We start from the raw sequence: 118,365 nt of genomic DNA, 5'->3' as shown, positions 1-118,365 counted from the left end.
GTGAATGTCCCTTATTCATAACAGAAGCCCACGTCTAGAAAACTCAGGCTTTCCTTCCTTCAACTATTATCCTCCCAAGTTGCAACTCTGAATGCAGACAGCTGCTTCCAGCAGGGTCCTGCCTTCTACACAGGAAGTTGCTCTCTTGGCCTAAGCTCAACCCCTTTTCCTCATGTTCAGGGACACAAAGGCAGGCTTCTGGTCTACCTCCCAACTGTAGGGCCCTGGGCCCTGGGCCCCCTTCTTGAGGCTATCAGTGAATGAGAATGAGGGAGCATAAAACAAGAGGGAAATCTTGAGTCATTTGGAAGATAACTTTCCCATCTCAAGGGAAGAGCACCGTGATCCCCACTGTTTTCCATCTTTTCAAAGAGTTGGAACTGAGTATCCTAAATTTTCTCTTCTCAGAGTCTCAAACCTACATTATTTTCTACAAACAATATACAGAAGAGTGTTGAGCTAGATTTTTTAGCAGATTTAGGGTTATTTGGAGTGACACACAAGACTGAGATGATAGTTTGGGGATTCTTAGTGTGGTCTTCATGACTGTACCCTAGCTCTGCCTTTAGGGGAAAAAGAAAATCATGCATTAAGCTCAGACATGGTCCTTCTTTGTAAAAAAAAAAAAAAAAGTTTCAGCAAATGTCCTGAGGTCAATGAAGACTCAGTGTCTCTTCATTTTCTGGAAAAAAAAAATAGAATTAAAAAGAAATTTTTTTTTTTTTTAAAATCTGGGACCCGCTGTGGTCCTCAACCTTCCTTCTGTTCCATGATCCCTTTTGCTGCTGCTAAGTCACTTCAGTCATGTCCGACTCTGTGCAACCCCATAGACGGCAGCCCACCAGGCTCCCCCGTCTCTGGGATTCTCCAGGCAAGAACACTGGAGTGGGTTGCCATTTCTTTCTCCAGTGCATGAAAGTGAAAAGTGAAAGTGAATTCGCTCAGTCGTGTCCGACTCTTAGCGACCCCATGGACTGCAGCCTACCAGGCTCCTCTGTCCATGGGATATTCCAGGCAAGAGTACTGGAGTAGGGTGCCATTGCCTTCTTCAAAAAAAAAAATTTTTTTTTTAAATAATCCACACACCATAAAATTCTCTTCTTTAAAGGTTTAGTGGTTTTTAGTACATTCAGAGTTGTGCAACCATCACCACAATCTGATTCCAGAAGATTTTCATCAGCTCAAAAAGAAACCCAGAATCTCTGACAACCACTAATTTATTTTCTATCTCTATGGATTTGCCTATTCTGAATATTTTGTATTTGTAGAAATAGATATTTTCTTTTATAGATACATCCCAGATAAAAAGAACTGATGTTTAAAATCACTGGGACTTCCCTGGTGGTCCAGTGATTAAGTCTCCACACTTCCGATGCAGGGGACGGGTTCGATTCCTAGCCCATAAACCAAGATCTCACATGCCGATGGGCATAGCAAAAAAAAAATTACCTTTGGGGGAAAAGAGTGTAATCATTGCCCACCTTCCCACACACACCCACAGGAGAGTCTGTAAGATATTTTCTCTTTTTTTAAACATTTATTTATTTATCTGGCTGCTTTGTTGGTCTTAGTTGTGGCGTGCAGGCTCAGTTACTCTGCAGCATGTGGGATCTTGGCTCCCCAGTCAGGGATTGAACCCGCATACCCTGAATTGCAAGTCAGATTCGTACCCCTGGACTACCAGGGAAGTCCCATGTAAGATCTTCATTATCATCAGATACAGATTCAGTCATTTTAGCCTATTGGGGGAAAAAAAAAAAAGAGGGGATTGAATTTCTAGGTTAATAATGGATAACCAGAACACTTAACTAATTTGAAGAACTTTTCCCCACACAGGTGTAGCTGATGAAGGTCTAGGTATCTAGACCACATGCTAAGTTATAGTGTGGCCTGGATCCAGGCAACTGAGTCTGTCTGCAAACATTCTGTTCTCTGCACTGTGCGGTTCCATGCCTGATATGGCGCACATTGTGTTCTGTGTAAGCGATGCTCCCTGAAGTTGTGTATTGTGTGGACTTTAAGGTAATACACAGCAGCCCTGACCTCAGAAGGTGGAAGAATTGATGCTTTTGAACAGTGGTGCTGGTGAAGACTGTCCCTTGGACAGCAAAGAGATCCAACCAGTCAATTCTAAAGGAAATCAATGCTGAATATTCATTGGAAGGACTGATGGTGAAGCTGAAGATCCAATACTTTGGCTACCTGATGCAAAGAGCCGACTCATTGGAAAAGACACTGATGCTGGGGAAGATTGAAGGCAGGAGGAGAAGGGGACAACAGAGGATGAGATGGTTGGATGGCATCACTGACTTGTTGGACATGAGTTTGAGTAAGCTCTGGGAGATAGTGAAGGACAAGAAAGCCTGGCATGCTACAGTCCATGGGGTGGCAAAGAGTTGGACACAACTGAGCAACTGAACAATAACAAATAAAAAGCATGTCGAAAATGTCTGCCCTGTAAAAAAAAATTTTCTTTTCTTTTTAATAAGTGGTGGCTGATGAGTCTCAGAGGCAATGAGGTTGAGGTTAAGAGGAACCTCCTTAATGAACTTCCCTAGTCAGGTTGGTTTTCCTGTTGGTGTGTCTTTCACAGGGTCTGTTGCCAGGCACTTTGTGGCATCAATGTACGCTTTATCTCTCTAGGCCACAGAGCACCCTGGGCTGCCTTTTTGGGTTGCTCCCAGACCCCACTCACCTCCAGCCTTGTCCATGTAAGAGAAGCAATCTTACGACAAACGGATCTTGTGAGTGGTAATCTGCTCCATTCAGTCCTTCCAGAAACAAGAGCAACAATGGCCAGGACTGAAAGCATCCAGGCACTAAAGGGTGCAATGCTCTGTGGGGCATTATTCCATTTATACCAACAAAAGTGACCAGGGTTACACGTCAGCTGAGTAGCCACAATCAGGTGGAGAGAGGGACAATGATTGGACGGGAACTACAGGGGCCTCCAGAAATGCTGGCTATGTTCTGCTTCTTGATCTGAATGGGTGTTTACTTTGTGATAATGCATTAAGTTGACCGAATATGTTTTACACATTTTCCATTAGTCAGGAATACTTCATTAAGAAGAATAACAGGGTTGGTGGCATGACAGGGCAGGAGATCCAGCTCTCTGTAGTGCTTCCCAGTCTCTCCGGGTGACCATGTCTTTTCTTAGGTGTCCTGTGGCCCATGGGAAATGCTCTCAGCTAATTGCATCTTGACCATCCAGAGCAGCAGGTCAGCCAACCGTGGCCCCCAGGTCAAAGCCAGCCTGCTTCTTGCTTTTGTATGGTCTCGGGCACTGCTCCAACAGACAAAGAGCAGCCAAGGAGACTATGCATTGGTGGCCCCATCCACCCAGGTCAGGGCCAGATCACCCATTAGTCTCAGTACACACAGGGCCGAGGGTCCACAGTACATTTAGGAGCCCACGAAAATATTTTATTTTGAAAATAGAAGGAAAGCATATAGTTCAGACTGAATTTCATTTGTCTTTATAAGACCACAGGTCCAAAATGTAATCTTTAATATGTGTATCTGATACAGGGGCCCGTGTGGTGGAAAGTCATACATGGCCCAGACCACAGTTACAAAATGTAATCTTTAATATGTGTATCTGATACAGGAGTCCATGTGGTGGAAAGTCATACATGGCCCTGTCCCTGTTCCCCACTCCACTCCCAGCACCAACTTCTCTGGCTGGATGTTGGGGTCTTTTAATGGACCGGAACCTTGTGGTGTGGAGTTGACGATAAGAAAGTGAAAGAGAGAAAGAGAGAGAGAGAAAGAGAGAGAGAGAGAGACAAAAAAGACTGGGGGACCTAAGCTCTGATGGAGCAAAGGTGTTTTAATGATTTTTTTATGAGTATATATAGGCTGCAGTACAAGAAACTTTTTTTGGGAATGATAGAGATCAGAAAACTAAATGTACAGCAACTGTTACCACAAGGTCAGGAGACAATCTATATTTCAAGAAAGGGGAAGGAGATTAAGCTGTTTTGTCTTAAGGAGAATGTTTACTAAAGGAGACTCATGCTTGCCTTACATAATGACCTCAGTCTCTGGGAGCAGCGTGCTGTTTTGCTTGAAGAGGGACAAAGGACTCATGAGAGACAGCATGTAGGAATCTTCCCGTCAAACATTTTCTGACAATTTTCTCTTATTTATTTATAATATTTGTAAGAAGAGTTTTGACCATCAGAGTTTATTTAGTTTTGACAATCTTTGCATGAAGGCAATGGTAGACAACAAATATAATTGTTAAGACAATCACCAAAATTATGGTTTTAGATTTAATGTTATGAGTAAGACTTTGAAACCATTTATGTGGGTCTAGCCCAGATAATTGATCAGCCAATTGTTTAGCTAAAGTTTTTATATCAATGGAAGAGGGCAGATTATTAGAAAAGCTTTTAAAATTTTTTTTTTGTAATAATTGTACATTTAGAGAGGCGTTATCATGTATGTTTTGTAAATGAAACTTGATTGGTTTTTAGTTGTAGGCACTATTATTAAAATGAACAGGAGTAACACAAAATTGAGTAGAATGCCAGTCACATTTTAGCATCGCCTGTTTTTGTACATCTGTTAATTGATCTCTAACCCATTTGATGGCTGTTTTTAGTTTTTGTATTTTTTTTGAATATCTTTATCTATTTGAGACTGAGTGGCCCACATAGTATGAGCATTTTTAGTCTAATTTTGGATAAAATTATGTGTTTGAATTGAGGTTTGTAAAGTAACGCTGGTGATGACAGCAATGGTGCAAATAGTTATTAATCTTATAATGCCAAAAATCAGCCATCTAATGAATTGTTTACATCGCTAGAGCAATTTAGTAAGCAACCGGGAAGCAAGTCCAGCCATGGGACCTTTTTTTCAGGGCCGTTGGAGATTTATTGGTAACCATAGACTACGTCGAGATCGAAGAATTAAAAGAGAATCATATCTTAAGGAAATAGAGGAGTTAAGACAAGTATATAACCTGCAATTTATGCAAGTTACAAAACGTGTAGTCTTATTGAATTGTAAGTTTTTTATAGCTATAACAAAAGGAAATGGAACATAGGCTTGTATAAAATATGATCGATTATAGCGAAAGAAATAATTGTTATAGCTATGATTGGTCTCTGTGGAATGTCTGGTCTAAGTTTCAAGTTTTTTGGTGTTTGTAGCAAGTTTTTAGATGTCTAATTGTTTAGGCCCAATCTGTTTATCAAAGATGATTTGAGGACGAGGTGGGGGCCATTTTATTATCAAGCTAGCCAAGAAGTCTTTTGTCATGGTAATGTTTTATTGTAGTATTAGTAACCTTTTATGTTACTTGAGTAATAGAATCATACATAGTATTGTTAATATCATCTGAGCAGTTTAATAACCACATATTATGGGTTTTTTAATTGACAATTGTATGATTAGCTATAAACATTAATTTTTTTGATTTGGCCTGACATTTGTCCCAATGATCAGGAATATATTTAAAGTTTTTATTAGTAAACCCTTGGCATGTTGTTTTTTGTTTTTTTCTTAATTTTTTTTCTAAAGTTTTAGTAGTATAAACATGGTTTACTGACAAAGAAAGGGCAGTAAATAATCTAAGTAGTGTCTGAAAATCTTTTTTTGGAGTCAGGACGAAAGCCCAAGTTTGTCGACTAACGTTTATACATAATTTTGCTGGGCCCATATATAAAGGAAGGACTTTATAACTTAGAACGATATTAATTAGTTTTGTTTTTTTTTTAGGATGAGAGGGCCCCTCCAGTTTTAAGGAGGGGGCATATGTGTTGACTCATTAGTGGATGTGATTGGTTTTATATCTGTTTATTTTACAACCTATAATAAAAAAGGGGGGTTAGGTATATAAGCCCAGTAAGTGTGATCAATTAGGTCAGCCTGAGCGGGGGAAGCAAAAGCAAGCAAAGCAAGCATAGCGAAGAAAAATATTTTTAGGATTTTGAGGCATTTTTTGTTGAGAAATCAGGTTTTTAGTTTAGTTAGTAAGGGTTTTTATCTGTTTTCAAGTAGGGAGATCATAAGGTTGATGACGTCGAGTGCGGCGTTATTTTGGAAATTTTTAATGTCGCCATGGCTTATATTGGAATTTTTTTTTTTTTTTGGGTTTTTTTGCTGTTTTATCTCTAGTCTGAATGCTGGGGGCCCCCTTAGGTTGAATTTTTTGAAGAGGAAGTCATGTGAGTTTGTTGGATCTATTTGGAGAAATAGAAGCATATCTTTTTTCTGTAAGATTAGTTTTTTAAATTTTTATTGATTAGTTAACCCGTCTTGATATCAAATGGGCAAAGGAAAGGAAGTGTCTTATAATGTTTTAAAACTTTTTTTTTTGTTTGTTTGTTTTTTGTTTTTGTTAAAACATTTTTTTGTGGTAAGTTTAAAAACTATAAAACAAATAAGGCTATATTAACAATAGTTATAAAAAGAGAGGAAAGCGATAATGATGAAAACATTTTTAGGAAATATTTCAGTCTAAAAGAAAAAAAAATCATTTAGAAATCTGTTTGGGACTGGTATTTGGCTGTGGTTTGTGTTATTTGGGGCAAAGGATTAGGAGTAACCATTTAAATATTTTTTTTAAGTGAAATTATTGAAAATGTGGTGCAGAACAACTTGACAAATGAAATGTTGTTCACATCTAAATATATTTGACCTTGTCTTTGAAAAAGAAATGTAGCTTAGCAACTGTTGAGTCTCACTGTTCAGTGTGTTAAAGAGGATGACTATACTTTTAAGACAGACTTGAAAAGAAGGCAAACATTTTACATTTTTGATATTTTTAGGAACAAATAATCCATTTGGGAAATGGTGTCTTTTTTTTTTTTTTTTTAATGCCATTTTTGCCCTGCTTTAAGAATCTTACACATTGGGAACAGAAATAGTCATACCAACAATAGTTATAGGCTTAAAGACTGTATTACACCAGAATCTAGCAAAGTTTGTTCTGGACAAGGAAGACAAAAGTGTTTTTGTGTATTTTTTTTAATTTAATTTTTTATTTGTAGCTACAGTGTGTAATGTGTTTGTCTAATCATGTTTTGTGTTTGTGGACTATGAGGAATGTCTGCAATCTGTTTAATAGAGAATGAATGTAAAAATTGTTTGAACTGCTTAGAAATATAGGCAGAGTCATTGTTTGTTTTTATAGAATTAGGTGTTTTTATTATTGTGAAGTAAATTGATAGGTGGGTTATAACATGTTGTGTAGTCTTACCTTAGAGAGGTGTTGCCCCTAGAAAAGAAGAATTTGTATTGATCGAGACATGTAAGAAGGAAGAGGAAGAAAGTTTAGGACAATGAGTTACATCAATTTGCCATAAAATTTTTTTTTATTTGTCATAAGCCTTTTTAAAATTTTAGCACTAAATATCTTTAAAAGTTAAAAGGCCAAAACAAAGTATGATAGCATAATAAACAAATCTAATGTTTATTTTAAATAAACATACCATACTTTGTGGTTTTTATTGTGATCTACCCAAGCATGTCAACTGCATTTTTTAATATAGTTGCAGTCTGAATGTATTTGCTGACCAAAGTTAATTTTGTTAAATATTGTTTTTTTAGAATTTTTTTTTTGTTTTTAATTTGGTTTAATTTGGAGAAAGAACATTTGTTGTAGCTAGAACGACAATGAAAAACTAGTCTAGTAAAGTTTATGTAAATATCACTTTATTTTATAATAAATGTTTTAACAATTAAAAAAATATTTTTGTATTTATCATTTTATTTGCCATTTTTTATATCTTTTTATTAAAAGCATATATTTTATTTTTTTATAGCAACCATGAAATGTCTTGTATGTTAGCATTTTATAGACCGTTGAACATATTTTTCAAATCATATTTTATTATATATATATCTATTTATATATAAATATATATTTATATTTATTAACAGCTCAAAATCTCTTTTGCTCTTTTGTAAGAAAAATCCCTTTTAAGAGTAAGCCAATGTTTAGCAATTAACGCTTTAAAATCTTACTTTATTTGGAAATGACCCAGCCATTTAACAAACTTTTACTACTTAGTTTAGCACAACTCTAGAAACCTAAGTCACTCCAATCTCAAGAGACGGCTCTAGATTATAGATAATAGATCATTTTATCAAAAATACAATTATTTTTAAGAGCTTATTTAAAAGTTTTTATTTTATTTATATATTTGTGTGTGTATATATATATATATATATATATATATATATATATATATATATATATATATAAAGAGTTACCTTTTTGTTGACAAACTTAGTTTACCTTAAACCAAGGCATAATAAAAGTATTATATAATGTTGATGACTTAAGACATGTCCCAACTAGATTAACAAATAATTATATTTAAATCACATTTACATTTAAATAAACATTATACCCAACATTGAACACCCTTTAGTTTATGTAAAGCTGAATCTAAATAGAGCTCATTAATTTTACATTATCTAAAAACAAAGACATACATTGAGACATAGATAATTTTAGATACATAGGCATAGTTTTTTGTTTGAAATTTAAAATATTTTTTTGTTTTATTTATCTTGAGCTCTACCAATTTGTTAATGGCTGGAGTCTTAGATAGAGTGGGCTGTGTATCTCAAGGACATGATAAGAGTTAACTTAAGGGTTTTTTTTAGGCCTATTTTTGTTTTTTAGGCAGAACTTTAGCTCAAAAAAAAAAAAATATTTTAACAAGTTAACCTTTTTTTAACTGCACATGCAAGAAGAACCGGTTTTGTAATTTTAAAAAATATTTTATTTTTATCAGTTTTTTCTGGAGTCTAAAGAATATCATAGCCATTCAGTGTCAAAAATATCATTTTTTTTTGTAGCTATAGTATATTATTAATGATATATGCATGAGGGAATTGTTGTCACATAGGAAGTAAAGCCTTGGCTATAAAATTTTGACAAATACTAGGACTGTTATGGAGACGGCAATGGCATCCTATTTTAGTACTCTTGTCTGGAGAATCCTAGGGACGGGGGAGCCTGGCGGGCTGACATCCATGGGGTTGCATGGAGTAGGATACGACCGAAGTGACTTAGCAGCAGCAGTAGCAGGACTTTTAAGCATACCTTGAGGTAACATAGTCTATTGAAATCTTTTATGAGGCCCAATATGATTAGGATAAGGGAGAGAGAAAGTGAATCTCTGCCGGTCTAAAGGGTGTAAAGGTACATTTAAAAAGCAATCTTGTGAATCAGTAATAATAATGTGCCAATTTTGAGGAACAGTAATAGGTGATGGGATCTCTGGTTGCAAAAAAGAGCAAGATTCTTCAATATGTTTTAATTTTAATTGTGTGTTTATAAGTTTTTTAGTAGCTTGTAATTTTTTTTTTATAAGGGACCATTGCTTTGTCTAAATAGGCTCATAATTTTTTTTAGTTATATTAATAATTGTTTTATTTGTTAAATGAGCAGTGGCCCCTAGGAAAAATGTGGAATGCATATCTGAGTTTGCCATTGTATAAGTAAGTCTCTTCTTATTAGATTAAAGGATACATTTATCACATAAGGTTTTAATGTTGCAGGTTGGCCTTTTGGTCTCTCACATGAGTATATTTGAACAATTTGATAAACTTTTTGTACTTTAGTTTGAGAAATTTTTGCAATTTGGCGAGAGACCTTTTGTACAGGCCAGGATTTGGGCCATAAATGTTTGGAAATAATAGTAATATCAGATCCAGTGTCGAGGAGACCAGAAAATCTTTTACCATTAATTTTGATATTTATATTTGGTCGGGCATACTCAGATACTAATGATGTCTACAAAGATTGTTTTTGATCTGTACTTTTAAACCCATCTGTTTATACATTATTAGAGGAATTAATAGAAATGTAAGGTAAAAGAAGTAATTGAGCAATTTTGTCCCCCTTTTTGAATTGCCATAGAATCTGAGATGACATCAGAATTTGAATCTCTCTTTTATAATCTGAATCAATTATTTTAGGGTGAACAGTAATTTTTTTAGAAGTCAGACTAGATCGGCCAAGCAAAAGACCAAAAGTTTGTGGGGGCAGGGGTCCAAAAAGTCTGGTAGGCACTCTAGTAGGGACTGTTTGAGGGTAAGGAAAAAATTATTTAGGGCTGGTATGTCGACGGCAGCACTGCTGGATGTTGAGGGTTTTAGGGAAAAGATAGAACTTGCCCCTTTTTAAATGATTTTTATCTCTACAGTTAAAGCATCTTTTATTTTTTTTTTTAAAGGTAGTAGCCATTGCCTCAATCAGCATTTGTATCTTTTGAGTTTTTGATCTTAGATTGCAATAAGCTTTTAAATAATTAATAATAATCTTAGTCTCACAAATTGCAGCTATAGCTCTTTGACATTTTTGATTTGCATTTTTATAAGCAAGTAATTTTTCTAGCTGTTTTTTGGTTTTTTTTTTGATTACGGTACGGGAAATAGCAGCTTTTAATCTAGTTTAAAAATTAGCATAACTTTTTATTAGGTTTTAACAAATGAGAGACTTTTGGAGTTGTGACTGTTGGCAGAGGAGAAGCATTTGGAGCAGCCGGGGCAGGGCTAGTAAGAAAATTTTGAGATATTTTGTATTGTTTTAATTGGGCCTTTTGTAAAGTTTAATCATTTAATTTATATTTATGTAATAAGTGTTTTGTCTGTTGTTAAATATTGGAAGGGCTAGAATGTACTTTGAAATGGCAAAATTATAGCTTTAATAAGAGCCCATAGGGGCTAGAGATCAATTGGAATATTTTTTCTTTGTTTGGCTGCTCATTTAACATTTTTTTTTGACCTGGAGCCAAATTTTTATATCAAAACTGCATTTATCAGGAAACTAAGGATTATGTTTAACTACTGTTTAAAGGCAAGCTTTTATTTATTGCTGTGAAGCCAGAAGTCTCTGAAATTTAAACAAATGGTGAAGTAAAGTGGAAAAATAATGGGGCTGGCCAGCCGTTTAACCCATGCCTTAGTACTTACCGACCTCAATAGGTCCCTGAGTCAGTCCGCCCGATATGCCACGTACACCAGTGTCCCTGTTCGGGCGCCATTTGTTGGGGTCCTTTAATGGACCGGAACCTTGTGGTGCGGAGTCGACGATAAGAAAGTGAAAGAGAGAGAGAGAAAGAGAGAGAGAGAGAGACAAAAAAGACCCGGGGACCTAAGCTCTGATGGAGCAAAGGTGCTTTAATGATTTTTCTATGAGTATATATAGGCTGCAGTACAAGAAACTTCTTTCGGGAATGATAGAGATCAGAAAACCAAATGTACAGCAACTGTTACCACAAGGTCAGGAGACAATCCATATCTCAAGAAAGGGGAAGGAGATTAAGCTGTTTTGTCCTAAGGAGAATGTTTACTAAAGGAGACTCATGCTTGCCTCACATAATGACCTCAGTCCCTGGGAGCAGCGTGCTGTTCCACTTGAAGAGGGACAAAGGACTCATGAGAGACAGCATGTAGGAATCCTCCCGTCAAACATTCCCTGACAGCTGGAGGCTACATCTTATCCCTGCCCAGGGCCTACACTGTCACCACCTGCATGTTGGGAACTTTGCTGTTGGCAAATGCTGGGGATCAGGGAGTAGAAGCCCAGTCCACGTGTTGACAACTTGGCAAATGTGGCCAGCGGCCCAAGTTGAGATGACTGGACTTATGCTCCAGGCTCTAGGTGACACTGGCAGCCAACCCTCCACCTACTGTCTATCAATCCCCTCCCCAGACAGGCCAGTGGCTGTGTGTCCTGAAAATATCTCCAAGCTGATGGCACCTGGGCATCAAGATGTCCACTCCTGGGAATGGCAAATGCCAGGCAAAGTGGGGGTAGGATGGGGCAGGAATTTTCTCTTCTGTTATATTAATAGAAGAACCTACATGATATCCTCAATTTGGCCTTGTCCCAGAAAATCTAGATAACGTACCAGCTGGGCCTTTATGGAAAAAGGTTGCCAACCCCTGCTGTAAAGAAAACATGTCTCAAAAAAAAAAAAAAAAGAAAACATGTCTCATCTCTCCTGATCCATTTGCCACTGGTATGGTTTGCTGGAAACTGGAAAGCCAAGTAAACTAGGCTGTGGTGTTCAGCCCATGAAAGATAGCACAGCCATCCCAACCCTAGGACAATGGCCTGAGGTTTGTGGGTTGACTGGCTAGCAGTTTATCAGTGGCAAGGGAAACTAAGGCACATACCTCAGGGAGACTCTGAGGTGGCCCCCAGAGATCCTGGCCTGCGAGTATTCATTCCCTCGTGGAGAAGGGAGTTACAACACCAAGTAGACCTCACCTGTGTAAGAGTCTTTGAACTGGAAGCTGGCCTCCAGCCACAGATGCTACTTACCAGAAAAATCTATGCTTTTACTTCATTTTAAATCCTCAGACACTCCAGAGAGAGAAGTAAAGCCACATTCATGAGAATAAATGAGGCAAAGTAGAAAGTCCTACACTGTGGTTCTCATTAGAATCACCTGAACATAAAAATGCTTAAGCCCCACCGTAGAGAGTCTGATTCAATGGGTCTAGGTTTGGACCTGAATAACTTACATTTTTTAAGTCCCAGGTGAGCCAAGGATGTGAGCCAAGGATGAGAATTGCTGTGCTAGTGATTTGTTGTTGCTTAGTTGCTAAGTCGTGGCCAACTCTTTTGCAACACCATGGACTGTAGTCGGCCAGGCTCCTCTGCCCATGGGATTTCCCCGGCAAGAATTCTGAAGTGGGTTGCCATTTTCTTCTTCAGGGGATCTTCCCGCAAACCCGAGTCTCCTGCATTGGCAGAGGGATTCTTTACTGCTGAGCCCCCAGGGAAGCACAGCGATTTGTAAGAAATATATATCTGGTCATTCAGGTGGCCACAATATACTTCTCATACACAGTTGGTCTTCATCCACAGTTCCTAGCCCACAGCTCCCTATGTGCTTGGAATTCCCTGAGTGCTAGGAATAGCAGCAGCATCTTTGGTCATAATATTTGGTTTCTTGTGGTCAGTTCTTGAAATTGCTTCAGAGCCATAAAGGTGAAGTGAGTGTCCTATTGTTCCTAAGCAATCCCTTTCCACTGCAACTTGGTTTATGTTAATGAGGTGACTTTTGAAGGCACTTAAGGATGGGAGCTGGTGTCCAGTGGAACTGACCACATGATTAGAAGTTGGCACTTTCAGTCCTACCCTCTGACTTGGGGTAAGGCAGAGGAGCTGGAGGTTGAATGGATCACCAGTGGCCAATGATTTAAACAACCATGCCTATGTAATTAAGCCTCTTTGAATACCAAAAGGACACGGTTCAGAGAGCTTCTGGGTTGGGAAGCACATGGAGGTTTCCGGAAAGAAGGGCACACTCCAAGCACAAAGCTCCTTGCCCCTTCTTACAGTATCTTGCCCTATGCATCTCTTGTATCTGGCTGTTCTTGAATTATATCCTGTTATAATAAACCTGTAATCTAGTAAATATTTTCTGTGAGCCTTAGCAAATTAATCAAAACCAAGGAGGGGAAAATGGGAGCCCCTGATTTATAGCCCATCAGTCAGAAGCACACGTGATAACCTGGACTTGTGATTGGCATCTGAAGTGGGGGCAGTCTTGTGGGACCGAGGTCTTAACCTGCAGAATCTGATGTTCCCTCCTGGGGAACACTGTCCAAATTGAGTTGAATTTTAGGACACCCAGAGGGTGTTGAGGAACTGATTAGCGGTGTGAGAAAACCAACTCGTCCCACCCACACATTGGGATCTGGTGTTAGTCGGAGCTAGCCACATTTCTTTCTTAGCCCAGGTGCCTTCTCTCAGTGTCTAGTCAGTGCTATTGACATGAAACATCTCTAGGCAGCTTTCAGTCCCTATATTCAATTTTCCTGCTGTGTGTCTTTATGTACAATAAAAGTATATTACAAAAAAAAAAAGTATATTACATTTAGCATTGTTCTATGCAAAGCTGATTAATGCCATTCATATGAGGAATTACACTATTATAGAATAGGGTTAGCATAGATATTTCCTAACAATACCCATTAGCAAGTAGATGGAGCATTAACACCCTCAGCTGAGAGCTCTCGTGGCATCTGTAAGCCCTGATCATGAGCACTTGTGTTTTGTTTTCTCATTCTGAGTCATGAAAGTCAATGCATTCACTTCTCCGAGGTGTTTATGTTCTCATGGTAAAAGCTGTCCAAAAAACATCCAAGTGATAGCGCTGGAGGTGCCACAAAAGTGCTGAGGAAGAGTATCAGCTGGCTTTCAAAATGAACTCCTTCAAGAAACTAGATGAGGAAACAGGGCAGAAGAGGCAGTCCGATAGGGAGTGCTAGAGCACCCTCTGACTGATAAGCATCAGAGCACGTGGGGGGAAGGGATCAAAACTGAGAACAGTAACTAGAAGAAAGGGTAGCAGCAGATTCATCACAACTTCAGGGGGTTTAGAGAATGCTGTGACAACACACCGCCTTGAGCCCAGTCTTAATAATAGCTTTGATTAGAGTAACCTACTGGTAAGAGTTCCAAGTTACACACAACAGAATCCATTCTAGATATGAAAAGCATTGATTACAGAGTATTAGGAAGAAGTAGCACTTTTGAGAACGATAAGGGAAACAGATTGCTAAAAGCCAGTAGGCAGGAGCAATGCGGCTGAGAGTTCCGAGTTCTACAAGAACTTGTTCTAACAGAGGTTCTATTGCTGGCACTGCCCACCACCCCACACCTGGGACACAAGGAACCAGACAGCAGAACCCTGTCACCAGCTACTGCATCTGACCTCCCAGCACAGCTCTACCCTGTATTCCTCACTTGCACCTTCCCAGGCACAGAGCTTGGAAGAAGTCTGGAAAAGTGGTTTCTGGTTTTTCAGGCTTTACACCTGACAGCGTTAGAATGAGCTTCAAGGAGCCAATGGGCAGGCTTCGCAACAGCTCCCATTTACGGGACACATCCCCCTACTCCAGACAAGGCCTGGATTCCCCTAAACGCCTGCATTATGATACATGCAGATTTTTGCAAATGAACAAATACTTCAAGCCGTCTTGCAGTTCTGTTCCCTACTGGCCGGTGGATCTGTTTCTGTCACCATCTCTGTTCAGCAATACCTGTTTTACGTCTATTCGAAACTGTACTTCCCCTTGCTCTTTTTTTTCTCTCAAAGGAGTACAAAATATAGGCATGAGACTTATTTGTGATAAGAGACACAATTGATAAATTTAATAAAAATGAAACAAAGGCTAACAACTACTAGCAGTCCCTAAAAAGGTCAGCCTGTAGCCTCACTGAGACCCTTACTGGGACAAAAGATCAACTGCCTAATCGCACATAGAGAACTTATTTAAATCGCTGAAACTATACCACTGAAGACTAAGTCTGATGAACAAAGAGCCCTTGGCAATTTTACCGTCTTGTTTACCTTCCTGGGAATGAAAACCACCTTGTCATGCGGAAGACTGTTTTTAACTTTTGCACATTATCACTTGGCTGCATTTTACAGACCCCATGAATGTATGAAATGTATGTATATCTCAGTCTGCAGAGAGAAAGAAGCAAGTGAACAGGTGTGCAGGGGAGAAGAGGGAGGAGCCACTCGCGGAGCTGCGCACGCGGCCCCGCCCAGCACAGTCCACACTTTGGCCCATCCGCGGCCAGCTCAGCCGCTGCGGAGGCATCCACGCCTCCCCCGGGAGACGGTGAGCTCCGGTTCTCAAGCCTCAGTCCTTTTTCTCCGACTCTTGCTAGTCCTGGGCCCTTGGCTGGCCTGGAGTGAGGTGAAGACGCCATGGAAGATCAGGCAGCCGCTGAAGGGAAGGCTCTGTCCGCAGCACAGTGAGGATGGGGTTGGGGAGTGAGATGCGCTGTGCGAGGCTGGCCGGCCTGTGTGGTTTCTGCTGAGTCCGGGGCGCCGTGGGCTACGCAGAGCTCCAAGTCTGTGCTCTCTGTGCTCCCTTCCTTGTTGGCTACGACGAAATCTCCTTTCCTTTTCTGATAGCGAGTCTTCTCACACTTACACACCTACTTCCCCGTATCATTTCCATGTGAAGGACAGTAGTGATTTCTAGCAGCATAGAATCTCACATTGTTAAGGAAACCGCCGGCGTGTCCCATGAGACAGCCTTTTGTGAACAGCAAGCTACTCGTCCTATTGCTGGATTCACTTTTTAAAAAAAGAAATAGTTGGGAACTTCTCCAAAAAGCAAAAGCTATTTTAAATGGGGGCCAGTGGAGTCCCTGGAGAAGGAAATGGCAACCCACTCCAGTACTCTTGCCTGGAAAATCCCATGGACAGAGGAGCCTGGTAGGCTACAGTCCATGGGGTCGCAGAGTCGGACACGACTGAGCGACTTTACTTTAATGGAGTCATGACTGGAACTAGGGGGCCACCGTGTGGTTAAGTGTCAAAAAGTGAGGTCCAGAGTTTTTTCCCCCCTGTCACATGTTTCTGCAATTAATCTTTTCATACAAAAAACAGACAGGAACACCAGAACAAAATTTGCCAAAATTCTGCTCAGAATGTTCAGTTGGCCTTCCACGGTGGAACATTTAAGCCAAAGTATATGCCTGAACCACTATCATCAACATCACCTGAGAATGTATTAAAAATGTAGGTTTTTAGACCCAGCCTAGATCTACCGATTCTGGAACTCTAAGGGTGGGGACAACCATCTGAGTTTTAACAAACTCCCTAGATGATTCTGTTACCAGGTAATGTCTGAGATCCACCAGTTTAGACCAGGTAGGTAGAAGAACATCTCCTTGGGCTGGGCTAGCGGCACAGCTAATTGTTTTACTGATTGCAATTATTGTAGAATTCACTAATTCAATCATTCAGCAACTGTTGTATTTCATTCATTTAATACAGATTTACTGCATATTTAAAGAGCAGCAAGAAAGTTCATGTGATTGAAGCAGAGCAACCAAGGGGAAGAATGAAAGGAATGAGCTAGGAAGAGGCAGGCAGAGGCTGGCTGTGTAAACAGTAGACCATGAAGAGATGCAGCGTGTCATAGGAGCCACTGGAGAGTACAGAGCTGGGAAGAGATATAAGATTGTCTTCTTATCAACAGAAACTCCAGCTACAGATAAAGAACTGACAGTGGTGGAAGGAGGAGACAGAGAAGGATCTAAAACAAAGCTCAGGAAAGGGAGAGTGGTGACTTGGACTGGGGTGTGGCGGTGGAGATGTTGGCTCTGGATGGATTTTAAAGGTAGTGTCAACAGGATTTACAGATGGATTGGATATGAGATGAGACAAAGGAACATCTAGGATTACCCCAAGGTTTTGTGCCTGAACAAAACTATATTTAGTGAGAAATAATTAAGTGCCTACTAAAGATGTACTTTGTCTCACAGTTAAAAAGATTGAATGTTTTAGTAGAAAAGACCAATTAAATGAAGATTATGGGTTGTTTCTCCTTGCAAACAATTTACCTCATTCTTTGTTTGAGTCAAAATATTTCATCATCTTTTATAAAAATGTGTTTTAATTTCAGCAAATAGCCTGGAATTTCAGATAATACTTTTGTACACTGGTGTTTACAATGAAAGTAGGGATTGTACTTGGGTAATCAAGAGCTATTCTTCATATTAGTAGTAGAAATAGAACTCCTTTATCAATTTGCTACTTTTGTTCTTCCTGCGGTACAAATTAGCAATAATTACGTGTGCCAGCAAACATACATTTTGATATATAATAGAGTCATACTCCCCATTTAATTCAGCAGCCAGACTCCTGGCAACCTCAACCATTTGGAACTCAGGTATGAATTCCCAAACTGCACTCAGCAGCTTAAGTGATGTGTCTAAAATTAAAGTTAATGATTTAATAAGCTTAATTATTTGATTCCTTCTGGCAACCTTCCATTTGTCCCAGGTTTAATCCAATTCAGTAAATGGTTATTGGGTGCTTACTGTGAACAGGGCACTCTGTTAGGCTGTGATGAGGAGTACAAAAGGGATAGACAACAGACTACAATTACAAGGTTGGGGCATGAGGAGCAGACATGCTGACTGCAGCAAGAAAGAGGAGATGGGAAGATTAACATCTAGAAGGGAATCAGAATCTCAGGGCTTTTGAATTAGCACTAATAACAGCAGGTAATTAAATGGCCCCCTAGGCTAGATTACAGCCAGCTCAATGTCTGAGGTTTCCTAATAAATTTTTTTTTTAAGTTGTTAGTAAATAATTTCCTAAGACAGGGAGTGACATAGAGCATTTGAGAAAAAATTTAATCAAAATGATTAGCATTTAACATAAAAGGGTCATTTTTTAGTTGCCTGAATGACTAATTCAATCTATCTCATTTTCATAAGAATTAATAGAATGTTTTTACAAATGTGCCTGGGAAGTTCTATTAAGGAACAATTTGAAAACTGAAATCTTGACTGGCCAAATACATGGCTAGTCTTTGGATCTTCTAACATGGATGGGCTACAGGCTAGCCAGAGGTATAGATCAGGAAATAGAGAGGGTAATTGCTAACTTTTGGTTGCTGTAGTCACCTTGCATTCTTTCCTTTAAAACGTTTTCATTATGGGAAATTTTAAATACACACAAAAGTAACAGAATAGCATAAAGAACCTTTATGTACGCATCACCCACTGACATCCCATTTCATCTAGATTCACCCATATCCCCCCTCCTGCATTGTGTGAGCATGCTGTTGCTTCAGTCATGTCCAACTCTGCGCAACCCCATGGACTGTAGCCCGCCAGGCTCCTCTGTCCATGGGATTTTCCAGGCAAGAAGTTGCCATGCGCTCCTCCAGGGGATCTTCCTGACCCAGGGATAGAACCCGCATTGGGAGGGTTGCATTGCCAGGCGAGTTCCTTACCATGAGCACCACCTGGGAAACCCCACTCCTGCATTATTTTGAAGGAAATCCCAGACATCACATCATATCAGTTCAGTTCAGTTGCTCAGTTGTGTCTGACTCTTTGCGACCCCACGGACTGCAGCACGCCAGGCTTCCCTGTCCATCACCAACTCCTGGAGCTTACTCAAACTCATGTCCATTGAGTCGGTGATGCCATCCAACCACTGCATCCTCTGTTTTCCCTTCTCCTCCCGCCCTCAATCTTTCCCAGCATCAGGGTCTTTTCAGATAAGTCAGTTCTTCACATCAGGTGGCCAAAGTATTGGAGTTTCAGCTTCAGCATCAGTCCTTCCAATGAATATTCAGGACTGATTTCCTTTAGGATGGACTAGTTGGATCTCCTTGCAGTCCAAGGGACTCTCAAGAGTCTTCTCCAATACCACAGTTCAAAAGCATCAATTCTCGGTGCTGAGCTTTCTTTATAGTCCAACTCTCACATCCATACATGACTACTGGAAAAACCATAGCTTTGACTAGACGGACCTTTGTTGGCAGAGTAATGTCTCTGCTTTTTAATATGCTCTCTAGGTTGGTTATGGGCTTCCCTGGTGGCTCAGAGGGTAAAGCATCTGCCTGTGATGCAGGAGACCCAGGTTCAATCCCTGGGTCGGTAAGATCCCCTGGAGAAGGAAATGGCAAACCACTCCAGTATTCTTGCTTGGAGAATCCCATGGACAGAGGAGCCTGGTGGGCTACAGTCCACAGGGTCGCAAAGAGTCAGACACGACTGAGCGACTACACACTAGGTTGGTCATAACTTTTCTTCCAAGGGGCAAGCATATTTTAATTTTATGGCTGCAGTCACCATCTGCAGTGATTTCAGAGCCCAAAAACAGTCTGTCACTGTTTCCATTGTTTCCCCGTCTATTTGCCATGAAGTGATGGGACTGGATGCCATGATCTTCGTTTTCAAAATGTTGAGTTTTAAGCCAGCTTTTTCACTCTTCTCTTTCACTTTCATCAAGAGGCTCTTTAGTTCTTCTTCTCTTTCTGCCATAAGGGTGGTGTCATATGCGTATCTAAGGTGACTGATATTTCTCCTGGCAATCTTGATTCCAGTTTGTGCTTCATCCAGTCCAGCGTTTCTCATGATGTAATCTGCATATAAGTTAAATAAGCAGGGTGACAATATACAGCTTTGACATACTCCTTACCCTATTTGGAACCAGTCTGTTGTTCCTTGTCCAGTTCTGACTGTTGCTTCTTGACCTGCATACAGATTTCTCATGAGGCAGGTCAGGTGGTCTGGTATTCCCATCTCTTTAAGAATTTTCCACAGTTTATTGCGATCCACACAGTCAAAGGCTTTGACATGGTCAATAAAGCAGAAGTAGAGGTTTTTCTGCAACTCTCTTGCTTTTTCGATGATCCAGCGGATGTTGGCAATTTGATCTCTGGTTCCTCTGCCTTTGCTAAATCCAGCTTGAACATCTGAAAGTTCACAGTTCACAGACTGTTGAAGCCTGGCTTCGAGAACTTTGAGCATTACTTTGCTAGCATATGAGATGAGTGCAATTGTGCGGTAGTTTGAGCATTCTTTGGCACTGCCTTTCTTTGGGATTGGAATGAAAACTGACCTTTTCCAGTCCTATGGCCCCTGCTGAGTTTTCCATATTTGCTGGCATGTTGAGTACAGCACTTTCACAGCATCATCTTTTAAGATTTGAAATAGCTCAACTGGAATTCCATCATCTCCACTAGCTTTGTTCATAGTGGTGCTTCCTAAGGTCCACTTGACTTCACATTCCAGGATGTCTGGTTCTAGGTGAGTGATCACACCATCGTGGTTATCTGGGTCATGAAGATCTTTTTTGCATAGTTCTTCTGTGTATTCTTGCCACCTCTTCTTAACATTTTCTGCTTCTATTCGGTCCATACCATTTTCTGTCCTTTATCATGCCCATCTTTGCATGAAATGTTCCCTTGGTATCTTTAATTTTCTTGAAGGGATCTCTAGTCTTTCCCATTCTATTGTTTTCCTCTATTTCTTTGCATTGATCATTGAGGAAGGCTTTCTTATCTCTCCTTGGTATTCTTTGGATCTCTGCATTCAAATGGGTATATCTTTCCTTTTCCCCTTTGCCTTTCACTTCTCTTCTTTTCATAGCTATCTGTAAGGCCTCCTCAGACAACCATTTTGCATTTCTTTTGTCTTGGGGATGGTCTTGATCACTGCCCCCTGTACAATGTCACAAACCTCTGTCCATGATTCTTCAGACACTCTATCAGATCTAATCCCTTGAATCTGTTTGTCACTTCCACTCTATAATCTTAAGGGGTTTGATTTAGGTCATACCTGAATGGTCTTGTGGTTTTCCCTACTTTCTTCAATTTAAGTCTGAATTTGACAATAAGGAGTTGATGATCTGAGCCACATCTAGCTCCCAGTCTTGTTTTTGCTGACTGTATAGAGCTTCTCCATCTTTGGCTGCAAAGAATATAATCAATCTGATTTCTCTATGGACCATCTGGTGATGTCCATGTGTAGAGTCTTAACTCTTGTGTTGTTGGAAGAGGGTGTTAGCTATGACCAGTGTGTTCTCTTGGCAAAACTCTATTAGCCTTTGCCCTGCTTCATTCTGTACTCCAGGGCCAAATTTGCCTGTTATTCCAGGTATTTCTTGACTCCCTACTTTTGCATTCCAGTCCCCTATAATGAAAAGGACATCTTTTTTGGATGTTAGTTCTAGAAGGTCTTGTAGGTCTTCATAGAACCATTCAACTTCAGTTACTTTAGCATTACTGGTCAGGGCCTAGAGTTGGATTACTGCGATATTGAATGGTTTGCCTTGGAAACAAACAGAGATTGTTCTCTAGTTTTTGAGGTTGCATCCAAGTACTGCGTTTCAGACTCTTTTGTTGACTATGTTGGCTACTCCATTTCTTCTAAGGGTTTCTTGCCCACAGTAGTAGATATAAGGTCATCTGAGTTAAATTCACCCATTCCAGTCCATTTTTGTTCACTGATTCCAAAATGTCAGTGTTCACTCTTACCATCTCCTGTTTGACCACTTCCAATTTGCCTTGATTCATGTACCTAACATTCCAGGTTCCTATGCAATATTGCTCTTTACAGCATTGGACTTCACTTCCATCACCAGTCACATCCACAACTGGGTGTTGTTTCTGCTCTGGCTCTGTCTCTTCATTCTTTCTGGAGTTATTTCTCCACTGATCTCCAGTAGCATATGGGGCACCTACCAACTTGGGGAGTTCATCTTTCAGTGTCCTAGCTTTTTACCTTTTCATTCTGTTCATGGGATTCTCAAGGCAAGAATACTGAAGTGGTTTGCCATTCCCTTCTCCAGTGGACTGCATTTTGTCAGAAGTCTCCACCATGACCCATCCATCTTGGGTGGCCCTACAGGGCATGGCTCATAATTTCACTGAGTTAGACAAAGCTATGGTCCATGTGATCAGATTGGTTAGTTTTCTGTGATTGTGGTTTTTCAGTCTGTCTTCCCTCTGGTGGAGAAAACTAAGAGGCTTATGGAACCTTCCTGATGGGATAGACTGACTGAGGGGGATACTGAGTCTTGTTCTGATGGGCGGGGCCATGCTCAGTAAATCTTTAATCCAATTTTCTGTTGATGGGCAGGGCTATGTTCCCTCCCCGTTATTTACCTGAGGCCAAACTATTGTGGCTCAGCTGGTAAAGAATCCGCCTGCAATGCAGGAGACCTGGGTTCGATCCCTGGATTGGGAAGATCCCCTGGAGAAGGGAAAGGCTACCCAGTCCAGTATTCTGGCCTGGAGAATTCCATGGACTATACAGTCCATGGGGTTGCAGAGAGTCGGACACGACTGAGCGACTTTCATTTCAAACTCTGGTGGAGGTAATGAAGATAATGGTGACCTCCTTCACAAGGCCCCACGCAGGCACTGCTGCATTCAGCGCCCCCAGCCCCGCAGCGGGCCATCACCAACCCATGCCTCCACCAGAGACTCCTGGGCACTCACAGGCAAGTCTGGGTCAGTCTCTTGTGGGGTCACTGCTCCTTTCTCCTGGGTCCTGGTGCATACAAGGTTCTGTCTGTGCCCCCCCAAGAGTTGATTTCCCAGTCCTGTGTAAGTTCTGGTGGCTCTATGGTGGGGTTAATGGCAACCTTCTCCAAGAGGGCTTATGCCACACCCAGGTCTACTGTACCCGGAGCCCCTGCCCCTGCAGCAGTCCACTGCTGACCCGTACCTCCGCAGGAGACACTCAAATACAGTTCTGTCCCAGAGCCAAGGTTTGAGAGACAAGTAATACCTTCCCCCTTTTCTTTCTTCACCATCTCCAAAAACCAAAACTCTTCCCCAGGTAGTGGCTTGGGGGTTCCTGCAGACCCGTTTCCCAGTTACTTCCCAGTGAAGACAAAGGCTGAACTGAAGACTAGGAGCTCTGGAAGTGGACAGAACGGCCAAAGCCCAGCTTTACCTCACTGCTGTTGACTCTGAGCAGGGTTACTATCTCACCCAGGAGAGCAGCATTTCCAAATGGCAGGCCGCCAGCAGGTCCAGATCCTCACGGCTCACAGTGTTCATCCTCGGACGGACACATTCCCTGCCATAAATGTTTCAGTATCTATTTCTAACAGGTAAGGACTCTTTAAAAAATCCCCCCATTTCCATTATTATATCTTAAAAAAAAACAATAATTTTTAAATATTTCTCTGACTTCTAATCAGAGTTTAAATCTCCAGTCACTTCATAAAATTATAACTTTTATTTATTTATTTGGCCAGTTGGCATGCAGGATCTTTGTTCCCCATCACGGCATCAAACCTGTGCCCCCTACAGTAGAAGCACAGAGTGAATCTTAACAACTGAGCCACCAGGGAATTCCCAAATTACAATGTTTAAAGGTTTATTTGATTGAGGATCTATCTCAGGCCCACACAGATACTGATTGATCTGTCCATAAATGCCCCGTCCCCCTCACCTCTGCCCCATATAATACTTTTTCACTGAAATAAATTTGTTGAATACAATAGGGATTTTGGCCTGGAGAGTTTCCCACAGTGTGGATTTTGCCGTTTACAACTCTATGGTGGCATCATATATTGTATTTCTCTTGCCTCACCTTTGAATTTCTTATAAATTGTTGGAACTATAGGCCTATTCAGATTCAGGTTCAATGTTTTTGCAAGGTAACTTCCTAAGTACTGTAGTAGCAGGAGGCTCTTCGTGTCTGGCAGGGTCTTTTTGTTATGACAAGGGGTGTTGACACTCAATGCCTAGATCCTTTAACGTATAAAGGTTTATCAAATGGTGATAGTCTAATTCCCCTGTTCCTTATACAGCACTGAAACACCTTTCATTTACTATCTGGTTACCTAGCGGTACATTTCAGAAAAATGGGATAAATACTTGATTCCTTCTCTTTATTTACTGGTTTTCAAAACACAAAGTTGACTTTCCAGCATCCTCTAATCAGGAACAATAAACTTCTTTTTAGTAACATTGTTAACCTGTCACTAAATATAACATATTTTAATAAATTGCAGTTTTTATCTTTATTGATGCTGAAATCATCCCATCTTTTGCCAGAGGGAGGCTTCTCAAGTTGGCTCTTGGATCCTTTGGGGATGACCCAAGTCATCCTTGAAAAACCTCCTTACTCCCTGGAGAATTCCATGGACAGAGGAGCCTGGTGGGCTATAGTCCATGGGGTCGCAAAGAGTCGGACATGACTAAGCAGCTAACACTTTCACTTTATTCTCTGGTATGATAAGACCTTCCAGGCTCATCTTATATTTCCCAGAGCCAACAATTTCTCCCAGGACTACTGGTTCCTTTTAGTAGGAAATGGTATTTTGAGATGTATTCATCATGCTTGAGTTTTATGATATTTCGACATCTTGGGGAGCCTTGGTGACTGGGAGAAGACTGCCTCTCCAAAAAATTCCCAAAATAACAGACACCTCCCCTGCAAATGTACCTTTTGCATGCAAACCAAGCAACCCTAAGTCCATAGCCCCAACCACCTTCTTTATCTAACTGTCACACACCAGGCCAGTATTTCCCCTGCCCAGAGTCAACCCAGGGCCAGAACCAGACAACTAGAGACCATCTTAGAACCCAGAGACCACCAACATTGTTCAGACTATTCAATCCTAAACTGTTTATCCTTCTCTGCCTTGCCTTTCCCACAGAAAACACCACAAAGGCTCTGAACCACGCTCTCCCTCACTCCTCATGCCTTCTGACGAAACCTGGTGTTTCCCCACGTGGCCCAGCATGGTGTGGCATGCCCTGCTCTTGGAAACTGTGAGTAATAAATTCTTTTAATGGCATGACCTCCCTGTGTCATCACTCAGTCACCTCCATAAATTAATATCCTATGGGTGTGTTTTAACACAAGGCCACAATCTGGAGGCTAGGAATCCTCGTTACTGGTACAGGGTTGGTCATTATTTCTAGGTCTTTTCCATGGACAGAGCTAAGAAACACATTCTGAATTCATCCCAATAGTTCCTGTTCAAAATCAGGACCTTAGGGATTTTACTTGACCCTTTCTGTCTTATACCCATACCCTCTTTCTCCCACACTGAGAAATCTGTCTCCCATTTACACTGGGAGTGACAGAAATCCAATTTCACATATTGTATTGGTTTATTATACTGCAACAAATATATAGCAATCTCAGAATAGCACTTCTGCTAGCAAAAATATGATTATACGGCTTAATATTTATTTATTTATTTTTGGCTACACTACGTCTTTGTTGTTGCATGCAGGCTTTCTCTAGTTGTGGCAAGTGGGGGCTACTCTCTAGTTGTAATTGTGGTTCACGGGTTCAGCTGCTCCATGGCATGTGAACTCTTCCCAGACCAGAGATCAAATCCATGTCCCCTGCATTGGCAGGTGAATTCTCAACCACTGGTCTACCAGGAAAGTCCACACAGCTTAATACTTTTATTTTGGCTATTCTTTTTTGTCCTCAGAGTATATCCAATCAGGAATGTACCCTTAGATTACTGTTTTTCAGTCATTTAGAAGAGTTCCTCCTCTGGGGAGTTATCCCCAAAACTGATTTGTTTTACTGCATTTTTTAATTTTATGGTTGACTTTAAAATTTTGGATTCTTTGGGGTTGCAAAGAATCGGACACAACTGAGCCACTGAAACACACACACACACTTCATAATTATGCATATTATTCACATAGCTCCAAAGTCAGATCTACATATGAAGTCATGTTCAGAGAAGTCCGACTTCTCTCCCTGTCTTCCTCCTCCCACAGGACCCTATCCCTCTGTCCCATAGGTGTGTGCATGCTCAGTCACTCACTCATGTCTGACTCTTTGAGACCCCATGGACTGTAGCTCACCAGGCTCCTTTGTCCATGGGATTTTCCAGGCAAGAATACTGGACTGGGTTGCATGCCCTCCTCCATGGAATCTTCCCGAACCAGGGATCGAACCTGTATACCTCCTGCATCAGCCTACAGATTCTCTACTGCTAAGCCACTGGGAAGCCCCATCCCCATAGCTAACCATTTTTAAATTTTAGTGGTTATTTTTCCATCACTTGGCTTTTAAATATAAGTGTGTGTGTATGTAATCTATACATTTATGTATTTAATATTTTATACATTTTTTATGGTTGTACACCTTTCTCTACCTTGCTTTTTTCTCACTTCACCATACATGCTGGAGACCACACCATGGTAGCATTTAGACATATTCTTTCTTTCTTTCAGGTGGATAGCTGCCAACTGTAATTGAGTATTTGGTTTACCATGTGCCAGGCACTGTGCTGAGTGGCTTACACAGATTATCCCATTTAATCCTCAGAACAACCCAGTGAGGTTGGCACTATTACAATTGCCATTTTACAAATGAGAAATTAAAGGTTAAGAGATTGGTAACCCAGCTGAAAAGCAGTGAATAATTTTTTAGGATAGAAACCAGAAATGGGTAAACTTTAGGCCAACATTACCCATATATTTCTTTCTCTCTTGTGCTTAGTCGTTCAGTCGTGTCTGACTCTTTGCGACCCCATGGACTGAGGCCCGCCAGGCTCCTCTGTCCATGGGGATTCTCCAGGCAAGAATACTAGAGTGGATTGCCATACTCTCCTCCAGGGGATCTTTCCAATCCAGGGACTGAACCCAGGTCTCCCGCATTGCAGGCAGATTCTTTACTGTCTGAGCCACCAGGAAAGCCCATCTTTCTCTCTAGTTAGACATAAAGATAGAGAACTTAGACATAAAGATAGACCATTTATACAGTGAATTTGCAGACATCAGTGCCCCAAAATACTCAGAGGGCACTCTGAGTGACTTGTAAACAAGGATTCATGGAGAAGTTTCCATGGATTCAGAGGGCCTATCAGGCACAAAATTTAGATAGACATAGATCCATAAAGTAACTTGAAAACCATTTTTAAATCTTTTCTGGCATGTGAAAAAAAGTGACCAATCTATTGTGTAGATTAATTATATATATAAATGAGGTAACTTGGAATCAATGAGAAATCAAAGTGGACAAAAGTCATTGTGGAATTGTCAGATCTTCAGACACAAAATTCGAGGTGTGTCTATGGACACACTCCACCTTGCTCCTCCACTGAATTGTTGTTGTTCTTTGTTTTCTCATAGGATAGTCTCTTTCTGCCGTCAGCTGTAGCTAGCCCCCAACCCAGGGCAGGGGGGCCAACTGCAGAGAAAGGGTGCAGTGAATCGCTGGCGGGGCTGAGAAGATACCCCCAAATGGTATATGTCCCAGGCCTTATAATGCTTTGTCTCCTAGTTATTTGTATGGTTATTCCCACCTTCTTAAAAGATTGTTGGGAAATTTAGGCAGGCCCTCACACAGTCACTTCTGTATACCTTCCCCCATCTCAGCATAGCCAGTGGATCAGAGTGGGCACTTGACCCAAAGGAAGCCAATTACTCTTGTTGGAATTTGTGGTTAGGACCTGAGATGTGTTGAGGCTTCTGCTGGATACTCCAGATTCCCACCTCCATCAGCACGACTCTGTTCAGACCAGCTGCTGAAGAGTTCCTCTGCTTTCTTCTTTTACCTCCTACCCACCCATTAGTAAGTCACTCCTGCTGATTTTACCTCTAAACTAGATCTCAGATTCACTTGGTTCCTCCACCCCACTGTTGGCACCTATCTATCTGCCATCTCTCACCTGGACAGTTGCAGCAGGTTCCAGATTCGTGTCCCCCTTTTTCTCGTGTGATCTTCCGATGTGAATTGGAGTAAGGCTCACTTCTGCTTAGAGTCCTTCAGTGGCTCCTCTCTGCACCCAGAACAGAATCCACACCCTTATCCAGGAAGCCCCACCACCTCTCCTGCCTCATTCCTGCAGCTGTGCCCCTTGCCCACCTCACTCCAGCCACAGGCCTCGTATAGGTTCCCCATGCACCTGGTGCTTACCCACTCACAAGCCTGTGCCCATCTGGATGCCTGGAGCTCATGTTCTCCCTGACCTTGTTGGTGCCTCATCTCTCTATCCTCACCTAATGTCACCTCCTCCGAGGAGCTTTCCCTGACCACACAATCTGAAGTAGGCCATCAGCAGTTTTCTTCTCTCAACACCTCATTTGTCTCTTTTCTGGCACTTAGGACAGTGTTTAATTATTTTTTATTTGTGTATTTAATTGTCTCCCTGGCTCAGTGGTAAAGAATCTGCCTGCTGATGCAGGAGACTTGGGTTTGATCCCTGGGTCAGGAAGATCCCCTGGAAAAGAAAGTGTTAACCCACTCCACTGTTCTTGCCTGGGAAATCTCATGGACCAGGGAGCCAGGCGGGCTACAGTCCACAGGGTCTCAAAAAGTCAGACAACAGCCACTTTTGAAACGGATAATGGGATTTAAAACTAAAGTTGCTGTTTGGATTATAACTCATAAATCCATCTTTTTTCAACTTACAGTTATATTAATAATGCTGATAACAGTTTACTTCCTATTAATAAGGCATTTTCTTTTCTCCAGATAATAGAGGTCTACTGTCCATCAACACTTTACAGGAAAGATCTGTGCCTTCAGTCAGATTTGTCCTTTTCAAATGGGTCAGTGTTCTCATTTTTTTGGTTTTGTTTTGTTTATTTTGTTTTAAAGAAATGAAGGGTAGGGAAGAGCTTTGGTAGAAAGCTCCAGGAAATCGCTTGAGTTCTGTTAAATGTTCTCTAAGTGCATTTTCAGAAACAAAAATTACTTCAAGCCCTTAGGGAACTGAGTTTTGCAGCTGACTCTGCACCTGGTCAGATATATCAATCACCATCCTGGAGGGAAAACTTCCCTTGATTAGGTCAAGGCCTAAACCCCTACAGTGGTACTCCTGTACCCTCCCACCAAGTGGAATCCCCCACTATACAAGTCAGGATGCTTCTAAAAGGCAGAGTCCAGTACAGGGAAGATGCTCCATAGATGTTTGGCAGATCAGTACTATACTCCCACCCCATTAGCATGGGCTTCCCTGGTGGCTCAGTGGTAAAGAATCCACCTTTAATGCAGGAGATGTGAGTTCAAGCCCTGGGTTGGGAAGAACCCCTGGAGAAGGAAATGGCAACCCAGGCCAGTATTCTTGCCTGGAAAACCCCATGGATGGAGGAGCCTGGCGAGCTACCGTCCGTGGGGTTGCCAAAAGAATCCCACATAAGGAAGCTTTTTGCACTGAGCAGACTCCACCTTGTGGCCATATTTGAGAACTGCGCTACTGCCCAAGGGCAGCAGAATCATCACCCCTTCTTTTGCAGTTCTCATACCTCTTGATGTTGTTTAGTCACTGAATCCTGTCTGACTCTTTTGTGACCCCATGGACTGCAGCTGTGAAGCTTCTCTGTCCATGGGATTTCCCAGGCAAGAAAACTGGAGGTGGGTTGCCATTTCCTTGTCTAAAGTATCTTTCCAACTCAGGGATTGAATCCACATCTCCTGCCTTGCAGGCATGTTCTTTACTGATGAGCCATGAGAGAAGCCCTCACATGTTTCTGCTAAGTCACTTTAGTCGTGTCCGACTCTGTGCGACCCCATCCCTGGGATTCTCCAGGCAAGAACACTGGAGTGGGTTGCCATTTCCTTCTCCAATGCATAAAAGTGAAAAGTGAAAGTGAAGTCACTCAGTCATGTCTGACTCTTCGCAACCCCATGGACTGCAGCCTACCAGGCTCCTCCGTCCATGGGATTTTCCAGGCAAGAGTACTGGAGTGGGGTGCCATTACATATTTCTAGGTCTCTTTAAAAAGTACACCAAGATAGGGACTTCTCTGGCGGTCCAGTGGTTAAGATTCTGTGTGTGCTTCCACTGCAGGGGACTAGGGCTCTATCTCTGGTCAGGGAACTAAGATCCCATATTCTGCACAGTTCCTTCTCCCCTCCGCCGCCCTCCAAAAAAAAAGTACACCAGATCTACTGCATGGAATCTCATGCAGACATCTTAAACACAATTTCTCTCAAACCACATATATTCTTTATTCTCCAAGTCTCTACATCCTCTTCTATCTATATAATTGGTTTTCTTTAATTTCTTCAAAGCCACAATAGGACAGGTGCTTTAAAAACACTTTCACATTTAATCCTTTCAGTAGTCCAGGAGACTGATGTATATTACTATGACCATTTCACAAGTGAGGAAATCTAGGTATGTAGGCTCAGAGTTTAGTAACTTACCCAAGGCCACACAGCTAATTAGGGATGTGGTGGGGGATGGGATTTGAACTAGGTCAATTAAATATGTAACCCAGACTTTCCAGCGAACCTCACTGCCCCCTGATTAATAGGATTTTCATCTACCCAGGTTTTGAAATTGGAAAATAGTAAGATGCTCTTGGTTACTCTGTCTCTCTTTCACTGATAGGCAGAGAAGGTTTACTGATACCACCTCCTAAATGACACTAGAATTTGTCCCTTCCTCTTTTCCCACTGCCATAATCTTAGCCTCCTAACAAGTTTCCATTCCCTGCCCCTCCATCCCACCCCACTAGGGAAAGGTCCTAGTTCTTTTGTTTTGTTTTTTAAAATTTTTTATTTATTTGGCTGCCCTGTGTCTTAGTTATGGCATGTGAACTCTTAGTTGCAACCTTTGGGATCTGTTTCCTGACCAGGAATTGAACCTGCACTGCTGTGGCTCAGATGATAAAGAATCTGCCTGCAATGCAGGAGACCCAGCTTCAGGAAGATCCTGAGAAGGGAATGGCTACCCACTCCAGTATTCTTGGCTGGAGAATCCCATGGACAGAGGAGCCTGGCAGGCTACAGTCCATGGGGTTGCAAAAGAGTCAGACTTGACTGAGCAACTAACAGTAACTAACCCCTGCACTGGGAACGTGCAGTTTTAGCCTCTGGACTGCCAGGGAAGTCCCGGTCTTAGTTTTAAACTCTAAATCTGAAAAGTCACAGACCATTCAGAGAACATTTAAACCATATATACCAAGAGCCTTAAAAATGACTGTACCCTTTCAATCAGTAATTCTTCTACTTCTGTGAATCTACTTTTCAGAAAGAATCCTGTGGGTGGAGAAAGCTTAAAGTGCGCAAAGATGATCAGGGCAGTATTACTGATGTAGTACATTCATCCCCTCCAAGTTTTTAAAAACTCTATTATGGAATAAATTATCTAGATCAAGTTACTTTCAACTCCCCAACAATAAGAAAATCTGTCTCATGCCATCTTTGGGAGGTCCTTGGAAGACTCTGTGGTTATGAGTCCTCCCTGGTCACTGCCAAGGCCCCCAGTCTCCGTTTACCTGGTTCCCTCAGGTCTGTTGTTGTTTGTTAAGTCTCTCGTTGTGTCCAACTCTTTGTGACCCCGTGGACTACAGCACGCCAGGCTTCCCTGTCCTTCACCATCTCCCAGAGTTTGCTCAAACTCATGTCCATTGAGCCGATGATGCCATCCAACAGTCTCAACCTCTGTCACCCCCTTCTCCTCCTGCTCTCAATCTTTCCCAGCATCAGGATCTTTTCCAATGAGTTGGCTCTTCTCATCAGGTGGCCAAAGTACTGTAGTTTCAGCATCAGTCCTTCTAAGGAATATTCAGCATTGATTTCCTTTAGGATTGACTGGTTTTATCTCCTTGCAGTCCAAGGGACTCTCAAGAGTCTTCTCCAGCACCACAGTTCAAAAGCATCAATTCTTTGGCGCTCTGCATTCTTTATGGCATAACTATCACATTCGTACATGACTATTGGAAAAACCATAGCTTTGACAATCCGGACCTTTGTCAGCAAAATGATGTCTCTGTTTTTTAATATGTCTAGGTTTGTCATAGGTTTTCTTCCAAGGAGCAAGCGTCTTTTAATTTCACAGTCACTGTCCTCAGTGACTTTCGAGCCCAAGAAAATAGTCTGTCACTGTCTCCACTTTTTCCCCATCTATTAGCCATGAAGTGACGAGACTGGATGCCGTGATCTTAGTTTTTTGAATGTTGAGTTTTAAGCCAGCTTTTTCACTCTCCTCTTTCATGCTCATCAAGAGGCTCTTTAGTTCTTCAGTTCTAATAGCCACTAGCTTCCATGTCACCCTCAGGGCATGTGGAAGTTTGGTGAGGTTGGCGACACCTCACTGTTCCCTCTGAGGTCTGGCCAGCCCCTGGCAGGAGGGGCTGGGGAGTTGTCATGGAGGAGAGCGTAGGTCCTGGTTGTCGCAGTAGCCTGGACCCTTCCCCTGGCCAGAGGACATCTTTTATTTTGGAGAAAATCCACAAGTGCCTCTGCTCAGGTTTCCTCAGAGCCATTTCCTATCTCTTCTCCCCACTGTACACTAAATCACCTCAGTGGGGTAGACTTTGAAAACAAAGCCAGGAAGGGAATGTTTTTCAGCTTCTTCTTTCATGTCACCACAAACCTCCCCTGAGGAAAGTAAACACAGGGCCTGCTACCTTCTTGAGGAAGGGGAAGAGAGGAAATGGTTGAAAAAATAGATATATTACAGCAATAACCCTCTGCTTTTCCAGTTTCTTCCATGCCTGTGGAAATCTCTTTCCTGTCTGTAGCTTTTGTTATTTCACATTTGCTTGTCTAGCTATGACAAACCTAGACATATTAAAAAACAGAGACATCACTTTACTGACAAAGGTCCGATTGTAAAAGCTATGGTTTTTCCAATAGTCATGTACGGATGTGTTGGGACTTCCTTGGCAGTCCAGTCTAGTACTTAAGACTTTGCCTTCCAATGCAAGGGGGATGTGTTCAGTCTCTGGTGGGGGAGTGAAGATCCCACATGCCTCCTGGCCATAAAACCAAAACATAAAAAAGAAATAATATTGTAACAAATTAAATAAAGATTTTTCAAGACAGTCCACATTTAAAAAAAAAAAACTTAAAAAATAGACTGTCAGATATTTCTCCAGTAAAGATGGGTTTATTTGGGATCAATTGAAATTTGCAAGGCGGGGGTCTTCAACTCTGCCGTGCAAGTTCCCCACCGTAAGGGAAGGAGACTGCTTTTTTAGAGGGGCAAAGGCACGGGAAAGCACTGTAGTAAACAGAGTCCTTGACTTTTCCTTGCCAGGAAAGAAGAGATGTCTTTTCTTCTTTCTGTTGGGCTCTGCTATGGTTGCAGGGCATGAGTGAGCCCCCATTCAGGTCTCTAAACTCTATTTACTTGAGGTTTCTGCTCAATAATCTTACCATATCTATCCTCATTTTCACCTCCAGCTCTGACTTCTGAACTTCAGCTCTTTATGTCTCCAACTAACCACAAATCAGCACCACTAGACATCTCACTTTCACTTTATGTCCAGAGTTAACCATCACCCCCAAGTCAGCTTTCTCTGTGCATGTCTTCTTTCCGTCAGTGAGATGGAGTACACAGGCCAAGTGAAGTTCCTCCCCTGACACTACACCCTCCTAGAAGTCTCAAGATGCCTGCTGGCACCCCCAGTTTAGCAGCTCTTTTGCAGAAGTTGTTCCATCTGGTACCACTTCAGAGGCTAATGAATGGACTGTTATCGGCAAATAAAAATTGTCACTCACCTTCTGGTTCTACAAGAATGAAGTCATTGGCGACTGCAGTCTCTGACTTTCAGCACATCCTTCAAGGAGTTCAGGGTGGACATTAGGAATGAGGCACTCTGTGCTCTGGGGAAAATTGGCAGGACAGGCCTTCAGTTAGATAAATATCTTCAGAAGGAGTTTTCATGAGCCCAATTTCTGACATCTCCTCATACCTAGAAAAGCACTAAAATCGTTACCAGAGACGTCTGTCCCTCATGACTAGAAGCAACCTTCTGCCAAAATGTGTGCTTAAGTACAAGTGACCCCTTCACTAAGCTCACATATGTCCTGACTTCCTCCCCTACCTCTTCAGAGCAGTGCCTCAGAGCTCTCTGAGAGGCTGTTTCCCAGGCTATCGTCCTCATTTTGCCCTAAATAAAACTGAACTCGTGATTCTCACATTGTGCAGGCTTCCCCAATGGCTCAGTGGCAAAGAATCTGCCTGAAATGTAGGAGATAAGGGTTCCATTACTGGGTCAGGAAGATCCCCTGGAAAGGGAATGGCAACCCACTCCAGTATGCTTGCCTGGGAAATCCCATGGACAGAGGAGCCTAGCAGGCTACAGTCCGCAGGGTTCAAAGAGTCGGACACAACTGAGCATGCATACAAGCAAGCATATACCAGTTTAAAAAATGAGTATAGACTCTATTTGTATCTCCCTTCTTGCTATATTTACAAATGTAAAGTTTTCAGTGATTTTTAAGCAATTTTCATCCTCTTTCTCTTCATTATTGCATTTAAAGTATATCGGTGATAGTTAACTCCAAAATTTAGTCTATGTATTACATTGAGATAGGATACTGATGAAGATTTAGAAGATGAATGTGTTACCAACCTGGACTCTAATCAATAGACCCTGATGAGAGGACAGAGGAGGAATTCAGGCAAGGCTTTATCTGGACTGGTACTGTAGCATGAGGGAGGAAAGACAAGTAAAAAGTTTCTGTGCTCACTCCGGAAGGGGGAAAGCTGGTTCCTTAAGTGGGGTGAGGGGAGCAGTGGATCTGTGGGGGCCAGAAGGGGTTTGCATGGTCTGCCCACCCCCTTTGTGGTGCTATGTGCAGGTATCATGCACGGTACCCTGCTTTTGCTCCCGGAACCTCAGAAGTGGCAGTTGGGTTTTGGCCTTTTTGTATCTTTTTGTTCAGTTTGGCTACCTGCTCACACATGCAGTTATTTTTAGTCTCTTATAGTTTCTTTGTATTTTGTTGCTTGAGGAGATGTCCAGGTGCCAGCACTGCAGTAAAGGGTCCCAAGTCCCAGGTCCCAGCCTGTCTCAAATGGACCATCACCTGCATACTTGGACCTGGGACCAGATACAATGACTGCTGAGACTTCGAACTGTTCTCCTTTGGGGCAGGCATGAGGACATTTTTGTTGCTCTAGGAGACATGGTTGTATTGTGCAGCCTCAGAGATGAACCATAATGGGGATCCTTTTGGCCACCAGGACCTGAATAGCCTTCTGATTTGGAGTGAGCCCCCCTACTCTGAGTCTTAGATTTAGATTGGGCCCATCTCCCACACTAGAAGCCAACTGATCCAGCACAAACCACGACAGAAACCAGAACTCTCTTTGCCTAATGGTAGTTAGAACACAGGAATATGACCTACAGTTAGACAAGTCAATAGTCCTGCCCAAAACTTGAATCTTGAATGCATACCTAACATCACAGAAGAGTTGGAAAATAATTCATGGAGGCACTGAAAGTGCAGACATACATCCTAACCAGAGCGGCTGGAGCAGTGTGGCTTGGGCTGAGTATCTTGCTCCCCAGTCTTCCTGGATTTTTACCATTTCCAGACCTGGTCTCCCAGCTTTTCTGATATAAGCAATATAACCATATACATTTCTAGATTTATTTTGCTTAAGCTTAGAGGCACCATAGGTAAGAAATTCTTTCTCTCAGCCTCATTCTTTAAAATCCCAGACAGGGATTCAGGCCATCTCAGGTTGGGTCACACCTTTGTGGAGAAGAGGAAGGAGATTATAGTTGGCCTGCCCTGGGCTCCATGCCTTCTTGTTCTCTGTCCTTCCTGCCTTGAAAGGCAAGAAATGTGATGCCCCTAAAGACTCATCTGATCCAAAGGATTTCAGACAATTCCTCAAAGGAAAGATCACTTCTCAGGCAAAAGCAAAAGATGCTCACAACACATAATTACAGGAAATCATAGCTAAAAGGTGGCACAGTGGTGAAGAATCCACCTGCCAATGCAGGAGATACAGGAGACATGGGTTTGATCCCTGGATGGGGAAGATCCTCTGGAGAAGGAAATGGCAACCCACACCAGGATGCTTGCCTGGAAAATCCGAGGACCCTGGCAGGCTACAGTCCATGGGGTTGCAAACAGTCAGACACAACTGACTGACTTAGCATGGATGTGAACACTGCTAAAAGGAACCTCCGGAGTCATCCATCCTCCGCCCTCTTACAGACAAGGAAACCATACAGGGTAGAAAATTATAAAGGCTAGGTGCAAGGTACACACAGTGCTGCAGAGTTGAAAGGAGGAAGAGGGCACATCTGGTTGAGATCAAGGTGGGATTTAATCTGGGACCTGACATACAACGGGGGTACTGGGCTGGTGTTTTGCTGACTTCAGAATTACTTTTCCGCTTATAGTCTGCTAATTTCAAATTCCACCTCCCATAACTTCCTTGGCTTTTTGAAAGCTTACTCATTTGCCCTTGATTTTGTTTTCAAATTCCCTTCACTTGTATTTGGTACCCTGATTCTATCCTCAACCTGGTTACCTGTTTGGACTTGGTTCATTCTCTGTCCAGCTGGTTGTCTTGGCTAGGAAAGCCCCAAGTCTCAACCAGTGGGACTGGATGACAGCCCCAGAGGTCTTCTGTGTATTCAGAGAAGACCAAGGGCCACAAACAAAGACATCTTTCAGTGTCAGGCAGGTAATATTATGTGTGAAGTGGCTGGCTGTTACTTAATACAGAAGTGGTGCTTATGGGATTTAAATTTCTTATCTAAAAAGCAAAAGCAAAATCAATGTATTGCCCAAGTAAAACCAAGAAACCATGTGGGTTAGTTTCTTTTCTGTCAAAGTTTATGATTCTTGGATTAGACAGAACCCCCAGCTATCATTGCAGATTCTGGAAAACCCAACAAGTCTTTATCTGGTAACCTGTCTGAGGCCAAAGAGCTTAATGGTAAAGAATGTGTGCTCTGGAATTCAAGTTGTCCACAGCGGGGCTTCAGACATTTACAGACCTGTTTGATGAACTGGTGAGACATTCAAGGTAAGCCAGATTGCTCAAGTGCTGCTGGGTAAACGTATCAGAATGCAGGACGGGTCTGACACGATTACCAGGTGATCCCTTCCCCATTCCAGGCCGGTGGTAGTCCTTTTACACCCCAGGATTCGCTCAGCAGTACAAGCTGTGCAATTAAGCTCCCAGGCCTCAAGCTAGCTGGAGGAGAGGAGGTGGTGGTGGAAGAGGATGTGCATCGTGGCCTCCCACGAGCTGGATCCCACTTCCCCTCAAATTCCATCACCGATTTCCCATCGGAACGGGCTGCTCAGAGAGCCGCTAAGCAGCTCCTGGTTCATTTATTCACAAGCCTCCCATCCTTTCGAGCCTGCCTAAGGTGCCACCCAAAGCTGTTCCCAACCACCAGGCCGGGGGGCACCTCGCCCTCTTCCGGCGCTCGAGCGCTGTGGCACCTGTTCAGGCCTCGGTCACAAGCCTAATTGTTTAGATGCGAATGTAAACAGACGCACGAAGACTGGGTCCGCCTCTCTGGCAGCGGCGCGCCAGGAACACTGCCAGGCGCTTTGCCCAAAATGAACGGAAATGAACGGGTGCATGACTTGGGCTGCGGCCTACTAGCTAAAACAGAGCGCCCAAGGGCACCCACGCTTCCTCGCGGCCGGGGACTACGCGCCCTCTCACTACCCCTTTCATCCAGAACACTAGAACGTGAGCCGCCAGCGCGGAAGGCGAGGAAGGACAGCCGACCGAAGAAGCGCCGGCTTCCCATAGGCCAAGGCGGTACCAGGGGTGGGCTGTTCTTGCAGGAGCAGGTCGTGCATTGGTCGAGCCTCCGGCCTGAGGGCTGGGATTGGTCGCGCCTCTCCGAAGGCGCCCTCCGCGCGGAGGCGGGGCGGCGGAGGGCGTGGCCGGCGCTCGGTCCCGCCCCAGGCGTTCAGGACTCCGGCGGGAGGGCCGCGGTGTCCACCTGGGACTCCGTCTTCGGAGCTGCCGCATGCGACTGCTGACGCCGCCGGCTCGTTCGGGAAGTCCGAAGGGTTCCGGACGCGGTAGGTAGCGACCGACTGGTGCACGGGCGCGGAGTTTGAGGTTCTGCGAGACCCGGGGCTGCGGCCCAGCCCCCTCGCCCTGCGGGGGCGGGCCGCGGGGCCTTGCGTCCCCCTCCCCTAAGGGCGCCGAGCCTTCAAGGGGCCGGGGGCGCCTCGTGCCTGAGCCTCCATTTTGCAGGCGGAACGGCGGGTGAGGGTAGCGGCCGGGAGTCGGGGCGCGGAGGCGGGAGGCCGCCGTTGGAAAAGCCTGAGCGCGGCGAAATCGGGCCGCGGGAGTGAGCGTGTCCGGGCATCCTCCCGTCCGAGCAGCTGCGCCGCGTTGCTGCCCCGGCTTCCGAGGACCCTCTCTCCTTCACGGCCTCGTTTCGGGCGTGTCTTGTTTATTACTCTGCGCGCACGCCCGGCCCAGGTGCTCCGGGAGTTAGGGGCTCGAGCTGCTCCTGGGTTCGGGCTGCCTTAGAGACCCTCTCTCACCCGCTCAGGGTCATTCCGGCTGTTAAGATGAGGACGAACGATGCCTTCTGGTCGCTTTGAATGCGGCAGCCCCCGCTGCCGAGGAGAAAATGCAATTCGTCTCACATGTTTTGCCTGGAAAGGCCACCCTTTCCAACTGCCATCACTAGAATGGTTCTCAGCCCAGGGGCACAAGTCCAAAACCTGTTTCAAGCCCTTTATAATTATTGGGTTGGGTTCGGTGTATTGTTTGTAATAAAAATGAACGGAAACCTGCCAGTGCCACAGCAGATTTGGACCTCACTGGGAATTTACTGGAGGGGGGTGGGGAGGGCGGACGCGTAGATAGATGACATTCGTAAATACCCTTATGTTCCTAGACCTAGGATGTGAAGGATGTTTTTAAACACTGATGCATGAGACACTGTTTGGGGTCAAGAAGTCAACGTTACAAGGCTTGATTAAAAGGGGTAGAGGTAACAAAATTCTGTAAAGCAATTATCCTTCAATAAAAAATGAAAAAAAGATAGAGTCATCCCTTCTCCTTCTTGTTCCTTCCACCACCTGGGTCAATCAGTTCTGGGTCTCCTGCTACAGGAAAGAGCAAATAACTCATGTTTCACCTCTTCTGGAAGGCTTTTTAAAGTTCTTTCCCTACCCCTCAACTAATAATCACTCCCTACTTTGATCTGCCTTCTGTAGCCTCTGTTTTTATTCATCACACTGTATTGTGGTTTCCCCAGCTCCTAGGACGGTGCTTGGAACACAGAAGACACTCAGTGGTTGAAGGAAGCCAAAAGAAAGCAAAAAATCAGTAGTGTAGCCAAAAGTCGACAAAATAAAAACTAATTCCATTAACATGTTGGGCCAGTTATTCGTACAAGTGAGGAAAGCAATTGAGCTGTGGCTCTCAAGTCAAACCCCACGACTTTAGCTCAACCTTGTTACTAACTTCGGATAAGTTAGGTAACTTCTTCATGCCTCAGTTTCCTCAGTAAAATGGGAGTGACAATAGTACCTGCTTCATGATTTCTGAGGATTAAATAATATATTGACATAAAGTGCTTGGCATAGTTCTCTGGCACAAGGAAAGTGTTCCTTAGCTGTTAACACTTGTTAGGATAAAAATAAACATATTTGAGCAGATTCACTAATACTAAACATCTGTATGGTATTTAACCCTCAGGTTCTGTCTGCCTTTTGGTCCTTATCTGTTCCTTGATTTTAAAAACATTCCTTAAGCCATTCCAGAATTTTTCCCCCACTGTAAAAGTATTCCATGGAAGATTACCTGTTTATGCATTTAAAGTATTGTCACCCACTGGAAATTGATGGAGTGCCAAATAACAGTTTGGCCAAGTATTGCAGTAATATTTGATGCACTCTTCATGTGATCTGTTACTGAAAATGGTCATGTAGAAGCAGAGGCAAGGGAGGCTGATGTGACTGACAAAAAAGTTGGTTCAGATGGAAGTGGACTTGAGATGGTGTCTCTCATTTTAACTTAAATCTGTTTTCATGAAAAAACTGTCTCCTGTCTTTTAAGTTGTTCACAAACATTGTGAACAGTGGAAGAAGTCTTCTGGTAGCTCTGAATCTATTCGTTAGACCTTGAGGTGGCAGATGCACCCCCTAGGGGGAGGTTGCCTCACTTCCAGATTTTCCTGTACCTCTCTCTGGTCACAGGAAACAGGCTTAAGTTGTCCATTTCCTGCCAGCTGTAGGTCCCCTTGGCATGTCAGTTTCTCTTAAATTACTCAGAGTCTCCAAAACAAAGACCGGGTCTCTTCTCACTTGTAACTATCACAGGAGAATTCTCTCTGTGTTTTTAGTGTAGCTACATGAATCTGGAATCCTTTCTAGGAAATACTGTTCTTTCTGAAGATGCCTTTCCAGTTGTGACGTCCTGTCATTAACCATTAAGAAACCGGCCACAAGGTGTGAGCTTTTCCTAGTGTCCTGTTGGAAAGACCTTAAGGACAGGGACTGTAAATTTCCTTCTTTTGTCTGCCTTGCATAAGGTGGGTGCTTGATGAATGGTTGGAAAGCCACTGTATTTCCCTTTCAGGATGCTGAAACAGGCTTACTGACTTGGTGGTTCTGAAACATTACTGTGCCTACCAACCACCTGGAGAGCTTGCTAAGATGCAGATTCTGGTCCCAGAGCTCTGGGGGTGGTGCCTGAGAATCTGCATTCCCAGCAAGCCCTGAGATGATGCAGATGCTGCTTTTCCATGGACAATACTTTGAGTAGAAAGATACTAACATAAGGATCTACATTTGATTTTTAGATGTACTGGTAAACAGGCTTTGTTTTCTTCTGGTATTTGATGAAGTGTTGGATTTAGAGCTTTAAAAAAAAAAAATCTGTTTTTAACACTTTCTCTATTTTGTTCCAAAAATTATTTGAGTAATCTTTTAAAAATCATTTCAGTGTAACAAGATTTTTCATAAAAGTGATTGAGACAGATCAGGTGAAATACCAGTTGAATGCCTCTCTGACCTCTGCATTTTACTTGCGTGAGACTACTGATTTGGCTCTGAGCTTCCAAGCAGCAAGAGCAAAAAGGAGAATTTTTTTTAAATCAGTTTTGCCAGTACCTATATAAAGTAAAGAGCAAACTGGCTACTCAGTGAAATCACAGTTTCTGTTACAGAGACCTGAGAATTCTTCTCCAAAGAGAAGCGTTCTTAATAGCATCTCCAGAATATCAGTAAGTTTCTTATCAATCTTCACATCGTGTGGCCCGACGGACTTACAGAAAACTGTCAGCACAGTAAAAGCAGTGGCCTGTGGAACTGCAGCCGTGTGGTCCAGGGTCAGCTTCTTTAGACAGCAGGAATGATTTGTGTTATGGAGCAGATGTTTTTTGACCTTGCTCTTTGGTGGGAACAGAGTAGTGTTAGTCACTCGTTGATGTCCAACTCTTTGCAAATCCCATGGGCTGTATCCACCAGGCTCCTCTGTCCATGGGATTCTCCTGGTAAAAATACTGGAGTGGGTTGCCAATCCCTTCTCTAGAGGATATTCCCGACCCAGGGATTGAACCCAGATCTCTGGCGTTGCAGGCTGATTCTTTACCGTTTGAGCGACAGGGAAGACCTAGGTGGGAACAGAGGGTCCACTTCATGGACATGTTCAACCCCCATCATCCTCATACTTTGAGCCTCGTTGGATGGCAATAATCTACGGCCAAGGAGGCCAGAGAGCTTGGGGTGGGGGGAGGGGTGGCTGGAAGCTCAGTTAAGTTCCTTGTAGATGTGGCAGTCGGAGAAGGCAATGGCACCCAACTCCAGTACTATTGTCTGGAAGGTCCCATGGATGGAGGAGCCTGGTAGGCTGCAGTCCATGTGGTCGATAAGAGCCAGACACGACTGAGCGGCTTCACTTTCACTTTTCACTTTCATGCACTGGAGAAGGAAATGGCAACCCACTCCAGTGTTCCTGCCTGGAGAATCCCAGGGACGGGGGAGCCTGGTGGGCTGCCGTCTATGGGGTCACACAGAGTCGGACACAACTGAAGCAACTTATTAGCAGCAACAGATGCAGCAGTGTATCTCCTTAAAGGCCATCTAAAGACCTCTCGTGACAAGTTAAAAGATCGGCCTTGCTGTGAGGTTCTCTTGTCACAAAGAACACAGTTTTTGGTTGATTTTTTTTAACTTTATTAAGCTGGTTGCGTAAAAGATATTATACATTCTCATGTTAACAGTTCTTGTCATGAACAAAAGCAACAAAAATAGTGCAGTAGTAAGATGTTCTTCACATACAATCACATGGTGATAGGAGCTCAGGCCCCGAAGGGGCTGCAGGGCTTGCACAGCCAGGGAAGGAGCAGGTGGAAGGGGGATGGCTTTGAGCCATGGGCCTCCCAGTCTCAAACCTCCCGCACAGCGTTCCTGGCAGCCACCCCACTCTGAGGCCAGCCTGGGCCGCTTGTGACTGCTCCTCTTGTTGGCCTCCCCTCATAGTCTTCACCTGCTTTCGTACTGCCTCCCATGCCTGGACTGGCTGCTGCCTTTGAGCCCCTTTCTGCCATCCATCTAGTTCCCCCAGAAGCCTTCCAGCAACCGGACAGTGCTGGGTCCACCTCACCGCCCCCCCTTTCTTCCTTGTGTGAAGATTCATGTTCCTAGAGAAAGAGCTGCACAGAGAGCCTCTTTGTCTGCTTCCCCGGCCTGATTCTGCCGCCATGTGTGTGTGGCATTCATTGACCATTTACACCTATGGCCTCCTACAAAAACAGCTCGGAGCTTCAGGGCTTTAGCCCCTGAACCCAGGCACAGAGATGGGTCCCGGGAAGAACCTGGCTTCCTGGGCACGGTTGCTGTAAATCAGATGGTTTATGCGCTTGTGATTAAGAGAATCCTGATCAGAGGAGCACTGGCCCCTAAGTTGAGCATTTGTACATTTGAACGGTTTAGTTAAGAGAAGAACATAGCCAGCCCCCCCTCAACCTCCCCCCTCCTTTCCACCCACACACGGACTTCCAAGTTCTCTGTTCTCCACCCTGGACAGGAGTGAGTGGGAGGAAGTCCTGGCAACTGTGACAGGCCTGCACAAGGAGTGTGCGGCCAGTACTAGGAAGGGTCAGGTGTCCAGACTTAACCAGTTAGTGTGACCCCATAGAGTATATATGAGCATGTCTTTACCATAGGGCAAGAGTAAGCCAGATTGTTGAACGCTACTGACAGCATAGCACGTTTTCATCTGAGCAGTCCATTTGGTGTTCTAGAAAGGAGGAAGCTTGTCTCATGGAAGAATTCAAGCAGAACCCCCTTCTCCGCCCTCACCCTCAGAGGGGTGAGAAGAAACGATGATGTGTAAAATCTAGAGTCTGTGTGGAAATGAGAGCTGGACTGGCATGCAGTGTTACAGATGCCCACCTGACACTTGCCCACAGAGCTGAGCCCTTTATCCATTTGCTTGGCTGATGATTGATGTCTTCAGCAGTCATTCCTTCAAGGAGTTTTCCCTATCCCAGTTGAGTTCTCCCTTTCTTTGTTTTCTGTAATACTTATGTACAATTTGGATTGAACACTCATGGTGGACTTTTTTCGTTTCACATGAATCTGTTTTAATTCTCATTTAAAAAATAAAAAGAAAGAAAGCTCGTGTGGCACAGGGAAAATACACCTTGATTTGTTAGACAGATTAATAAGTGAGATTATGAACAGACTATGTATCCAGACTGAGAAAATAACCACCTATAATCTGTCTTTTCAGAAGTACCATTTCCATGAAAATCACTGAATTTCAGACCTTCTCTCCTGGTTGCTGAAGGACTTTTGGCGACACTGTTCACTTAGTTCAGGTTTGTATCTATGCTTGAAAGTTACCTAGCAGTATCTCCAGAGGAGCTTTTAATTCTAGCCCACCACTCACCCCCAGGATGAAGAGACACCTTCTTTTTGAATAGTGAAATCCAGACAAGACAGATCAAAAACGCATTGTTAAACAAAGACAGAGATCATTTCTTTGTACCCCTCTATTGCCCCAGCATCATCTTATTCCAGTCCCCTGTCGTTCAGACCACATGCTTTGGTGAATGGGGGCCAGGAGAGTAAATTTGGATTAGCCACCCATCACGGCCTGACTCTGGCCATTGAAAGAATTTATAGAAATGGAGCAAGAAATTGGGGCCTCTGGTTAGGTTCAGCCTTCACCCTAATTTTTCCAGCTGGTGGGCTCAGCTTGTTGCTATAATTGTGAAAACAGTTTTCCTGTCATCGTCTTCATGTGCCGTCTCTTAAATAGCCACTAGGTGAGGATGTGGCTCCGTGAAGGTCTTTCCCTGTGGGACGTGGTCCCTTCCCAGTCTCTCTGCTTTGTGTCTATTTGGTACCTTGTTCCCCAGTTGGTGCATAAAGAGCTTGGGTTCTGGAGTCACTCGGGCCTGGATTTGACTCTCTGAAAGGTTTCCCCTCTCTGTGAAATTAGAATGAGAGGACCCACCTCCTGTGGGAAACTGGCGTGCTCTCAGGCCACAGGTGGGGAGTGTACCAGATGTCTGAAGTACCCGCGTGAGTCCCCCTCACCTCAGCAGTTTCCTCTGGCTTGATCCTGTGGGTGTGCTAGTACGGGTGCAGGGGGGGGGGGGGGGTGCGCGTGCGCGCACTTGTTCATCACAGCATTAGTAGCAAAAGGTTGGAAATCACATAAATATCCACCAGTAGGTGGAATAAGCTATCATGCATCCTTACAGTGGAGTACAGTGCTGGGTGGTGGCAGAAACCAGAAGGCGCTGACTGTGCATTGCTAAGGGAAGATCTCCAAAGTATTTCATTTAAAAAAAGAAAAAAAAAAAGCAAGATTCCGAACAGCATGTCCTGTACAGTTAACTACTTTCATGTTAAGGGGGGCGGTGGGGGAGGATGAAATAAACTTTTGTGTTTGTCTACATATACATCGAGAGATGAGAAACACACACAGCATTAATTAGACCTACCTGGTTTTTTTGTGGGAGTATCTAGTGGTAAATATTTTTGCTTGATTGATATGAAAAATTGGCTGCTTTTCTTCCTCTGTTGGACTCCTTTGTTCCTTGTAAGGTGCGTTGCTTGACTAATTCTGTCTCCTCGCAGCCTCCCGCCCCGCCCCATGACACCGGGTGACCGGCCCCATGCACTGTGCGCAGGCGCTGTCCACGTGGCCCGTGTCCTCTGGGCGTAGGTAGGGGAGGGAGACTTGCATGTGCAGTGTATTCTCTATCTGAACCACATGTGACCGGTTCAAGGCAGTCGTTCTGCTGAGTCCCTGTGCGCGCGACGGCCATAAGAAGGTGCTAAGAGTGCACGTGACCTGTGTTCTCTGCTCTCGGCTCGCTGCTGACTGAAGCCTCGCCAGTCGGCCAGGCCGGGCAGGACACTCTTGTTTTCTGGGCTCACTGTCCCCACCAGTGGTGTTTCCAGTGTGAGGGCCGAGCAGGACGCGCCCCCTCCGTGGCCTCCTCCCCCTGCTCAGGCTTCCCTGCTGCCCTAGCACCTCCTGTTGCCATCAGTGCCTTCATGTCTCTGAGGAAACGAGGCTGTTTCTGGCCAGGTTTTAGCTTTGAGGTTGGCAGTGCGTTCCAGGCAGCTGCCCAGATCCTCAGCACTTGCACGCGCTTGCCTCCCTGTTCAGTCCTGGAGTTCTCCTCCTGCCCGCTTTCATCCCAGCCTCATCTGGCCCTGGCTCCCAGCAGAGCCCTCAGGCTCAGGGTCCCCCTCTGTGGTCCCTGAAGCTCCTGTTGGAATGGCCCTGTTCTCAGATCCAACTGCCAGATCGTCCTTCCCTCGTCCCAAGGGCTCACCCTGGTTCTCCCCTCCCTGCTGCCCGCCCGATGTACTTCTCTTGTTGTCACATGCGTGTACACCGTGTGGCCACTGCCATTGTCGTCCTCCCGGATTTCCATGGCTTCCCTCAGTTACCCGTTAATCGTAACCCAGGTCAGCGGGAGGACAGTTGCTGCTGTAGCTCTGGCTGTCCTTGGGACGAGAAGTGCCCACCTGCTGCACAGCCCAGGGTGTGGCCTCCCGGCTGCCTCTCCTTCGCCGGCAGAGCAGGCACTGTGGGAGCCCTGAGCTCAGCCACAGCCTGGAGGAGAGCAGTCGGAGCCGGGCTGGAGCCGCCTGCCTGCCGCGGGGCTGTGGTGACCGCAGCTGCTGCAGCGCTGGCAGAGTGAGGGCCCCAGCCAGGCCCCTTGCCCCGTGGGGCTGGGCCACAGAGACAGGTGACTGTGTGTTCAGTCACCAAGTCGGGTCCGACTCTGCAGCCCCATGGACTGCAGCACACCAGCCTCCTAACCCTCACCATCTCTTGGAGTTGGCCAAAGTTCATGTCCATTGAATCAGTGAAGCCGTCCAACTGTCTCATCCTCTGTCACCCTCTTCTCTTTCTGCCTTCAATCTTTCCCAGCATCAGGGTGTTTTCCAGTGAGTCAGCTGTTCACATCAGCTGGCCAGAGTATTGGAGCTTCAGCATTAGTCCTTCCAATGAATATTCAGGGTTGATTTCCTTTAGGATTAACTGGTTTGATCTCCTTGCTCTCCAAGAGACTCTCAAGAGTCTTCTCCAGCACCCCAGTTCAAAAGTATCAATTCTTCAGCGCTCTGCCTTCTTTATGGTCCAGCTCTCGCATCTGTACATGACTACTGGAAAAACTGTAGCCTTGACTGTGTGGACCTTCATCAGCAAAGTGATGTCTTTGCCTTTTTGCACACTGTCTAGGTTTGTCATAGCTTTCCTGCCAAAAAGCAGTTGTCTTCTAATTTCATGGCTACAGTCACCGTCTGCAGCGATTTTAGAGCCCAAGAGGAGGAAATCTGTCACTGCTTCCACATTTTCCCCTTTTGTTTGCCATGAAGTGATGGGACTGGATACCATGCTCTTAGGGTTTTTTTTAATATTATGGCTCAGACAACAAGGGTGACTTTAGGCAGGACCAAACCATGACTCAGGCTTCCCAGTGTTAGTGGTAAAGAACCCACCTGCCAACGCAGGTAGACATAATAGACGTGGGTTTGATTTCTGGGTTGAAAGATCCGCTGGAGGAGGGGATGGCAACCCACTCCAGTATTCTTGCCTGAAGAATCCCATGGACAAGAGGAGCTTGGTGGGCTACGGTGTATGGGGTCGAAGAGAGTCAGACACAACTGAAGTGACTTAGCACGCAGCACAAACCTTGACTCTGGTTTGGACTTGCGTTGACCCTCCTGGGCATCTTTTGGGGCTGCTGCAGCCACATAACAGCAGGGGACAAGATAACAGTTCCCACGTCCCCTTTGGAAGGGTCTGGAGCTGAGGAAAAGCCAGACCTCTGTTTTTCTTTGAGGAAGTGGCCATCATTTGTTCTTTTGGCCAAAAAAATATTTGTCTTAATCATTAAGAAATAAAAGGTTTCCTGGTCGTAGAAGCAGAAAGTTTATCTTTTTCTCTCCCTTTCCCATCTTGTAGGGAGCTGAAGCTTCAGCAGAACCCTGACCCAGGGACAGCTCAATGGCCCTGGGAGAAGAAAAGGCAGAGGGGGAGGCGTCCTCAGACAAGAAGGCCCCTTCCTGTGGGGGCTGGAGCCGCGGGGAGCAGGAGCTGAGCCCCTCAGGGCCTGTGCTCGGGGAGCAGCCGCCACGCCTGGAAGCTGAGGGAGGACCTGCCTCCCCTGTTGGGGGCACCGAGGGGCTCCCCAGCCCTGCCTGCTACGGTGGGGTTGGCCCTGGCTCCTCCAGAACCTGCCAGCCACTGGCCAATGGGGCCAGCAGGGAGCCAGCAGCCGGTGGGTCTAAGCCTGCTCTCAGTTGCATGACTCCTCCTGCCAGCCTGGAGACTGGAGATCTGCCCTCTGCGGGAAGCCAGGTAGGCACCAGGGTAGTGGGGCTGTCCTTTGAGAGTCCACTCCAGCACTGTCTCAGCATCTTACAGCTTCCTCAGCGCCTGTATGAGGCGGGGAGGTGGGGGAGCTTAGGTAGCTTGGATGTGCTGATTTCTGTTCCGCAGGTTCACATGGACAGGTGGGCCCAGCGGAGAGCTCTGTTCACAGCATCTCCTCTTCCTCAGAAGTGTGACTGGTGACCTTTTGAGGATTGGGGATGCTGTAACCAAGACATCCAGAGGCCAGGCAGGGGAGCCGCAGTGGGGGGGCCATGTCCTATTTTTGACTTGGTGATGTGGAGGCTTTCCGGGGCCCCTGGGGAGACGTGGGGAAGAAGGATCCAGGGCCGTGGGCTCCTGGGGGCTGTATCCCACTGGGCCCTTGGGGACCTGGCAGCACTGTCTCTGGGCAAAGAGGATTTCGGGGGCTTCCCCAACTACAGGCAGCCTCGCCTGTGGGTGTCATGTGGAGCAGGGAGTCCTTCCTGTCTCTGACCTCGGGCGAACCACCGGATCTTGCAGGCCCTCAGGACAGTGGGGAAAGTTACCCGCTTGACCTGTCCCTCCCAGCTCTGACAGCCTGTGGTGGTCTGCCTGCCAGGACCTTTCATGGTGACGGCTTTGATCTGTGCTGTGTCATGGTGGCACTGGCTGCCACGTGCTGCCCGGGGCCCTGTGACATGAGGAGGTTCTAAGCATGACTGCCTGGGAGGAGACAGAGGCTAGGCCCCCCTGCCAGGGGGCCGGGGCCCTGCGAGGCTCAGGGACCTGAGTCAGTGAGGTGGGCGGCCAGCGAGCGAACACAGAGACGAGCTGTCTGTGAGTGTCCGCCTGGTGCTTGTTGCGGCGCTGCTGCTTGGTGAGCTCCAGTTGAGGAGGCGGTTCTGTCACCACCCCCACGTTGCAGGTGAGGGAGGTGAGGCTGGGGTGAGGCTGGCAGCTAGGGGTTGGCCTCAGGGCTGCTGGTTACAGAGCCCACACCCTAAGCTCTGTGCCATCCTGCCTCCCTTGGGGGTGGGCTCTTCGTCGAGCCGATTAAAAGTCTGAGTGAGGAGGCTGGGGTGAATGACTCATTTTGCCACTACTGAGGCACCGCTGGGTGTGAGCCGAGCCAGGTGGGGCCTGGCGGGCCGCCTGCCTGCCAGGTTCGGATGTGTGTCCTGTTGGCCACAGAATTACTGAGGTCCTGCTTGCCCAGGGCGCGCTTCTCCGAGGTTAAGCAGTGTGTTCCAGCTCCAGCACGACAGAGCTATTTGAGTTCTGCTTGCTCTCACACGAGGCGTCTGTGCAGGAAGAACCGGGGAAGGCCGGCGGTGGGGGTTGGGGGATCAGCTCCGGGAGGACTGTCTGCCCCCTCCTCTCCATCTCCAGCCACACCCTCGCTGAGTCTGACTCTCGCACCAGGTAGCAGGCTCTTCTTTTCCACAACTTTCCTCTGGATCATCTGGGTCCCCAAAATCACCCCCGAGTTGTCCCCGAGGAGAGAAGTCTGGCTCGCCTGTCTGACCTTTTCCTTCCCTCCTGTCACTAGATGGAGGAGACCAGGCTTCCTGTCCCGGAGGCGGAGGCGCTACCTCGGACCCGAGCCATTCCCAGAGCTGCCGCTCTTTGCTCAGGACACGATGCTGACACCGAAGACGACCCGTCCCCTGTGGAGTCGCCGCAGGTGCCAGACCTCTGCCCACAGTCTCCCATCCCAGGCTTCCCGTGCCCGTCGAGGTGGAGGTCGGCTGTGAGCCCGGAGACGCCCGCGCCACTGTCGTCCAGCCGCAGCGTGTCGGCCTCCTCCCCGGGCAGCAGTCTGCAGGGTCACCAGGAAAAGGCAGAGCCTCGGAGCGGCTGCCTCACCAAGGTCTCCTCCTGCCTGGAGCTGGCTGTCCCACCATCAGCCCCCTCAGCGGTAGGCCCTGGGCCTCGGCTCCAGTGGTTGCCCCAGCCCATGTCCTCAGCGGGGGATGCCCCCGGGCTGGGCAGGAGACGCCTCTCCTTCCAGGCCGAGTACTGGGCCTGTGTACTGCCCGATTCCCTGCCTCCCTCCCCAGACCGCCGCTCCCCACTCTGGAACCCGAACAAAGAGTACGAAGACCTGCTGGACTACACCTATCCCCTCAGGCCCGGGCCCCGGCTCCCGAAGCAGCTCGATAGCCACGTGCTGGCTGAGCCTGTCCTGCAGGACTCAGGCGTAGACCTCGATAGCTTCTCCATCTCCCCGGCGAGCACCCTCAAGTCACCCACTAACGTCTCCCACAGTTGCCCACCAGCCGAGGCTGCTGCCGTGCCATTCTCTCTACCCAGAGAGCCAAGCCTTAAGCGGGGGCCCTCTGGAGTACCCCAGAAGCAGGGTGGTGTGGGGTTAGCGTCTTGCAGCCCTTTTGCCTCTACCCCCAGAGCCCCAGGTGGTAGGGCCACTCCTTGGGTGAGCAGAGAGCCTGCCCGGAAGAACCTGAGGGACTGGCCACCTGTGGGCAGGCACCTTGAGCTGGGCTCTCCACACCTGAGGACACGGGACAGAGGGTGGCCCTCACCTGGGCTGGAGAGGGAGAAGGGGGCCAGCCAGGGCCTGGGGCGCCTCGCCTGCACGGAGTCTGGATGGAAACCACAAGAGGAGATGGAAAGTGACGACGAGTATCTGGCCCTGCCCACTCGGCTGACACAGGTTTCTAGCTTGGTTTCGTATCTGGGCTCCATTCCCACCTCTGTGCCCCTGTCCACGGATGCTGCTGAAGGGCAGAGCTCCCTGGACGTGTCGGACAGTGATGGGCCAGCTTCCCTCCCGTCAGACTCCAGCCAAAGCCAGCTTCCCTCCAGGGCTACCTTCAGAGGGTCCTGGAGCGCTGAGGACCAGAAGCACCGTTTGCTACGCTCCTTCGTCCATGCAAGGCGCTCTGCTGGGGAGGGCAGTCTGGTGAGCGGCCAGGCCCTGGGGGTCTCCTCTGGACCGGTGAGAACACGCGCCTCCTGGTCGGCAATGTTGGATCCAGATGCTGAAGGGCAGCCTCCCAGGAAGGGTGGAGAGCAGGGAAAAGAGTCGCTCGTGCAGTGCGTGCAGGTAAACTCAGCATTTCAGCACTGTTGCCTTTCTTCCCCTTGTCCACTAGTGAAGCTTGGTAACATTGAGCACTTAGGTGCCAGGCACTGTACTGCACCTTCTGTCCAATCCTGATAACTACGGCGTTCTCTTGTCACCGTTGGAGGAAAAGGCAGCGAGGTGTTAGGTAACCTGCACCTTCACGGTCCGTGAGAGTAGAGCCCCAGTCCCCAGGCTGCCCCCAGGGCGCTTCACTTTGAGGGTCAGGAGGCCCTCTGCACAGGAGGGACCTGTGCTCAGACGCTTTCAGGAAGTACAGGCTCAGTGAAAGTGTTTTCTTGGCCAAAAGACTTCCCAGAACTTTAATTTGATAAAGTGCTGTAACTGCAGATTTGAGAGGGTCAGGTACAGTATTGCCTAAACTTGCTAGACTCTTGTGGACCATCTGAGAATATCAGGAGGTGGAGCTAATACTGCATGGAATAGGGTTGTCAGTATCAGGTAGTTGTGAGTTTTGGCTCCATCTCTTTACTTTGCTTGTTGGTAGAGTGTGGAGCTTTGCCTCTTTGGTCATTGTGTGGGTTGAATGAAATAATTCATGTCACATACCTTGCACAGTCCCTCACACAAGGATGTTCAGGTGTCCACACATTGGGAGAGCCCAGGGCCTGCCTCCCGCCTGAGCACCCAGGTGATGTGTCCACACGGCAGCAGGGCAACCAGCCGAGGGCTATGTCCCCAGGAGCGGCATCACAGTTGAATTCTAACTCTCAAGGAGGGCTTTAACCTGCCCCGTGGTGTCGTGTGGACTTTATTTGTACTGTGAAGCAGGTGGTACAGGTGTTAGCATGTGGAAGATTGAAACCGTGGGGTACAGGCCTGGGCTCACAGCCCCTTGGTGAGTGGCTGGCAGGAGTCAGGGGCCCGGCTCCCAGGGCGGGTAGGAGCAGCACAGGGACAGGCAGCTTTAGTTCAGTTTTCAGGTGTAGGATCAGGTCAGTCTTGGTCACGGGCCCACATTCTGTGTCCACGTCGTCCCCAGGAGCAGTTGTATAGTCAGTATGGTGCTGACCGAGGACACTTCCTCGGAGCGGCTGCCTCACCAAGGTCACCCTTTCTCTGTGTCGGGCAGGTCCCTTCTGGGCCGTTCTTCCCCCCCGACTCTCTCCCCTCACGTGCCCTCCTCTGCCCCTGCACACAGGGCTGGCGCTTCACAGACGGGACACAGAGCCAGGGTGAGCCCTCCATGTTGCCCTGGCAGAGGTCTGGAGTCACGGGGTGGGGACAGGCCGGGAGCAGAGAGGAGACGACGCCTTGGTGGAGAATGCTCTGGAAAGGTGCAGCGTGTAGCCTGGGCGCCCCCAGATATTTTTAGCCTGTGAAAATGTAGCCTGCGGTTCCATGGGTGACACACGATTTATTTGTCTACACAGACATTTTGTTGTCAGCTGGAAGAGCTTATCCACTGGCTGTATCACGTTGCAGACGCTACTGACCACCTCACTGCGCCCAGATCCAGCCTTACGGGCCTCAAGTCTTCCCTGCAGCTTTACCGGGTAATAAGTGGTCCTGGTTTCTGATTGTTCACTCACTAGAGTCGTGGTAAATTACTTGATTAGAAAGTAAAAGTTCAAATGACTGATGCACATTATGTCATGATCCATTGACTTTTACCTGAAATCTAATCGGAGGTCTTACCGGAAATCTAATTCTTTTCAAATCCTTAATGTTGAAAAACTTAACATGGAGGAGTTACTTCCCAGACCAAGCAGAGCTTGAAGAAAGTGCATTTTATTTATCTTCAATCCAGAATACTTCAGGATTATTTGCAATGTGATTTTCCAAATGTCTCAGGCTTCCCTGATAGCTCAGTTGGTAAAGAATCTTCCTGCAATGTAGGAGACTCCGGTTCGATTACTGGGTCGGGGAGATTCCCTGGAGAAGGGCTAGGCTACCCACTCCAGTATTCTTGGACTTCCCTTGTGGCTCAGCTGGTAAAGAATCCACCTGCAATGTGGGAGACCTGGGTTCGAACCCTGGGTTAGGAAGATCCCCTGGTGAAGGGAAAGGCTACCCACTCCAGTATTCTGGCCTGGAGAATTCCATGGACTGCAGTCCATGGGGTCACAAAGAGTCAGACACAACTGAGTAACTTTCACTTACCAAATGTCTCAGGGATTGATAGGCGGAGATCTGCATTGTTAGGAAATCACAAGACTATTGAAATTAAGTAAAATTAAAAGATTAGGTTTTTCAGTTCTGGCCACATTCCAAGTGTTTGGTCATCACATTTGTCTGGTGGCTACCATATTGAACAGAGCATTTAGAACATTTCCATCATCACAGAAAACTGTTGGACAGCCCTGACTGGTATTTTAAAGATTTGAGCTGAATTGCACTGACTCCAGAATACACACAAGGCCTTTTGATGGTATTTAAACCAAAATATGACCCAGGTATTTTTTGGGGGGTAGGGCTTACCTCTTTAGATTCTGTTAACTATCTCTTTGTGGGTCCTGGTTAACTTTCTAACGGGTGTATTTTGTGACATTCTGTGCTGTTCTGGCATAATTATCAGTAGGCCCCCTTCATTCTCAGAAGTGTTCTGAATTGGATGATAAAGTATCAGTTGATACTGGTATCAGTTGATACTGATATTCACATCGACTGAACCACTTGCTGACTTACAGCATGTCTGTCTGGTTGACCAAGTCTTTCTGTCACCTCTTCTAAAGGAGCAGAGGTAGCGTTTGTATGTCAACTTGTGGTTTAATCCAGTTTTCTGGGACAGTTCTTTCAGTAGAAGAGTGTGTGATTTACTTGTGACCAAGCCAGGGCCACACCACCCAACTCAGAGCTCCTTCCACACCCAGGCAAGAGGGGGGACCCTTTGTTTTCCAACTTGGAGCCAAGTAAAATTTAGGGGCAAGGCCTTGCCTGGGTGGGCCAGCTGCCCTACCCTCGTGGGAATGCTGCTTCCTGCTGAGTGGAGAGTGGTTGCCAGAGTTCCTTTCCCAGAGCACACTTGAGAGAGGAGAGGAAGGCTGAGCGTGAGGGCCCCCCATGCAGAGCCGTGTAGGGCCCGCCCCCAGGAGGCCCAGGGCAGCACCACCATGAGAGAGGACACTGCTTGGAGCTTGGACCTACCGGGGTGGCCTTTCTAGAGGGCCTCTGCCCCCCTCCCGTCAGAGCAGGTGTCTCATAGCAACTCTGTTCCTTCCATTTTATCCCTCCTCCCATCCTCTGCATGTCTCCGCTCCCAGGCCGGTCACATGCACCTGTCTTGCTTTGTGGGTAGAGCTGAGATCTGAGTTGGGAGTTACTGCAGGTTAGCGAAGCCTAGCCCGCTTGTGTCATCCACACAACTGTGTCACCAAGTGGGACCTCACTGTCAGCGCTGCTCCACACAGAATAGTGCTTGGCTCATGCCCACATGTGGGCTGCCTCGAGCCTACTTAGATACCAGATTTAAGCACATGTACGCTGGTTCACACATTTTTCATTTGTGACCCTGTCTTGTGTATTTTGTCTTAACACAGTGGGTTTGTGGCAGCATATAAACTGCAGAGTACTAAAGAAGAAAATAATAAATACAGGTTAATATGCAAACGAAAATAAGACAGGAATATAGTAAATCCAAAAGTAAAACTGCAACTTTAAAATGTAAACTGTACTCTGTGCTGAAGGTGGTCATGGATACGACTTTACATCTTAGCAGCTGAAGGAAAAACCAGAAATGGCTACAAGGCTGGTACTTACTGCAGGGGGAAAAAAAATCAACTGCTCAGGAGACTCACAGCTTCCCTGACGCCTTCCCATGGCCTCAGGTCCACAGAGAGCGGGACAGAGGGAGGACGTGGGGCAGGCTGCTGCTGCCTGTGGTCATACTGAAGGCGCCTCTCTGGTGGCTCTGACCAGGTCCACTAGAATGGAAAAGTCTCAACAGGCCCTTGAGCTTTAAAGGGGACCCCGTGAGGTGTAGCGCACACAGGAATCCCTGCCTCCAAGCTCAGGAGCCAGGTTCTGCCAGGGAAAAGAAAACTCTGCTCTTGTCAAATTGTAAACAGAAAAAAAGGATTGACTCTGGATTTGCCTTGGGCTCAAAGAAGACAAAATTAAACTACTGCACTGTTTACTTGGGGAATTCTGAAGACTGGGTGGGTTAAAGGGGAGTGCAACTATCAAACAAAAGATCCTTTTTAATGACTTATGAAATGGTGGTAATGAAGCTTTTCCCTGTTTTTTTTTGTTATGCTCTAAGCAATTTAAGAAAGATATAGATGAACACCAGTCCCTGACGGAGAGTGTCTTACAGAAAGGGGAGGTCCTGCTTCAGAGCCTGCTGGATAATACCCCAGGTGAGATGCTTGGGTTTTGAATTTAGCCGGTGCCTAATACCTCTCAGTGCAAGTCTGGGACTCACTCTGTCACCAGGCGGAGCCAGTAATACAAGAATCCCTCGTGTCCACACCCGCTGGCTTCAACTCCCACAGCTGACTGCCAGCCTCTCGCATCTTCATGGCCCCACAAACACGTGATGAAGCAGTCACAGCCCTGCGAGTGTGAGAAGTCAGGCACTGAGCCTGCAAGAACGATGCACCTTTTTTTCTTTTCTTTAATATGTATTTGGCTGTGCTCAGTCTTAGCAGCATGCAGGAGCTTTAGCTGCAGCGTGTGAACCTTGCTGCTGCATGTAGGATCTAGTCCCCTGACCAGGGATCAAACCAAGGCCCCTGTTTTGAGAGCACAGAGTCCCAGCCACTGAACCACCAGGGATGTCCCAAGAATAGTGCTCTTTAAGCTTCTGCCTTTCCTTGGTGGAGTCCTTGGTGGGAATGCTGGCTTTAGTCCAGATCCCCTTAGCTTAGGGGAGCCATGGACACAGTGAGGAGCCTGCAGGGCTCCCTTCCTTTTTGCCCTGCAGGCTGGACCCCTCTCTGGTTATCTGCTTTAGGAGAGGATTTGTTCCAGGACCTGAGAGCAGTCAGTCTGTTCTATGGGAAGAGACTGAAGAACTGAGGAGAAAGGGACAGCTGGACAGTGGTTCACAAACTAAGCTTGAGCCCCTTTTGCAGGATGGATTCCCAGATTAGGAAGGCGTGAAAATGAGACTCTGAGAGTGCATCTCAGGGTGCAGGTGTTTCCAGTTGGCCTTGTCCTTGCTGGGGGCAGGTATGATAGGATGAATATGACAGAAGAATGCTAAGTTAAAGCAAGGAATTGATGGACGCCTCAAAGCAGCCCCTATTTTTCTGTAAGACTGAGCAAGCAAGTGCTGAAAAAGCTCATCTATGTTCTGCCTCAGTTTTGGAGTGAAATGGGATTTACACTGGAAGCAAAACAGTGTAAACAACAGTGGGCAGGACCCACTGGCTTGAGAAGGGAAGAGGTGGCGCTTTCCTGACCAGCAGTGGTGGGTGGGTGTGTGGTAGGGAGGTGGCGCCAAGTGTCCCAGCCTGAGCACCGCTGACACTCTGGGCCATGTGATACTTTGTCACGAGGGCAGGTGTCCTGTTGTTGCACCAAGTTTATCAGCATCCCCAGCCTCTGCCCATTAGATGCCAGTAGTAAACCTTCTCGGTTTTGACAACCCCAAACATCACCAGACACTGCCAGGTGTCCTCTGGGAAGGAAACTACCACCAGGACTGAAAACTGAGTGTGGGCAGAGGGGTTTTGCTGGGGGCAGCCACTGAAGGGTTTTCAGCAGGGCACCACTTAACCCGTTGTCAGTCGCGTGAGCCCACGGCCATCCCTTGCCCTGGGGACGCCTTTGCTTTGGCTCATCCACTGTGCTCTTGCATTAAGAGTTTTTTAACTTTTATCGGGGCAGAAACGTGGTATGCCAGGCTCCTTTGCCACTTGTTACACCAGCACTGTCTTGAGTACTATGTGCAGAGACTGTGCCGCAGCCCCGTGAGGCAGGCAGTTCATATTCTCACTTCACAGAGCTGACTGCATGGGGCCACACAGGGCGTGGCAGCCTGACTCCAGCCCCTGTGCGCTGACACCCCACTCAGGCTCCTGCACCTCCACACAGACACAATAGTGTAAAGAACTCAGCACCAGGAAATTTCCTGGAGGCCACATGTAACAGAGGGCTTCTTACAAGCTACAGGTTGTTCTTGGACCTTCATTTAAAAATTGACTCAGTAATACTTCTCAATACTTAATCAGTAATGATGTCCCCCTTTGCTCTTCTCTCCAAAGGAGTAGAGGTATTTTACTACCTAAATAAGAGACTTTTTTTTAAGGGAATTCTCTGGTGGTCCAGAGGGGAAGAGCTAGCGCTTTCACTGCTGTAGGCACAAGTTCAGTCTCTGATTGGGGAACTAAGATCCCACAAGCTATGCATGGCCAAAAAAAAAAAAAAAAAAATGCTTTGGGGTATTTTGTGGTTTTTCAGATCTGTATCCAGGCTCATTCAGATGGACACCATGCCCCTCCCAATTCTCTGCTTGCACTAATCAGGAACTTGGCTGTTTTGTGAAAATCACAGGTTCCCCTAGACATACACAGGGTCTTCAGCTAGGCGCACAACTCTTCCCTCCAGATCACAGTGTCAGTCAGTGGAGCCCAAGCATGGACACCCCAGTCCCCGCAAACTTTTTCAGAGCCCGCTTTCATTTTCAGCCACATGCAAAACCTGAGGGACAAGTCAAATTAATTCCTTCAAAATGTGTTCATCTCGCCTCCAGCTAAAGGGTTTTCCTGTAGTTATCTGGCAAGTTTTCACTACATTTTGACCCGGTTACCTTGGTGCATGAAGTAGCAGATCTGCCTTACACCCTAACTCCTCATTATCCTAGATCAGACGACTAGAACCTATTAACATCAAGCTGAACCAGGCACGTATTCAATGAAAACATCGAAGTCTCAACTGGGAAAGAATTTCATCACTGTTCCAGCTTTCCTTTTGTTTGGCCCCAACCAAATGTTCTAACATTTTAAAATAAAAGTTAAAAAAATAAAGGCCCCCTGAATCCCACCGACCCCACCCAGGACTGTTCACATGACTGGTGAACTTGGAGGACAGAACCTGACCCACTCGCCCTGAGAGGTGAGCTGTGCCGTGCCCTGGCTGTGTTCCTCGGCCAGCCCTGCTGGCTGCTCTTAAGTTGTCAGATTGGCACTCTGCCCTGATGATGCTGCACCGCTGTGGCTTCCCTCGGGGCTAACCTCCACAGCCTATTCCTCCTTCCACCCATCCGTCGGTATCCTCTGCAGATAACTCAGCTTCCCCTTTCCCTTCCTCTGCTCACAGATGTTGCAGCTGTGGCAGGAAATTAGGGAGAGGGTGAACACAGCTGATAAAGGCACAGGAAGCAAAAGCAGCCTTTGTGTTTAACAAAGGAAGTCAAGTTTAAAAAAAAAAAACCAAGCCTGCTGTGTGTGATGCACTCTGAACCTGGTCCCTCCCTTCCTCAAATACTTGGCCTATAGGGGTTGGAATCTTGGCCTCATGAACCATCTTGTCTTAGCCTGCTTTCAGGTAATTTTCTTTTGAAGTCTATTCATTTAGGACCCACCAAAAAGGGTTCACAAGCAATCCCATGTTATGTTACCGCATCACCCATATATGTGCTAAATGACAGTCCCACAGCCAACAGAAGCTGATCGGACCTGGTAGCAGGACCCGGAGTCCTCATAGTGGCATGTTGTTTTCATTTCAGACTTCAGCCCCACAGGATCTGGCTGTGAGCCAGGGGTCTTATCTCTAAAAGTCAGATAATACCAGTCATCAGACAACCATGTCTCTCTGCATTTTTGTGAATTGTGTAACTCCACAGAGTGGAGCCAGTGAAATAATTCAGCATCAATCACAAGTTAACAACACAGATTCCACAGTGCAGTGCAGTTCATTCCTGGGGGGGGGGGGGGGGGGGAGTATTTTTTTTAAGTGGACATTGTGAAACTTGCCATGTTCCTGTTTCTGCTACACCCTGGTATATTCCTTGAAGGTACACTTGTGTTGTCTCTTTGGCCTTACTGCTTTAAAACTCGTTTGTTAGTGTTGAAGGATGTCCTGGGCAGGATCTCTCGGCAGCCCAGCGCGCTGGAGAGCCACGCAGATCGCCTGTACGACACCATCTTGGCCTCCCTAGACACACTGGCCGGCTGCACCCTCACTCCCAACAGCACGCCAGCGGCACACAGGAGCGCCAGTGTGAAGGGTATTAGCCTGGTGAGTACAGCAACCCCAGAGGAGAAAATGTGTCCTGAGACCCCAGTGCCTGATTCTGGAACAGAGTTCTGCTCTAATAGTTGGCTGTTTCTTAGAAGCTTCTTGAACTCTAAGACCTACTGAAACAAATGAGAGGCTGGGAGAAGCCGCTGGAACTGAAAAGGGGAGATGCTGCCATTGCCAGGAAGTGGGGCTCCGGTGCGGCGCTTTCTGTGATGATGAAAGCGGCACGTTCCATTGCTCACTTGCAGCCCTGTGCCTGCTGAGGACTAGGGTGCTCTGTGCTTCCATCTTAAATGGCTGACGTGTCACCCCTCCCCACCCATGGAAACACCACCACCCATGGAAACAAAAATTGACCTGTACCAACTTTTTTATGTCTGTGCACATATGCTTCTCCAGTACAGGCTGCCTCTATCCTATAGGCTCGCTCCACCCAGCTCGTGTGGTGCTCCATCTGTAAGCAACTCTTGACAGTGCCAAGTAGCCACAGGGATCCTAAGTTACAACTCCCCACCTCTCCTTTTCCTGGAAATGCCCTCTGTAAGCATCACACACCACTCCCCTCCAAAAAAAGGCTAGAGGATGGATAGATGGGTGCACCGGGCCTTGGAGATGTCACAGATAGGAACAGAAGCTGAGAGCAAAGAGGGGCTGCTGGCCCACACCATGATGCCACAGCTGGAGCATGCTGCTTCTGAAACTTCTCCTACAGCCGAAACCTGGCATTTAACTCATATTTCCTGAGTGAGAATTCACTGTAGATCAAAGAAGGTAAGGGATAAATCCAGGTATGTCAGGAGCAGGGAGTCCCTGTATTTGCATCAAATAAATGTAGGCAGTAGTCATTTTAATACTAAAATGAATGCAGATGATTGCCATGTCACTTCTTCCTCTGCAGCATTCTGCCTATAACAGATGCTTCTCTTTCTCTTTTAGGCATCTTCTCTGGAAGAGATGTAATAATCTGTCAGTCAAAATGTGGCTATTGGGAAACTTTCGGAAGTCCTTGTGAGAGCTATTTAATACTGAAACCAAGGGGGAAATGTGACTCTAATGTACTAGCTTTAAAATGCTAGCTCTTCCCTGAAAGGAAGGGCTGCTGAGTTACTGTTTTTATTTAAAATGAGTCCTTCCCAGTTAAGGTTTTCCTTTGGTGCTTCTTACAAAGAGCATGTAGCTTTCCAGTTGTTGATAAAATAATGCCAACAAGGCTTACAGGATTTCCCCTCCCTATGTCCAGTTAAAAAGAGGAGACAGAACTCCTAAACTAGTCTGCGTACTGAGATCATTTAAAGAAGGCTGGTATGAGAAAGAAGGTACCCAGGACTTGGTATTCTCAGGCATGCAAGAGGATCCAAGAGACAAAAGGTGACTGGTGAGCCAGGAAGGTGGATCTTTTCATAAAGCGAAGCATAGGCTTATAAATCACTCTTTGAAGACTGTAGAAGACAAACTCTCCAAAATAATAGAAAGTTTTGAACAAATAGAACCTCTGCAAACTAGTTTGGGCTGCTAAGATACCTTTTATCATCTTAAGTGCTCAGGGCTCCATCTGCCTGCCCAACATTTTAAAGGAGAATGTGATAGGGGCTTAAGAAGCTGCCATTGAGCTTCAGTCCATTAATGATCTGCCTTCAGGGTACCTTCAGGAGGAGGCATTCTCCTCTCCTCCCTGTGAAGAGTCAGAGAAGGACATGAGTAGGCTCACACAGTCTATAATAACTATAGAAGCTAAGGCTATTCATAGTGAGGAAAAAAGGGAATTCTTTGTTGCTTTGGGAGTTGACATGTAAGTACCTTGTTGGGGGGGGGGGGGGGCGGGCGTGTAACCAAGGAGCAACCATTTAAAGCCAACTCTGTAGCTTTTTAAAGTAAAATGATTGGCCACTGCTGGTAATCACACATTCTGCAAAAACAAAGTGCTTTAAAAATGCTGTATTGGGCTGTGAATGCACATGGAAGGAGGAAAGCACTTTCCCTGTGCACTTGTATTCCAGTAGGCTACGACCTGAGGAAAGGGTTCTCCACACTTAAATATGTGATCAACACTTCAAGAAAGTCAAGATCCTTTCTCAAACTCTAGGTTCTCACTTGAGGAGGGTGCTTAAGAAAGGAAGATACTTTATAAAGAAATGGACAAATCACCTGAACCCAGAGCAGGTAACATTAGAACAGTTGCTTTCATAAAGGAGCCTTCTGATATCCCCTCAGAATAAAATACTTAGTAGAAATTACCCTCTTTAAGAGAAGCTTAGAACTTTAATTTTGGGGGCTGAGCCACTTAACACCATCTCATCCACCTCTGTGAACTAAAATCCTAAAGAGTTTAAACTGGAAAATAAGCTGTTAATAAGTTTTAATGTTTAAAGATTTTAATTCTAAAGGGAAACTATAAAATTCAGTAGGAGTTATATAAAATGGAGTATTTCAAGTGCCTCTGCCATTCTAGTATTTATCAAAATGCCTAAAGCATTTATCAAAATGCTTAAGGGCATAATTTTGGTTCTGCTGTCTCTGTTTTTAATCTTGGTTCTGTACATAGATTTAAAAAGACAAAACACCTTCCTAGCAGATTATTATATATGTAAAATAGTCTTAAAGGCCTTAATTGGTTAAGAAGACATATCTAATAGCCTCTGTTCTTAAATTGATATATTTCACCTTCTCTTTGATGTAACTATAAATTGGTACATGCCTTTCCAATGAGTGTGTTACAGGACAAGCCCTTGGAAGTTAAACCCATTTATTTACAAACATTTTGCTAGGCATAAAAATGCCTTAACTAGTTAGCAAAAGAACTGTTTCTATAGGACTGTCATCTTCAAAGTGACCAATGGTACTTTACAGTAGTTGAATGCTGAAAGTGCCATTCAATCTAATAATTAGCTTCAGCTGACAGAAATTTTCACAGAATATTTTATTTCAGAGTACCCTATTTTGTAAAAAATCTATTACTTTTACCAAGCGATGATCTAAAGATATTTTTGTTCACTTCCTTTGCCTACTCTGGACCTACTCATGAATATCACCGAAGAGTATCAGGAAAGCTATTAATGGTATCTTCAGCAGTGCTATAGGTGTAAGACCTCCCTTAAAATTCAAGCAGAAATTGTTTCTGACTAGAAGATGAGCCAGCAGCATTTCGTAAGCAAACACGGCCAGGTTCGATTCTGGGAGCCTAGCTGGCCAGTGCTCTGTGGTCCATGTTACCTTAAGGACAGCAGTGGCTCAGTGTAGTTACAAAAGCCCAAGTTTACCTGTAGTATAATTTCCCAGTAGTCCCCTTAAAGTAGCAGAACTGAAGTCCACAGGAAAGTGGCAGTACTGGGAGCTAGATTGGCAGTTTCAAAACCTGGGTTCTTGTTGCAGCTCCACGGCTTAACCTCATCTGCAAATAGTAGACAGTGTCAGTACAATACTATTTTGAAGCTTAAATGGGAATACAAAGAAGGGCAGATGTAAAATATGTTGCAATGACAACATACATGCTAAAGGAAATTTTGGTCCGTAGTCAAAAAAAGTCATTGCTTAGACCAGAATGGCTATCATTTTGCAAGGATTTCCAGAGACTGTGACTGCTTAGGTTTAGAACATGTGAGCTAATTCATAGCAACCACTTACAAAATACGGCAAGCAATAATTCGAGTGAATGGATTATCAAAAGCCCATAATAATATAGCTTGAAATATTTGTACTTGAAAATGGGGGTAGGAATAGGAGTATTTGCCCCAAAAACTGCATTTATTAAGTGAGTAGTGAAGCATGCTGAAACATCTTGTCCCAGTCTTGACTACCACAAGGAAAAGAACACTAGAATTTTCAAAAATAAATATGTAAATATGCTTACACCTCAAATTCACAAATTTTTTTGCTAACTCACCAAGAAAAAGCTGACAGTTTGAACAACTTGCTGTATAAAACAAAAGTGCATTACATTGTCTGAAATTTGTATCATCTACTTTAAAAATATTTCTAAATTATTTGTTTGTACTGTATTGATAAGGCAAAAAAAACCTTTTGAAGCATTAAAAAAATTTCACCCAAATAACTATTGGTAGCTTGAGGAGTTTTTCAGTTGCCTTATGTGAAGATGAATAGACCCAACAAGCACATCTATAATACAAAGTAAACTGTGATTTTATTGTGAAATTCTCATAGATGGAAAATTAAATTGAATATTTATTCTGTCCATTTCATTTTACAATAATCTTACCACTTATTTTTGTACCATGTATTTCAATTGCCTGTTTAGTGAAAATAAAGAAACCTATAATTTTTGGCTTGTTTTTAAATTTTATCACTGAATTAAAGACCCCACCATAAAATGTGTAGCCAACAGCCACATCCCACGCCCCTAAGTAAAGAATATTTTGGTTACTATTTCAACCCCAAGGAAACAATCTTTGACTTCTATCACCTTAAAATGCCAGAGTTAGCAAAAGATTTTTGTTCCCCCACAATAAAAACAAACCCTAGGATCTTTCAGGTCCTAGTTAACAAAATTTTCACATGTGCAAAATTCAACTGAAATAAATATTTCTCTCATTTATCACTCCCGCCCAGCATTCATGTTTTCAGCTAATTTTAAGGGACATATTAGGGCAAATAGTACATGTCCTGCTTCCTACTTAAATGCTTTAACTCGCCTCCAACCTAAGGTATACAATTGTGGAGGATAAAACAGCTGACATCAGACTCTAAACATGGAAGAAACAATATTAGCACACGTGTTAGTCTGCCAATTAAGGAAAGGTGGTGTTTTCCACCTCTACCACAGAAGAATCAAGTGTTGATCAATGAAGCCATTTCAAATGGTTCTAGAGAAGGATCAGAGATAATAGGCTAGGTAGCATACATTCTAAAACTTATTTTCATACAATTTAATCTCCCTGAACCACTAAGCTTGGTTAAATCCCTGTGCAGCAGAAGCCTCCTTAGGTCATTTACTGGGTATATTATCTGGAAAGCATATTGGATGCTGCTCTAAAATAGGTCTACAATGCCCTGGTTGCACACACAAATGGCTGTTTTGAGTATAATGCAAGGCTCTATTTCCCTTTAGCCATAAGAATTAAAACAATACTTATCACCATACAGTTTGATATTACTTCCAATAAGTACAATATTTATTAAACATATCTTCAGTTGTTTTGTTACATAGTGTGCAACAAATTACAATATTCTGCAGCCACAAATTATATGCAGAGTATGAAGAAACTATTAATCAGATAGTGTAATCTTTCCGTTTATAACTCTACAAGGAAGAACTAGCAAATCAGATCTTACATATAACATCTCACTAAACTTTATGCATGGAAAGTGACAGACACTGGTTGTGCTGTTTGATACAAAATGGCTGAACTTCATCTTCAGAAGACTAAACCTGACATCTAAACATGCCAATATAAACATCAAAACAAAATATATTCTAACCAACCACGGGAAACAGTCTGGTATCAGGAAAGCAACAAGGATTACACACATTATTTTATAAACCAGCACACAAAGGTTTAAAACAGTTCTGAAAATGAAGTTAGCTGTCTTGAGTCAAGGGAATAAAAAAAAAGTCAGTATTGACCATTTACAATCTCTGACCTTTGTGGAGACGGTAAGAATCTGTTGTAGTGCAGCTACATACAGTACAATTCAGGCAATTTTGTTTTTTTCACTTGGGTTCAGATTGCAAATTCATTGCTGTGAGAAAAGGACGGAGGCAAATTTTAGCAGCAACCTCCACCTGACTGCTTGACCGGAGTGCTCTGAATTTTAACATTGGACTTCTCGGCACCACCAGCTGTTGCTCCAGGACCCATTCGCTTTTTAATCTCAGCTGCCATCGTCATGAAAGACTGTTCTACATTCGTTGCATTCTTAGCACTGGTTTCCAAAAATGGAATTCCAAGGGAATCAGCAAATTCCTAAGAGAATATGTAAGGCAAAATTAATTGAAAAATCTTTTTCACCATCTGAAATAAGGAATGATGAATGACTAAGTTTACTGAACTCAGATAAGACAATGCACGAATTATCATTGTCAAAGTTTCTAGTGCATGTATTTTAAAAGTTAAGGTGGGGACTTCCCTGGCAGTCCAGTGGTGAAGACTTCGTGCCTCCAATATATGGGGGCATGGGTTCAATCTCTGGTTGAAAAACTTAACAATAAAAGCTAAGCTGGCTGCAGCCATTGTGTGACTCTATACCCATATAAAATTCAAATTCAGCACCTTCCAATTCAGTCTGAAAGTCAAACTTGAAACATACCTTTGCTGTTGTGTAGTCTACTACTTTCTTTGTGGTCAGATCACATTTGTTCCCTACCAACAACTTGTTGACATTTTCACTGGCATAACGATCTATTTCCTGCAGCCACTGTTTAACATTATTGAAGGACTCCTAAAAAGACAATTTAAAGAGTGATAATATAGTTCTGAACATAACTATTCTAATGAAGCAAGTGATAAACAGAAGTGTCTCTCCTGACCTAAGAAGAGCTAGTGAGACAATACAGCTATTAAAAAAGAACTCTTAATGCTGGGAAAGACGTGAACTGACATTTTGATGCATATTTATATGAATAAGAATACAGAATTTGAAAGCTTGAGGATGACAATGCCTTATTTGAGAGGGAAATACAGCTCAGAGTTAAACTATAGCTCAGGCAAATCCCATTGTTTTGGAATATGCTATTTATATGCATGACAAAACCTAGTTTTTGCAATGTGACAAAATTCTGGCTTATGAATAAGGTAGCCTAACTGTTAACTACTAGAGATGTCAAAAGTTATTAAATAAATGGGTCCAACATAAAGATACTTGTTTTCCACAGTCATATTTAAGGGAGGAAAATTTCCATTTTAAATATTACAAGGAAATGACTTGAGATTTATAACTAGCAATGATTTCATGTTTTATCACCCAGTACTCCTAATGGTGCTGAATCTGAAGTCTTATAATTCTAGTTATCTCCTAATTAGCTCTGATTTCATATTTGACTGGAGATTGAACATTTGCTATAAGAATTATACATTGTAATTTTCATGAACATTTTCTACAAGAATTATACATTGTAATTTTCAAAGTTCATCTTTCACTCCTTGGCAGGCAAAAGAAGGACCCTGAAATTTTCTAACTTTCTGATCAAAAGAACAATTACTGCCTTTGAACCACATTCTTACACTATTCTTCACATCCCCCTACCTTCTTTCAACAAGCTTATCTTTAGATATTCACTGTCGTCTTAAAATGTTCCTCAAAGCTCATCCCTATTTCTGAACCACATTAGGGGTCTCCATAGGCAGAGACCCCTAATCTTACTTTTGGCAATTCCAACAGGTCTAATTACCAGGCAAACTTCTGTTAACACCTATCACCAAGGACACAGTATGAGCCAAACAATCCCAGTTCCCTACAAACTCTTGACAAAATGGTTTAATTGATAATAAATATAATTTGGGTCCCTTGAAAGCAAATGTAAATCCAATTACTAAATTTTCTGTTTACTAAAGGAAAATAGGAAATTTGGGTTGACCAGTTTATTAGGTATTCAAATAATGTAGGCGAGAAAAAATAACACTGTACCTGTTCTTAAAAAATAACTGGTTTAAGATAAATGTTTTTGTATCATTCACTTCATTTGGGGTGGACAAAGTCTGCTATATAAATAATACTCATTGCTTGTATGCAAAGTAAAAATAGTGTGATATTTAATCAAATAATAACTTACTACATTGTTAGTGAAACACAATTTTCTCCTGGAACTTACCTGATCTGTCACATCATACACAACTATGATGCCATGGGCTCCTCTGTAATAACTGGAGGTGATTGTTCGAAATCTTTCTTGGCCCGCTGTGTCCCACTATCATAAAATAATCAAGAAATCCAAACAATTCCATTAAAACAAGAGTTGGGGAAAAGGAGGCAAGGAGGGAGAACAGTTTAGTTTACATAGTTGTGGATTACCAGGATTTGCTATGGGAACATTAGCTCTCTGTGCTCACACTACTAAATCACAAAGAAACTGCCAAATATCTGAAGGTTCAAAAAAGAAGGCAGAGTCTAATTTAGCTTGCAGTTAATGCTACCAATATTGTAAACTATAAGCCCTCTGATCAGCAACTATGTCATACTTTTCATATACTCAATAGCCTTTAGCACTGTGCCAAGCTTACACTATGAATGCAAAGATGGGCTGACTTGATATTAGCAAATCTACTGGTCTAGTGGTAGTATAATGCTAACACATTATAACTCTCATCAAACATAAGACAAAAATCTCTTGCTAGCACATTTTATCATCATGGGAAACACTGAAAGGACCTAATTCAGGTAACTATCAGTCAAGACAGCACTTTAGCCATCTCAGGAACAATTATTTTAATCCTAGGGAAAACAATGTAAGAAAGATGATTCCAAATACTTTTATAAAATTCATTTTAAGAGCAATTTACCACACTTCAACCATTTAGGCTCCAACAGTGGAAACAAATACACTGCCACATTAAAGTTCAGAGTTAAAACTATTAAAAAATATCAGGTAAACTCATTTTAAAAACCATGATTTTAACAAGCGCAATGAGAATTTTGTTTCAATTGCTCCTAAATAATGACCTTTCCCTTTAAAAAAATCTTTTTTTTTAGAAAAGCTACCTACTCCACTAACAGGCTTCCCAGCTGACACTAGTGGCGAAGAGACATAAGAGATGCAGGTTAGATCCCTCAGTTGTGTCCCCTGGAGGAGGAAATGTCAACCCACTCCGGTATTCTTGCCCGAGAATCCTATGGACAAAGAAGCCTGGCAGGCTCTAGTCCATAGGGTCACACAGAGTCAGACAAAATGGAAGCAACCTAGCACACACCCCACTAAAACTTAATACTTGATTGATGGGGAAATAACTGAACGGTTACTTAATGGTTAACCATTAAAAAAACAAAAGATAGACTTGTAGCCTAATACAAGTGGAGATTATGATGAAACAGCCTTTCGTGGGAAGAAGTTGTAAAGTTCTGGAATATATATGTGAACTTGACATTGCTCCCCACTAGTGTCCTAAATGGAAAAAAAAAAAAGGAGGGGGGGGGGGGAGTTCAGGAGCACTGAGTGAAATCACTTCCTTTTCTAAGACCCAGCCAACAGAGCTGTTAAAAGTAAGCTGCAATCCTGGGGAACTTTAAATACAGACTATTAGATAACATTAAGGCATTAGTATCACTGCTGTACGTAAAATGGGTAACCAATAAGGACCTACTGTGCAGCACATGGAACTCTGCTCAGTGTTATGTGGCAGCCTGGATGGGAGCGGAGTCTGGAGGAGAACGGATACACATATATGTATGGCTGACTCCTTTTGCTGCCCACTTGAAACTACCACAACATTATTAATTGGCTATACCCCAAAACAAAAAGTTAAAAAAGGCATTAGTATCAGTTTTGTTAGAAGTGGTAACGGTGGTTACATAGTAAAATAGATGCATAGTATTTTTGTAGTAAAATATCATGTCAATAACCACTTTAACATACTTCAAGGGGGAGAAATAATAATGAAGTAATAAAGTAATATGTTAACACTTGTTCATCTAAAACAAGCAAAAGCTACCTTTTTCATCCAAAGTACTAGCCTATGAGAGGCAGAAGACCATCAGTAGGGAGCCTCAAGTCTTTCAGGATACCCTTGGAGAAACAGGATCTCTAGAGTAAAGTCAATTTGACTTCAAAACATTAAATTTAGGTTCCTGATTATTACAGTTTCTTCATCCATAAATTCCAGATATCACTACTTTATGAAACTGCTAAGTTTAAATGAAATAAGGTTTATAAAATGCCTAGCACAATACCTCATTATAGTAGCTACTCAATAAAATGTTAGTTCCCTTCTCTTCTCCACCACTAACCAACCCCCTTCACAAGGATAGGACAAGAACAGGAAGAAACTATTTCTGAATACATGTTAAAGAATTGTAGCTAAGCAATGGCATCCAAAGAGTAAAACTTCTGCTGTCTTCTTGCCACTCTGATAACTCTCCTGACTCTCTGATAACATCCTAACATTACCTTCCCTCTGTAACTGATCACCCTTTATGTTCATAATCCTCATTACCCCTCATAATCACGAGGTAAACTGATTTTCCCTGCTGTGTCTCTCCTACTGAAATGGGATCCCCTATGGGGCTATGTTTCATCCATCCCTGCAACCTTGAACCTATCTGAATGCCTGTGTAACGTGAGCATTTCCATAAAGCTTCGTGAATGAATCAACATTCACAGAAAGAGGCCTTTCATGGGACTGAACTCCATACATGCCCTGCAGTGCTGAATGTTTTGTAATCACCAACTGTGATAAAGACCCTGATGGCACACTTGAACAGGAAAAGCAGAAAAAATAATTAAAATATAGATAAACCCAATCATTTTTTTAAAGACCCTGGAAAACATGAAAGGGTAATTCAAGCCAGGCAAGGTGAAATGTAGCAGGGTTAAAAGTAAAATCTTGCATTTAGATTTTTAATGCCCTAGTCACAAAATGTAAGACTTAAACAAAAAACAAACCAAAACCTTAAGACCCAAACTAGTAGGTAAAATAGCTACTGAGATAGCAAATGTAGTAAACTCAGGCTTTCTTTTTATGTCCTTGTATGGGCCAATGATGAGAAAATGGCAAGAGTCCCTAAAGTCTGATAGGAAAAAAAAGAAATTCAGAGACCAAATCAATAGAGAATTTACCCCATGTAGTCCACACTGGCCAGATACTATCTTATATTTGATTTTAGGAATCATATTTTAATAAGTGGCACTTATAAAGGAGTAACCTAAATTGTAAAAGGTTCTGAAAACATGCTTCCAAAAAGGAATGACAGGTTGTGATAAGATCAATCTAAATGGCAGGCTCTCAACAGAAATTAATTTTGACTAGGCAGCTACAAAGAGTTTTTACACAGATTAACATATATACATACACAAAACTATAGATTTGGTTCTCACAACTACTTAAACTATAGGTTTGGTTCTCACAACTACCTATTAGTAAGTCAAGTATCATCACACTCATTTTAGAGGTAAGAAACTGAGTCTCAGGAAAAAGGTTGAAGTTAAGTTAAACCCATGACTCTCCAACTAATAAATAGCAGAATGAACACAACAAATCCAAGTTTTCTGACTCCAAATTCAGAATTACTTCCAGTTCAGGGTGTTATCAATTCCATAAAAAGAGCAGTCACTTGTTTTCCATATTACCTCATAGTAAGAGTCAATTGTAAAAGATACCTGAGATTTTTTTTTTAAAGACCAAAGGTATGTGCATCCTGGTAGTACCCAGACCTATGTTAAGTTTCTACTACAACTGCATATTTTTAATTCAGTGTTGGGGTTTTAAGGATGGGTAAGGGAGTGAGGATGGCACAGGAACACAATATACTGAAAACAGAGCTATGGGTCACTTGGTTCTTCTACTAATGGTAGGCAAGTCATTAAATCTCTCAGCATCCATTTTCTGAGCTGTAAAATATGTAACAAAAGCTATATTCCCTTCCAATAAAATTCTACATTTCTACAGCGTTGGAACATACTATCTAATAAATACTCAACTAAAACAAATATGAAGAACCTCTCCTAGGTTTTTCCTGGATCCAGAGTATTCAGCACAATGAAAGACATATGAAAACTGCTCAGTATGCTTCTTCTATAAGACGAAGTAAACAAACATCAACTTAGACCCCGTAGACCTCACTAATAAAACTGCAAGAAAAAGAACTAGGACCAGGTTTGACTTAAAACATGTATTTCTCAACTCTATGAACAGAAAATTCAATGAAGAAGGTAATCTTAAATCACTTTCAATCTAAACAATTCTTACTCTACCATTCTGTCACAGATGAATGATTCCTAAGATACTTTCATTTTAACATATTACAAATAACAAATATTCTAAATTTACCAAAATAATTTCCAAAAAATTTCTAGTCCAAAAATTACTTACTATTTGAAGTTTGATTGTTTTCCCATCTAACTCTATAGTTCTTATTTTGAAATCCACACCAATTGTGCTGATGTAGCTTTCTGTATATGTATCATCCTAAAGGGAAGAAAATTAACAATTAAAATGAATGCTCAATAGAGTAAATAAGAAATATGTTAACTTTTATCCAGAAAGCTGATAAAGTTTGTAAGACATAACAATCTGAGAACAGCCACTCCATCCTGCTCCTGCACTCAGTTCACATTCTGAAGACAAAGTGCTATTTAATAATGGTTTAAGATTTTTTTCCCAATAGCTATTCTTTAGTTTTCCAATCACCTCTTGGCAAATTCTTTACATATATCATACAGACAAGGTTTTATATTTTGAATGATTATGAATGATTTTTCTAATTTGCTAATCAGCAGAATTCTTGCTCCTCCACCCCCACTGGTTATTCAGTTTATTCAACACAAACCTATGGATCATGTCCCTCTCCTGAAATTCTTTTAGAAGTCAATTTTCTTAGTTATGACTTTTAAAATTGAGATATAATTCATATACATAAAATCCACCCCTTTAGAATATACAACTCAGTGGTTTTTAGTATATTCAGAAGACTGTGCAAGCATCACAACTATTTTAATTCCAAAACATTTTCTTCACTCCAAAAGAAAACCCTATACCCAGCAGCAGTCAGATTTCTTCCTCTCCCCCTAGACGCTGGAAACTACTAATCTATGTTTCCACAGATTTGTCTGTTTTGGATACCTCATATGAATGGAATCATACAATGTGACCTTTTGTGTTTGGCTTCTTTCACTCAGCATAAACTTTTCAAGGTTCAGCCTTTTTTTTTTTTAATCTATATATATATATCTATATATACAGAGAGACACACAATTTATTTTATTTTTGGCTGTGCTGGGTCTGGTTTTTCTCTAGTTGTGGTGAGTGGTGGCTGTTCTCTAGTTCAACTGCATGGGGGTATTCTCTTTGCAGCGGCTTCTCTTGTTGCGGAGCATAGGCTCAGTACTTGTGGCGCAATGGGCTTAGTTGCTCCACAGCATGTGGGGTCTTCCTGGACCAAGGATCAAACCTGTCTCTCCTGCACTGGCAGGCAGATTCTTTGCCACAGAGCCACCAGGGAAGCCCCAGCCATGTTAGAGCATGAATCAGTACTTCATTCCTTTTTATGGCTGAAAAACAGTACACTGTATAGATATACTACATCTTGTTTATCAGTTCATGGACATCTGGGTAGTTTCTACATCTATTATCAATAATGCTGCTATGGACACTTGTGTGTAAGTTTTTGTGTGAACAACATTTAACCCAAGGCTAAACTTTTAAAATTACACCTGTTTTTTCCCTCAAGTACCTATTACAATTATTTTACTCATAATGAAAACAAAATTGTTTTAAGTGAAAAGATATGTAAATAGAGAGATCACGCTTTCACCACGTAACCCCACTGTACAATCATCAGGCATAAAGCACCACCTAGGAAGTACTTTGCTAACAAAGATGGATTTAGGCTCAATCAAGCCTAAATCTATTAAGAGTAGCACTGTTAAAAAGAACTTTCTTTGATGACAGAAAGGTTCTATAGGCTGTGACTTGCAATATAGTATCCAATAGCTCCATGTGGCTAGTGAGAACAAGGAACTGAATTTTTTATTCCATTCAATTTTATTTAAATTTAAAATAATCACAAGGGACTCGTAACTACGATAATGATAGATAAAGCACTGCTCTGGGGCTTACTTCCAATTACAGAAACGGGGGGACAAGTTTAAAGACACCACAGAGAAGCAAAGTGACAAACCTAAAATGTTGGACAATTTATAGGACAACTGCCCCAGTTTCTGCAAAAAGAAAGTGACACGAAAAATATATAAATAAAAAAGGAGGAGGTGGAAGTGAGAAGCTGGAAAAACTCTAAAAGACTAAGCAGCAAAACAACGAAATGAAAGTATGAACACTGCTTTACAATGTTGTGTTAATTTCTGCTATAGCGCAAAGTGATTCAGTTATACATACAAAACTGAATAATAACATACATATTCTTTTCCATTATGGTTTATCACAGGAAACTCAATATAGTTCTCTGTGCTATACAGTAGGACCTTGTTTTTCCAGTCTATATATAAAAGTTTGCATTTGCTAACCCCAAACTCCCGCTCCCATCCTTCTCCATCCTCCCTCCCCACCATTGGCAACCACAAGTCTGTTCTCTATGTGATAAGTCTGTGTGAACCATGTTTTGAATTGTGATTCAAACTAACACCACACTTTTTAAAACAACCAGGAAAATTTTTTAAAACAACCAGGAAAATTTATTTTGTAAGTCAACAAATTTTTTTATATGATAGAGTATGTGCGTTAGTTACTCAGTCGTGTCTGACTCTGCAATGCTGAGGACTATAGCCTGCCAGACTCCTCTGTCCATGGGATTCTCCGGGCAAGAACACTGAAGTGGGTTGCCATTTCCTTCTTCAGGGGATCTTCCCAACCTAGGGATTGAGCCCAGATCCCCTGCATTGCAGAAAGATTCTTTACCATCTGAGATCAGGGAAACCCTATATTAAATAAAGTATGTTAAGGGGAAATGACACATTTGGGATTTCTATTTGTAGCACTCCAACAAAAAGAAGGAGAAAAAGGACTAAATGAAACGAGTGTGGACAAGTCTTGATAATGCTGAATCAGATGTGTATATCACACTGAGACAAAGATGGCTAAAGCAAACTGTAAAATGTGATCAGAGTTCCAAGTGGCTAGAGATAGCTATGTTGACTTATCCTCCACATATATTCACATTTTGCCATAAACAGAATCACTGGGTAAAAGGATATTTTTGAAGCACTGAATGCAATTTGACAAAATACTCATCATTAGATATTCCTTTTTTAAATTTAAATTTTCAAGTAAGTATCACATACTATAGAAAATGGATAGAGAACAACATTCAGCACTAGAACATGCCAAGTGCTTTGTTAGAAAAACTTATAAATGCTGTTATTAATAGAATTCTTATATACCCCAAAATGACCCTTACTTGCATGCCTCTGAGCCACTGCACTTCCCATTTCAACTGTCCAAATCCTTAGTATCTCTTTCTCCCCCTTTCTCCCCAAGCTTTATCCCCCTAACTCCCCAGCCCGTGGGCAAGTTGGCAATTTTTATCCATTTTTCAAATTTGAGTTCAGGCAACAGTGATTGTCCAAACATTCTTCAATTCCTTGGCCAGTAGTTAAGAGATTCTTCCCTGTGTGCTCTCAAAGCTTATTATACATTTCTTAATCATACTTGTTACAGCTTGAATCTATTTTAGGGATCTGAGAATCAGTATTTTTAAAATGCTTCCTGGCTCATTCTGTGTAGGTAATACTGAAAACCTGTGACTTGGGTCAGTAGGAATCTGGAAAGAATTTTCTTTGAAGCACAAATACCTCAGGCTACAGCCATTTTCCTCAAGAGATGCTAGTTTCTTCCCACCCACCCAGATTACTGATTTAATACTAGGAATTATTCTTAATTTTAATACTTGTCACTTTAATAAATATGAAGTATTGTCTAATTTTGACAGTAAAGAATCAGCCTGTAATGCAGGAGACCTGGGCTCAATCCCTAGTCAGATTCCCTGGAGAAGGGAATGGCAACCCACTCCAGTATTCTGGCCTGGAGAATTCCATGGACAGAGGAGCCTAGTGGGCTACAGTCCATGGGGTCACAAAGAGTTGGACAAAGCTGAGCAACTAAACAAAAAGAAATTTTTAAGTCCTTTAATTACAAATAAAACTGAACATTTTTTTCATATTTACTGGCAATTTGTATTTCTCCTTCTGTAAACTGCCCACTCATGCATTCATTCTTATTTCCATTAGGACAAATATCCTTTCCTTACTAGTGTATAAATGTGCTTTATATATTGTGACTATTACCTCTTCCTCCATATACTTTTTGCTAGGACCACTTGTTTTCTAACATTATGTGTCAACATTAATTTTAATGCAATCAAATTTAACAATCCTTTCTTTCCTGATTTTTTTCCTGTTATTAAATACTTTCACATAAGATTAAAGAGCCACCTAGGTTTTATTCTGGTACTTACATGGTCTCATTTTCAAATTATTATTATATAATGAATATACATGAGACTCACTAACATCCCATCAGAAAAGTAATATTAAATATTTGAGATGCTGTCAAGCTTGCACTGATGGATTTAAAATTTTTAAAAATTCTAATTTTCCCTTGAAAAACTTGAAGTTATTATAGGCAACAAATACTATCAGGTATTTTCCTTGAAGTGACAATGTCTGTTTATCTGATAAAATGTATACCCAATACTCAATTCTAGATAAATATAGCCTGTTAGTTGTTCTTTCAAGTTTAAAAAAAAAAAGTTCAATGAAGAAAGCAGCTAGTTTAGCTCATAATGGAAACAACTATACAAATGCTTTTCTCTCCCTTTAGACAATCAACACATTTCAGTCTTCAGGAAAACTGTTTTATGTGTACTCATTTTTTCACACAGAATATTTAAAAAGGAAACACTCAACAAGGATCAAGATCTCTAAAAATTAATCATTTTTAGAAGCAACCTAGGTGTCCATCAACAGATGAATGGATAAAGGAGATGTATACATACATATATACATACCATGGAATACTAGTCAGGCATAAAAAATGAAAAATTGACATTTGCAACAATATGGATGGACTTGAGAGGGTATTATGATAACCAAGTCAGACCGAGAAAGACAAATACTTATATGTGGATTCTTAAAAAAAAAAAAAAAAGCTAATAACTATAAGAAAAAAACAGACTCACAGATTTGAGAACAAACTAGTGCTTACTGGAGGAGAGAGAAAGGAGGAGGAGCAATATAGGGGCAAGGGATTAAGAGGTACAAACTACTATGTATAATACAGAAAGTTACAAGGACATATTGTACAATACAGGGAATATAGCCAACATCCTGTAATAGTAAGTGGAATATAACCTTTAAAAATTGTTAATCACTATATTGTACATCTAACACCTATATAACACTGAACATCAACTATACCTCAATTTTAAAAAGTATGAAAAAAATTAATCATTTTTACTGTTTCATCAAAGACACACTTAAGTGATAACGGTGTTTTTTCCTCCCCTGTGAGCGAACAGAGGTAAACACCATGACTAGGAGCATAATCTGGGGCTTAGCTTTACTTCAACAAGGGACTAATAAGGCACTTGCAGTTTTACCTACCATTGCTCTTGCACCATCAGGGCAAAGATCAACAGAGGGAAAAAAGACAAACGTCTTTTGTCTCGGTACAACTACTTGGTAATTATTTATACTAATGATTTAGTGTTATTAGCAAGTGGTTTTTGATCTCACGGACTCCAGGAGGGTCTTGATAATCCCCACTGGTTCATATCTTAAGAAGCAATGATCAAGACAGTGAGAAGGAAAACATGTTAAATTTGAAGGCAGTTCATAAACACTACGAACAAGACAGTGCATTTTATTAAGTTGAAAGTTATCATTAAGTTATTTATCAGTTTGTAAATTTCATCCATTGTCAAATGACAACGATGCCACTGTCAAAAAAATAAATAGTCTGTACCAGGCCCTGCTTTTTCTTTTTATTCTACTAAAGTTTTACTTGAAGATTTGTCTTCCATCAAGTCACTTTCAACACAAACCTACCATTTTTTCCCTTACTCATTATTTATGTTGGAATGAAACACTGTTTGACCTCCAAGCAGAGTATTAAGACACTTTGACTTTATAACTACAGTTTTCTTGAATTTCTTTTAGCAACAGTATTTCTTCTATTTAAAGAGTCTAGATATCACTGGGGATGTGTATTTGGAGGCTTCATATATAAAATTCTGGAAGAATATCCTGAATAAAACTGTTTTATCTTTTGTCTACCCAGAAAATATACACAGCATTAATTCCTTTAAAATCACTTTGACTTCAACTTACTGCAAACCTAAGAAGAAGGCAAGACTTTCCAACCCCAGAGTCGCCAATCAGAAGTAACTTGAATAAATAATCACTGCAAAGAGAAAAAGAAAATCACATTAATAAAAAGCATATTGTATTTTAAGTTCTACAACAACAAAAATAAAGCCAAGAATAATAGCTCACTGAGGAAGACTACAGCTTCTGAAAAGCCCATGGACGCCCTAATAAGCCCAAACTCCAAAAAACAGCAGTTTGGGGCCCTTTTGATGAAATCACTGAACATGACAGAATTATGCATAAATAAGACAGATAATGCCACCCATACCTCTAACATCACTGAACTTCCACGTCCAAGCAATGAATGAAAGGAAACACAAATGATATGCATTCTTAGAGAGTCCAACAGACTTTCGCTAGAAAAATCCCACTCTTCTGCAATAGTAGAATACAGGGAGTTAAAGTTTCATTTGTTTTTGCCAGTGAAACAAATTTCTCCTTCAACTTCAAAGCTCAAATCATTATTTCATAGCAATCCTCCAACAAAGGGCTTTTATGATCCTTCCCTAGCAGCCACCTGGAATTCTCCCCTTTTATTTTAAACTGGAGATGCAATAAAATCAAGGGGGCTGTTTGTGCACAACTTAACCAACATTCTAAACTTGTATTAAAGCATACTTCAGAAAACACTGAAAAGAAAAAAAAAAAAACAACAACACTGAAAGCTAGGCTTTTTATGCACATTTACCATCACTGAGACTAACTCAAAAATTCACTGAGACTAACTCAAAAATTATCTCCAGGGAGCCTTTCATAAACCTCACGACAACAGTCTGCCCGTGGTCTCCAAAGGAACCACTCATAAATTCTATTTTTCCCAACTCTGACCAGTTTTATAAGTTCTTTTAAAGCAATTTCAAAATGACAAAAAATCCAGAATTTACAGATTTTTTTCAGAAGACATATGTGATTCTTAAATTTCTTCCCTGTGACTTAGTTTTTATAAAATGCTATCCACTTAAAATGAAACCCAAATATCACTTGCAAATGAAATGTAGATTACAAGTGTATTTACATGTAAGCAAGATGTTGAGGTGTGATTACCTCTGGGATTATTAATCAACTGTTTACCGACATTTATAACACCAGGGGGGCTTTCCTAGCAAAGAATCTGCCTGCAATGCAGGAGACCTCGGTTCAATCCCTGGGTTAGGAAGATCCCCTGGAGAAGAGAATGGCAACCCACTCCAGTATTCTTGCCTGGAAAATTCCACTGACAGAGGAACCTGGTGGGCTACAGTCCATGGGATCTAAATAGTGGGACATGACTGACAGACTAACACTTTCACTGTCACTGAGGTTTATAGTATTAAAACATAGCTTTCTGGGACTTCTCTGGTGGTCCAGTATTTAAGAATCCACCTTGCAATGGGGGAACATGAGTTCGATCCCTGGTTGGGGAACTAAGATCCCACATGCTGCAGAGCAACGAAGCCAGAGTGCCACAACTACCAAAGCGCACACACCGTAACTAGAGGCTGTGGGCCACAAGGAATGGTCCCGCAGGCCGCCAACTAAGACCCAATGCAGCCAACTAAAAAAAAAAAATTTAAAAACACAAACAAAAACCACATAGCTTTCTGGTTTACCAAGTTACTGTAGTACACTTATTGTCCTTAATTATACCAAAAAGGAAAAAAAAAATTTAAATCCTGCCCTAGTAAATGGGAAAATAAAGGTCACAGAAGGAAATAAGCTTTTAAAATAAGTGATTAAGAAGGGCTGATTGAAGCACAGTATGAACGTAATAACTAACACCCTTTCCCGTTTGAGAGCCTAAAGAATAAAAGGGGACAGTAGGGACAAGTATTATAAAAATTTGCCCTTAATAAATTATTGATACCTAATACCAAACAACTTCTATTAGTCAGTACATTTGCTGACTGGCTTCAGTACTATTGATACCTTTCTCTTTAATTAGACCAAATGAATTCTTAAGAATGATGAACACTGAACATTAGCAACGAGTATCTTACAAGTTTACATTTCAGTTAGCAAGAAAAATCACAGCACCAATACAACTACAGTTACTTTGATTTTAACAGAAATTATGACACAACAAATGGCCCTGAACGTACCAACTTTCCTGAGCACAGTGCCAAGTGTCCAGTAAACACTCAACAAACATGCCCTGAATCAGTAGTACTGGTAAAGGATAGCAATGGGCTACAGATGTTGCCTGTGATGTCACTAATTACCATAAGGATCAATTTCTCTCTTCCAGAATAACCATAAGGCTGGAGAAAAACATGAATGCTTCCTAACTATGTTACAAGTTACATTATGGTTTCAAAGAAATTAGTAGTCAATTTTTTTAAACTACCTTTTTCAATTATCACATTCTTTTTAAATTTCACAAACAGCATTATTTTAAAACACCATTTATGTGTTTCTGATAATTTAAAGCCCAGAGCCATTATAAATAATATAAAGAGTTGAGCACTGTGCTCGGAAATGAGTCTTGCTAAAGAAGCCTATTTTGTTCTCTCCCAAACCATCAGCTTCATGACCAGACAAGACAGACATCCAACGTGACAAGACACATGGAAAAGAATGGCAAACAAAATCAACCAACAAATTTCTTGCCTTCCTGTATTCACACACCAAGAGACTATGATCAACAGCACATTACCTGCACTGGAACGTTTTAAATTACCTACTCCTGTAGTAGCTTATTTCTGAACTATTAATATACAGGATGTATTAATACAGGATAATTCAGATTTGAGATCACTTACAGATAGTTCTGTAACTAATTTACAAAAGAGAACAAGTAATAATGTTGATAGGAAATACGCAAATCTAAAGTTAGAAAGCTCAAGATCAGTTCTGATACAGAGCCAAGAAAAATTCAGCAAATAGTAAGACTTCGAATGTATTTTTATTTTATTCTTAAGAATTTGGATTAAGTTTTCAGTCTGCAATACCATTTTAACTTATGTGAAAAACTGAATTCTATCAGTTGAGAAATTTTTGCACAAGTAAAGAAATCTTTACAGATTACAATACAACTATAATCGCCACTCTCCTAGATTGTTTCAGTGAATTCTACCCACTGTTTTCAATCAAAACTTTCTCTAGTCTTTTTCACGTCTAATTTACAATGACAATGATACGTCATACCTTCTCCCCATAGTAGTCTGGAGTCTGTTTTTCCTCACTCTGATGTTTAACATCTCTCTCTGTGTGATGGTAAACTGACTTACTCATCCAAAATATAACATTGTGCCTTTAACAAAGTACCGTGTCAAGAGTTCAGAGAACATTTTAATTTTGTGTTTTTAATCAGGTGTCTCTCATAACTAGTCATTCTTGAGTAACATTTTGGGCAAAATGCCAGAGAAAAAAATCTACAGGAACATAGCATGTTAAAAGGACAGCAGCAAACCTCAAACGCCAAGGCAACAATTTGAGCCCCAAAGTAAACCATCATGTACTGGATTATAACCCAAAGAATAAAATAAATATCCATGAGTCCATAAAGGTACAATGATTAACTGAAGAGGAGAGAAGAGACAACTCTTCCTTACACGAGGATTCCAAATAATACATGTAGAAGGAATAAGAGAAGTAGAAAATCACTAGTAGATTCACTGCTGCAGACAAGATCCACTGATCAACGCTAAAATTAGTGGGTGAAACTTTGAGGAGAATTAAGATATCTGCATGACCTCAAAATATGCCCCCCACCTCAAATATTTATTACTGCAGTGGTTTTAACATATGCCCACAAATTCTTTGAATACTGCTCCCTCCAGGAGATGGAGCTTCTTTAGTTCCCTTCCCCTGAGGGTGGGTTGGTTCTTAATGACAGGTTTCTAACATTGCATGAAAAGGGAAAAATAGTTATTTTACAATGGAGAAACCTGACAGATGCCACCTTTACAAAGTGATCAAGGTGAACATCTCCAGCAATGTCACATTGATATCACAGACCTTCTGACATGATGTAACGGGTAGAGTGCTTCACCTCTATGGTATCTCTCCCCAAATCTATAACCCCATCTAATCAAGAGAAAACATCAGACAAATGCAAACTGAGGGAAATTTACAAAATACGTAAGCTCTTCAAAACTGCCAAGATAATGAAAAACTACACTGAGAAACTCAGATTGAAGGAGGCTAATATGATATAATAATTAAATACAACATGGTCTCTTGGATTAGGTTCTGGAACAGAAAACGACATCAGTGGAAAAACTGGAGAAACTGAAATAAAAGTCTATAGTTCAGTTTACCCATGTTAATTTCTTAATTTTTATAAATATACCACGGTATATAAGATGCTAACATTAGGGGAAGTCGGACAAAGGGCATACAGGAATTTCTGTACTACTTTTATAATTCTTCTGTGAATCTAAATTTACTTCAAAATAAAAAGATTTTAGAAAAACAAACTATGAGGACATTAATGAAATAGGTGTAATCTCATTGAAAAAAGCTAGCTCCTGATATTTTTTAAATGTGAGAGAGAAATTTTGTGTTTTCTTGAGTTAAATCAACAATCATAAATCATGGTGGAATCTGTAAAATAAAAACTTTGCTTCTGAGGCACAAGTATTTTTTCAGAAAATTACTGTAAAGTGGAGATAATTCAGTGAGAAAGTAAGACAGTTAAAACTGACAAAGATTAAGACTGGATGGAAGGGGGGCAGATTCAGCCTTTTAACAAATGGATGGTGGGATGCCAAAGACAACAAGTGAAAAATTATTTTTGTTATCAGTTTCTCCTTAGGTCAACTCATGGTCTACTTTATCAATACTGCAGACCCTTTATTTCCATTATTTACAATCTGAACATAATCTTAATACCCATGCCATTTTTGCATGTAAGCATTAGTATTTTCCATACCTTAAAAAAAAAATCACTATTTTGAGAACATGAAGAGTAATTTTTAAAAGTTACTTAAAACCCATTTCCATTCGAAATTCTATTTAGATAAAATGTTTTCCTTTTTATGAAGTTACCAAACTGCATACATAAAATAGGAAGGAGATGAATCTGCTTGTTGCTCAATCTAAAATACTACTCAGAATTCTATAATATCAAGAGACTATTACCATGATATACTATTAAGTAAAATGATTATAGAACATCTTTGTCCAGTATAACCCATTATTGTTAAAAAAACAATTTGTACACACATAAAAGATTTGGGGAAAGAAGTGGATGGACACTTCTAAACTGTATGATTATACTTGTCTTTTCTTTATATTTTTTAAAATGTCTGCAATCACACTGTTATTACTTTTGTAACCAGAAAAAAAAAAAATGCTATTTGAGAAGAGGAAAAATTTTAATCAATAGCTTATTCAGTGACCTAATGAGTTCTTTCAGCATACCTACCCTAACACAAATGACATGTAAGTAGGCAGAGTAGGTCAAGGCTGGAAGCAGGTCGCATTGGCACACTCCCAATATAAGCAACAAAGATATGAATCAACTTTTTGGATTAAATAAAAATAAACATTTTTTATCTTCAAATAAAATTTGGATTATCACACACAGTTCACCTGTCAATGAAAATGTTACAAAAGAAAGTTGACTGACATTAACACAACTTTTAACATACACTTTGGAAACACACCAAGGAAGACAAGACAAAAGTAAACAGTGGAGAATTATATAATTGTTTTTATCCAAACAGAAACCCCCAAAACACAAATTTCACAATGTCAGCTATAAGTATACCTTAGAAAAGACCAGCTATTTTAAAAAGTTAAACGGAACCTGTAATTTGTTCTCTTTTACCTAGAACAAGTTCACTTGTATGACATGAAACATGTAGTTGTATCTTTTTATAAAATCATACTTGAAAACAGCCTAAAACTAAGCTCATATTACAAATTTAAAACAAAAGTCATGATTATGATATAGTGGGCCAAACAAATTTTAATTCATCTTTAAACTACACATTAGCCAATTAGTGTTTGGGGTTTAAAATGATTAATAAAACTTTGGAGCTGCAATAATTGTGCATGACATCAACTCTTCTTCTTTACTCACTTTAAGTATGATCCACAGAATACAATTCAAAATTGATCATTAGGCTAGAGAAAAGAGGTAAGAACTTTTTCATATGCTTCAACTGTATTGTTTGAATTTTATAGAGCACATACTACTTTTCTGATTAAATTAATAAAAAGAAATAAATAAACCTTCAGTAATGGCCAAAAACAACCTTAGTCAAAATAAACAATTAAGAATCTGAGAGGGCAACAGTCTTTCCTTCTTATTTAAGAAAATAGCCAAGCAATTAAAAAAACAACTCTCCCCACAATTGACCACTAAAACCACAATTAAATAAAATATATTTAGAGACAATAGATTAACTTCCGCGTCTCCATTTTAGGCACCATTTAAAAGTGTTCCAAAAACCCAAAGCTGGAATTCTGAAAATGAGAGAAACTTTGGTTGATTGGAAGTGGTAAGCCATACAAGAGGACAAAAGAATAAATGGTCTTGAAACATATTGAACAGTAAACATTTGCTGAAAAACACACCAAGTGTCCACAACCTCCTTACCTTTCAAAGCCTGCATGGGTTTTAGAGCTGGAAAGACCTGTATTTGAATTCAGGCTCCATCAAATACTAGCTACAAAATCTTAAGGCAAGGTACTCACCTATCACTATGAGGCTCTATTTCTTCATCTGTAAAAAGACTGAATTAGCACACTACCACCCAATTAGAGGGCTTCCGAGGTGGCTCAGTGATAAAGAATCCACCTGCCAATGCAGGATACACTGAAGATGAGGGTTCGATCCCTGGGTTGGGAAGATCCCCTGGAGCAGGAAATGGCAACCTACTCCAGTATTCTTGCCTGGAAAATTCCATGGACAGAGGAGCCTGGAGGGCTACAGTATATGGGGTCGCAAAGAGTAGGACACCACTGAGCACACAGGCACACACTTGAACCACCTGATTAGGCTCTGGTCAAGATTATAAATACTGCCTCTAAAATATTTAGCAGTGTCTGGTACATTACAGGAACACAGTAAGTGGCAATTAATATTGTCCCTTCCTCCCTCCAATCCAGGATGTAACCTGATGAAAAAATTCAAGACCGACAGACAAAAACATTGAAGTTGTTTATCCAAAGTTTCTGTACAGATGATGTGTGACAAATTATCACAGGAGTTTACCAGTTTAATTTATAATATAAAGTAAAAGTGCAAAAATTACCAGCTAACAGTTGTAAGTACAATGATCACAACTAGCAACACATACAATAGTAAAATGGTCTACAGCAAATAAGCCTGCCTCTCCAGTAAAAGAAAGGCATTTTGCTTTACCTGCTTTTCTCAGAGAAAAGGCTTGCATGACTTTAAGGCACCAACTAGTCAAGAACAGTCAAGAGGGGAAAAAAAATAGTCATGAGGGTAGAAAAACTGAAAATGGATACAATAATTAACTTCAAGTCGAGAGAAGCTCTTAAGATCAACCAAACACAAGATGTGAAGAAAGTCAAAGGCCTATTAACAATACGTACCTCACAAACCCTTAACATTTTTTTTAATTTATTTTTTTATTGAAGGATAACTGGTTTACAGAATTTTGTTGTTTTCTGTCAAACCTCAACAAGAATCAGCCACAGAAGGGAGGGGATATATGTATACTTTAACATTTTTAAGACCTCTCCAATCAAGAATTTTAGACATAACTGACCACAAAAATACTAGTTGCCTAATTAACTGGCTTAATTTCAAATTCCTAGAAGTTAACCACACACAGTAACTGGAAACAGCGTACTTGGACTGTAAAATCATAGGCCCTTGAGTTAAAATTCCAATTCTATTGCTTACTCTGAATGCCTTGGGCAAGTCATTTAACTCTTCTCTGCCTCCGACTCCTGTAAAATTAGGACACTATTTCTTCACTGGACTAGGGGAAATAATGGACACAAGTAAAATTTCTGACTAGAGGTGGGAACTCAAGTTGTTTCCTATTGACCTTAACTCAAGACTAGCACCAGGGCTTCTGGTGAGTCCTCCTCAGTGCTCTGTTCTTCTCCAGCTTAATCAACCTAACTTTCTGTCAATAACTGAAATCCTAGGCCTCTTCTCCGATTTTTTTGCACCATTATGCCAACCTATTCTTTACAAAAAAATCACAAGATTTAATTTGCACTACTACTGTTAAATTGATTATACTTGCTTAAGTTTGAGTCATCTTAACTAACTGGTAAGCACCTGGGAGCAAAGTCTATGTTGTATAGTTAAAAAATAAAAACCCCTCAACTCCTAGCATAGTCTGATGACAAAAGGCTGGCTGTTTTATCAAGCTTTTTCTCCACGGAAATTAGATTTTTGCGTGTGTGTGCCTACATGTGTGTGCAAGTGTATGCTCACGGAAAGATGTCAAATATCTGTACTGAAAAAATTTTTCAAAGAGACAGGTCAGTGATCCATGTTTGATGATTAAATGTGTTAGAAAAACTTTAACAAGCTCAAAAGGCATAAATGGACTGTATGAAGTAAGTGGTAGTCTGAACTTAAACCTATGGTTTTCAACTCAAAATTCTGGCTTGGTTTCTTTTTCCCCACCATTTCTCACCAATTCCTTCAATGATAATATTTTATACTCTCAGATGATAATAAAGTCAGTATATAAGTCCTACTTTATATACAAAACCTATCAGAATGAATCAGCCATCTATGAACTAGCACACAGAACCTGAACAAATATAAAGTGTAACTTACTGCTTAAATTAACTTAGAACATTTGTTTTATTTATTTTTTTTTTTTTAGAACATTTGTTTTAGTAGAGAGTAAGCTCAGCTCAAAACAGCATGGTAAATTTTGGAGTTCTGACTTCATTAGCTTTAGTAAGTGATGAACCCAATTGCTCTTTATGAGGACAAATGCCAGCCACCAACCTATAAATTAAGCACTAAATAAATAATAATTTGACAAAGTGGCTTAAACTATCCTTTTATAAATTTAACTACTTTTATAAATCCCATATAATTCAACTGAGAATATATCACATATTACTCTGATCTAGGCATTTACCCTAATTACATCCATATAAATTTTACGGCAATAAAGATACTGCAGAGATGACACTGTTGTTTATGTGAACACTAATGCTGTTTGAACTTAGGGTATCTTTGTTTCAAGAATCTTGGAAACACTTCATATATCAATAACTTAATGAGAAACAAACAGGTAAACATTTTAATAAAAGGAGAAGAAAAGAAAAGCACAGACTAGGTCATGAAAATAAGCCATACCCAAACAAATCTCACATTTTGAAAGTAGTTCAAGATCCCGGATTTAAAATTAAAATCTGTCCCCTTTGGGTTTCTGCATTTCAAAAGAATGGTAGTGAAAATTATCTTTTCTGTTTTCAATCTTCTACATCAGGCATTTATAACTTTGAGGTTCCTGAATACGCTTAGGGAATGTGAATAGCTTGCAACTTTATGCAGAATGCTATGAGTATGTATATACATAGGCAACAGATCCACAGTGTTTATCAAATATTCCCAAGGGTACATGACCATAAATGGGTTAAGAATAACTGCCCTAAATGGGCAGAGCAGCAAGTACAAGTAATAATTCCATCTAAGTACTACTGTTATTCAAAGAAAATACAGTCAGACAAGTTAAATTCATCACCGTCCTGGAAAACTTCAATTATATAATTCACTCAATCTCATTTGTAAAGCTCACTAGTCTGAGGTACAGAGTGCATAAAATGCCCTATGTGAAGACCCTAGCCAAGTAGCTGGCACAGAGAGTAAGTACTTGTCAATTAGTAGTTATTATTATTAAAAATAATGTTTCCAAAGAGTGGTTCTTATAAGCAAAAGTAATACTACCTGTCAAAATCTATAAATACGGAACAGAGCAAAGTAACTGGAACCTATCAGCATCCCTGGATTTAATAAAGTGGGGTGTTCTGACCAACCGAACCATGAGTCACAAAAGTACCAAGGAAAATTTCATTTCTTACTTCTCCTTTGTACCCTATTTCTTCACATATTTAAGTAAGTAAACAAACTAACAAACATTTATTCTCTGGCTCCCTAAAGCCTCAGGATTATTTTCCCTTTAAGTATCATTACACCACTACCCTTTTATAATTTGAAACATCACAGGGTGGGTCCAAGGAAAAGCCAAGTCCTCCGTTTTCTTCCCTGAATTCTATTCCTGATATCAAAGAAGCAATCTCTCCTCAGCCCCACCTTCTACAAGAAAACAGTGGAAAAGTCTGACTGTTCTGCTCTCCTAGAGCAGGGCGGGGAGGTTGTCATTTTGTCTAACTCTTACTAAAACTTCAAAATGCAGTTCAGACGAACAGTGGTAAAAAGCAGGAAAGTCAACATATCTAAGGTATCTCAGGCACTGGCATCCTACACCTATTTTTAGTTTCTCTTCATCTTTTTTTTTTTTGCAAATTTTAAAAAATCTCAGAATCTTAAAAAGCATTTTATTTAACCCCATTTTCATACATTAGAAAACAGACAAGAGTAGGTAACAGCAAAAGGAAGCTCTTAACTATCAAAAATGAAACTTAACTATTACAACTACAAGTGGTAAAACCATCATAATATATGTAGTCAGAAGTTGCCGAGAGCAAAAACACATACACAGTCAAACGATTGCTGATAGGATATGAATATAACAAAAGGTTAAGTAAGCACTTGTTACATCACTTAGATAAATCACTTATTGCTTCTAGAGCAAAAATTGAAACACTAAAATAAAATCACTCACAAACAAAAGTCCCTTTAAAAGTCAACTAAACAGTTGGCAAGAGAACACCTGATTCTAAAGCTCTTCTATCTTAAAAAAAAAAAAAAAACTGAATATATAAGACACTGTCAACATCCTATACTTTAACCTATTCGTGATAAAAAGGAGAAGAAATTTTAATGTAAAATTTCAGTTTCTTTAAATGATCCTACAAGATCATCTACTCACACCAAACTCTTAAGATGCATTTTGTGGAAAGTCTACATAGCTACTGGCAACTTACACTATGCAGAGAAATTACATACACTGATTCTCTACAGACATTAAATAGTCATATTCTGGACAGTGAGAATACTTCTTTAAACTTCTTTGAATTTCCCAAATCACTACTAACACCATCAAAAAGTCACCAAAGCAGCCAACAAAAATAAAACCTATTTTTAGTTGGTTTCTGCTTCTTTTCTAATAAAAAAATTCTAACTAAAAATTATGTAAACGGCAGTAATGATGTATTTATCAATGAAATTACACTGTTAGCCAGATAATAGAACTGATTAACTTTTTACTTTCAAATCCTTAAGTTAAAAGGTAGACTTATTCAAAGCATAGCACTGGCCAAAAAAAAAAGAAAAAAAGTCAAATGTTCCTTGAATCTACCATGATAGAAAACAAAGTTTAGGAGACTGATTAAAACATGCCATAATTATGTTAAAACGTAATAAAACAAGGTTTAAGATTTTTTTTTTCTTTCACAAATTTTTCTGCAATGAACTAGTTGATCCAGGGACTATCTTGGTGGCACAGTGGATAAGAATCTACCTGCCAATGCAGGAGACATGGGTTCCATCCCTGCTCCAGGAAGATTCCACATATGGTGGAGCAACTGAGCCCTCTGGACTGAAGCCTGCACGTTCTAGGGCCCATGAGCCACAATGAATGAGTCCCTGTGCCACAACTCCGCAACAAGAGAAGCCACCACAATGAGAAGCAAGGGCACCCAAACTAGTGAGTAGCCGCCACTCGCTGCAACTAGAGAAAGCCCTCGTGCAGCAACAAAGACTAAGAGCAGCCAAAAATATATAAATAAAGAGGTTTGTACATGTCAAAAAAAATGTGATCTTTAAAAAAAAACAAAAACTAGCCAATCCAAAGACACTACTACATATAGGTCTTCCGACTGGAGTTAACTGGTTGAGATAGGTACACGCATTTCATTCTTAACATGCTCCTTATAGATGAAGCAGCCAAAATGATTCTGATACTAAAAAAAAAAAATCCAACAGAAGCTAGTGGATTAGGAAAAATGCTTCTGGTATGAGAATAATGTTAAGTATTTCTTAACTAGTGTGCTGAAATAATCACTGCCTACTTCACCTCCTTGCTCAGGAAAATTAAAATCTTTCTTCAAATCTCCAGGAAAAAAGAAAGAGCTTTGATGCTTTCCATCTACTTTTTCCACTGCTCAGACTCCACTCTGGTTGCATTTTGTTTGTAGTATTTGAAGTTCAAATGAGTCAGTCATTATCCTTAATTTCTGCTAATAAAGATAACCTAGGACCATTTCTCCCAAATCAGCCAAATAACATGGAAAGCAGTCAAAGAAAAACCTTCAAATTAATCATTGATGGACGTATTTCTTATTCTCCTCACTCCCAAACCAAAAACTCAAAGATTACAAAATAAAAGCCTTTAGTAATAAAGCTACCAACAGGTAATCGTGTCAACCTACACAAATCTAAAATCTTGTTCACTCTGAGAACCAAACTTTTGTCAAGAACACATTTTCATTACCAAATTCAGCAGCACCCATACAGCAGATTTTAAAAGTTTCTATAAGGAGTAAGAACATGACAAACCAAAACAAGAAACATCTGGGGTGCACCTATAAATATTCCCTTGTATACTATTGTTTCAAATTAGCTTATAAAGTGTCCACTATAATACATGTGTATTATATAATGCATATATTGTACCTGGCATATAATAAGTGGCCATAAATGTTAGCTATTAGGGTAACACTGTGGAATCATAAAAGGCACTCATCCATTAAAAGTTTTAACTTAATATAAAAAAAACCTTTGATTTTAAAGTTTAGAACTCAGTTTTAAAGCAAACGGGCTTGTGTCTGGATGATTAAACTCTAAGAATTTCCTTCTTTTCTCTAGTTCCCAATTTTTTTCTAATTACTTTAATGATGCTAATAAGCTTGATTAAAGAAGAAATTGCTGAAGTCAGATTCTAAAAATCTGCTTGCTGGTTGCCTTTGTGACCTTTCGTAATAAAATACCACCTGTTCTCACCTTAAGTACTTTTCACTAGTGCTTTTCCAAAGGTTTTCCCAAGCTACAAGGTTATTTTACTTAAGAGACAGCGTAGAATATAAATACAGTAGCCCAGGTACTGGCACACTCCATGCCATAAAAATATAAAAATGATTTCTGGGATTGATTCTGTTGAGGTCATTAATCTAGAACCCTCAAAATAAAGGATGGATTGACACTCTACTTAAGAATTACTATCCCTGTCATTTATTAACCATTCTTTCTTCTTCCCTCCTGAACAATCTCACTCCCTCTGCTTCTCCAAATCAAATGCTAATAATTCCCTTACTGATTTATTCTCTATAAGGTCTTCCTGAACCGTACCAGCCAACCACAACCCCACAACTTCTTTTAAAATCTTGTGGTTCCAATCCATGTCACCCATCTGGAACTTGCCATGTCGACTGTTATTTAACATGTATAATATCTATTTTTTTGTATTCCATTATAAATTCCTTGAGGATAAGGGTTATATTCCTAAATTTTACCATGACTGGAAAACCTTATACAATGATGTACCCTGCTCTTACAGTTTACCAAATTCTTTTACATATACATATCCCCGATAGGAATAAACACTGTTGTCCTATTTTACAAAAGGAGAAATAAATTCCGAGTCTAAATCATTTGCCATGGTTCTGTTCAATTAATCCTCATTACAGTACTATATACATGCAGCAAATTTAAGAAACTCCCTGAACAGAAGACAAACCTCCATAAAATGGAAAATCCATGTACTTTACTGTTGCCAGGACAACTTCTAAATTAGAGACCTCAAGTTCAACTCTGTCCAACTACGCAAAACCAACTTTGTCCTTGGAGCCCTTGATAAAAAACTGCCAGCATAGCAAATAAGACACTATTAGAACACTATCTTCAACTTCTTAAAGTATATAAAATTTTAATAAAGTACTACGGCTTCTGTTTAGAACAGAAAGGGACATTTCGGCGTCAAACCACAGTATTACAAAACTTGAAGTCAGAATGCATTTTGCAAGAGCCATGTGACACACACATGACAGTCAGCTAAACCCATGGGTGGACCTTTTAGGGGAAATATTTAGCAGTAATTGACCAAAACAGCAAATAAACTCAACATTTAAGTCAAAGACTGATCTCTGCTTTAAAAAATTCCCCATCTCCCCCCAGATCCTTCTGACACCGAGGAGGAATACCAATTAAATCTCCTTCAATTATTCACTAATTTCAAAATGCAAACTGTAGTAGGATATTTTTAAGGGCCATTAAGGAGAACCCAACAAAGTCTTCCTAAGAAACACCGGTTCCCAGGAAAGGTGACGGGTGTGCCACATCTGCTGTCGTGACTTCTTGAGGAAGCAAGAAAAAGAAATGCATTAACTTTTCATGACACGTCACGGAACCTCATTCCCTATCTGCAAGCGTTCAAGTAGGTAATTCAAAACCTACAGATCTATCTATCAAAGGGCCCATTCGTTTTTCTTGCAACTTTACGGCAAAGTCTTTTCTTTGGTAATATCACAAAGATGTCCCTAGGTTTAGTGCTAGTGTTTTGTTTTGTTTTTCCCTTGACCTACACAAGGCAAAAGGACTTCAGTGTCCTCTAAAAAAAAATTCTCACGAACGCCCAGGAAGGCAATGGGCCCGCTGAGTTCGTAAAGAACTCCAGGAAATAAGTAAAAAACAGAACTAAAATGTTTAAATCGCTTCTCACCATCTACTCATTCCCCTTAATCCCACGCAGCCCTGAAAAGCATCCGTATTACCTGCAACCTGGAGAGGAGGGTGGAAGAGATAGCCAACAAGCTCAAGATTTACAAGTAAAGCTGGTTTCCACCCCGACGGTTCTGACAGCTCCGCAGAGCGCGGGCGCAGGGTCTGACAATGCCCTCTAAGAGAGTTCTCTCACCTCATCCCCACCCCTTAAAAAACTGGCCCTCCTTGAAAAGTCACTGCCTCCAAGAGAAGCTACCCCTTCCTACGGCCCCACCACCGACTCCCAGACGCCCCAACCCTCTTCGCGGACTGCCGCTACACACCGGCCCGGCACTCAGGCCAATACTACAACCAAGCAGGGTCCAGGCCCAGGCGGCTCACCCCTCCGGCCCGACCCCTCCCCTCGACCGCCCCTCCTCCGTCAGACAATGGGGCCCGACTCCCGGCTGCCAACCTCTCCTGCCCCATCACCCTCACCTCACGGAAGCCGAGGCCCCTTCCTCCGCCCTCCTCGCCCCCTCTAAGCCTTCCCAAGGTGGCCCACGGACCCAGCCGACCGGTGCTCTCCTGCACTCACTATTCGGGATTCATGCTGGACATGTCACTGCAGCTGCCGCCGCCGCCACCGCCGCCCTTGCTGCTGCAGCCGCCGCCCTGACTCTCCGCGCCACGGGTAGTCGAAGGAGAGGAATGAGATAGGCTGTTCCGGGAGAGCAAACGTCTTTACCCCACTCCGTCCCCTTAGAACACAATCAGCAGCCGCCACCACTCAGCTATCGCTTCCACCCAAAATGGCCGCCGGCGAACCAGGAAATAGGAAAGCCTTAGACCGAGGGGCCTTTACACAGCCCAAAGGGCGGCCGCACCGCGTGGCATGCCGGGAAAGAGAGTTGCGAGCGCGGCTGCGGGCGCTGGGGAACCACGGTGCAGCGCCAAGACCTGGACTCAGCTTCCCGCCAACCCCCGTGCCTCTGGCGCACGCGTACTCGAGGGGTTGTCGCTCGCCCCATTCCCCCCTCTCTCAACTACCCCCCCGCTCCGCCCCTCCCCGCTCCCCTCCCCGCTGACTCGCTGGCTAGGACTTCGCTCGGACTCCCCCTAGCGGATTGGCTAAGGCCGAGCGGCCCTGGTGATGTCATCAGTGAGACGTGGCAGCCGGGCGAGTCAGCGCCCCACGGGGGAGGGGGAGGGGGAAGGGGAGGGGAGGGACAGAGGGCGGTGCCGGCAGCTGGCGGAAGAAGGGGGTGGGGATCCCGGGACCCTGCGGGCTGGGGAGAGAGGGGTCGGAGCCCTAGGGACCGCCTGAGAGCGTAGGCGGAGGGAAGGGGACCTAGGGCTCTCGGCTCCTGTGTGCCTTTTGCTTGTCTGACCTGCTTCAGGCTTCAGTTTCCCTGCTGGTCCCAGGATGTCTGCTCTAAAGATGGAAGAAGACTCGAGGGCCTCTGCGGAAAACTTTGGGTCTCTGGAAAACACGAAGCCTTTCTTTTCCGTTCTCTTCCTCACTCACCCAACGCCACTGGGTCTGGTCAAAGACCAGTGTTGGCACGACCATTTTATTTTTTGATTTCTTACTATTCCCTTTCTAGCCCTGCTTGATCACTTCAGCCTGGATATTGCAGCAGTCTCCGAGTGGATTATCTGCCTCTGCCTCTTCTCTGCCCCAAGCCATTTGGACTCACATCCAGATTTGCCTTCCTGAAATATTTCCATCTCTAACCCCACACCTTTCACTGCCTCCGCATTGCGTGGACAGGACACAACCCTGAGCCAAACAAAAATTAGTAATCTTCCTGCCCTGGTTCCAGCCTTCCGGTTGAAATGTACTTATTTTTAGTTGCTATTTAATTCTGAACCATTCTACAAGATTGGAAAGTAGTAAGCGATAGTGCAGATCATTACTGTATAATGCCTGGAAACTCCAGAAGTAACATGAACACATTTTTTTTTTTTAACACATTTTTTAAAAACCATATTAACAGCTCTTTTTAATCAGCTCAGGAATTTAAATCTTCCCTGAACTTTAACATTTTATCTTGAATTACTTAATTACAAAGGGCATGGTATAACACACTGGTCAAAGTTTATCTTCCAACTTGTTCTTAGAACCAAGAAAATTATCTCCAAAGACTGATTGCAAGATCACTTCAGATTCCCATAACGTCAAAATATGGAAGGAAAGCAGTTTTTGTTTCTACCTATTTACCCACTATACCCCTTTAGCACACAAATACAACACATGTGCTTTAGTGGACCACCTCATCAAACTGTAGGCTAGAATTCCTTTTTATCATGTTGGCTTCTGAAGTGAATGTGATCAACACATCAGGAAAATACCCTGAATGGATCAATGATAGTCATCAAAAAGTGTATTTTATCCTAGACTCTCATCTCTTCCTGCTTATTGTGATTGCACAGAGGAAAAACTCAGAAAACCTCTGAAAAATTCATCTTGAGCCAAAGATAAAAAATTTAACCTGTTCCTCTCCTTGGAGATATACCCATAATATTGTTGTTATTTAGTCTCTTAAGTCATGTCTGGCTCTTTGTGACCCTGTGGAACCCGCCAAGCTCCTCTGTCCATGGGATTTCACAGGCAAGAATACTGGAGTGGGTTACTGATTCCTATTCCAGGGGATCTTCCAGACCCAGGGATCAAACCCACATCTCCTGATTCTCTACCACTGAGCCACGTGGCTATACTTTCTTTAATTATTTCCTTTCCCAACAAATAACCAATAGCTTTTAACCTAAGTGAGGGAGTAGTTGTGAGAATTAAACAAAACATTATAAAGCATATAATACAGTGATTTTAAGGATACATGGTAAATAGTAACTACCTTTCTCCCTGAAAGTTTTATATGTACCTGCTGTATACCAAAGACAGAATGCTTTATATCCTAGTTGTGATGTATTAATAGAATGCAAGGAGCTTAGAGGCAGTGGTGCGCAGATGTTTCCCACCCCATGGTGGTGGTTTACTTGCTAAGTGGAGTCCAACTCTTGCAACCCCATGGGCTATAACCTGCCAGGCTCCTCTGTTCATGGGATTCTCCAGGCAAGAATACTGGAGTGGGTTGCCATTTCCTCCTCCAGGGGATCTTCCCAAACCAGGAATCGAACCTGGATCTCCTTCATTGTAGGCAGGTTCTTTACCAACCGAGGTATAAGGGAAACCCATACAACACCTGTATACCATTTACAATTGACTTCCTTCCCCCAAAAGTGTCAGTTTTGCTGATTCAAATCTTAACATATTTTATTTTATTTTAATATTTGATTGGTTGATTTTTGGCTGCATCGGATCTTATCCACGGCACACAGGCTTCTCTAGCTGTGACACGTAGGCTCCATAGCATGTGCGCTCAGTAGTTGCAGCACTGGGCTTAGTTACCCTGTGGCACATGGGATCTTAGTTCCCTGACTGGGTATTGAACCCACGTCCCTGCATTGCAAGGCTGATTCTTAGCCCTGGACCACCAGGGGAGTCCCAATATATTCTATATGAGGTGTTTAAGAGTAGCTACTTTCATAGTTCAGATTAATAACTCAATAATTCATTAAACTAGCATGAGGCCTGTTGGTTGCCCTATTGTTAACTCTTCTAGGGCTGTATGTCCATTTGCTATTTGGCTCATTCTTTTCTTTCTTCCTTTTTTCCTTCCTTTCTTTTCCTTTTCTTCCCTTTTTCTTTTATTAAATATTTATGACCTGCCATGTAATAAATATGCTTGGAACCATAAAGAATACAAAAGTGAATGATTACAGTCCTCTGTCTGTGAGATAACAACCTATTGAGAGAAAGATGTGTATACAAACAAGACTTGGAGGGGGAAATGCAAAAATAAATTTAAATGATACAATGTGTATAGACAGAAATCAGATCAGTGACTGCCAGAAACTGGGAATGGGAGGAGGGAATTGTTCACAAAGAGACACAAGGGAACTTTGGGGTTTGATGGAAAGACTCTATTGCTTCATTGTGGTTATGGTTAGTTACTTAACTGTATATGCCTTGTCAAAACTCATAGAACTATACACCTAAAAGGGGTAAATTTGATAGTGTATAAATTATACCTGGATTACAAACCTGACCTTCAAAAGTGATATGGGATGGAAGTACAGAGGAGGGAAATAATTTCAACTCAAACTATTGGGAATGCTTTTATGAAGGAGGTGATATTTGAATTAAGTCTTGAAAAAGAATAAAATTTTAATCATTGGCAGAGATGGGGGAGAGGGAGCCATTTATGCCAGAATGACAAAAGAAAGTGAGCACAAGCCTAGAATGTGAAGACACCCATGTGTTTAGGGAATGGTAGTCACAGGTTCCATGGGAGATGAGGTGGGTAATATTTAAATTAAAGCGAGGTGGTGGGGAGCTCCAAATACCTGCTAAAGAGTTTCAACCTTCTTCACTAGGCAGTGGAGAACCAAGAAAGTTTCCAAGAAGGAAAATAAGGAGACTACCTCTGTATTCTAAAGGGAGCACTCTGGAGTTCCATAGAAATTGGAGGTAGGGAGATTAGATAAAAGGTAGATTCATTTAGGCAAGAGATGTTGTGTTCTTTACAACAGAAACAGACTCAGACATAGAGAACAGACTTGTGGTTGCCAATGGGTGGGGAGTAGGGGGAGGATGGATTTGGGGATTTGGGATTAGCAGATGCAAACTATTATATATAGAATAGTCCTACTATATAGCACAGGGAACTATATTCACTATCCTGTAACAAACCACCATGGAAAAGAATATGAAAAAAATATATATATATATATCTGAATCACTGTATATCTGAATTTTGCTATACAGCAGAAATTAACACAGCATTGTAAATCAACTATATTTCAATAAAATAAATTTTTAAAAGAGAGAGATGGTATGTTTTATAAAACAGAAGGGAGGGGCAATTCCAGAGAGAAGAAGGTAGAATCTGAAGGTGTGAAGGGAAATGAAGGGCTTAAAGTGGTCCAGAGATATCCAGTTTAACTGACAACTTGGGAACAAGATCCCAGCCAAGTCAGAGAACAGAAGAGGGGCTTGGAGTAGTGTAGAGAAGGAGGAAGACAGGCAGTGCTATGTGATTTGAGGTCAGAGTTAAAGCTGCCCTGGTGTGGAAGTACTAGAACTACCAGAAACTGTACCCCTTCTGAAAAGCACACACACACATACACAGCAGATGGTAAAGAATCTGCCGGCAATGCAGGAGACACGGGTTCGAGCCCTGGATCAGGAAGATTTCCTGGAGAAGGGACTGGCTACCCACTCCAGTATCCTTGTCTGATGGGCGGCAGACCACCAAAAGTGACTATGACCTTTCTGGTGTAAGTTTGGCTTTGGAAAGTACTCTGAAGCTTTTTTTCAGTCCACCCACTGAGCTAGCTGGTCATCACTGGCTGTTGTGGAAAATCCACTTTTCGTTGCATGTCACAATCCAATCAAGAAATGTTTCATTGTTATTGTGTAGAATAAAAGAAGATGACACTTCAAAATGATGATTTTTTTTTCCTAATTTGTGGTCAGTTTATGAGGCATCTACTTAATGAGTTTTTTCACCTTTCCAATTTGCTTCAAATGCGGAATGGCCGTGGAATGGTCGAACTTGAGTTCTTCAGCAACTTCTCCTGTAGTTGTAAGAGGATCAGCTTCAGTGATTACTCTCAATTGCTGGTTGTCACCCTCTGATGGCTGGCTACTTTGCTTCTCATCTTCAAGACTCTTGTCTCCTTCGCAAAACTTCTTGAACCACCACTGCACTGAACGTTCATTAGCAGCTCCTGGGCCAAATGCGTTGTTGATGTTGCGAGTTATCTCCACTGCTTTACGACCCATTTTGAACACCAATAGTGTTTCCACAGTGTAAAACAAATATATATGCAATGAACAGAAAGTAAAACATCATTAGTAAAAAATATAAAGTGAAAAATGCATGTTAAAATGATATAACCACATTTATTTAAGAATGTATCCCAATATCAAATAGCTAATTTCAACAATGCAAAAATCACAATTACTTTTGCACCAACCTAATAACTTCTTATTCTCGTATCGGAATTCTATATATTCCTAGGACCCAACTATAACCACACCCCTTCCTGGCAGCCTTTGCTGTCAACATCAACCTAAAGGGGGTTAAACTTTGCCCTTTTGTTTACCTCAGCTCCTTTTTTTAGTGCTTTTCATAATGCCTCATACAAAGCTGTCCAATTCAGAAGCCATGATCCACATATGGTTATTTAAAATAATTAAAAGTAAGTTGGAACTTCCTTGTTGATCGAGTATCTAAGACTCTGTGCTCCCAATGCAGGAGGACTCAGGTTCAATCTCTGCTCGGGGAACTAAATCCCACATGCCACAGCTAAGAGTTCGCATGCCACAACTACAGATCCTTCACGCACCAACAAAGATCAAGGATCATGCCACTAAGACCCAGCACAGCCAAATAAATAAATATACTTTAAAAAAAGTAAGTTAGGACTTCCCTGGTGGCACTGTGCTGTGTTGTGCTTAGTCGTGCCCAACCCCATGGACTGTAGCCTGCCAGGCTCCTCTGTCCATGGGGCTTTTCCAGGCTAGAATGCTGGAGTGGGTTGCCAAGCCCTTCTCCAGGGGATCTTCCCAATCCAGGGATTGAACCCAGATCTCCCACATTGCAGGCGGATTCTTTACCATCTTAGCCACACAAGGAAGCCCAAGAATACTGGAGTGGGTAGCCTATCCCTTCTCCAGGGGAACTTCCCAGCCTAGGAATCAAACCAGGGTCTCCTGCCTGGAAGGCAGATTCTTTTCCAGTTGAGCTACCCAGGTGGCACAGTGGATGAGAATTTGCCTGCCAATACAGGGGACATGGGTTCAATCCCTGGTCCAGGAAGATTCCACATGCCCCAGAGCAACTAAGCCTGTGCATCACAACTACTGAGCCCATGCCGTAGAGCCCATGAGCAGCAACTACTGAGTCCTCTCACCAGGAGTCCGTGCTTAGCAAGAGAAGTCACTGCAATGAGAAGCACCTTCTCACTGCAACTAGAGAAAGCCTGCACATAGCAATGAAGACCCAGTGCAACTAAAAATAAAATAATTTAATTTAATTTAATTTTAAAAAATTAAGTAAGTTAAAAATTCACTTCAGTTGCCCTATCTACATTTCAGATGCTCAACAGCTGCATGTGACTAATGTCTACTTTATTAGACAATGCACACTGTAGAACATTTCCATTCTCATGGAAAGTTCTATTGCACAGCAATACATATCATTAGTTATAATATTTTATGTATATGTTTTGTTTTTCCAGCTAGACTATGAGCTCCATGAGAGGAGGGACCACACCTTATCAAACTCTGTATCCCTTCCCACCAGCACATAGCATAGTACTTTATACCTAATAAATATCCAACATATTCATTGATTGGGTCCTTAGGAAAGCATTGCCTTATTAGTAAGTGCTGCTGCGACTGTTTAGTTGCTCAGTCATGTTCGACTCTTCGCAACCCCAGGTACTGTAGCCCGCCAGGCTCCTCTGTCTATGGGACTTCCCAGATAAGAATGCTGGAGCGGGTTGCTATTTTCTTTTCCAAGGGATCTCCCTGACCCAGGGATAGAGCCCATGTCTCCTGCTTGGCAGGCAGATTCTTTACCACTGAGCCATCAGGGAAGCCCTTAGAATCATCTACGATTACTTAAATCTTTTTCGCTTTTTTCTTCAGCCAAAAATAAAGTTCAGTCCATCTTCCCAGAAAGAGGTACAATGCCTTGAAGCATAACAGATAAGAAACTCCTATCTACCCAGGCAAGGTCAGCAGGAAGAAAGGACAAAGGAAGAGATTGGCTACAGTGTACTATGGCTGCCATGGATATCAAACTGCAGGCCTTTGATCCTCTCAGAAGAACTCCCTCTGAATGCCTAGTTCCTTGACTTCAACCTCCTGTGAAGTTGTCTCCAATTTGCAATATTTCTGTGCTGCCAAGGCCACCACACTGTTCAGCAATCAGTAGGGCAAGTCAGAGGTGTGTTGAATAAAATCAGATTGAAAGTTCCCTAAATAGTTCTCAGAACAATACCAGATACACAAGGTACTGGATGACAAAGGGCTCTCAGCCAGTCACCTGGACCTCCAACAGAGCATACCTCCAACAGCCTGACCTTCCCCAGCTCTCAGGTACCGACCTGATCTCAGTCAGCCCGGCTTCTGGACTCAGTTACTAAAACCAGAAAAGAGTTAGTGTTAGTCACTCATGTCCAACTCTTTGGGACCCCATGGACTGTAATCCACCAGGCTCCTCTGTCCATGGAATTCTTCAGGCAAGAATACCAGAGTGGGTAGCCATTCCTTTCTCCAGGGAATCTTCCTGATCCAGGGATTGAACCCCGGTCTCCTGCCTTGCAGGCAGATTCTTCACCATCTGAGCCACCAGGGAAGCCTCAATCTATCCCGGAAATCCATTAACAAATTAAGAGCTGAACTACACTTGATTATATTCAGTCTAGTATTCTCTTCTCTAACAGCTTCTATTGTTTTCTAATTGTTTTAAGCATAAAATTTGTACCCTTGAGAGCAGAGACCTCATTGCCATCACTGTCCTCCACATTTTTTGAGGTGATTAAATGAAGACAATGTTTGTGAAAGTGCCTGCCGTAGAGGGGACCTCAAAAATGTCAATTCCCTCTGAAGTTTCCCTCTCTAGCATCTAGCCCAGAGGTACACCTCCTTTTCCCATTCGTCTAAGTCATACCCATTCTAATGATGCAATTTCAAGTCTCCTTTCTCTCCAGGAAGTCCCTCTTGACCATCTAGTGGGAAATGATTTCTCTCTCCTCTGAGCTTCCACTACCAACAGCACTGAGCCCTTCACAATTCTGTTGGCCTGGGTATTTTGTTAGTTTCCCTTCCATGTATGCTTCTTGAGGATTGTAAAACTTCTTTGCGTCTCCAGGGCTTAGCCTCTAACAGATTTTCTATAAATACCTAGTGTTTGACTTGTTTATAAAATCAACAAATATATTTTAACAAATGGTCAATTATACTGAACACAGGTATTGCTCATCTTTCTCCATAAAAGGATGTATTCAGGACAAAGGTGTTTAATGCGTCCTTCAAAAAATATTCACGTCTCTCAAAGCACTTTCCACAGTGCCTAAGACGTTTTAAAGTGAAAGTTGCTCAGTCGTGTCCAACTCTTTGCGACTCCATGGACTACAGTGCATGGAATTCTCCAGGCCAGAATAATGGACTAGCCTTTCCCTTCTCCAGGGGATTTTCCCAACCCAGCGATCAAACCCAGTTCTTCCTCATTGCAGGTGGATTCTTTACCAGCTGAGCCACAAGGGAAGCCCAAGATGGTTTAATTGCTGAGTAAATGCACAGTGAGTGAAGTTTCTAGATCTATAGAAAAGCAAGTCATGGTCTTCTGGTCACTTACTCTCTAATATGTATATGACAGTGTCAGGTTTTTATCAGCTACAACACTGGCTGACAAATCTCAGTGATGGCTCATCTTATGGAACATGCCCAGTGCTGCTGCCGTGGCACCACCTATGGGCATAGCAGCATAACCTTCTGAACAGGATCAGCCGAGTTTCAGCTGACGCTCTTGCAGAGCAAAACATATCTTTTTAGGTTCATTAACCAGTGCCCCATAAATTAGACATACAAAAGATTAATAAGAGAAAAACAAACAGAAGTTTATTAACATGTTTATTGTACATACACATGGGCATACTCAGAGATGGTAACTCAGAGTTGAGTAACTCACACAGTGTTAGCATTTTAACAAAAGAATAATAAACTTTTAGAGAAGTTTCAAGAGGAAGGGAAAGGACTTTGAGTTTCTACCAGTGGCAAATTATGGAAAGGTATATATATATATGGGGTGTATATATATGGGGTGTATATATATCTATATATATAAAGGTGTATATATAGAGATATATATAATACATTATATTTATATAATGCAAGAAAAGCGCCAATTAACAATGATTGTTATTTAGACTCCTCTGGTGCCATGTCTGGGCTGATAAGGGTCTAGAACTGTCTCTGATGATTAACTTCTATCATTCCAGGTAGAGAGGAGAGAGTGGTACAGCTTTACAAATTTATGTTATGCTTTTAGGCAACTATGAGAGGGTAAAGAAGTTTTTTTTTTTTTTTTTTATCTGCTTCTTTTTTACTGCCTTCAGCTCAGAATAATCCTTATGCCAAGTGGCATATTTTGGGATGCCATATTCTGTTCCCAGTCATTCTTCAATTAGCCAAGCCACATGACATTACTATGTGCAAGGAACTCATTTTTATAACTCACTTTTCAAACAATGGCACCCTGAGTGGACAACTTCTGTTTCCTCTAATGGCAATATTACATAAGTAGCTGAGCAAATAAAAATGATGATCTAGCAGATAAGCAGCTGTTAAGACACTGTGAGGTCACCATCAGCACTTCAGGCAAAGTCCTGTGTGATTGCATGATGGTGTCTGGAATTGGGTTAGAGAGGAAGGGTAAGAAAGTGGAGTTACCGTTTCTGGGTCACTTTGCCACAGGACTCTTAGGCAGGAAGGTTCATCAGTAAGAGCTGCCTTTGCCCATGAAATCCCTCTTGGCCTCTCATCTATTCTTTGATCCACTCATTGATTCAACAATTGCATGTTAAGCACCTATTTTTAAAACTTTTATTTTGTATTAAGGTATTATTGTTGTTCAGTTGCTAAGTTGTGTCCAGCTCTTTGTGACTCCACGGACTGCAGCATGCCAGGCCTCCCTGTCCCACACTATTTCTCAGAGTTTGCCCAAGTTCATGTCTATTGAGTTGGTGATGCCATCCAACCATCTCATCCTCTGCCGCCCTCTTCTCCTTTTGCCTTCAATCTTTCCCAGCATCACAGTCTTTACCAATGACTCAGCTCACATCAGGTGGCCGAAGTATTGGAGTTTCAGCATCAGCATCAGTCCTTCCAATGAATATTCAGGGTTGATTTCTTTTAGGATTGACTGGTTTGATCTCCTTGCTGTCCAGGGGACTCTCATGAGTCTTCTCCATCAGCTATGTTGGGGTGTAGCCAATTAATAAACAATGTTGGGATAGTTTCAGGTGAACAGCAAAGGGACTCAGCCATACAAATACATGTATCCATCCTCCCCCCAATCCCCATCCCATCCAGGCTGCCACAAAATATTAGCAGAGTTCCAAGTGCTATATAGTAGGTCCTTGTTGGTTATCCATTTCAAATATAGCAGTGTGTACTTAAATATCTATTCTGCTCTGACACAGAGATAAACCAAAGAACAAAACTGACCAGGTCTATGCCCTTATGAGGAATGTAAATTCTCATGAGAGATCTATAAGTCAATGACTGTGTTCCCTCAAAGCTAAGGCATCATTGGTTTCCATCATGGATTTAATAGCAGATTTTCAAGGGAAAAAAAAAGTGCTAAATATGTACATTGATTGGATGTTAGCATCAAAAATACCTCCCTGCAAACGTCACCAAGGCAACGCGTTGCTATGACAAAACTCAGTTTATTTCTTACTAAAGTAAAGAAGGACACTATCTAGACAGACTTTGTAGCATCTCAAAGAGGAGTAAGGGCAAATTGGGCTATCTGTTGAGCTTTAAAAGTCTGGTTCAAGGTGGGTCTTTTACTGAGGGGTGAGGGAAGTCATGGTTAGCACTGGATAAGGATCACAATAAAATAGTCTGGATTGGTAGATACAGAAATTGAGGCAATAGGACTTTCCTGGTGGTCCAGTGGTAAAGAGTTCACCTGCCAATGCAGGGGACAGGGGTTCGATCCCTGGTCTAGGAAGATTCCACGCGCCGTGGGGCAACTGACCCCTTGTACCACAACTGCTGAGCCCACGCTCTGCTGCCTGAGAACCAAAATTATTGAGTCCAAGTACCTAGAGCCCGTGCTCTACAACAAGAGAAGCAATAGAAACTGGCACACCGCAACTAGAGAGTAGCCTCTGCTCACTGCAACTAGAGGAAACCCATGTGAAGCAACAAAGACCAGCCCAGCCAAAAATAACTAACTAAATAAAGAAACTGAGGCAATGGGCTCCAAGAGTCTTGGAGTATAAATCTTCATTTGAGGATTTATTTCAAAGAGCTGATGATGGGTCTTTCAAAAAGGCCCTGGAATCAACAGTAAAGTCATTTGTAACTTTTATCTTCTTGGTCAAAAGTTTCCTAGAAGAGTAAAATTATGTTGATGACAGCAGTAGAATAGTAAAGTCATGTTAAATGTATAAACTATGTAGATGGCCTTTTAAACATGTGAAAAATATGCGTCTTCAGAGAAATAAAGTGGTTACACAAATAATTATTAATGAATTATATAATTATAATTGCAAAACATGCTGGACAAACACAGGGTGCTAGGGGAACATGTAACTGAGGCTCCTCGCTTACTCTGCAGAGGTCAGAAAAAGCATCTTTGAGGAACTTGTGTTTGAACTGATGCACAGTTAGAGGCTAGAGGAAGAAATGGAGAGGCAGGGTTGGGAGGCTAAGATAGCATGTGCAAAGGTCCAGTGGCAGGAAGCAGCATGGTGTATTTAAGGACTTGTCGAGAGATCAGCAGGGCTGGAGCACAAGGTTAAGAGGACACTGGCACATAGTAAGCTAACTGGCTTGGGGGTGGGGTGGGGAGGAGATTGCTGCTCACTGCTATACTTCAGAGTGATTTCTTTTTTCTTAAAGAAAAAACACTTTATGCCCTTGGATCCAAAGAAAGCATCCCCAGAACCTCAATCTAACATTCTCAAAGCTTTAAAAGGGGTAAGGAATGGGCCTTCATGCTAGCTTACTAGAACATCAGATTAAAATTGTTGCCCAACAATAGCAAAACCAGTTCTAGAACATCCTCCTACATGAACTCAAACTTGTGATCAAACAGGTTGTTTTGATACTGGTCTGGAGATCAGGACATGCCCAGGAAGGCAGATAAATTTAAATTAAGGAAGCAGAGTAATTCCCAAGTGCTTAATTTGTAAATGAGCTAAAATCAACATTTCTTTTTTGAAAAGTCCAGGATTTACACCTTTACAGTGGTTTTTGTTTTATATCCAATTATCCATTAATTCAGTTTTAAAAATACTTTGATAATGTCTGCTAGATACCAGCTGTTCTGCTAGATCTTGAGTAAAACCTGCTTCCTGTTTTTAAATATTCTAAGCAATTGAGGATGAGAACAATGGCAATGCTAGAACTACATGGTCAAATGACATTCTCTATTCGGGGGCCTTTTTTTTCCCAGTTCTCTATGTCTGTGTAACAAGCTACCTCCAAACAATTTATTATTATCTTTCGTGATCTTGTGGGTTGACTAAGTTCAGGTCAGCACTTCTTGCTTGGTGTCCCTGAGTCCATTGCTGCTGTAGGTCAGCTGGAACCACAGTCACCTGAGGACTCAGCTAGATTAGACAACTCAGATGGCTCATTTACCTAGCTGGCAGTTTCATGTTGAGCTTTGGTCAGGAGCACAGCTGAGGCTGCCATCTGGAGTACCTACATGGGACTTCTCCACATAGTCTGGGCTTCTCACAAAATGAAGGCTGAGTTATGAGAGGAAGCAGCCCAGGAACCATGCTTTCCAAGAGACAGCAACAGAACTGTTGGGCCAGGAAAGGAAATTGGGTGAAACTTCCCCAGTGTTACTTCTGCCATGTTCTATTGGTCAGAGAAGTAACAAGGCCTTCCTAGATTCGAGGAGATGGAGAAACAGGTTCCATTTCTTTCTTCTATTTGTTTTTTTTAAAACTTGTTATTTTAAACTTGTATATCAGCTACCAGGAGGATAGCTGATGAACAATGTTGGAATAGTTTCAGGTGGACAGCAAAGGGACTCAGCCATATATATACATGTAACCATTCTCCTCCAAGCTCCCCTTCCATCCAGGCTGCCCCATAACATTGATCAGAGTTCCCTGTGCTATACAGTAGGACCTTGTTGGTTATCCATTTTAAATATAGCAGCGTGGACATCAGATTCCATCTCTCGATGAGGGAAGGACAAGGTCACACTGTACAAGAGCAAGAGGGTGGGGTGGGAGATATCACTGCAGCAATCTTTGGAAAGTCAATCTACCACATTAGAATAGTGATGATATTCTGATAGAAGCTTGTGCCAAACCTTATAAGAAGGAGGAGAGGGTGCAAAAGAATAACATGCATTGCTCTTGCCTCTGAGCTTGTTGTTGGCAATGCTAAACACTTGAGAGAATGAATTAAGATACTTCCAAAACCACATACCAGTCAGTACCGAGAAACACACAGGCAGCTCCCAGCTCATCACAGAAAAACGCTTCTGAAAAGTAGAAACTCTTTGTAAAAATCCCAACTGGGAGCCTGATTTAGACTATTTAAAGGGGGAAAAAGTATAATCAGTTATATATCAATTCCAAATTCCTGATCAATCTTCCAAAGTGAAAGTGAGTGTTAGTCGCTCAGTTGTGTCCAACTCTTTGCAACTCCATGGAATGTAACCCACCAGGCTCTTCTGTCCATGGGATTCTCCAGGCAAGAATACTGGAGTGGGTAGCCTTTCCCTTCTCCAGGGGATCAATCTTTAAATCAAAACTAAAACACTGCTGGGACTCCCTGATGGCCCAAAGCTTAAGAATCCGAGCTTCCACTGCAGGGAGCATGAGTTAAATCCCTGGCTGGGGAACTAAGATCCAGCATGCTATATAGTGCAGCCAAAAAACCAAACAAAAAAACCACTGTAATATATCTATATGTAAATGACAATCAATCATATTAGGGTATAAAATGCTTAAAACATTTCTTCTTGGTCATCAATTAATATGAATGTTTATAAGCAGCTGCTTGTGTTAAGAACTGTGAATAATTTAAGATTCTATCCTACTTGCAAGTGAACAAGTTTGTCTGCCACAGTTTTGTGGAGGCTGACCAAAAACAAATCTCCTGGGTTAGTGACAAAGGTCAGTTTATCACTCAGAGCAAGAGCAGTAGCCAGAGAACTATCATTTTCTTACATCAGTTCTCTGACTCCAGTTCCTACAGGTGACATAGCAAGGGCCAGGTGACGCCTGAACATGCGGTGAGTTACATTCCAGGAAAGGAGCCTCAAGCTTTAGGAAACTCCAATTTTGGATAATGGACAGCAAGCAAACCCATTGCCCAAGCTTTGCCCCAGAGGAAGATGTTGTCTTTATTATACTGCACAGCAAACAAAACTTCTGTTCCTATCTCCAGCTTCCCAGGCTACATTATGCTTGAAAATATAGTGTGGAACAAAAGCCTGTTGGTGCCTTTGCTCACAAGACATGAAGAAATATGAGCAACCCATGGAGAATCATCTCCTTGCATTTTGTGGGCCATCAAATGCTATTTCCTAGATCAATCGCTGAATCGTGTGCCCCTTTCATTGACATTTGGCATCTTCAAAATATCTATATGGAATTCTTCTGATGTTCTAGCACTTGCCTTAGAATATGACAAGAGACTTTCCCTGAATATCACTTTATTATTCAATTTCAAAAGAGAAATAGGATTGACAAGATACATTTTTTTTTTCAATTACCAATACACTGAAAGCTGAGGCCATGAAAGGGGATGGTGACATCATCTAAACACCTACATCTAAACATCTAAACATTCCTGAGTTCACTCATTCATTTATTCAATAAATAATTACTGAGGCTATGAGGGTTTGGGAACTAGAAAAGATAATGTTCTCTGCTATCATGGAGCTTATGTTCTAGTGGAAGAGGCAGACATTAAACAAATAATTACACAATTAATTGTTTATTAGAATTGTGGTAAGTGCTCTCAAAGAGAGAAAACTGATCTTGCCTGGGGAGCTGGGGAAGGTTTATAGTAGAGCAAAATAACAAAAAATTCCCATTAGACATGTCTGTTCTCTCTCCCAAACCATTCCTACCTCACTAACTATTCCTAATCTCCCTTCACAATCTATCCTCTACCCTGCTCTCCATCCCCTCTATTACCCCATCAATAAACACTCAGCATCTTCCACTAGTAAGACAAAACCCCAAAGCTGGTTAGATGGTCCTTGGGGTGGATCTTAAGCCAGCTTATCTCATCTAGGTTATACCTTTCTGAGACTAAAAGCTAAGAACTCTGTTCCGCAAAAGTGAGCAGCTTGCCAACATCTCTGGGGGCATCACTGGACTCCCATAGTCCATCCTTGACCACCCTCCCTCCCAGATTCCCAGGGCTCCCTGCATTCCTGAAAGCTGGCCATTCATCGCTGCTTGACCACATCTGGGAAATGGAGTCCTTAAGTAAATCTGTTCTCTGGAATGACAAATAACTCAAGATCCCTTCCATATCACTGCCTTTCCTACATTTAAGAACTGTCATCATAACTTGTTGGTTTTCTGATTTTTCTAAGTAGCCTTATTGTCTTCAGTTACTCTTTTTAAAAAATATTTATTTATTTATTTGGCTGTGTCAGGTCTCAGTCGCAGCACATGATCTTCCTACAACATGCGGGATCTTTCACTGAGGCCCACAAACTCATTAACGGTAGTGCATGGGCTTAGTTGCTCCAAGGCATGTAGGATTGTTGTTCTCCGACCAGGGATGGAATCCAGGCCCTTGCATTGCAAGGTAGATTCTTAACCACTAGACCACCAGGGAAGTGTCTCCAGCTATTTCTTAAAGTGATATTCGTTCACAATTTTCATCAGCCTTCACACTTTTCACTGGATATAAGATCAGTTTTCAGAGGCTTTTTAAAATGTGATACCCCCAGTGAGATTCTACTTCACACCCATCCAACTAGGAAATCTGACAGTACCAAGTGTGGCAAATTGCTGTTGGGTAAATCAGTTGAAGGATATATCCATTCAATGGAATACTACACAGGAGTAAAAGTCAGTGAACCCAAGTTACATGTATTGATACAGATAAATCTCACAAATGTAATGTTGAGCAAAGTGGCAGAAGGATACATATGGTATGATTTCATTTATATTAAAATGCAAATACATGGAAAGCATCTTTATATATGTAGTTTAATTTTTTATATAAATATAAAAATATGTGTGAATAACAAATACCAGATTTGGCAGAGCGAGGTCCTCTGGAAACAGGAGGAGGATGAAATGAGAACTACATACAAGAGGCTTCAACTGTTGGCACAGTTTTACTTAAGTGGGGGATACATAGGTGTTTCTGGTATTGATTGTAATGTAAAAATAAAAGTGTATCTAAAATTGGTAATGTGTATTGAAAGCCTCAAAACTGTTTATACTCTTTATCTGCTCATGCTTCTTAAAAGGAATTTTCCTAAGGAAACAATAAAAATGTACACAAATATATAAATGGATGGTTTTGGTGGCTTTATTTATAACAGGGGAAAAAAATTACAATCTAAACGTTCAACTCTAATGGTTTAGTCCAAGATTATGTTCCATCCATATGATAGATGGATACAATGTAGCCACTAAAATGTTTGTGTTAGTGGAGTATTTGGTGGCCTGGGAAAGTGCTGACCACTTATTATAGTTTTTTAAAGAAGGATGTCACAGGGACTTCCCTGGTGGTCCAGTGGCTAAGACTCTGTGCCCCCAATGGATGGGGCCTGGGTTTGTTTCCTGGTCAGGGAACTAGATCTCACATGCAGTTAAGACCCAGTGCAGCCAAATAAAATAAATTAAAAACGGATGTCACAAAGTAATACATACTATATGATTTCAGTTAAAAAAATGAAGATATATGGGCATGAGGAATGCATAAATTGTGATATATTCCTACAATGATATACAAAATAACAATTAAAAAGAAATGAATTAGCCCTCATGTATCAGCTACATAGAGCTCAAAACTATAAAGCTGAGCAAAAAGTTGACAAAAATGATGTATAAGATATGCCGCCACTTATAAAAGGATTAAAAGCATACAAAATGGTATCACATCTTGACTGTGGATCGGTACTGTTTGTAAAACACTTAGAGTAGTTCCTGGCACATAATAAGTACTTGCAGTGGGTTGTACTTTCCAAGACGGCCACAACAAGATTTCTCATCTTACATTGTGACATTTATACTCTTCCCATCAAGAAATGGGAGTGTCTATGTTTTCCCTTCTTGAATCTGGATAGGCAGAAATAATGCCATGTGCTTCCAAACACAGGTCAAAAGAAGTGATACAACTTCTATTTGGTCCTCTTGGAATCCAGCCACCATGCTGTGTAGAAGCCCAGGCTACACGCAGAGGCTGCACGTAGGTATTCCAGCTGATGGCCTTAGATGAGTTCTTAGCCTACAGTCAGCATCAGCCACCAGATCTGTAAGTGAGAAAGCCTTCAAGATGACTCTAGTCCCAGCTGCCATCTGACTGCAACCTTATGAGAGAACTGCCCAGCCGGAGTCCAGTCAACCCTCAGACCCGTGAGAGATAATAATAAAATTACTGTTGTTACTTTACTCCAGTAAGTTTTGGGGTGACTTGTAATGCAGCAACAGATGACTATAAGGTGTATATAGGTGCTTATTAAAATAAATAAAGTAGATAATTATAAAAACAGGGACAGAAAGTGTCTCTGCCTTTCTGATAAGCTGCCAACTTAATGATAATAAATACACCTCGGAAGGAAAGGAAGAAGATTTAGACTGCAGAGAAACTAATGTTAGTCTTTTAAATACAAATAAAAAAATACCTTGAAGAAAGATATAATTATCATTTGTTAATTCTAGGTTTGAAAGTTTTTCTTTAAAAAGTTATCCATTTTCCCTCTACCCCCCAATACACGTATACTCCTCCAAAAAAGTAGATACAGATCTATGAAAGGGTCTCTAAAGCTATCAGTTTTGATCAGATGCTGTGTCACTAGTCAGAGGAGCCCTGGAGCCTTGAAAGACTTCTCAGGGTGGGGAAGGGCGTGTGGGCTGAAAGGATAACAAAGAGGCCAGGAGGACGCCTAAATCAGCCTCCTTTACAATCCATGACAGAATGTGAGAGGGTGATCTCATCTCTCATTACAGACTACCACACATCTCAGCTAAGCTCACTCATCTCTGATACAAGAATGATAATAACATACACCCCCTCCTGGAATTCGATGAAGGAATGTGGAGGCACCAGAGAGAGGAGATATTCCTCAACACCCCTTAAACATAGGGGCCCAGCCAGCATATCACAGACACTTCACAAAGGGCACCCTTTTGTATTGCATAAGATATGAAATGAAATGACTCCTACAGGGAAACAATTAAGGGGGCTAGAAAAGCAGAAGGAATGGAAACTCATTCTCCATCAAAGAGCTGGTCTTTGCAGTTGAAGTGTGCATCTTCACATTTTCAAGTAGAGCAGCTCAAACGGACAGAACAGAATTATTCTGCAGCCTAAGAAAAATACATGAATTCAATCATCCCTGGAGAAGATAGCCCAGTTGCTGAAAGAATCCCTACAACGGCATTCTCAAACTATCTTCACTGAAGAACCAGCTTTTTTTCATTTCCGATCCAACATCTATTGACACCTTCGCCAAATGAAATGAAAATAAAGTACTAGAAAGAATAATCACATGCTTAGATTGCTGTGAAACTTCCTAGATGCTGACTCTCAATTCCCATGCTTATGTTGTCATGGACAAGTAACAGTTAGCCAATTGGTCTTGGTCAGTGGATCCCACCTTGAATAGCACTGCCCTACGAGGCTCTGTCTTAGACAACAAACTCCCACTGTCCGTTCACAATAAATGTTGTTTAGTCGCTAAGTCATGTCTTTTGTGACCCAGTGGACTGTAACCTGCCAGGCTCCTCTGTCCATAGGATTTTCCAGGCAAGAATACTGGAGTGGGCGGCCATTTCCTTCTCCAGGGGATCTTCCCAACGTGGGGATCAAAACCACATCTCCTGCGTTTCCTGCATTGGCAGGTGGATTCTTTATCACCGAGTCACCGGGGAAGCCCTTCACAATAAATAGGTCTCTTGTAAATGAAGTACAGAAAAAAAACTTCTATAGAAAGGTGGGAATTCAACATTTATGTTTATTTTTCATTGCCACCTCTGAGGAAATTGGCTCATTCTTAGCCAATATATTTTAAATTGTTTTAGTGGAAGAAATTAGGACAGGTTGGAATTTCGTAAAACTCTGTCTCAAGACTTAAATATAGAATACGACTGTCCAGAATCTCAGGAGGCAAGCTACTTGTCCTGCCTGGCAATTTCTATTAATTGATCCACCAATTAAGGGAGTCGGGCAGAGAGAGCACCCTGAGAGTTAATCTAGAGCGTGGATTTTCAAAATTGATGAGCATAAAATCTCACTGCTCTTTGACACACCTCACACCTGCCTAACTCTGGACCAGGTGCACCTGTTTTCCAAGACAACCTCCAAGACAATGCATCTAGTCAAGGTGGCAAGGAAAGGAGTGAGTTTCATTCAAGGACCTACATTTGGGGCTTAATGAGGCATACAGGATTATTGTTTATAACACAGTCACAATAAGCAATTTACAAAGTGATTAAATCTTGCCCCAGAAGGGTGCACATGGATCCATGCCATGATGCCCCAATTATTTAGAAGATTTTCTTTTCTGTCATAATTTGCTCTCCGGTGACCAAAAAAAAAAAAAAAAGGATTTGAACTACTCTGAGTTCAAGGTCATAACGGCCTTTATTTTCTCCCAATTCAATGGTAGCAGAAACAAAGTCTCAGCTTAAAAAATTTAAAGAAAAGAGAAAATAACCTCCTCCTGAACCCCCAGATGTGGCCATGCAGATTTTGATCTTTGGGTAGTCATCCTTGGTAACCTAATATCTTTTCATTCCCTTAGAGTTTACCTTTATATGATTGTTATTCTTTGAAGGTATTTTTAGTTACTGTACAGATCCTTCCCAGCCCTTTGGGGTGGGTAGTATTGTTACTACATCCACTTTCGGTGGCAATAGTAACAATACATGGCTTAGGTGCCATGGGTCTAAATGAGGAAAGAACCAATCAGAAGTGACCCTGGCAGGGAACTCCCAGTGTAGCTGGAGCAGAGCCCAGAGGAAAAGCGGCCCAACCCATTTGTGAGAGGAGGAAATAGATGGTTAGGAAAACTATGCCTCTTGGTCACACAGCCGATATTTTCCACTTCACTTCCAAGCCAACCCTCCTCCTCTCTCCCATCACATTTCCTACCACTTTAAAATAATGTCAAAAGTCCAGAATGAGCGTAGAAGATGGTAGATAAGTTTCTTTCATGTCATATAAAAAGAAAAGAAGAAAGGAAGGATGAAGGGGAAAAGAGAGAAACAGAAAGAAAAGGAAATATCAGAGCCGCATAGTCAGCATTCTTTATGAGAAGTGGAAATGTAGCCTCATTGTGATCAACTGTTTTCAAACATCGATTGTTCAGCTTGATTGTAATTTTTAAATATATTTTCTCTGTGTAGTGCTAGGTTTTTCAACAGTGGTGCTATTGACATTTGACACTGTGAGCCGTGTAATTCTTTCTTGTGAGGGCCGTCCTGTGCATTTAGCACCATCCTGACTTCTACCTATGACATTAATAGCACCCCTGGAGTTGTGACAACCAAAACTGCCTTCAGACATTGCCAAACGTCTCGAACAGTTCTCCAGTTGAGAACCACTAGTACAGTGTGCTTGTTCTAAGCGTGTTTTCAAACTCAATTTATTTTATGCCCAAAGATCAAAAGTTGCAGCCAAGAGTAGAGAAGAAAACATAAGATTCTTTTTTTTTTCTTGTCTTTTTTTTAAAATTGGAGGATGATTGCTTTAAATGTTGTGTTGGTTTCACAACATGACTCACCCCTAAGTATACATGTATCCCCTTCCTCTCGTGCCTCCCTTTCATCCCTGTCCAAGATTCTTGCATTAAGAGAATTCTATACAAAATGGATAAACAACAAGGTCCCACGGTACACCACAGGGAACTATATTCAATATGATGTGATAAACCATAATGGAAAAGAATGTGAAAAAATATATATATATATAATATATATATATATATATGCATAACTAAATCACTTTGTTATACAGCAGAAATTAACACAACATTTTAAATCAACTATACATCAATAAAATAAATTTTTAAAAAGAGAACTCTATAAGTTGATGAAAAATTTCCCCCAGGATCTTCTCTGACTGGATTTTTAATGCAAACTGAATCATTAAATCAGACAGGTAAAGAATGGAACTGGAGGAATCAACCTGCCTGACTTCAGACTCTACTACAAAGCCACAGTCATCAAGACAGTGTGGTACTGGCACAAAGACAGAAATATAGACCAATGGAACAGAATAGAAAGCCCAGAGATAAATCCACGAACCTATGGACACCTTATCTAAATCAGACAGGTAGCCAAGAGTGGAAACCTATCTTTGAACTGTATGTTTCACAGACCTAATTATTAATACATTCATCTAAAAAAAAATACATTCACCTACCTATTATGATGCATAGAATGCCATTTCTTGATATTTTTCTAACATTTTCAATAATTTCTTATTTGTTTTAGATATAACATTTTTCTTTCACTTTTTCTTAAGTAAAATAACGACATTATCTGAGGAATTTACACAAATTCTCTTTAATTTTTTTATACAAAAGTAATTCTCAAATTGCTTTGATAGGATTGAAAAGTGCTCAGTAAGAAGTATAGCTTTCAGCTTGCCCTATGCCTACACTCATAGCGGCATTACTCATAACAGCCAAGAGGTGGGATTAACTTAAATGCTCACCCACAGTTGGACAAAATGGATAAACAAAATGTGAAATATAAATACAGTGGAATATTATCCAGCCTTAAAAAGAAAAGAAACTGACACAAGCCACAGCACTGATGAACTTGAGGACATTATGCCAAGTGAAACGAGCCCATCACAAGAGGACAAATATTGCACTATTCCACTTATATGAGGTACCTGAAATAGTCAAATTCATAGGCACATAAAGTAGAATGGCAATTGCCAGTGGCTGGAGGAAGGAGGTATTGAGAGTTTTTATTTAATGGGCACCGGGTTTCTCTCTGGGAGAATTAAAAAAGATATGGAGCTAGATAGTGGGGATGGTTTGCACAACAATGCACCAAATGCCAACAAACAGTACGCTTACAGCGAGAAAACTGATGAATTTTGTGATGTGCATTTTGCCACAATAAAAAAATTAAATTGGAACACCAGCAATATAAAAAAACTAAAATATGTACCAAAAAATGTGCAACTGTAATACTGAATACCTCATTCACAGAAAGCACTTTTCTCTGGGGCAAAGTGCATGACATCACTGTCATATACAGGGACACACCCATTGTTCCTTGGAATTTGTTAAATGTGTTTCCAGACATTCTGCTGGACCGTCCTGTGGCCAATCAACTATTTCAGTTACCGCTGAAATCCAATTGCTGAGGCAAGTCAACCCCACATAAACTCTCTAAGCTCATATAGGCATTTCCAAAGAAGGATCTGCCCTCACTATGCCTTTTCCTCAGAGTGCCAGTTAAGGCTCAAAAACTATTCAGATCATTAAGAGCTGAGAATGAATCTTGTTTCTCTCATCCACTGCTGCAAGAGGGAGCAGCATCCCTTTTCTTTTTTTAATTTTAATTCATTTTTAAAACTTTATTTATTTTATCTATATTTATATTTGGCTGCACCGGGTCTTCGTTGTTGTACTCGGGTTTTCTCTAGTTGCAATAAGTGGGGGCTGTTCTCTAGTTGCGGTGTGTGGGCTTCTCGTTGTTGTGGCTTCTCGTGTTGTGGAGCACAGGCTCTAGGGTGTGTGAGTTTCAGTAGTTGCAGCATGTAGGGCACAGTTATTACAGTCTGTGGGCTCTAGAGCATGGGCTCAGTAATTGTAATGCACAGGCTTAGCTGCCCTGTGACATGTGAAATCTTTCCAGACCAGGGATCGAACTCGTGCCCCTGCATTGGCAGGTGGATTCTTAACCACTGTACCACCAGGGAGATCCCCCACTTCTTTTCATTGCCCCAAACCCTATTATTAAATATCTGACACTGTGGTATTGATTTGTTCTGTTAATAATAGAAAAAAATTAGTGTCTATCTCTAGTAAAGTGCATTGTGGACAAAATGATACTCTATCCTGGTTAATGAAATAAAAAGTTGGAAAAGAGAGTTGTCATATGTGGGATGAAGTGCAATCACTATCCAAACATTTCCATTTAAAACAGGACACTTATTGCTTGGCTACTGTCAGCATAAACACCCTACTTCCATCACCAATCCTACATCCAGGTCTGTATCAGTTAGCATGTACACATTCCTATGCCAGAGTCTTTTTTTCGGAACAGGACGTGGAGAGGAAGTCTGGGGACAGGGTGAGGCGGGAATTAAGGATGGAGAATGGAAGGAAATGGAAGGGCTTCCAGCATCCATCTAGTTCCTTGGACTGGTTTTGAGCTCACTAGTAAGAGAGGCTTAGAGGCAAAATTTGATGGAACTATTCAAGAGGGGCTTTGGGAGACCTGTCAATAACAGGGAAGGAATAAGTGGAGGCTCCTTCCTCCCCCTTCTGTTTGCTTCAGCACTGTTCTTGGGCTCTGAGAACCTGGAAATGTTGGGGACCCCAGAGTCCACAGCTTAGGGGTGGGAATCAGAGGGTACCACCATGAGGCTAAGACAGCAGCAGTGGATAGGGGATCCAAATCTGGAGAAGAAGGTGGAGGAGGAAGTCATAACAGGCACTATTGAAACACTCCTGTTAGTAACAGTAATGCTGGGTCACTAAGAAGTGAAAACATATTTTATCCATGGAACTGAATTAGGCCTGAGGGCTTGAGTCAGGAATGACAAATAATAGCTAGCACAAAACCTATTAATTTCTGTTCTAGAGTTCCAGGGAAAGATGATACTTTTATCCATTAAAACAATAGTAATATATTATAAAGGAATTTTTTAAGGTGTAAACTCACAAGGAAAGGAAAAATGGAAGAAGAGACAACAGCATCACAATTTTGGAAGCCAGAAAGCAGGGAGCAAGCGATTTAGCAGAACAAAGAAGCCTAAAAGTAATAAGAGAAGGTCTCCCAACCAGCTGGATCGACTACAGAGAATTTCAGTCTATAAGATCCATGTACGCACTAGGAGCTTCAAATCAGATTTTCCATCTCCACACACACTCAAATAAAAGCATTATAAGATTGGGACAAGATAAGAATGCCTATTTTCACCACTTCTATTCAATATTATAACTGAAAGTTCTAGGCAGAGTCATTAGGTAAGAAGAAGAAATATATGGCATTCAAATTAGAAAGGAAGAGATAAAATTATCTCTATTTGCAGGTGACATGACACATATATAGAAAATCCTAAAGAAATCATAAACACACACACATTCACACATACATACACACACAGAACTATTAGTGCTAAGAAATGAATACAGCAAAATTACAAGATATAAGATCAACACACAAAAATTAGTCATATTTCCATATACACTAGGAGTGAACAATTTAACACTGAATTAAGAAAATAATTCCATTTGCAATAAAACTAGAAAGAATAAATATTTAGGAACAAATTTAACCAAAGGAATATAAGAATTGTACACTGAAAATTTTTTTAAATGCTGAATAAACAGCATTTTAAACAGCTAAATAAACAGCATGATATCTTATGATTATGATTTGGAAAACAATACTGTTAATATGATAGTACTACCCAAAGTGATCTACAGATTCAGGATCAAGATCTCAATAGCCTTTTCCACAAAAAGAGAAAAGCTGACCCTAAAATCCATATAGAATTGTAAGGGAATCTGAAAAGGCAAAACAATCATGAAAAAGAAAACAAAAAGCTTGAGGACTCACACTTCCTGTTTCTAAAACTTTCTATAAAGCTATAATAATCAAGATGATGTAGTACTGACATACTAACAGACATATAGATCAACAGACTAGAATTGAAGTCCAGAAGTACATCCATACAGCTACAGTCAACTAAATCTCAACAAATGTGCCTGATTCTCAACAGTGGGGAAAAAAATAATACCTTCAACAAATAGTGCTAGGCCAACTGGACAGTCACACATAAAAGAAGAAAGTTAGATCCCTACCTCACACCATATTTTGAAAAGTAACTCAAAATGCATCAAAGACTTAAACAGGACTGCTAAAAGTATAAAATTCTTAGACAAAAACAAGAAAATTTGCATTACCATGGATTAGGGAATGGTTTCTTAGATATGACACCAAACACATTTTGCAAAATAAAAAAATAGATAAACTGGACTTTGTCAAATTTTAAAACATCTCTGCATTAAAGAACACTATCAAGAAAGTAAAAAGGCAGCCTCCAGAATGAGAGAAAATATTTGCAAATCACTTATCTCTCAAGGGTCTATTATCCATAACATTTGGGGCTTCACTGGTGGCTCAGTGGTAAAAGAATCTGCCTGTAATGCAGGAAATCCGTGTTCCATCCCTGGGTCAGGAAGATCCCTTGGAGAAGGAAACGGCAACCCACTCCAGTATTCTTGCCTAGGAAATGCCATGGACAGAGGAGCCTGGGTGGGCTGCAGTCCATGGGATTGCAAACAGTCAGACATGACTGAGCATGCACGCAGGCATCCATAATATTTAATACAAGTCTTACAACTCAATGACAAAAAAAGCAACAATCCAATTAAAAAAAAAAAAAAGCAGACACCTGAGGATTAACAGACATCAGAAGAAA

At 42.0% G+C, this 118,365-nt stretch overlaps 2 protein-coding genes across 8 annotated transcripts; one reads left to right on the top strand and one right to left on the bottom strand.

Moving 5' to 3' along the window:
• The first annotated feature begins 37,870 nt into the window (after positions 1–37,870).
• CEP68 (centrosomal protein 68) lies at positions 37,871–64,547 on the top strand. Of its 7 annotated transcripts, XM_043917650.1 has the most exons (8): positions 37,874–38,014; positions 43,695–43,782; positions 47,403–47,798; positions 49,345–50,862; positions 52,275–52,397; positions 55,103–55,199; positions 58,853–59,025; positions 59,965–64,547. In XM_043917650.1, the coding sequence occupies exons 3-8, from the start codon at positions 47,445–47,447 to the stop codon at positions 59,986–59,988; spliced, it is 2,289 nt and encodes a 762-aa protein (XP_043773585.1). In that variant the 5' UTR covers positions 37,874–38,014; positions 43,695–43,782; positions 47,403–47,444; the 3' UTR covers positions 59,989–64,547. The 7 variants fall into 7 exon arrangements, 3 of the variants coding, with proteins under 3 accessions (XP_043773584.1, XP_043773586.1, XP_043773585.1); XR_006343471.1 differs by lacking the exons at positions 58,853–59,025; positions 59,965–64,547 and adding an exon at positions 51,974–52,178 and having other exon boundaries at positions 37,871–38,014; XR_006343474.1 differs by lacking the exons at positions 58,853–59,025; positions 59,965–64,547 and adding an exon at positions 52,043–52,076 and having other exon boundaries at positions 37,872–38,014.
• Positions 63,143–92,549, bottom strand: RAB1A (RAB1A, member RAS oncogene family). Its single transcript, XM_043917652.1, has 6 exons — positions 92,305–92,549; positions 76,970–77,042; positions 71,001–71,096; positions 66,791–66,886; positions 65,290–65,421; positions 63,143–64,946 (listed from the first exon to the last, which is right to left on the bottom strand). Exons 1-6 carry the CDS (start codon positions 92,325–92,327, stop codon positions 64,749–64,751), a joined length of 618 nt encoding a protein of 205 aa, XP_043773587.1. The 5' UTR covers positions 92,328–92,549; the 3' UTR covers positions 63,143–64,748.
• Positions 92,550–118,365: the final 25,816 nt, after the last annotated feature.

The sequence above is a fragment of the Cervus elaphus genome, chromosome 11 (assembly GCF_910594005.1).
Source record: "Cervus elaphus chromosome 11, mCerEla1.1, whole genome shotgun sequence".
Classification (NCBI taxonomy): Eukaryota; Metazoa; Chordata; class Mammalia; order Artiodactyla; family Cervidae; genus Cervus; species Cervus elaphus.
This window is presented reverse-complemented; position numbering and strand designations above follow the sequence as displayed.

Excerpts from the sequence above, each read along its gene's own strand:
- RAB1A (XM_043917652.1), bottom strand. The coding sequence starts at position 92,327 with ATGTCCAGCATGAATCCCGAATA. Across the intron at positions 77,043-92,304 it reads TCCAGCATGAATCCCGAATA|TGATTATTTATTCAAGTTAC; the intron begins GTGAGTGCAGGA and ends TTCTCTTTGCAG. Across the intron at positions 64,947-65,289 it reads TAGACTACACAACAGCAAAG|GAATTTGCTGATTCCCTTGG; the intron begins GTATGTTTCAAG and ends ATATTCTCTTAG.
- CEP68 (XM_043917649.1), top strand. The coding sequence starts at position 47,445 with ATGGCCCTGGGAGAAGAAAAGGCAGAGGGGGAGGCGTCCTCAGACAAG. Across the intron at positions 50,863-52,274 it reads CGCTCGTGCAGTGCGTGCAG|ACATTTTGTTGTCAGCTGGA; the intron begins GTAAACTCAGCA and ends TTGTCTACACAG. Across the intron at positions 52,398-55,102 it reads CTTCCCTGCAGCTTTACCGG|CAATTTAAGAAAGATATAGA; the intron begins GTAATAAGTGGT and ends TTATGCTCTAAG.